This window comes from Oryza sativa, chromosome 11, assembly GCF_034140825.1.
Source record: "Oryza sativa Japonica Group chromosome 11, ASM3414082v1".
Classification (NCBI taxonomy): domain Eukaryota; kingdom Viridiplantae; phylum Streptophyta; class Magnoliopsida; order Poales; family Poaceae; genus Oryza; species Oryza sativa.
Genome location: NC_089045.1, coordinates 2,940,870 through 3,061,866, shown reverse-complemented (window position 1 = coordinate 3,061,866; position 120,997 = coordinate 2,940,870). Strand labels below are relative to the sequence as shown.

Here is a 120,997-nt window from a genome sequence, read left to right as displayed (position 1 = left end):
AGTTGTGGGACAAGTTGGATGAGTTGACAATGAAGCAAACAGATGAGCAATCTCGCAGACCACAAGTTGAAGGTGACGAGCCTCCCATACCTCTTGGTGCATTACATGATGACCCACCAACAATGAGAAAAAGGTCAGGGTCGTCCATCAGAAATTTCACTCAGTGGATTGAGAATGAGCCTAAGGAGAAGTGGTCTCTATTGTTCGACACCGATGGATCTCGGTATGGCATAATGACAACCAATTTGGCAGAGGTGTACAACTGGGTAATGCGAGGAGTTCGGGTACTTCCATTGGTTGCTATTGTTGAATTCATCCTTCACGGCACGCAAGCGTACTTTAGGGATCGATACAAGAAAATTGGTCCGTCCATGGCCGATAACAACATAGTGTTTGGCAACGTAGTGACAAAGTATATGGAAGATAAAATCAAAAAGGCACGGAGACATAGAGTTGTTGCTCAAGGCACACAAGTGCATCGGTATGAAATAATGTGTGTTGATAGGAGCAGGCGTGGTATCTATCGCAAGCAAGCCGTGCAGGAATGTGTCTTGAAGGCGGATGGTGGATGTACCTGCAGTTGTATGAAGCCGAAGCTTCATCACCTTCCTTGCTCACACATTCTTGCTGTTGCCGGTGATTGTGGCATATCTCCCAATGTGTACGTCTCAAATTATTTCAGGAAAGAAGCAATCTTTCATACATGGAGTGAGGAGATATATGGGTTCGGGATCTTAGGATCTTACACAACGCTGAGTGCCCAAGTTTTTTATGTTCCAGATCCATCTAAGTTAAGGGTGAAAAAGGGTCGACGCCAAACTAGACGCATCAGAAATGATATGGATGAGTCAGAAGCAGGTGGGAGGACTTTACGCTGCAGCAAGTGTGATCTGTGCGGCCATACTTACAAGAAATGCCCGAAGAATGCAGAAGTTCCAAGCGGCGCAGATGCTAGTCCATCTGGACATTCAAGTGATGGTAGGCGACCACCTGGTGAAGGAACAACAAGCAGGCGCGCAAGGCCAAGGCGTCGTCGCGCAGCAGGCGATTCCATGGTGTAACAATGCTATCGATTTAGGAAATAAAATGCTGTTGTGATGTGATGAGTGTTTGGACTAAATACTTCTATCGTGTAATTTCAATTGAATGTTGTTGTAATGAGTACCTCCGACTATTGTTGTACTAGTAGTATTGCGAACTATTCGGTGTTGTATCATAATGTTATCGTGATGAGTGTTCGGACTAAGTACTCATATCGTGTAACTGCAGTTATTGTTGTAATCAGAAATATTCCGTATGGTGACACTTTTGTTTGTTTGTACTCTTGTTTAATATGTGTTAGTAATTCGCTTATGAACATTTATTACTTATGTTGAACTAATTATTTATATGTTTCTGATCAATCTATTTGATGCAGGTATGGCGTACGACACACCGGCGCTGTTGAACCGTGGGATTGACAGGAACCACCGCTCGTTCTTGTCAGCAGTCGAGGGTGCACAGCTCGGCACCTTCCGTCCACGCACGTCGCGCGAGTGGTTGCGTGTCGACCCCCGTCACGTTCCTTGGTACGCGTATGTTCACATTTCAACTCAACTTTGCTTTGTGTTGTACTTATGTTTGAAGTTTGCTCTATACAGGTTACGTGCGGCAGGCCTTCTACCACTTTGTAGGCTTGTTGAGGCGGCGGCGGACGACCGTGACCCAGCGAAGCGGTGGGATGCAGACCGGTCACTCCTTGCCGCTCTGGTAGACCGCTGGAGACCTGAGACGCACACGTTCCACCTTCCCTGTGGGGAGATGGCTCCGACACTGCAGGACTTGTCGTACCTGCTCGGGCTACCGCTGGCGGGAGCACCAGTTAGTCCCGTGGACGGTGTTTTTGGGTGGAAGGAGGATATCACTGCGCGCTTCGAGCAGGTGATGCGCCTTCCACACCTAGGACCGGCCAACACCCTTCCTCCGTACTCTACAGTCGGGCCTAGCAAGGCTTGGTTGCTCCAGTTCACTGTAAGTAAATAAGTTGTTATTATCATACATGCTTATTTGCGATCAACAGAGTGTTTTGTACTAACATTTCACTCTTAATTGTAGGCGGACCTTCTGCACCCTGACGCTGATGATTACTCGGTCCGACGCTCCCTTGAGGCATACCTGTTGTGGTTGTTCGGGTGGGTGATGTTCACTAGCACCCACGGGCACGCTGTGGACTTCCGGCTGGTCCACTACGCACGGTCCATCGCGGATGCTCAGCCACAGGACGTGCCGCAGTGGAGCTGGGGTTCTGCCGTGCTAGCAGCCACGTACCGTGCCCTCTGTGAGGCGTGCACGAAGACTGACGCGGGAGCGATCATCGCTGGCTGCCCTATGTTGCTTCAGCTTTGGGCAGCCGAGAGGTTTGCCATAGGTCGACCAGTGGTGGACAGCGCACCCTACGGGGTTGGTCGCAGCGCGCAGTGGCCAGAGGACGGTCCCACGATGGGGACTTACTAGTGTCGACGTGGGGTTAGTGCAACTTCGCTGCGTTATAAGTTTATCAGTCGTCTTCTTTTTTTCTTCACATAACATGTCTAATTCCGATCATGTTTATTGCAGCGTCGTTACGCTCACGTCCAGGTGAGACGAGGTTACCCGGACTTCGTGTTCGAGTTTGACCGTCTCCAGCCGAGCGACGTCATCTGGGAGCCGTACACAGAAGAGGCCGTCGCTGCGAGAGCACCGCTAGGACTTTCGTCCTTGTGCACACGCGACCAGGCTTACTGGCTCACCATCCTGCCGATGGTGTTCGACATTTTCGTTGAGCCTCACTGCACGCAGCGTGTGATGAGACAGTTCGGACTTAGGCAGGTGTTTCCGGGCAACGTGCAGCCGACCGTCCTCCCTGCCGACCACTCGTGAGTTCGGATTGTTCATTTCTAAATTTTTATGATAATTACTTCATCGAGCCATATAATTTACCTCTCTTCACAGGTTGACTCGACAGGGACAGCTAGCAGGCGCACTTTGGGCTCCACGTGTACAGCAGTACGTTGACGACTGGGTGTTAGCTACAGAGGAGGTGATCAACGAGCTCTTCCCACACACGGAGGAGAACTACCGTGACTACCTTCGCTGGTACCTTCCTCGCACTCGTGCGCGTGTGACCTTCACTCCAGACGCCCCAGAGCCGCACGTTGCCGCTGTCACGGACGCGTATCCCACGCACCGTGACCGAGACTACTTCGTGGGGGTACGTCGAATTTGTATTAGTTCTTACAATTATTTCATTTATCTTGCATAATATAGGACAACTACTGAATTTTTTATTTCCATCTTGCATAGGCTGATGCCGCACGGGATATCAGTGCCGATATCACCGCAGTCCAAGTGAGGTTGAACAGAGGTTTGCACTTGACTGACGTTGAGCAGAGGGTGACCTTCGACCGGATGCAGGAGAAGATGCGTGCGGTCATGCGCGTCTTCTCCTGTCGCAGCGCCGTGGACGTCGTACCTCCAGCTGGTCCGGTACAACCACGGCCTCGCGCGCCTACCGTCGGAGCAGGACCTCGACCTACGGCACCTGTTTCGCACGGTACTGCTCAGCCAAGAGGTTTCTTAAGTTTTGTTTCTGTTTTTGTACGAAAACATCACCCCGTCGTAACTTGATGTTCCATCCTCGCAGGACTTCGTTTGCCTTCGAGCGCCCCTAGCTTCGGAGCAGTGCGACCTACAGCACCGGTTTCGCACGGTACAGTTCAGCCCAGAGATTAGTTCATTTTTGTTTCAGCTTTTGCACGAATATGTCACCATGTTTTAACTGCACGTTTCCTCATCGCAGGACCTCGTTTGCCTTCGAGCGCGTTCGCAGCCAAGACCGGCGCTTCCGCGAGCTCCGCAGGGGCGTTCGCCACCTCTTCGGGCGCGTTCGCCAGCTCTTCCTCTCACGGAGCGTCGATCCCTCGCCCACACGGTACTTTACTTTTTATTAATACTATTAAATACCTGTATGAAACTGATGGTCCTTGTCCAGCAGGATTTGCAGCCGGGATCTTGGGTACTGGGGCCTCTTCGTCTCACGCCGGTAGGACTGGTCCTACTAGCCAGTTCTACGACGACGACTTGCACGGTGCACACCACCACGACGTACTAGGCTCCTCTCAGCTTGGAGGAGCTCCAGAGGCGCACACTCAGGAGCAGCCAGAGGTCACACCTGTACAGGCAGGACGGGTTGGCCGTGCCATACCCCCGGACCGACTCACGTACTCCCAGGGGCACATTAGGGCGCATGGTAGGAGGGATAGGGGTAAGAGGCCTCGTCAGTAGTGTTCTACCTCTTCAGTCCTTATGTGACCGTTTCTTTTGGCTTACAAACTTGTAAAGCAGTACTACTTTTGCTATTACTACTGCAGTACTACTTGTGTTTGTCTCGTCTACATAGTTCTTTTCATTCATATGGTGCTAGAACAACTTATGCTCATGACTACACACTTTCAGCGCTTCACGGTAGTGTCAGATCCAGTAGCGCGCACAGTCCACAACAGCACACATGAAAAGCGGCAGCTCGAGTTGTCACTATCAACTTTCGGCGCTGCCTGTTGACATAAAGTGAATCACGCCCACGCGTGATCGTCTTGTCACATCTAATGAATAATGTATCTCATTGAGTTCACATATATTGCAGTGAAATTGACGCTATATAATTGACAATCTGAAGGCAACCTCTTCATATCTTCTTTCCCACTAGCACACAACACACGAAAATGGAAGCGCCATTCCTTGAGCGTCTCAACTGGCGAAGCGATCCTTTTGCTGGTTGGTTTCCACCATGGTGTGTGTCACGCCCAGAAATTCTCGAACCAGAATTTCTAAGCTGAATGTGCATTAAATCCCTGTCCAGGACCAGCCAGGGTACACAAACGACAATTGTTGACATACAGATCCACGTCTTACAAAAATAGAAAAGATTACAAATGCAGCGGAAAAGATAAAAGCGAGCTAAACCGGGAAGCTTGACTTCAGCAGCGGGCGACTCCACTCCACAGGCAATCCTTGACGGCAGCGACGAAACCAACTTTGACAAAACAGCTCCAACTAGGAAGATCTTCAGCTCTGGTGTGGGGGAAAAGAGAGCAAGACTGAGTACTACCCACTGTACTCAGCAAGTCATACCGGAAGAGGAGGTATGATGCAGGATATAACCAAAGGAGGCTAGAGGTTCTTTTGCATAAAGCTAGCATTTAAAAACAGTAGTTGAAGGCAGTAAAACAGTTGTAGTAATTAATCAATGTTAACCAAACACTGTCCAACGCTACCCCACGTTGCAACAGGCCCAACCAACCACCTGAACTACACCAGTTCATTAAGCTAAACTAGGGATGAGACTAATCACGGTGAATCTGGTTGATCGCCCATAACCGCGGGCACGGCTATTCGAATAGTTTTACTCTGGCCAGAGGTGTACAACTGTACCCACAAGACACGATTCCACACATGTCGCCATGCCCCGAAGTATCACCATGATACTGCAAAGGGGGAAATCGTGACAAGACCCTCCACATAACCCTCCCCTAACCATCCACACCACGCTAAGGTTTCACCCCCACCCCTCAAAAGGCAGTGGGCGGTCCCCTCTTGCGCCGCGGTGAATCCGGCAGCTGGACAACCGGACACCCCGGCCGACCCAACTCCATCACGCCCACCCTCGCCACCGGTGCCTAGGAAAGGGTCGAGCTATACTTCAGATCAAGCAGTTACCCACTCCCGCTTGTGGTAAGCACGGTAAGTCTCCCAGGGTTTCCCGTGAACCGGTCCTTAACTGCCATGGGTGCGACCAGCAAAACCATGCACCCACAGCCCACCATTCAGTGTATTTTAATTAACTAACACCATTGCGGTGGCACCAATCTAAAGCTATGCCAATAGACAAAGTCTATGTAATAAGGTGATCCCCATTTGTGTGCTAGTTGAACTAAGCATGGCTAAGCATTTCCTAAACCAACATCTAGTCATTTTGATACCCAAGTTATCAACGGCATATGGTAAACAATATGTGGCTGAGGAATAGGACCCATCCCACATTACATTGTAAAAGAATGCAACATTTAATAGAAATGCGGGATACTTGTAAATTGGGTACAATATGATCAAACGTATTGCATGACTTGCCTTGCTCTCGAACTGATGGGACCTCAGCAACGTCTTCGAGAAACTTCGGATCGACGAAACGGCCGAAACCTACGCGACAAACAAAGCACACAAGCAAAACATGCTATAAGACTACTGAAACAGGAAACAAAACCATTTTTAATGGATTCTTTGCATTTTTCTTGATTTACTGAGACTTGAATGGACTTAAACGGAGCTCGGATGAATTACTTATGAATTTTAGAAGATAAACTGTGTTTTTACTAATAAAGAAAAGTCCTTAATCAATTTATTGCGCAATAAGTCCCAGGGCTGACGTCAGCGAGGGGAGGGGGCGGCACCGACAGGCGGGGCCCACGGGTCAGCGGCTCAAAGCGGCCGGTCTACCGTGGACCAGGACCACGCGGGTGGTCCACCGCCGGTCCACGGGACCGATGGTCCGGATCGGCCGAGGGGCCGATCGGACGGCACGGCGGCGGCTAGGCACGGCTCGGCTCGGCTTCAAAACCGGCCGGCCGGCCATGGCAACCGGCGGCGACGCGCACGGTCGCCGGCGACGGCAATCGGCGGCGTGGGAAGCGACGGAGGACGGGGCGAAAAGCGGCGGCAGCGGCTGAAGGCGACGGCGCACGCGCGAAGGACGGCGGCGCACACGGGAGAGAGGGAAAAAAAAGGGAGCGGAGGGGAGCCTCACCGGCGAGCACGGCGACCAAAGCGGAGGATGAAAGGCGGCGGTGACCCGGCGATGCTGAGGTGCGGACGGGCGGCGGCGGCACGCTAGGAGAAAACAGAGAGGGGGTTAGGGGTAGGGAGAGCGACCACGGCGGCTAGAGCGGCCGACCGGAGTTAGGTGGAAATGGAGAGCTCACCGGCGTGCGAGAGAAACGGCGCTCCGGCGACGATTGGCGGCAACCGAATGGTGGCCGAGGTGCAAGCGGGCTCGGTGAGCGTGACGGTGGCGACTACGCGGCGCGGCGGTGGCTCTAGCGGCGGCGGCGCGCGGCCGGAGATGGGCGGCGGGCGGCGGAGCTCGGGTGCGCGGCGCGAGGGCGGTAGACGGCACGGGAGAGTGCGGTGAAAAGAGGAAAAAACGAGAGAAGGACGCGGGGAACGATTTATAGGCGGAGGGGGAGGCGGACGTGGCCGGGAACCCACCCTATTGCGCCGGCGACGTGGAAAGGTGGGGGGAGAGAGAGAGAGGGGTGGGATTCGAAATCAAATCCCGCCCTCTCGAGCGCGCGCACGGGCCGGGAGATGTGGGGAAGGTGGGCGGCGACGCGGGCGCGGAGTGGGGCGCGAAGAGGGGCGGAGAAGGCGGGCGGCGTGGGGAGGTGGGGCGCCGGCGGTTGGGGCTCGGCTCCAACCGGCTAGAGGAGGAAGACGACCGACAGGTGGGCCCCACCTGTCGGCGCCCGAAGGAGAGAGGGAGGGAGGGAGGACTTCGGGGAGGGGAGAAGGAACGGGCCGGCCCCAGGAAAGGGGCGCCGAGCGCGGGGAGAGAGATGGGCCGACGGCCCATCTAGAGAAAAAGGAAGGAAAAGAAAAGAAAAAGAGGGGAAGGATTTTCCTGGGATTAAAATTGCACTTTGGTGATTTTTAATTGGTTAAAATTATTTCCAAGGCTCTGAAAATTCCACTAAAAATCTTGTTAATGCATTGGAGCATGGGGAACTCAAGAAAAATTCCACCACGCCGAATTCAATTATTAATTGCATTTATTAATTAGGGAATTAGCTCTAGGTTAAATAAGATAATTTCTTCGGACGATTTATTTAGCCAATTTTTAAAGCAAGGAGAGGGGGAAACTTCAGGGTGTGACAAACCTACCCCCCTTAAACGGAATCTCGACCCCGAGATTCGGAAGAGCTGGCGAAGAGGTGCGGGTGGGTGGCCTTCAACTCATCTTCTCTTTCCCAAGTGGCCTCTTCCTCTGAGTGGTGACTCCACTGAACCTTGCAGAATCTTATTACTTTGTTTCTGGTCTTTCTCTCGCTGGTTTCGAGGATACGAGTTGGCTTCTCCACATACGTCAAGTCTTCCTGGATTTCGATTTGATCCGGACTTGCCTGTTCCTCAGGAACTCTCAAACATTTCTTCAACTGGGAGACGTGGAACACATTATGGATGCCAAGCATGTTGGAGGGAAGCTCAAGCTGGTAAGCAACTTCACCCCTGCGTTCCAAAATCCGATATGGTCCCACAAAGCGTGGTGCCAACTTTCCTTTGGTTTGGAAGCGGTGTACTCCCCTGAGCGGAGTGACACGGAGATACACATAATCCCCTACTTGGAAAACGAGCTCCCTTCGGCGGTTGTCTGCATAGCTTTTCTGCCGAGATTGCGCGATTCTCAATCTTTCCCTAACAGCTCTGACTTTCTCTTCTGCCTCATTTAAAACTTCTGTACCAAACAACTGGCGTTCCCCTGTCTGATCCCAGAAGAGCGGAGTACGACACCTCCGTCCATACAGTGCTTCAAACGGTGCCATCTGCAGACTAGCTTGGTAACTGTTGTTGTAAGAGAACTCAGCATACGGCAAGCTTTTGTCCCATGCTCCACCAAAGTCAAGCGCACAGGCTCTCAACATATCCTCTAGTATTTGATTGACTCGCTCGGTCTGGCCATCTGTTTGTGGATGGTAAGCAGTGCTGAAGTTTAGACGGGTTCCCAATTCTTCTTGTAATTTCTGCCAGAACTTTGAAGTGAATTGGCTTCCTCGATCAGACACGATCTTCTTAGGTACACCATGTAAACACATGATTCTTGATAGATAGAGTTCTGCTAATTTCTTCCCTGAGTAGGTAGTGTGCACCGGAATGAAGTGAGCCACTTTGGTGAGTCGGTCAACGACTACCCAAATAGAATCATGCCCCGATGACGTCCTGGGCAAACCGGTGATGAAATCCATTCCGATTTCTTCCCACTTCCATTCTGGAATCTGAAGTGGCTGTAGCAAACCTGCTGGCCTTTGGTGTTCTGCCTTTACTCGTTGACAGACGTCACATAGTGCTACGAATTCAGCTATTTCCCTTCTCATGCTGACCCACCAGAACTTTTCTTTGAGGTCTTGGTACATTTTAGTACTACCGGGATGAATGGAATACTGAGTTTGATGAGCCTCGGTTAGTATCAGGTCTTTTAATTCCTTGTTTTCGGGTACACACAATCTTTCTCCCATCCAGATTGTCCCTTGTTCGTCCTCAACAAAACCTCGGGCTTTTCCAACCCTCATGTTCTTTTTGAGCTCTGCTATTTCAGGATCACTTGCTTGAGCTATGCGAACCTGCTCCACCAGTGTGGGCTGTGCCTCTAGGGCAGCCACGAATCCGTGCTCAACTATACCAAGGTTCAGATGTTCCAAATCGCGTTGAACCTCACAACATAGTTGCTCTACCCATGCAACATTGCAGTAGCTCTTCCTGCTCAAGGCATCTGCAACCACATTAGCCTTGCCGGGATGATAGTGTATTCCCATATCATAATCTTTGATTAGCTCCAACCATCTTCGCTGTCTGAGATTCAAATCAGGTTGAGTAAAGATGTACTTTAGACTTTTGTGATCTGTATATACCTCACAACGGTTACCGATGAGATAGTGCCGCCAAATCTTTAAAGCATGAACAACTGCGGCTAATTCCAGATCATGCGTCGGGTAGTTGCCTTCATGAGGACGCAACTGCCGTGAAGCATAAGAAACCACTTTGCCATCCTGCATCAACACACATCCTAGCCCCTGGCGAGATGCATCACAATAGACCTGGAAATCTTTCGTCTGATCAGGCAGGATTAAGACTGGTGCAGACACCAACCGTCATTTGAGTTCTTCAAAACTCCTATTGCATTCAGCAGACCAGATAAACTTTTCTTCCTTCTTCAATAGCTGTGTCATTGGCTTAGCAATTTTAGAGAAGTTCTCAATGAACCGGCGGTAATAGCCCGCAAGTCCTAAGAAACTCCGAACCTGAGTGACTGTCCTTGGTGGGGTCCATTTGGTAACTGACTCCACATTTGCTGGATCCACAGCTACTCCTTGAGCATTCACGATGTGACCGAGAAACTGAACTTCCTTAAGCCAGAAGTCGCACTTGCTGAACTTGGCATATAGCTGGTGCTCTTTTAACTTTTCAAGTACCAGCCGAAGATGCTGCTCATGTTCTTCCTCGGACTTGGAGTAGATAAGTATGTCATCGATGAAAACCACGACAAACTTGTCTAGAAATTCCATAAACACCTTGTTCATCAAATTCATGAAGAAGGCAGGTGCATTAGTGAGTCCGAAAGACATAACTGTGCATTCGAACAACCCGTACCGAGTGATGAATGCTGTCTTTGGAATATCCTCTTCGCGGATCCTCAACTGGTGATAGCCTGATCGCAGGTCTATCTTAGAGAACACAGTAGCTCCTTTCAACTGATCAAACAGGTCATCAATCCTTGGCAAAGGATACTTGTTCTTGATGGTGACCTCATTGAGTGCGCGGTAGTCAACGCACATCCTCTTGGTTTTGTCTTTCTTCTCCACAAAGATAACCGGAGCACCCCAAGGCGACGTGCTCGGGCGGATGTATCCCTTCTGTAACTGTTCATCGACTTGCTTCTTGACTTCCGCCAACTCGCTGGCTCCCATTCTGTAAGGCCTCTTGTGGATCGGTGCAGTTCCAGGTACCAAGTCAATCCGGAACTCGATATCCCTTTTTGGTGGCATTGTTGTCAGATCGTCCGGAAAAACCTCTGGATACTCTCTGACTATGGGAATATCCTCCAGCTTCTTAGTGGTTTTCTCCACTGCTACCTCTTGTTCTTCACCACCAGCCTGGTTTAAACTGATCCCTGGCTTCCGCGGCACTAGAGACTGGAAGGTTACCACCTCTCCTTTTGCATTGGTTAACTTGATGGTGCGGCTGGCGCAATCAATCACTCCTCTGTGCCTTGTTAACCAATCCATTCCAAGTATGACATCTAGGTCCTTGGATTCGAGAAGAATGAGGTTGGCTGGAAAAATCAACCCTTGAATTTCAACTGTCACAGATGGGCAGTAGTGAGTTGTGGTCATGCCACCTCCAGGAGTATGCACTCGCATTGGTATCTTAAGCTTCACTAAGGATAACCCATGTGCACCAGCAAAACGCTTGGAAATGAAGGAATGGGTTGCACCAGAATCAAACAATATTACTGCCGGTGTCGAGTTGACGGGGAATGTGCCCAATATAACCTCTGGTGCTGACTGCGCCTCCTCTGCAGACGCATGATTGACACGGGCCTGAACAAACTTGGGTCCAGCACGTCTTGGCTTCGGGCACTTTCCAACCGTGTGTCCGGGTTTGTTACAATTGAAGCAGAGTTCGGGCTTTTCTCCCAACCTCTTGGGCTGTTCTGGCAGAGCTGGCTGAGCTAGCTGATCTGACTGATCTGACTGAGCTGGAATCATTAATGGACTTGGAGTCGGGTTGAGGCTGCTGTGACTGCCACTGTTGTTGTTCTTGTTGAAATTACCCGGGTGGTAGGGACGGTGCTGCCGGATAATCATGGTGGAAGGTCCACCCTGATGTCCCATCGTGAAACGAGGCTTCTGACACTTCCCCTGGGGAGTCCTGAACTGGGCTGCCTTCCTCTTACGGTTCATTTTGTTACACTGCTCCTCTTGACGGATAGCCTTGTCCACAAGCTTCTCAAAGTCCTCATAATCTCTAGAGATCAACTGGTTGGTCAATTCATCATCAAGACCCGACAGAAACTTCTCCTGCCTCTCGGCATCGGTACGCACGTCCTCAGGGGCGTAGCGCGCGAGGCGGTTGAACTCATGCAAATACTCTATAACTGTTCTGGTTCCTTGTTGCAGGGAACGGAACTCTCTCTTCTTTTGTGCCACAATTCCCTCGGGAACCTGCGCTTTATTGAAACTATGACGAAACTCTGTCCAAGTAACCTCTGCCCCAGCTGGACGGGTCACCATGTAGTTGTCCCACCAAATAGAAGCGGGACCTTGTAGCTGGTGTGTAGCAAAAGCAACCTTCTCCTGCTCGTTGCATTGCAAAAGATTCAGCTTCTTCTCAATGGCATGAAGCCAGTCGTGGGCCTCGATTGGGTTGGTGGTGCTTGAGAAGGTGGGCGGCTTGACACGAAGAAATTCTAACAGTTTGGACTGAGGAGGTGGAGGACCAAACTGCAGGTTCTGCTGCTGCAGCTGTGCTTGCTGCTGCACCTGTTGCAACACCTGATGGTACTGTTGCTGCATCTGTTGCATCATCATTGTCATCATCTGAGTCTGATTGTCCAACACCTGAGCAATTGTTGGGTTCTCGGGCGGTGGGGACGGACTGTTGTCAGATGCACTGTTGGCACGTGCTCCATTGATCGGCTTTTCGCTGCCACTGGCGTTGTTCGAGTCGCGTGAACCATTCCTTGTCTCCATCTGAAGGGGATAGGTAGAAATATGAGAAAAGGAAGAAAAACAGAGGGCTCAGAAACTAATCTTTCTTATGAATTTAAGTGCAATTATCTTAATCTTGATTAAAACACTGAAAAAGAGGCACGCAACTCCTAATTGAGGCAGTCATACCACTGACACATGATATCGACCGCCGACTAACCCACAAGCAACAAACCTAAACACGAAAACTAGCAAGCAAACAGACTAAGAAGGCGATAAAGCTAAGGGCGGCGACTCTGAAGCTCGGGGCGGCGCTTGCAAACGAGGGATAGGACTGACATCTAAAGTAGACAAGGGATAGGAATCAATTCATGCTCAAATCCAACTTAAACAAAGCAACAAATGACTCAAATAAATAACCGAACATGATGATTTTTATGCATAGAACATTTTTCATGAACCCAAATAAAGACACTAATGCAACTAAACAATAAATTAATGCATAGACTAGTTGCATGGAAAATGATGCGCATAACATTGCCCCCATCGAATATAGACACGACCTAATGCATAACCCCCAATAAATTCCCGACTGACTGTCGAATAAACTCCAACTAAAATTTTTCTAAAGCCCTAGACTGAGCTAATTTTTTTTTTAAAAAAAAATCCGATCCGAATGAACGACCAAGATTTTTCCCGCAAACCAAAGAGGCAAAACTCCAAATTTTCCCAAAACAATTCCAGGTGCAAAAAGGCATATGCAGATGAAAAAGGGGTTCAGAGGGCTCTTAGGGTTTCCAGTTGGCTTGTCCTACGGTCAAGGTCGGCTCTGATACCAACTTGTCACGCCCAGAAATTCTCGAACCAGAATTTCTAAGCTGAATGTGCATTAAATCCCTGTCCAGGACCAGCCAGGGTACACAAACGACAATTGTTGACATACAGATCCACGTCTTACAAAAATAGAAAAGATTACAAATGCAGCGGAAAAGATAAAAGCGAGCTAAACCGGGAAGCTTGACTTCAGCAGCGGGCGACTCCACTCCACAGGCAATCCTTGACGGCAGCGACGAAACCAACTTTGACAAAACAGCTCCAACTAGGAAGATCTTCAGCTCTGGTGTGGGGGAAAAGAGAGCAAGACTGAGTACTACCCACTGTACTCAGCAAGTCATACCGGAAGAGGAGGTATGATGCAGGATATAACCAAAGGAGGCTAGAGGTTCTTTTGCATAAAGCTAGCATTTAAAAACAGTAGTTGAAGGCAGTAAAACAGTTGTAGTAATTAATCAATGTTAACCAAACACTGTCCAACGCTACCCCACGTTGCAACAGGCCCAACCAACCACCTGAACTACACCAGTTCATTAAGCTAAACTAGGGATGAGACTAATCACGGTGAATCTGGTTGATCGCCCATAACCGCGGGCACGGCTATTCGAATAGTTTTACTCTGGCCAGAGGTGTACAACTGTACCCACAAGACACGATTCCACACATGTCGCCATGCCCCGAAGTATCACCATGATACTGCAAAGGGGGAAATCGTGACAAGACCCTCCACATAACCCTCCCCTAACCATCCACACCACGCTAAGGTTTCACCCCCACCCCTCAAAAGGCAGTGGGCGGTCCCCTCTTGCGCCGCGGTGAATCCGGCAGCTGGACAACCGGACACCCCGGCCGACCCAACTCCATCACGCCCACCCTCGCCACCGGTGCCTAGGAAAGGGTCGAGCTATACTTCAGATCAAGCAGTTACCCACTCCCGCTTGTGGTAAGCACGGTAAGTCTCCCAGGGTTTCCCGTGAACCGGTCCTTAACTGCCATGGGTGTGACCAGCAAAACCATGCACCCACAGCCCACCATTCAGTGTATTTTAATTAACTAACACCATTGCGGTGGCACCAATCTAAAGCTATGCCAATAGACAAAGTCTATGTAATAAGGTGATCCCCATTTGTGTGCTAGTTGAACTAAGCATGGCTAAGCATTTCCTAAACCAACATCTAGTCATTTTGATACCCAAGTTATCAACGGCATATGGTAAACAATATGTGGCTGAGGAATAGGACCCATCCCACATTACATTGTAAAAGAATGCAACATTTAATAGAAATGCGGGATACTTGTAAATTGGGTACAATATGATCAAACGTATTGCATGACTTGCCTTGCTCTCGAACTGATGGGACCTCAGCAACGTCTTCGAGAAACTTCGGATCGACGAAACGGCCGAAACCTACGCGACAAACAAGGCACACAAGCAAAACATGCTATAAGACTACTGAAACAGGAAACAAAACCATTTTTAATGGATTCTTTGCATTTTTCTTGATTTACTGAGACTTGAATGGACTTAAACGGAGCTCGGATGAATTACTTATGAATTTTAGAAGATAAACTGTGTTTTTACTAATAAAGAAAAGTCCTTAATCAATTTATTGCGCAATAAGTCCCAGGGCTGACGTCAGCGAGGGGAGGGGGCGGCACCGACAGGCGGGGCCCACGGGTCAGCGGCTCAAAGCGGCCGGTCTACCGTGGACCAGGACCACGCGGGTGGTCCACCGCCGGTCCACGGGACCGATGGTCCGGATCGGCCGAGGGGCCGATCGGACGGCACGGCGGCGGCTAGGCACGGCTCGGCTCGGCTTCAAAACCGGCCGGCCGGCCATGGCAACCGGCGGCGACGCGCACGGTCGCCGGCGACGGCAATCGGCGGCGTGGGAAGCGACGGAGGACGGGGCGAAAAGCGGCGGCAGCGGCTGAAGGCGACGGCGCACGCGCGAAGGACGGCGGCGCACACGGGAGAGAGGGAAAAAAAAGGGAGCGGAGGGGAGCCTCACCGGCGAGCACGGCGACCAAAGCGGAGGATGAAAGGCGGCGGTGACCCGGCGATGCTGAGGTGCGGACGGGCGGCGGCGGCACGCTAGGAGAAAACAGAGAGGGGGTTAGGGGTAGGGAGAGCGACCACGGCGGCTAGAGCGGCCGACCGGAGTTAGGTGGAAATGGAGAGCTCACCGGCGTGCGAGAGAAACGGCGCTCCGGCGACGATTGGCGGCAACCGAATGGTGGCCGAGGTGCAAGCGGGCTCGGTGAGCGTGACGGTGGCGACTACGCGGCGCGGCGGTGGCTCTAGCGGCGGCGGCGCGCGGCCGGAGATGGGCGGCGGGCGGCGGAGCTCGGGTGCGCGGCGCGAGGGCGGTAGACGGCACGGGAGAGTGCGGTGAAAAGAGGAAAAAACGAGAGAAGGACGCGGGGAACGATTTATAGGCGGAGGGGGAGGCGGACGTGGCCGGGAACCCACCCTATTGCGCCGGCGACGTGGAAAGGTGGGGGGAGAGAGAGAGAGGGGTGGGATTCGAAATCGAATCCCGCCCTCTCGAGCGCGCGCACGGGCCGGGAGATGTGGGGAAGGTGGGCGGCGACGCGGGCGCGGAGTGGGGCGCGAAGAGGGGCGGAGAAGGCGGGCGGCGTGGGGAGGTGGGGCGCCGGCGGTTGGGGCTCGGCTCCAACCGGCTAGAGGAGGAAGACGACCGACAGGTGGGCCCCACCTGTCGGCGCCCGAAGGAGAGAGGGAGGGAGGGAGGACTTCGGGGAGGGGAGAAGGAACGGGCCGGCCCCAGGAAAGGGGCGCCGAGCGCGGGGAGAGAGATGGGCCGACGGCCCATCTAGAGAAAAAGGAAGGAAAAGAAAAGAAAAAGAGGGGAAGGATTTTCCTGGGATTAAAATTGCACTTTGGTGATTTTTAATTGGTTAAAATTATTTCCAAGGCTCTGAAAATTCCACTAAAAATCTTGTTAATGCATTGGAGCATGGGGAACTCAAGAAAAATTCCACCACGCCGAATTCAATTATTAATTGCATTTATTAATTAGGGAATTAGCTCTAGGTTAAATAAGATAATTTCTTCGGACGATTTATTTAGCCAATTTTTAAAGCAAGGAGAGGGGGAAACTTCAGGGTGTGACAAACCTACCCCCCTTAAACGGAATCTCGACCCCGAGATTCGGAAGAGCTGGCGAAGAGGTGCGGGTGGGTGGCCTTCAACTCATCTTCTCTTTCCCAAGTGGCCTCTTCCTCTGAGTGGTGGCTCCACTGAACCTTGCAGAATCTTATTACTTTGTTTCTGGTCTTTCTCTCGCTGGTTTCGAGGATACGAGTTGGCTTCTCCACATACGTCAAGTCTTCCTGGATTTCGATTTGATCCGGACTTGCCTGTTCCTCAGGAACTCTCAAACATTTCTTCAACTGGGAGACGTGGAACACATTATGGATGCCAAGCATGTTGGAGGGAAGCTCAAGCTGGTAAGCAACTTCACCCCTGCGTTCCAAAATCCGATATGGTCCCACAAAGCGTGGTGCCAACTTTCCTTTGGTTTGGAAGCGGTGTACTCCCCTGAGCGGAGTGACACGGAGATACACATAATCCCCTACTTGGAAAACGAGCTCCCTTCGGCGGTTGTCTGCATAGCTTTTCTGCCGAGATTGCGCGATTCTCAATCTTTCCCTAACAGCTCTGACTTTCTCTTCTGCCTCATTTAAAACTTCTGTACCAAACAACTGGCGTTCCCCTGTCTGATCCCAGAAGAGCGGAGTACGACACCTCCGTCCATACAGTGCTTCAAACGGTGCCATCTGCAGACTAGCTTGGTAACTGTTGTTGTAAGAGAACTCAGCATACGGCAAGCTTTTGTCCCATGCTCCACCAAAGTCAAGCGCACAGGCTCTCAACATATCCTCTAGTATTTGATTGACTCGCTCGGTCTGGCCATCTGTTTGTGGATGGTAAGCAGTGCTGAAGTTTAGACGGGTTCCCAATTCTTCTTGTAATTTCTGCCAGAACTTTGAAGTGAATTGGCTTCCTCGATCAGACACGATCTTCTTAGGTACACCATGTAAACACATGATTCTTGATAGATAGAGTTCTGCTAATTTCTTCCCTGAGTAGGTAGTGTGCACCGGAATGAAGTGAGCCACTTTGGTGAGTCGGTCAACGACTACCCAAATAGAATCATGCCCCGATGACGTCCTGGGCAAACCGGTGATGAAATCCATTCCGATTTCTTCCCACTTCCATTCTGGAATCTGAAGTGGCTGTAGCAAACCTGCTGGCCTTTGGTGTTCTGCCTTTACTCGTTGACAGACGTCACATAGTGCTACGAATTCAGCTATTTCCCTTCTCATGCTGACCCACCAGAACTTTTCTTTGAGGTCTTGGTACATTTTAGTACTACCGGGATGAATGGAATACTGAGTTTGATGAGCCTCGGTTAGTATCAGGTCTTTTAATTCCTTGTTTTCGGGTACACACAATCTTTCTCCCATCCAGATTGTTCCTTGTTCGTCCTCAACAAAACCTCGGGCTTTTCCAACCCTCATGTTCTTTTTGAGCTCTGCTATTTCAGGATCACTTGCTTGAGCTATGCGAACCTGCTCCACCAGTGTGGGCTGTGCCTCTAGGGCAGCCACGAATCCGTGCTCAACTATACCAAGGTTCAGATGTTCCAAATCGCGTTGAACCTCACAACATAGTTGCTCTACCCATGCAACATTGCAGTAGCTCTTCCTGCTCAAGGCATCTGCAACCACATTAGCCTTGCCGGGATGATAGTGTATTCCCATATCATAATCTTTGATTAGCTCCAACCATCTTCGCTGTCTGAGATTCAAATCAGGTTGAGTAAAGATGTACTTTAGACTTTTGTGATCTGTATATACCTCACAACGGTTACCGATGAGATAGTGCCGCCAAATCTTTAAAGCATGAACAACTGCGGCTAATTCCAGATCATGCGTCGGGTAGTTGCCTTCATGAGGACGCAACTGCCGTGAAGCATAAGAAACCACTTTGCCATCCTGCATCAACACACATCCTAGCCCCTGGCGAGATGCATCACAATAGACCTGGAAATCTTTCGTCTGATCAGGCAGGATTAAGACTGGTGCAGACACCAACCGTCATTTGAGTTCTTCAAAACTCCTATTGCATTCAGCAGACCAGATAAACTTTTCTTCCTTCTTCAATAGCTGTGTCATTGGCTTAGCAATTTTAGAGAAGTTCTCAATGAACCGGCGGTAATAGCCCGCAAGTCCTAAGAAACTCCGAACCTGAGTGACTGTCCTTGGTGGGGTCCATTTGGTAACTGACTCCACATTTGCTGGATCCACAGCTACTCCTTGAGCATTCACGATGTGACCGAGAAACTGAACTTCCTTAAGCCAGAAGTCGCACTTGCTGAACTTGGCATATAGCTGGTGCTCTTTTAACTTTTCAAGTACCAGCCGAAGATGCTGCTCATGTTCTTCCTCGGACTTGGAGTAGATAAGTATGTCATCGATGAAAACCACGACAAACTTGTCTAGAAATTCCATAAACACCTTGTTCATCAAATTCATGAAGAAGGCAGGTGCATTAGTGAGTCCGAAAGACATAACTGTGCATTCGAACAACCCGTACCGAGTGATGAATGCTGTCTTTGGAATATCCTCTTCGCGGATCCTCAACTGGTGATAGCCTGATCGCAGGTCTATCTTAGAGAACACAGTAGCTCCTTTCAATTGATCAAACAGGTCATCAATCCTTGGCAAAGGATACTTGTTCTTGATGGTGACCTCATTGAGTGCGCGGTAGTCAACGCACATCCTCTTGGTTTTGTCTTTCTTCTCCACAAAGATAACCGGAGCACCCCAAGGCGACGTGCTCGGGCGGATGTATCCCTTCTGTAACTGTTCATCGACTTGCTTCTTGACTTCCGCCAACTCGCTGGCTCCCATTCTGTAAGGCCTCTTGTGGATCGGTGCAGTTCCAGGTACCAAGTCAATCCGGAACTCGATATCCCTTTTTGGTGGCATTGTTGTCAGATCGTCCGGAAAAACCTCTGGATACTCTCTGACTATGGGAATATCCTCCAGCTTCTTAGTGGTTTTCTCCACTGCTACCTCTTGTTCTTCACCAGCAACCTGGTTTAAACTGATCCCTGGCTTCCGCGGCACTAGAGACTGGAAGGTTACCACCTCTCCTTTTGCATTGGTTAACTTGATGGTGCGGCTGGCGCAATCAATCACTCCTCTGTGCCTTGTTAACCAATCCATTCCAAGTATGACATCTAGGTCCTTGGATTCGAGAAGAATGAGGTTGGCTGGAAAAATCAACCCTTGAATTTCAACTGTCACAGATGGGCAGTAGTGAGTTGTGGTCATGCCACCTCCAGGAGTATGCACTCGCATTGGTATCTTAAGCTTCACTAAGGATAACCCATGTGCACCAGCAAAACGCTTGGAAATGAAGGAATGGGTTGCACCAGAATCAAACAATATTACTGCCGGTGTCGAGTTGACGGGGAATGTGCCCAATATAACCTCTGGTGCTGACTGCGCCTCCTCTGCAGACGCATGATTGACACGGGCCTGAACAAACTTGGGTCCAGCACGTCTTGGCTTCGGGCACTTTCCAACCGTGTGTCCGGGTTTGTTACAATTGAAGCAGAGTTCGGGCTTTTCTCCCAACCTCTTGGGCTGTTCTGGCAGAGCTGGCTGAGCTAGCTGATCTGACTGATCTGACTGAGCTGGAATCATTAATGGACTTGGAGTCGGGTTGAGGCTGCTGTGACTGCCACTGTTGTTGTTCTTGTTGAAATTACCCGGGTGGTAGGGACGGTGCTGCCGGATAATCATGGTGGAAGGTCCACCCTGATGTCCCATCGTGAAACGAGGCTTCTGACACTTCCCCTGGGGAGTCCTGAACTGGGCTGCCTTCCTCTTACGGTTCATTTTGTTACACTGCTCCTCTTGACGGATAGCCTTGTCCACAAGCTTCTCAAAGTCCTCATAATCTCTAGAGATCAACTGGTTGGTCAATTCATCATCAAGACCCGACAGAAACTTCTCCTGCCTCTCGGCATCGGTACGCACGTCCTCAGGGGCGTAGCGCGCGAGGCGGTTGAACTCATGCAAATACTCTATAACTGTTCTGGTTCCTTGTTGCAGGGAACGGAACTCTCTCTTCTTTTGTGCCACAATTCCCTCGGGAACCTGCGCTTTATTGAAACTATGACGAAACTCTGTCCAAGTAACCTCTGCCCCAGCTGGACGGGTCACCATGTAGTTGTCCCACCAAATAGAAGCGGGACCTTGTAGCTGGTGTGTAGCAAAAGCAACCTTCTCCTGCTCGTTGCATTGCAAAAGATTCAGCTTCTTCTCAATGGCATGAAGCCAGTCGTGGGCCTCGATTGGGTTGGTGGTGCTTGAGAAGGTGGGCGGCTTGACACGAAGAAATTCTAACAGTTTGGACTGAGGAGGTGGAGGACCAAACTGCAGGTTCTGCTGCTGCAGCTGTGCTTGCTGCTGCACCTGTTGCAACACCTGATGGTACTGTTGCTGCATCTGTTGCATCATCATTGTCATCATCTGAGTCTGATTGTCCAACACCTGAGCAATTGTTGGGTTCTCGGGCGGTGGGGACGGACTGTTGTCAGATGCACTGTTGGCACGTGCTCCATTGATCGGCTTTTCGCTGCCACTGGCGTTGTTCGAGTCGCGTGAACCATTCCTTGTCTCCATCTGAAGGGGATAGGTAGAAATATGAGAAAAGGAAGAAAAACAGAGGGCTCAGAAACTAATCTTTCTTATGAATTTAAGTGCAATTATCTTAATCTTGATTAAAACACTGAAAAAGAGGCACGCAACTCCTAATTGAGGCAGTCATACCACTGACACATGATATCGACCGCCGACTAACCCACAAGCAACAAACCTAAACACGAAAACTAGCAAGCAAACAGACTAAGAAGGCGATAAAGCTAAGGGCGGCGACTCTGAAGCTCGGGGCGGCGCTTGCAAACGAGGGATAGGACTGACATCTAAAGTAGACAAGGGATAGGAATCAATTCATGCTCAAATCCAACTTAAACAAAGCAACAAATGACTCAAATAAATAACCGAACATGATGATTTTTATGCATAGAACATTTTTCATGAACCCAAATAAAGACACTAATGCAACTAAACAATAAATTAATGCATAGACTAGTTGCATGGAAAATGATGCGCATAACATTGCCCCCATCGAATATAGACACGACCTAATGCATAACCCCCAATAAATTCCCGACTGACTGTCGAATAAACTCCAACTAAAATTTTTCTAAAGCCCTAGACTGAGCTAATTTTTTTTTTAAAAAAAAATCCGATCCGAATGAACGACCAAGATTTTTCCCGCAAACCAAAGAGGCAAAACTCCAAATTTTCCCAAAACAATTCCAGGTGCAAAAAGGCATATGCAGATGAAAAAGGGGTTCAGAGGGCTCTTAGGGTTTCCAGTTGGCTTGTCCTACGGTCAAGGTCGGCTCTGATACCAACTTGTCACGCCCAGAAATTCTCGAACCAGAATTTCTAAGCTGAATGTGCATTAAATCCCTGTCCAGGACCAGCCAGGGTACACAAACGACAATTGTTGACATACAGATCCACGTCTTACAAAAATAGAAAAGATTACAAATGCAGCGGAAAAGATAAAAGCGAGCTAAACCGGGAAGCTTGACTTCAGCAGCGGGCGACTCCACTCCACAGGCAATCCTTGACGGCAGCGACGAAACCAACTTTGACAAAACAGCTCCAACTAGGAAGATCTTCAGCTCTGGTGTGGGGGAAAAGAGAGCAAGACTGAGTACTACCCACTGTACTCAGCAAGTCATACCGGAAGAGGAGGTATGATGCAGGATATAACCAAAGGAGGCTAGAGGTTCTTTTGCATAAAGCTAGCATTTAAAAACAGTAGTTGAAGGCAGTAAAACAGTTGTAGTAATTAATCAATGTTAACCAAACACTGTCCAACGCTACCCCACGTTGCAACAGGCCCAACCAACCACCTGAACTACACCAGTTCATTAAGCTAAACTAGGGATGAGACTAATCACGGTGAATCTGGTTGATCGCCCATAACCGCGGGCACGGCTATTCGAATAGTTTTACTCTGGCCAGAGGTGTACAACTGTACCCACAAGACACGATTCCACACATGTCGCCATGCCCCGAAGTATCACCATGATACTGCAAAGGGGGAAATCGTGACAAGACCCTCCACATAACCCTCCCCTAACCATCCACACCACGCTAAGGTTTCACCCCCACCCCTCAAAAGGCAGTGGGCGGTCCCCTCTTGCGCCGCGGTGAATCCGGCAGCTGGACAACCGGACACCCCGGCCGACCCAACTCCATCACGCCCACCCTCGCCACCGGTGCCTAGGAAAGGGTCGAGCTATACTTCAGATCAAGCAGTTACCCACTCCCGCTTGTGGTAAGCACGGTAAGTCTCCTAGGGTTTCCCGTGAACCGGTCCTTAACTGCCATGGGTGCGACCAGCAAAACCATGCACCCACAGCCCACCATTCAGTGTATTTTAATTAACTAACACCATTGCGGTGGCACCAATCTAAAGCTATGCCAATAGACAAAGTCTATGTAATAAGGTGATCCCCATTTGTGTGCTAGTTGAACTAAGCATGGCTAAGCATTTCCTAAACCAACATCTAGTCATTTTGATACCCAAGTTATCAACGGCATATGGTAAACAATATGTGGCTGAGGAATAGGACCCATCCCACATTACATTGTAAAAGAATGCAACATTTAATAGAAATGCGGGATACTTGTAAATTGGGTACAATATGATCAAACGTATTGCATGACTTGCCTTGCTCTCGAACTGATGGGACCTCAGCAACGTCTTCGAGAAACTTCGGATCGACGAAACGGCCGAAACCTACGCGACAAACAAGGCACACAAGCAAAACATGCTATAAGACTACTGAAACAGGAAACAAAACCATTTTTAATGGATTCTTTGCATTTTTCTTGATTTACTGAGACTTGAATGGACTTAAACGGAGCTCGGATGAATTACTTATGAATTTTAGAAGATAAACTGTGTTTTTACTAATAAAGAAAAGTCCTTAATCAATTTATTGCGCAATAAGTCCCAGGGCTGACGTCAGCGAGGGGAGGGGGCGGCACCGACAGGCGGGGCCCACGGGTCAGCGGCTCAAAGCGGCCGGTCTACCGTGGACCAGGACCACGCGGGTGGTCCACCGCCGGTCCACGGGACCGATGGTCCGGATCGGCCGAGGGGCCGATCGGACGGCACGGCGGCGGCTAGGCACGGCTCGGCTCGGCTTCAAAACCGGCCGGCCGGCCATGGCAACCGGCGGCGACGCGCACGGTCGCCGGCGACGGCAATCGGCGGCGTGGGAAGCGACGGAGGACGGGGCGAAAAGCGGCGGCAGCGGCTGAAGGCGACGGCGCACGCGCGAAGGACGGCGGCGCACACGGGAGAGAGGGAAAAAAAAGGGAGCGGAGGGGAGCCTCACCGGCGAGCACGGCGACCAAAGCGGAGGATGAAAGGCGGCGGTGACCCGGCGATGCTGAGGTGCGGACGGGCGGCGGCGGCACGCTAGGAGAAAACAGAGAGGGGGTTAGGGGTAGGGAGAGCGACCACGGCGGCTAGAGCGGCCGACCGGAGTTAGGTGGAAATGGAGAGCTCACCGGCGTGCGAGAGAAACGGCGCTCCGGCGACGATTGGCGGCAACCGAATGGTGGCCGAGGTGCAAGCGGGCTCGGTGAGCGTGACGGTGGCGACTACGCGGCGCGGCGGTGGCTCTAGCGGCGGCGGCGCGCGGCCGGAGATGGGCGGCGGGCGGCGGAGCTCGGGTGCGCGGCGCGAGGGCGGTAGACGGCACGGGAGAGTGCGGTGAAAAGAGGAAAAAACGAGAGAAGGACGCGGGGAACGATTTATAGGCGGAGGGGGAGGCGGACGTGGCCGGGAACCCACCCTATTGCGCCGGCGACGTGGAAAGGTGGGGGGAGAGAGAGAGAGGGGTGGGATTCGAAATCGAATCCCGCCCTCTCGAGCGCGCGCACGGGCCGGGAGATGTGGGGAAGGTGGGCGGCGACGCGGGCGCGGAGTGGGGCGCGAAGAGGGGCGGAGAAGGCGGGCGGCGTGGGGAGGTGGGGCGCCGGCGGTTGGGGCTCGGCTCCAACCGGCTAGAGGAGGAAGACGACCGACAGGTGGGCCCCACCTGTCGGCGCCCGAAGGAGAGAGGGAGGGAGGGAGGACTTCGGGGAGGGGAGAAGGAACGGGCCGGCCCCAGGAAAGGGGCGCCGAGCGCGGGGAGAGAGATGGGCCGACGGCCCATCTAGAGAAAAAGGAAGGAAAAGAAAAGAAAAAGAGGGGAAGGATTTTCCTGGGATTAAAATTGCACTTTGGTGATTTTTAATTGGTTAAAATTATTTCCAAGGCTCTGAAAATTCCACTAAAAATCTTGTTAATGCATTGGAGCATGGGGAACTCAAGAAAAATTCCACCACGCCGAATTCAATTATTAATTGCATTTATTAATTAGGGAATTAGCTCTAGGTTAAATAAGATAATTTCTTCGGACGATTTATTTAGCCAATTTTTAAAGCAAGGAGAGGGGGAAACTTCAGGGTGTGACAAACTTCAGGGTGTGACAGTGTGACCGTCCTTTGTGCGATTGTGGGGATGGATGCATACTCAAGTCTTCCCTCATGATACAAACTCGGGGCAGGAGATTCTTCCAATGCGTGAACTTTGATCAGGTATGCTTCATCTATTCGAAGTTCAAATGGATAAAAAAACTAACTTCTTCGTACACAATTGTAACATCTTACGCAGACATATCGTCCAATGTGCAACTTCATCGAGTAGGTAGACATGGAGAACCCACAAAACGACGGAACCCGTGCTTACCCACGTAGTGAAACAAGATCGGACTACCTAAGGCGGAAGGATGAGCATGAACGTCGAATTGCTGCTGAGGCTTTAGAATGGCACGTAAATCCCCTTGGACTCCCCACGTGGCGTGAGCGTCCGAAGTGTCGTTGTGGTGACCGTTGTCAGGTCATAAGGTCCGTAAGGCACCGAACTCGAGGACAAAGGTGTTTCGTGTGTCCAAACATTGTCGACGATGATTTCGTGGTAATTACAACTATTCTTTTCATCACTCCTCAGTACTATCATTAACTTAACTATCCCAAAATGGATGTACATAGGAGGATGTAAGGAAATGTCAATTCGTACAATAGATTGACACAGTCAGAGTTACTTCAAGTGGCGGGCCGATAACGCAACCTGAACCGACCATACAGTTCATTCATGCTTGGATGGAGTACGAACGTCGGGTGGAAATTGCAAGCTTAGACTGGAGGAACAATCCATTAGGGTTACCTAAATGGTCCGAGCGTCCAAAGTGTGGGTGCAGAGATCGCTGGCAGGTGGCTACATCCTTTGCTGAACAAACATTTCGAAGGAGATATTTTGTCTGCCCCAATGTAGACAACGATTTCGTTGTATGTCTAACCATTTACAAAATCCGCTATGATTTGCACAAAATTACTACCCAAACTAAATAACATTACTATTTTTACAGGGCAATCCAATGATGGGTGGATTTACTCGATGGATCGACAATGTCACTCCATCATATCATGGCCAGAAGATAACAGAGTCAGAAACACAAGTAGAGTATCAACGATTGAAGGACCACGAGAATGCAATGCATTCTAACCGACCTAGAAGGGGCCGATAGGTTACTGCATGCTTGATTCGTCGGGATCGACAAATTTGTACCGTGTATCGATGGCACTTCTTATCTATCTTATCATTACAATGTTTAATTATGGTGGTGATTTTTTGTATGCGTAAGACTAAGGGCCTATTTGGATTGCTACCAAAAACATGCCCTACCAATATTTTGGTAATTTGAATAGTACTTGTGTTTGATTTCGATTGAAGCCTATTCATTGGTAATACGTAATCTAGATTTGAGATTATGTAGAACATTCTTCACTACAATTTTACATTTTGGCAGCAAACCAAATATGATCAAATGCAATTTTACCTTACCAAATATTTGGTAGTGCCAAAACTTGCTTATATTTTGGCACTAACAAAATATTTGTACGGTAACATTCCAAATAGGCCCTAAAAAATAATAAAATTGTATTTTACCAGTCTTGGAGATTTTAATCTTGTATAGTTTTCAATATAAAAAGATTTGATAACTATTGATATTTATAAAAAAATATAAAGCACAGTATAAAATCGCCCTCCCCCAGGGCGGCAAGGGGGCCGCCTGCAAAATTCCAGGCCCCCCGCCGCCCATTTGCAGGCGGCCCCCCGCACAGTACAAAATCGCCCTAGCGGAGGGCGGCAAGGGGGCCGCCTGCAAATTTCGTTGACGGCCGTCGCCCAAGAGCGAACGGCCGTCTGCCACGTCACTTTCGCTGCCCTCTGGGATGGCGATTTTTAAAAATCGCCCTCCCAGAGAGCGGTAGGCGACCACTTCTGTCAATTTTCAAAATGAAAAATTATTTTTGTAAAACTTTTAATAAAAAAAATTAAAAATAAAAAAATTTCCTTCCCCTCGGCCTTCCCTCGTCTAGGGCTTCTCGTCCTCCGACGACGACGACGCGAGCACGGCGATCGGTGGTCCGGCGCGGCAAGGTTCGACCACCGCCTCCTGCCCCCTACCTCCCTACCTTCTCCGTTCTGGTTTTGATTTTTCTGCTATCTCTCGTCTGCGCGCCCTGTGTGAATTGGCTAGATCTAGTGAAAATGGCTCGCTCGGTTGAATCGAGTTAGAACGGCCAGATTTGTTGGTGAGTATGCACTGCGGGTTGAAAATACTGGTAATTTTTCGTTAGAAATTTTGCCCAACCATCCCTTCCTTGGATCAACCTGCTACTCGAACCCAAACCCTTGAGGTACAGTTTGTTCTTTCATTTCGGACTTCTCCATCTACATTCACTAATTTGTTATGAGCTTTATGATCATTGCGGTAAATAGCAATAGGAAGATACATAACGTCACATGTTTTACGAGGGCAAGTAGTAGATTTAGCACTAATAATGTGAGCTTATGACTGGACATTCATCCGCATATTTCTGCGTCACAGATAACTGCCTGCACCGAATATTTCCACTTCAGCTCTCTTCCTTTTTTGATATTGATTGAGTTTCTCTGTTCTGGAGTTTATCTTGTTTATCTGTATAGTTGTGTTCATGTGAATCTGATGTTATAGGGTGAGGCAATGGTTTCTGCAATTAGTGGGGGACTTATTTTCTATTTAGCCTGCCATGTTATTCAATCTTTTGTTCAAATGAGAAACTTTCTGTAACACTTGGGAGTATTTATCAGTCTTGATGAATTTGTTCCATTTCATGGTTGTGCAGCAACAATGACGGCTGGATACATTGCCGGTTCCCTGGTTGGATCATTTGCCATTGCTTACCTGTGTGACACATTTGTTTCGGACAAGAAGGCATTTGGAGGTGACTGTCCTCTTACGGAAATGCCTGTGCTTAACCTCTTGTCTGTATCTAAAGCTGCATTATTTTTTTTGTAAACAGGTAGCATTCCAAAGACTGTTTCTGAGAAGGAGTGGTGGCTAGCCACCGACACCAAGTTCCAGGCCTGGCCTCGGACCGCTGGACCACCGGTCATCATGAATCCCATCAGCCGCCAGAACTTCATCGTCAAGTCCGCTGAATAGGCGAAACCGTGAGAGAAGCTGGTTCAGCGTCTTGTTTCCATCACGGAGCTGAAGGTTATTTTCTAGGTCTTAAAACTGTAATAAGACATTTTTGCAGTTTCAGTCATATCGGTGAGCAAATTTTGGGGCTTACAGCTTACTTAACATTTGATGAGTTCTGTTCGTTTGTGAAAATTACCTCCTAGGAGCAAAGAATTGTATTGTTCTCCTATTTTGCTGTGTTCTTTTGCCAATCTGCTGCTTAAGCTCATTTTGTGGCGTTTCCTTGCCTTCTGTTTCCGCACTTTGGACCAGTGTTTGTGCATGATTTATGCTTGAACCAGTATTGGTGAAACCGTGAAAGCGATTTTGTCAGACCCTGTAATAATGTCATATATCCTGTTGTGCAAGGGTCTCACAATGCTTCGATGCTCACTGAAGACTTTGATGAAAACCTCATTTTCACCCGTATGCTTGCATATGCATATGATCTGATCAGTTGGTTGCGAGAACTCTATGCCAAAAAAATGTTACTACAAAAATGTTCTGCGTCTGCTAGCTTCTCTGCCCGTTTCTACAACAAGCTGTGGCTCAGGAGGAAAGCAAACCAAAACAATTCAACAAGCTGTGCTCAGGAAAACACAAGGCTATGTTTTCGGCAGGACCAAACTTCATTTGATGGAGACTTATAATTCTCTATTATCACCAGAGAACTGTTGTACATGTTCAGTCCATATTCTACCAAAGTCTTCTCTCTCCATCATCCTGGCTTAGCATCAGAGATTTCATTTACAATTTGTTCTAAAAGCCAGCTCCCCGTGGAAGTATTTCCTTGTTTATCTCCTTTTCTCCAAAATTAACCAGTTTATTTTGCAGAAAGCAGGTAAACAACTAAACACCATCCTACAAATTTTGCCGCTAAGCGGGTAAAAGGAGACGACGGGTCAATGCTTTTATCATGAACCCTACCATCCATTTATCCACCCAAGAGCAAAGTTAGAATTGTTCTTACCGCCTACCAGATAAAATAGACACATGCGAAAAGAACTTGCAAACAATAATTGGATACATTATGTGAGTAAAATCCACACGACCAAGAATTTGTGTGAACATGTCAGGGTTTGGAATAAAATACAAAAGCATTTTTTTTCGCCGGGCAAAATACAAAAGCATTTGCCTTCAGCCTGTCAACAAGGAGTACGTAGTGTGGCAATATTCCACAAAAGTCAGTCTTCCTTGTGGTAACCTCAGAAGTCTCAACACAACATCTATTTGGAAGACGTCTGAAAAAAATATAAATTATTTGCTTGGATTTCAAATCAAAACAAGATCTTAATAGCCGAAAATTTTGGCTAAGCGAGGATTGTCATACCACGTGACCTCTAAGCTTTGCAACCAACATGAAAGACTAGTATGCATATTCTTCGGCAAAATTTGCCCTTATGCCCAGGAAGTTTGGACATTGTTTTTAAGGTGGTAAATTGCAAAATCATGGAGAGAGCCCAGCCAAAACTCGTTGACAGTTTCGCAAGCTGGTGGCATGAAGCAATGTCCTAGCATACCAAAAAGAGATGGACAAGAAGTTCAACAGCCCTGTTGATGTACACATGTTGGAATATTTGAATGGAGAGGAAATAAACGAGTCCTCCAAAATGAACACCAGAATTTGCGAGATGTCCACTTCAAGATCTAGGACATCAAGCAAAAAGAGAGATCCCCAGTTTCTTAGTTTCTTGGTTGCTGGCCTTAGGAGCTGCTGTGGGTTTGGTTTTGGCCTTTGTCCATTGAGTTTGTGATGGAGCTGCTGCTGGAGGAACATTCCTTAGTTTGTGATGGTGTGGATCTTTAGGACACTCATCAGCTTCTCAAGGTCCTCCTTTATTGTCTGAACTCTGCAAGGAGATGAAATGGCTGACATGATCACTTTTGCAACTACAGAGATGAGCATGTCCTCTTCGAATTTGCGAGACCAAACCAGGAAGAAATTAATCGAAACGAATTCCTGTAAACAAACATATCATTAAAGTAGTTGGAATATAGAAAGGAAGGAGCAGTGACTATGATGGAACCAACCGATGGAAGGCACTGAAACTACATATATTGTTGTACATTAAATTGGCCATACACAGGACATCAAAGTCAGAATTCAGAAACAGAAAGTAGCTTCTTTTGTGAACTATATTGTCAGACACATGACGCTAGTAGGGTAGCAATAGTAACTAACAGAATTTTACATACTCAAACTAGTAAAAACAGATACAATAGCGGTTCCCTAAGAAAGAAGACATCCATGAACCTGCAATAGCATGACATATGCTCCTTTCACCTAAACTGACTGAATAATCAGTAGTAGCTAGAATCTGTGAAAGGCATACCCAGCCTTCTAAACTATATTGTCGAAGCGTAGACAATGTAATTTCTTTCTAGAAATTTTTCCCCCAGATTAAGATTTGTGTCTGTCTATTCTCAGAGGTAGATCGTGTTCCTCTTACGAACCATGCGTCGCGGTTTTCGTTTCTCATACGTAACTATGTAGTTACAGTAGGGTGGAATGCGAGATCTCCAGACCAGCACATCAAACTTATCTTCAACAGGAATATCACCACCCAGTAGCATGTCTCGTGACGTCAGCTTTGGTAGCTCACCTTCTGCAGGGCCAGCCACCCTAAGATCATAAACCAGGCAACATTGAACTTGACCATCCACAACAGCTAGCCTGCTCATATCAACAGGGATATTTCTTTCGAAAAGATCCTCAGGGTGTAGACCAGAGGAAGTCAATTGCTTCCGTGCCAGCTCTCTTAAGAATAATAAGATTCTATTCCAGAATTGAGTGTTAGGATTAGCTCTTAATAGTTCACCATATAAAATTGCACCAAGAAACGATCCATTCATCTCAGTAGATAGCTGCATGGCCAGAGATGCTAGTTTTGGATGCTCATCAGGATCCAAACTTCCAAAAGCAAGTGCCTTGAAGTAGTACCAAAACTCTTCTTCAGATAGCCTCTTCACCCTGATGGGTTGGGTTGTCCCAAACTTAGCAATGTCCTCTGTTGTACCTATCACTACAACCTTAATTCCAATACCGGGAATATTCTGCAAATATGATTGGAATTTTGTCCAAGCTGCCTCATCCACATCCCAAATGAACTCAATAACAAACAAATATTTCCCTTCAGAAGCCTTGGAGTTAAGCGAGAGCTCTCCGGTCTTCAGATCGTCTTCTTTAAAGAAAAATATATGGGAGAAGCAGTCGCGCACCCTCTCATCCAGGCAAGCATGTTGCACAAGAGTTTTCTTTCCCATCCTTGGTGGGCCAAGAATAGGAAGAATGCTAACAGATGGATCATCAGGATCATTGCAAAGCAAGAAATTGATGACTTGCTCCTTCTCAATACGGCGACCGAACATACAGTTATCTATGTATAGATATGTACTGTAAGGCTGGCGTGGTAGACGAGGGTGGCTACCAAGGAGAATGACAAATTCCCTCATATCTGCAATCTTAGTTTCTAAACCATCAACAACATCTTTCAGGTTTGTTCTGCTCCTGCTACCAAAGGCTACTGGTGTGCGTTTGCTTATGGCATCAGCAAAACGAAAGCGCTTGGCAGAGTTACAGGCAGACAAGGCAAATGACTGAATCTCATGACTCACCTCATATTCGGGGGGTTGGAACTTGATTTTGTCGAGCATGTAGTATCCGAGGTAGAATCCCTCAACAAGTCCCTTTAGCTGCAGGATCATTCCTTGATTTGTGATATGGCGTCCCCCTGCTTCCTCAACAACAGAGTGCATCCTCAGCAAGATGCGTTCCAGCCTCCTACGATCATCCTCCTTATGTATATGGTTTCTGTAATTTTGTGTTACCGAAGAGATGAACCGGCTGATAAGATCAGTTGCCACAGCAGAAATCAGAATCTCCATGCTCACCAGAGCTCTGCTTGGAAGCAAATGGTCAAAATGGGAGTTTGCAAAGTGACCCAGGCTTCTAGAATCTAGAAGGTTACAAAGAAGTAGGCCAAGAGACCAAGACAAGTCAACAAGAAATTAAAGTCTATTATTATCACCAGAGAAGGGTTCTACATGTTCAGTCTATCTCCTACCAAAGTAGCTTCTCCCTCCATCATCCTCGTTTAGCATCAAAGCTTTCATTTACAATTTGTTCTAGTAGCCAGGGCCCCATGAAAGTATTTCTTTGTTTGTCCCCTTTTCTGCAAAATAAACCAATTCTGCAAAAGGAGACGACAGGTCAATGCTTTTATCATGAACCCCATCATCCATTTATCCACCCAGAACAAAGTTATTGTTCTTACCGGTTACCAGATAAAATAGAGTAATAGGCCCATGCGGAAAGAACTTGCAAACAATAATTGGATATATTATGTGAGGAAAATCCGCACGACCCAGAATTTGTGTGAACAAGGAGTATGTAGTGTGGCTTTGGAATAAAATACAAAACCATTTGCCTTCAGCCTGTCAACAAGGAGTACGGTGTGGCAATATTGCACAAAAGTCAGTCTTCCTTGTGGAATTCAAAGGTTACCTCAGAAATCTCAACACAACATCTATTTGGAAGACGTCTGAAAACAAATGTAAATTATTTGCTTGGAATTCAAATCAAAACAAAATCTTAAAAGCCGATAATCTTGGCTAAACAAGGATGGTCAAACCATGTGATCTCTAAGCTTTGCAACCAACATGGAAGGCTAACGTGCATTTTCTTATTCTTTGTCCTTATGCCAAGGAAGTTTGGACATTGTTCTAAGGTGGTAAATTGCAAAATCATGGAGAGAGCCCAGCCAAAACTTTTTGACAGTTTTGCGAGCTGGTGGCATGAAAGCAAAAAAGAGATGGGAGAGGAAGTTCAACAGCCCTGGTGGTGTACACATGTTGGAATATTTGAAAGGAGAGGAAATAAATGAGCCCTCCAAAATGAACACCGGATTTTGCGAGATGTCCACTTCAAGATCTAGGAGATCAAGCAAAAAAGAGAGATACCCAGTTTCTTAGTTTCTTAGTTGCTGGCCTTAGGGGCTGCTGTGGGTTTGGTTTTGGCCTTTGTCCATTGAGTTTATCAAACCTCAGCATGTAGTGTGCCTTGTAACCACATTTAGTCTTTGCTATCTTTCTTCTATAATGCATCACGGCAGAGCTCCTGCCCTTTTCTCTAAAGAAGAATTGATCTCACTGAGAACAAAGTCACTTGTGACAATGATTTTCAACTACAGCCTCTTCAACAGGCTGCAACTTTGATGTGTAAGAATAATACCCAGGGTACATACCTACCATAGGCCCCTTGAACTGGAAAAACATTCCTCAGTTTGTGATGGTGGTGGATCTTTAGGACACTCATCATCTTCTCAAGGTCCTCCTTATTGTCTGAATTCTGCAAGGAGATGAAATGGCTGACATGATCAATTTTGCAACTACAGAGATGAGCATGTCCTCTTCGAATTTGCGAGACCAAATCAGGAAGAAATTAATCTAACCGAATTCCTGTAAACAAACATATCATTAAAGTAGTTGGAATATAGAAAGGAAAGAGCAGTGACTATGATGGAACCAACCGATGGAAGGCACTGAAACTACATATATTGTTGTACATTAAATTGGTCATACACAGGACATCAAAGTCAGAATTCAGAAACAGAAAGTAGCTTCTTTTGTGAACTATTCTGTCACACACATGACGCTAGCAGGGTAGCAATAGTAACTAACTGAATTATACATACCCAAACTAGTAAGAACAGATACAATAGCAGTTCTCCAAGAATGAAGACATCCATGAAACTACAATAGTATGACATATGCTCCTTTCACCTAAACTGTCTGAATAATCAGTAGTAGCTAGAATCTGTGAAGGCATACCCAGCCTTCTAAACTATATTGTCAAAGCGTAGACAATGTATTCTTTCTAGAAAATTTTCCCCCAGATTAAGATTTGTGTCTGTGTATTCTCAGAGGTAGATCGTGTTCCTCTTACGAACCATGCGTCGCGGTTTTCGTTTCTCATACGTAACTATGTAGTTACAGTAGGGTGGAATGCGAGATCTCCAGACCAGCACATCAAACTTATCTTCGACAGGAATATCACAACCCAGTAGCATGTCTCGTGATGTCAGTTTTGGTAGCTCACCATCTGCAGGGCCAGCGACCCTAACATCATAAAGCAGGCAACCTTGAACTTGACCATCCACAACGGCTATCCTGCTCATATCGACAGGGATATTTCTTTCGAAAAGATCGTCAGGGTGTAGACCAGAGGAAGTCAAGTGCTTCCGTGCAAGCTCTCTTACGAATAATAAGATTCTCTTCCAGAATTGAGTGTTAGGATTAGCTCTTAATAGTTCACCATATATAGTTGCAGAAAGAAATGATCCATTCACCTCAGTAGCTAGCTGCATGACCAGAGATGCTAGTTTCGGATGTTCATCAGGATCCATACTTCCAAAAGCAAGTGCCTTGAAGTAGTACCAAAACTCTTCTTCGGATGGCCTCTTCACCCTGATGGGTTGGGTTGTCCCAAACTTAGCAATGTCCTCTGTTGTACCTATCACTACAACCTTAATTCCAATACCGGGCATATTCTGCAAATATGATTGGAATTTTGTCCAAGCTGCCTCATCCACATCCCAAATGAACTCAATAACAAACAAATATTTCCCTTGAGAAGCCTTGGAGTTAAGCGAGAGCTCTCCGGTCTTCAGATCGTCTTCTTTAAAGAAAAATATATGGGAGAAGCAGTTGCGCACCCTCTCATCCAGGCAAGCATGTTGCACAAGAGTTTTCTTTCCAATCCTTGGTGGGCCAATAATAGGAAGAATGCTAACATACGGATCATGAGGATCATTGCAAAGCAAGAAATTGATGACTTGCTCCTTCTCAATACGGCTGCCAAACATACAATTCTCTATGTATAGATATGTACTGTAAGGCTGACGTGGTAGACGAGGGTGGCTACCAAGGAGAATGACAAATTCCCTCATATCTGCAATCTTAGTTTCTAAACCATCAACAACATCTTTCAGGTTTGTTCTGCTCCTGCTACCAAAGGCTATTGGTGTGTGTTTTCTTATGGCATCAGCAAAACGAAAGCGCTTGCGAGAGTTACAGGCTGACAAGGCAAATGACTGAATCTCATGACTCACCTCATCTTCGATGCTTTCTTCTTCAGGGGGTTGGAACTTGATCTTGTCGAGCACGTAGTATCCGAGGTAGAATCCCTCAATAAATCCCTTTAGCTGCAGGAGCATTCCTTGATTTGTGATGTGGCGCCCCTCTGCTTCCTCAACAACACAGTGCATCCTCAGCAAGATGCGTTCCAGCCTCCTACGATCATCCTCCTTACGTATATGGTTTCTGTAATTTTGTGCTACCGAAGAGATGAACCGGCTGATAAGATCACCTGCCACAGCAGAAATCATAATCTCCATGCTAACCAGAGCTCTGTTGGAGGTCAAAATGGGAGTTTGCAAAGTGATCAGGCTTCTAGAGGTTACAAAGAAGTAGGCAAAGAGAACAATACAAGTCTACAAGAAATTAGTAACAAGTACTGGAAGCAGTTCACACGAGATGGCTCTTCCTGAGCCAGAATTTTCTCTTCAAAAAGTAAGACAATGCATTTTCAGGTTTACATTAGGCACTAACAGATATCATTGTACGTTGAATTGTTCGTATGAGGACACCACTGTCAGAACTCAGAAGCATAAAGTAGTTTCTTTTCAAATGGTTTTTTTCATGAATATAGTGCTAGTCAGAGCAGCAATAGTAACTGACTGTTTTTAACTATCCAAATTAATAAAAGCAGATACAACGGAACTTTTTTTTCAAAAATCAAACACTTATTAGATACAGACATAGAGGACAGACACATATACCAGTTTGACCTGAACTATCTGAATAGCTTGCAGTAGTGGTGAGAATTGGTGAATAGGTTATCTGAGAGAGAGAGAGAGAGAGAGAGAGAGAGAGAAAGAATTGGTGAAAGGCACATCCAGCCTTTTGCAGTATGAGGTCCGTCAATTGTCAAAGCTGTAATTCCTTCATTTACGAAAAGGTAAATTAGATATGATTTAACAGCTATGTTCCTTACTTTCCTGTGAAATAGACATGAATTTACATGCATTCAGGTGTAAAATAGTTTGTGCTCAACCTTCCAAGAGGAAGATATTTTTCAATGTGCTTACAAACAGTACCATTTGTAGTGAGGTTCAAAGTGCTTACACCTTGAGTAAATTCCTTAACTTTGTAACAGAGTAAATGGTAATAACTCCTTAAGTTGTTCAAGCCACCTTATCAAGAACGAAGGAATAATGGAATAATGCGTTTAAATCCTGATCCAGCCAAAGAAGATGAACAGAGCGAGATCCAAAGCTCCAGAGGTGTCGACTCACCTGGGGGCGCGGCGGCGATTGACCGGAGCGAACACTGAATCCGGCGGCCTCCGATGAGAATCCCAGGGAACGCCGAGAAATGCAGCCACCGTGCTCGCCTCCGTCAAACCACCTTCTTCCTCTCCGGCCATCCATCTCTCTCTACGTTCTCCACTGATTTTTTTTTTACGCCGGTTTCTTCTTGATCCAGCACTCTATTAAAATTCTGGGGCGACCAGTGGAGGAAACCTCGCCGCCGCCGCCGCCCGGCGACCGGCGGCGGCGGGATGAAGGGAAGCGAGGGCTAAACGTACAAAAAGCGCCATCTATAGTAGGATAATTTGTAGAAATGATAGGGACCTTTCCGCAAAGCTCCGGATCGGTGCCATAGCGAATTAACGATCGTAAAAGGGATCATTTTGTGTAATTCCATCAAGAGGGGTATATTTGTAAAACTACTGAGGTACCATTGGTAGACGGTAGTAAGAGCATCCCCGGTAGCTCATATAAATTTCATTCTCTATATTCACATTTAGATGGTCATCTAAAAAGATTCTCACTCCATATTTTTCTTCGCTCCAACAGATCATCCATATTACATCCTTCATATATATTTTAATGTATATTTCAACTACCATACATTTACATTTCCTCTCATCCTCTCTTCTATTCTATTCTACTGCTACTTCGATGGGGGAGGAAGAGGTTGGGCGACGGGAGCTCGTTGGGCGGAGGAACAGCGGGGAGTCGCCGGGCGGAGGAGGACCGGTGGCGCGGTGCTCACCGAGCGGAGGAGGCGCGGCACGGGCGGTCGGGGCGGAGGAGCCGCGGCATCGGCGGCGGGGTCGCGGGGGGAGGAGCCACGGCACCGGTGGCGGGGTCATGGGCGGGGAGCGGCGCGGGCGGTCGGTCGCTGAGCGGAGGAGCCACGGCATCGGCGGTGGGGTCGCGGTGCAGAGGAGCCGCGGCACCGTCGACAGGGTCGCGGGCGGTCGCGGCGTGGAGGAGTTGAGAAGCGGTGGGGACGGCCAGGCGGCGTTGGTCCTTCGAGCGGTGGGGGCGGCCGGGCGGCGTCGGTCCGAGGAGCGGCCGGGCGGAGAGGAGGCGCGGTCGGAGGAGCAGCGGGGCGACGCGGTCAGAGGAGCGGCGGCGCGGGTGGACACTCCGGTGCTCTCCCCCTCCAGATCCACCACCTCTCCGCCTCTACTCCGGTATGCACTTCCTCTTTACCTCTACTCTCCCGCGGTTTCTTGTCCAAATGGTGACGCGAGTTTGATTGGGAGGTGAGCAGTTGAGGATGGCGTGAGGAGAGAGAACCGCCATATTTGGCTTGGGAATGGCTCGGTTTGGAGGACCTCCAAAAATAGCGTGTGCAATGGAGGCTCTGCTGGAGCACTGTTTTTCTCCTCCATGCGCCAAACACTGGATAGATGACTAGATAGAGGAGCTGCTGGGGATGCTCTAATATGACCGGCTCATCGTTTGCCTTACATGAATTCAGCAACCGTCAAACTTTAAATTTTAAAACATATTTTTTTCTAACGCAGTTTTTTTTCACCATTGGTTTTAAGTTACTAAGTACACATATATAAATGTTTTACTCCTAATACCGAGCTAGCTAATCGATGGAATCCTTATAGATATGTCAAAAAAAAATCTATTTACATAGGTCATATCATTGGATTCAAATGGACTGGACTCTTTTAGACAATTAGTTATAGACCTACGCATTGTAACGTCTTTTTATTCAGTTTAGTGGAAAGGTTTGGATCGAGTGGGATGTTTGTTTTTTATAAGATGGTTAGTTTTTCAGGTGAAATTTTTTTATGGGAGGAAGAGATTTTCAAGTGGAAGTGGAGGACAGATGGGACCAAAGGACAACATCTCCCTTTATTAAGAGCGAGATCAATAGTACAGCCTACTGACAGTGATAAATATCATCTACATCAGCTATAGTAGACGTAGCAGCTAGTTTTTACAATAATTGATTCTAACATGTTTCCCAACTCTGAAAGTTCATTAATTTATTTTCATTAATTTATTGCTTTTGGCTAACTGCCTCTTTTCTCTCTTTGCCATGTTTCTCTCCAAGACTCCCATCTACTGCAAACAGACCAATAAAATCTTCTTTGTACCCAATTTTGCCTTGGGGACATCAAGGCTGACCAACAACGCTGTGCTCATAGGCCCCATCGTTCTCCACTTTATTAAGAGCGAGATCAATAGTTAATGCCAAAATTTAAATTTTAAAAGTTAATTTTGAAGTTTTTTCATCAAAGTTTATATTTCAAGATTGGTGTTTAAGTCGCTAAAAACATATATATAAAAGTTTTACCTACAAATTATTATTATTTTGCTAATACGCCATATGGCATATTATCTGTATTTGGCCAAACGATGGGGGCAAGCGAGCAGCTCGACGATTAATCTACCACCGACTTTTCTCTCTCTTCATGTTCTCTCTCTTCCAACCCTGCTTTAATCTGGTATGGATTTTGGTGCAGCCTACTGACTAGACTTATTATAGTAGCTCTAAGTAGTGGAGACATAGGTATCCTCCATATCTCCGCTACACATCACCACCACTGGCCACCATGGCCACCGCTGACTTACCTATATTTGGTGTCAACAATGTAAACATATATTATGTTTTTAGCATGGATGATAATAAACGTGCCATAAGGCTAAAGTGGCAACTTTGATATGAAATTAAGTTAGTTCACAATATTATTTCAATATACACATTGTTTACAGTTTATTTACACGTGTAATTGTGCTTTGTGTTCTCTGTGCGATAAATTAATGATTTGATCACGGTACATATCCTTCCTATGATTATTATCATTTGGATAATACATGTAGTGTGTTCATGATTCATGAACAGATTTGTGCAATAGAATGACAAACTTTGTTCACATCATAAATTTTTAATCACTTATTTGAGAGAATTTCATGTGCCTATGAGAATTCACTCGATTCCTTATGTGCCCCTGAATTTTGCCTCATCCTCTTTGCATGTCCCGAGTTTTCATTTTGATCTCCTCTATACTTGTTTTGTTAGTTGACCATTATATATTTTTCAAATTGATTATACTGCCCCCTCTCATACTTAGTATGTGCTAAAAATATTAGAAAAATATTTATTTATAAAAAGCAATGGGAATATAATTATTTGATCACAATTTTTTAGATAATTAAGATTTCTAAATAGATTTCAAATTAACTTTATGAAATATGTATAGATTTTCACCAAAATTTAAACCCAAAAGATAAATAATTTTGGTTCTTAATTTTTGACTTAAACTCTTATATGGATTTAATAAAAAAATTCAAAAACTTAAATTTTGTTTTTCAAATTTTACATCAAATAATTATGTCCCATTGATTTTGTTGTAACTTACAGTACAATTTTTCACACTGTGATTTATGAAGTAGGTAGCATGTAAGTATGAGAAAGGGGCAATATAGTTATTTTTGAAAAAAAAAAAGTCCAATAGTCAACTAATGGAACGAAGGTAGAGGAGATCAAGATGAAAACTCGAGGACACGTAGGGGATAAGGCAGAACTTACGGATATGTAGGGAATTTTCTCTTTACTGGCCAAAAGGGCCTTCCCGTAATCTCATATATCTCTTTACTTGATTAGGCCAAAAGGGCCTTCCCATAATCTCATATATGAGTGCATGCATTTTGTTCTACATGTTTGGTTCATCTTCTACCAAAGTTTTCTTCCATCAATCCATCATCATCTTCCACCAAAGTCTCCTCCCTCCATCATCTCCCACTAAAGACTTATTGTTAGACATCCTACCAGCATGCATGTGAGAAGTTTTCATTTTTACGACTTTGTCTAGTAGAATGAAAGTGTTTCTTTGTCTAACTATCTCCTTATCTGCAAATAGAACAATAAATGAGTCAGCAACATATTTTGTAAACCAGCCCAGTCATTCCTGGTTATGTACATTGACCACAGCATGATTGTCAAACAAGGCATCTGGCATGATATATGGAGAATCCAGCCAGACATTAAAAAAGTTGAGTCACTGTGAGTTGGGGTGGAAGAGAAATTACAAGCCACACTAACCACCCTACATGCAAATTTTGCCAGAGAACAGGAGATGAAATGGCTGACATGATCACTTTTGCAACTACAGAGATGAGCATGTCCTCTTCGAATTTGCGAGACCAAACCAGGAAGAAATCAATCTAAAGGAATGTCTGTAAACAAACATATAATTAAAGTAGTTGGAATATACAAAGGAAGGAGCAGTGACTATGATGGAACCAACCGATGGAAGGCACTGAAACTACAGATATTGTTGTACATTAAATTGGTCATACACAGGACATCATGGTCAGAATTCAGGAACAGAAAGTTAGCTTCTTTTGTGAACTATATTCTGTCACACACATGACGCTAGTAGGGTAGCAATAGTAACTAACAGAATTTTACATACCCAAACTAGTAAAAACAGATACAATAGCAGTTCTCTAAGAAAGAAGGCATCCGAACCTACAATAGCATCACATATACTCCTTTCACCTAAACTGACTAAATAATCAGTAGTAGCTAGAATCTGTGAAAGGCATACCCAGCCTTCTAAACTATATTGTCGAAGCGTAGACAATGTAATTTCTTTCTAGAAATTTTTCCCCCAGATTAAGATTTGTGTCTGTCTATTCTCAGAGGTAGATCGTGTTCCTCTTACCAACCATGCGTCGCGGTTTTTGTTTCTCATACGTAACTATGTAGTTACAGTAGGGTGGAATGCGAGATCTCCAGACCAGCACATCAAACTTATCTTCAACAGGAATATCACCACCCAGTAGTATGTCTCGTGACGTCAGCTTTGGTAGCTCACCTTCTGCAGGGCCAGCCACCCTAACATCATAAACCATGAAATCTTGAACTTGACCATCCACAACGGCTATCCTGCTCAAATCAACAGGGATATTTCTTTCGAAAAGATCCTCAGGGTGTAGACCAGAGGAAGTCAAGTGCTTTCGTGCCAGCTCTCTTAAGAATAATAAGATTCTCTTCCAGAATTGAGTGTTAGGATTAGCTCTTAATAGTTCACCAAACATAGTTGCACCAAGAAATGATCCATTCATCTCAGTAGATAGCTGCATGGCCAGAGATGCTAGTTTTGGATGCTCATCAGGATCCATACTTCCAAAAGCAAGTGCCTTGAAGTAGTACCAGTACTCTTCTTCAGATAGCCTCTTCACCCTGATGGGTTGGCTAGTACCAAACTTAGCAATGTCCTCTGTTCTACCTATCACTACAACCTTAATTCCAGTAGCGGGCATATTCTGCAAATATGATTGGAATTTTGTCCAAGCTGCCTCATCCACATCCCAAATGAACTCAATAACAAATAAATATTTCCCTTGAGAAGCCTTGGAGTTAAGCGAGAGCTCTCCGGTCTTCAGATCGTCTTCTTTAAAGAAAAATATATGGGAGAAGCAATCGCGCACCCTCTCATCCAGGCAAGCATGTTGCACAAGAGTTTTTTTCCCAATCCTTTGAGGGCCAATAATAGGAAGAATGCTAACATATGGATCATGAGGATCATTGCAAAGCAAGAAATTGATGACTTGCTCCTTCTCAATACGGCGACCGAACATACAGTTATCTATGTATAGATATGTACTGTAAGGCTGGCGTGGTAGACGAGGGTGGCTACCAAGGAGAATGACAAATTCCCTCATATCTGCAATCTTAGTTTCTAAACCATCAACAACATCTTTCAGGTTTGTTCTGCTCCTGCTACCAAAGGCTACTGGTGTGCGTTTGCTTATGGCATCAGCAAAACGAAAGCGCTTGGCAGAGTTACAGGCAGACAAGGCAAATGACTGAATCTCATGACTCACCTCATATTCGGGGGGTTGGAACTTGATTTTGTCGAGCATGTAGTATCCGAGGTAGAATCCCTCAACAAGTCCCTTTAGCTGCAGGATCATTCCTTGATTTGTGATATGGCGTCCCCCTGCTTCCTCAACAACAGAGTGCATCCTCAGCAAGATGCGTTCCAGCCTCCTACGATCATCCTCCTTATGTATATGGTTTCTGTAATTTTGTGTTACCGAAGAGATGAACCGGCTGATAAGATCAGTTGCCACAGCAGAAATCAGAATCTCCATGCTCACCAGAGCTCTGCTTGGAAGCAAATGGTCAAAATGGGAGTTTGCAAAGTGACCCAGGCTTCTAGAATCTAGAAGGTTACAAAGAAGTAGGCAAAGAGACCAAGACAAGTCTACAAGAAAATAGTAACAGGTACTGGAAGCATTTAACACGAGATGGCTCTTCCTGAGCCAGAATTTTCTCTTCCAAAAGTAAGACAAAGAAAGAACTCGGAACTATAAAGTATTTAGTTTCTTTTCAAAAGGTTCCTTTCATGAATATGGTACTAGACAGAGCAGCAATAGTAACTGTCTAACTGACTGCTTTCAAATATTCAAATTAACAAGAGCAGATACAAAAGAATATGTTTTCAAAAGAAACACTTATTCTATATAGAGATGGTGTAGAGACATATACCAGTTTGACATGAATATAACATGAAAAAAAGTCAAAATGACTTATAATATGAAATGGAGGTAGTAGCTTGCAGTAGTTGTGAGAATTGGACAATTGGTGAATAGATCACAGCCTTTTGATGTATGAGGTCAATTGTCAAAGCTGTAATTCCTTCCTTTACGAAGAGGTAATTAGATATGATTTAACAGCTATGTTCCTTTCTTTCCTTTGAAATAGACATGAATTTACATGCATTCAGGTGTAAAATAGTTTGTGCTCAGCCTTCCAAGAGGAAGATATTTTCAATGTGCTTACAAACAGTACCATTTGTAGTGAGGTTGACAGTGTTTACACCCCAGGTAAATTCCTTGTAACATAGTAAGTGGCAACTCACTAAGTTGTTCTCGCCGCCTTATCAAGAGCGAAGGACTAATGGAATGATGGGTTTAAATCATTTAATTAAGCAAAAGTGGCTACTATACCATACTACTATCCAGCCGAAGAAGATGAACATTGCCAATAGAAAAAAAAACTGACAAATCCTGACTCAATTGTATACTTTCTAGAGGGATTAGTTCAAGCAGATTAAACCATAATGACCAGCATGATCGTAGCCAAAGAAGATGAACATTGCCAATCAGATTAGTTGTAGATCTCGCACGAAACTGTACACAAGCTATCTATCGATACTATCACCAGATTAGTTGCAAAATCCCGATGCATGCACACAGCCAGATCCAAAGCTCTAAAGGTGTCGACTCACCGGGGCGCGCGGCGGCGAGTGACCGGAGCAAACCTCGAATCCGGTGGCCTCCGACGAGAATCCCAGGCCACGCACACCTCCGTCAAACCACCTTCCTCTCTATGTTTTCCTCTGATATTTTTTTACGCCGATTTCCTCTTGTTCCAGCGCTCTATTGAAATTCTGGGGCGGCCAATGGCGAAAACCTCACCTCCGCCTCCGCCTCCGCCGCCGCCGCCGCCCGCGCTGCATCCCGGCGACCGACCGGAGGCGGCGGCGGCGGGATGATTTGCAAAAACGGTAGGGACCTTTCCGCAAAACTCCGTTTCGCTGCCATTGTGATTGTAGAAAGGGGTCATTTTGTGTAATTCCATCCATTCCATAGGGGTATATTTATAAAAATACTGATAGCTACCAGTAGCGAACTAGCGATCACACATTGGGTTCAAATGGGCTGAGCTCCTTCAGACGATATGGGCCGTCCGCCGTCGTTTTCTTCTGTTTGCACCATATCGCCGACACCGGTTGCCGTCTACTTCCTCCATCCCATAAAAAACTAACTTAATATAAGGGATTTTGAGTTTTTCTTACAATTTTTGATCACTCGTCTTATTTAAACTTTTTTAAAATTATTATTTATTTTATTTGTGACTTACTTTATTATCTACAGTATTTTAACCACAACTTTTTGTTTTTTATATTTGCAAAAAAAATTTAAATAAGACGAGTGGTCAAACGTTGCAATCAAAAACTCAAAATCCCTTATATTGTGGAACGGAGGGAGTATGACACATCCTATTACTACGAATTTATGACACTAAAGACATTTTTGTTAGATATTCTACAGCATGTGAATTGTTGATCTCCAATTATCCATCATCTTCACTTACCATCAAAGAAATCGTTTTTACGACTTGGTCTAGTAGAATGAAAGTGTTTCTGACTATCTCCTTATCTGCAAATGGAATAATAAATGAGTAATCAACATATTTTATAAAGAATAAATTACACCCACGATACAGGAACTTTGATAGGTGGGTGTGATCTAGTGTAAGAACTTGAAAAATAAGTAGACTGGTACATGAATTTGGCAATCATGGAATTTTAGTTTAAAAACACTGATACATACCTTTGATTAATCCTAATATTTTAAGGTTAACTGCTAAATCGTTGGCTCATGGATTCAATTTTGTGTTTTGCCATTTTCGTCACCCGAGACAATGAATATATTGATTAGTCGAATCGCTCGAAAATTATATTAATTAGTTTGCATGCAGTTACTTTTGATATCATATATTTTTTAGTTTCAAATCAATAGATTATTTTATTATTATAACTAAGCAATTCAAAGCAATACATAATACATGTAGATTCTTGTGGAGATAGCTTGAGTGGCTGGTTTTTTATATAGCATAAAAAGTATGGTATGGAATATTGATATTTTAACCAAAATACACGCACTAGCCAAGTTATTGCACCTATATGCTTATTTTTTAAGTTCTTGCATTAGACTATACTCTGCTACCAAGTTTATGTACTGTAGACACAGTTTACTCTTTTATAAACCAGTCTAGTCATCCATTGGGTTTACTAATCAACTTGTTTATGATGAATTATTCCTGGCTTTGTACATTGAATACAGCGTGATTGTCAAACAAGACATCTGGCATGATATGGTGAATCCTGCGAGACAATAAAAAAAAGTTGATCAGTGTGGAAGAGAACTTAGAAGCCACACCCTAACCATCCTTCCTACAAATTTTGCCGTAGAAACAGGTAAAAGGAAACAGTCAATGATTTCATCTTCACACCACAAATTTGACACCTGAGACCTTTCCAACCTCTGTTCAGCAGAACAAGCTGAGGAAATTTTTATTTTTCATAAGGATTTGAACTCCACACAAATTCTTGTGTGGAAAAAGAGTATTGCCAGCTTTCAGAATCTGGTATAAAATCCCACCTTTTGGCCAACCCGGAAAAAAATAATCTAGTAAAAGCTTGGCTTTGTTTAATTCAGCGCAAAGTTTGGATTTTGGTTGAAATTGGAGATGATGTGACTGAAAAGTTGTGTGTATGACAGGTTGATGTGATGAAAAAGGACTGAAGTTTGGATCCAAATTTTGGATCTAAACACAGCCCTTCTCACCCTAAAGAATTCGACCTCTCCCAGGTTTCAAAGTTTTTTTTTTCTCAAAAGCGAAAGAAGGCTGCGCTTCATTTTATTAAGGAGAATTTACACAGGAGATACCGAAAGGACTGTCCCCCCCAAACATGTCACACAGGAGAGACTGAAATGGTTACAAAGTGACTAAAGTGAGGATTCCTCTTCTTCTGACAATTTGTATGAGAAAAAAGATTTGATCAAATCAATCGACATTTTCCTGGTTTCCCTACAAAAGAGTTCGTCTAAGCTTCATAGGTCCAAAAATTACTATTCATCACCTCTGTCACCTAGGTCTTTTTATTAAAAGTCATGTTATATAACCAATGGAAGTTATCAGGCATCAGCAGTAGTTTGCCTCCCTATCCATTTATCCACCCAGAACGAAGTTCTTTAACCATTGCCAACTGTTCTTACCGGCCACCAGAAAAAAAAATAGAACCATGCAAAAAGAAAAAGGAAACAAATAAACAATCATTTGATACATTCTGTGAGGAAAAATTCAGACAACCCAAGCAAAAAAAAAAAAAATCCTTTCAACATGTCAAGCTTTGGATTGAAATAAAAGGCATTTAAAAAAAATCCTTTCAACATGTCAAGCTTTGGATTGAAATAAAAGGCATTTATCTTCAGCCTGACAATGATGACAATGTAGTGTGTTGTGGTTGTGGATGTCCGAATATTCCACACAGTCAGTCTACCTTGTGGAATTCCAAGGTAGCCTCATAACTCTATTTCGAAGACCCAAACTGTAAACAAATGCAGATTCTTCACTGGGATTGCAAATCAGAACAAGATCTTAACAGCCGATAATAATTTGGCTACGCGAGCAACGGAGCAAGGCCACACCATCCGATCATCTGCAACAAACATGCAAGACTGCCATGCATCTTCTTCACCCTAATGATCAGGAAGTTTGGGACCCTGTTTTGAGGTGAGTAAATTGCAAAAACATGGATAAAATCCGACCAAAACTTGTTGATAGTTTTACAAGCTGGTGGCAGCATGTCCTAGCATACCAAAAAGAGATGAAGAGGAAGTTTAATAGCCTGGTAATTTACAAATATTGGAAGGAGAGGAATAGAAGAATCTTCCAAAAAGAAATCTGGATTTCTCAACATCCAAGAGGAGATCGAGCAGCATGAAAGACTAAACCAAGAAGAAATTAATCTAAACGAATGTCTGTAAAAAAAAACATATTAGTAAGGTAGTTGAAGTATATAAAGTCAGCTGTGACTACGATGGAACTGATGAAAGGGGCTGAAACTAATTGAGAAGAACACTAAATTGGCCATACATAGGGCATCATAGTCAGAACATTGAAGTACAATATTTTGAAAACATTTCTGTCACACACATATATAATACTAGTCAGATAGCAATAGGAATTAACTGCATCTTGCATATCCAAACTGATAAGAGAAGAAACAGAGTTTTCTTTAGAAAAGAAAAACGTTTATGACCAATACATGTGCTACTTAGACCTGAACTGTTTGAACAATTTCAATAGTAGTTCGAATCTGTCAATGGCATAGACAGCCTTTCGAACTATACCATCGACAATATAATTAATTCCTTCGTAGAAAGTTTCCATCAGCTTAAGGGTTATGCTTATATTTCTCTCAATGCTTGATGGTTCCTCCTGCCAACCTTGTACCGTCGTTTTTGTTTCTCATAAGTAACTATGTAGTTAGAGTACGGTGGGATGCGGGATTTCCATACCAGCACATCAAACTTGTCTTCAGCAGGAATATCAGCACCCAGTTTCAAATCTTGTGATGTTAGTTTTGGTAGCTCACTTCCAGGGCCAGCCACCCTAACATCGTAAACCAGGCAGCCTTGAACTTGAGCACCCACAAAGGCTACCCTGGTGAAATCAAGAGGGGCATTTCTTTCAAGAAGATCTTCAGGGTGTACACCAAAGGAAGACAAGTGCTTTTGTGCCACCTCTCTTATGCATAATAACATGCTCTGCCAGAACTGGGTGCTGGGATTAGCTCTTAATAGTCCACCTACTACGGTCGCACCAAGAAATCCTCCCCTCATCTCAGTAGCCAACTGCATACCCAGAGATGCTAGCTTTGGATGCTCATCAGGGTCCATACTTCCAAAGGCAAGCGCCTTGAAGTAGTACCAGTACTCTTCTTCAGACAGCCTCTTCAGCCTGATGGGTTGGGCTGTCCCAAACTTAAGAATGTCCTCTGTTGTACCTATCACTACAACCTTAATTCCAGTACCGGGCATATTCTGCAAATATGATTGAAATTTTGTCCAAGCTGCCTCATCCACATCCCAAATGAACTCAATAACAAACAAATATTTCCCTTGAGAAGCCTTGGAGTTAAGCGAGAGCTCTCCGGTCTTCAGATTGTCTTCTTTAAAGAAAAATATATGGGAGAAGCAGTTGCGCACCCTCTCATCCAGGCAAGCATGTTGCACAAGAGTTTTTTTCCCAATCCTTTGAGGGCCAATAATAGGAAGAATGCTAACATATGGATCATGAGGATCATTGCAAAGCAAGAAATTGATGACTTGCTCCTTCTCAATACGGCGACCAAACATACAGTTATCTATGTATAGATATGTACTGTAAGGCTGACGTGGTAGACGAGTCTGGCTACCAAGGAGAATGACAAATTCCCTCATATCTGCAATCTTAGTTTCTAAACCATCAACAACATCTTTCAGGTTTGTTTTGCTCTTGCTACCAAAGGCTACTGGTGTGCGTTTTCTTATGGCATCAGCAAAACGAAAGCGCTTGCGAGAGTTACAGGCAGACAAGGCAAATGACTGAATCTCATGACTCACCTCATCTTCGATGCTCTCTTCTTCGGAGGGTTGGAACTTGATCTTGTCGAGCATGTAGTATCCGAGGTAGAATCCCTCAATAAGTCCCTTTAGCTGCAGGAGCATTCCTTGATTTGTGATATGGCGCCTTTCTGCTTCCTCAACAACAGAGTGCATCCTCAGCAAGATGCGCTCCAGCCTTCTACGATCATCCTCCTTACAAGTATGGTTGTTGTAATTTTGCGCTAAAGAAGAGATGAACCGGCCGATAAGATCACTTGCCACAGCAGAAACCAGAAACTCCATGCTTACCAAGCTAAAGCTCTTCTTGAGTTCTTGGGAGCAAGTAGTCAAAATGGGACTTTTCAGAGCGAGAGAAGATCATAGAGGTGAAAAAGAAGCTAGCTATAAGAGTCAATGACAACTCAACAAAAAAATAGTAACAAGTGCTGAAGGCAGTTCACGCAAGCTGGCTCTATCTGAACCAGAATTTTCTCTTCAAAAATAAAGACTAAGCATTTCCAGATTTGCATGTTTATACTTTTCATTACTGGCTATAAAGCACATGCCGATTAGTAACAATTAGGAAGTATAGTATCATCACTTATGACAAATCATAATATATATATATATATATATATATATATATATAAACAAAACACATACAAACTATCCATATTTAATTTCAGCATATTTCTTAAATATACCATATTGCAAAAGTATGCTGCATGTAAAATAAAACCAAACAAATTTTGCTCATCAAATCTACTAATTTAAAAGTTACTGGCGATCAAAGTGAAAACAATACCAGTCAATGTTGACTAGTAGTTGGGAGCAGAGTATATGTTCCTTTGTCTATCTGACTATCTCCTTGTCTGCAAATAGAATAATGAGTGAGTCAGCAGCACATCATATAAACCGTTCAGTGCGTTTACAAATCAACTTGGTTCTGAAACCCTGGTCAAAAAAAAAAAAAAAAACTTGGTTCTGAAACAAGCATTATTCCTGGTTGTGTGCATTGACCACAGCATGGTTGTCACTCCAAATCTCCAATATAAAAAAGGTATCTGGCATGATTTGGAGAAGAATTCAGCCAAGCATTAAAAAAGTTGATCACTATGAGTAGGGGTGGAAGAGATATTACAAACCACCCTCCACACAAATTCTGCCAAAGAACAGGTAAAGAAGACAGTCAATGATTTCATCTGTCCCATAAATTTGACATCTTTGTCACCTTTCCAACCAGTACTAAGCAGAACAACGAGAGGAAAATTTTGATCAATCCACAATTTCTGACAAGTTTAGATGAGAACAAAGATCTATCAAATCAATCCACATTTTCTGGGTTTCTCCTACAAGAGTTCTTCTAAGCCTTGTTCTTCCAAAAGTTACAATTCATCACCTCTGCCATTTAGATCTTTTTGTTAGAAGTTATCTTATATAACCTAGGAAAGCTATCAGGCATCAGCAGGAGTTTGCTTCCGTATCCATTTATCCACCCAGAACAAAGTTCTTTACCTGTTGCCTATTGTTCTTACCAGCTATCAGAAAAAAATAGAGCCATGCAAAAAGAACTAGAAAATAATATTTGGATGCATTCTGTGAGGAGAATTCACATAACCCAGCAAGTGTGTGAACAATTGTCAAGATTTGGATTGAAATACAAAGCATTTATCTTCAGCCTGACGATGAGGCCTATGTAGTATGTTGTGGATGTCCAATGGGCAATATTCCACAAAATCAGTCTACCTTGTGGAATTCCAAGGTAGACTCAGAAGTCTTACTTGGATTGCAAATCAAAACATGATCTTGAAAAGCCGATAATTTGGACAACTGCAACTTGGATTGCAACCAACATGCATGGTAGGGCCACTGTTTTAAGGTGAGTCAATTGCAACATCATGGAGATAGCCCAGTCCGATCTTTTTTGACAATATCGTGAGCTTGGTGGCATGAAGCATTTCTTAGAGGAAATTCAAAGGCCTGGTAACTTACACATGTTGGAATATTTGGAAGGAGAGAAGTAGAAGAGTCTTCCAAAATGAATGCTGGATTTTGCAGGATGGCCTCTTCAAGATCAAAAAGGATATCAAGCCACAACAGATATCAGACCAGGAAGAAATTAATCTAAACGATTGTCCATAAAAAACATATCAATAGATAATTCAAATATAGAAAAGAAATCAGCAGCTGTGACTATGATGGAATTGATGAAAGCAACTGAAACTAATTCAGCAGTAACAGACATTGTTGTACAATAAATTGGTTGTACACAGGACATCATACTCTCAAAGTAGTTTCTTTTGAAAATGTTTCCGTCACACACATAATAGTTAGGGTGGCAATAATAATTAACTGTATTTTACATATCCAAACTAATAAGAGCAGATACAACAGCACTTTCTTTTAAAAAAGGAAACATCTATGAACACACAGTAGCGGCACATGCTACTTCGACCTGAACTGTTGGAATAATTTCAGTTGTAGTTAGAATCTGTCAATGCATACCCAGCCTTTTAAACAGTACTGTCCACATCTTAATTCCTTGGCAGATTTTTTCCTGTTAAATTAAGATTTCTGCTTATATTTTCTCAATGTTAGATGGTATTCCTCTTGCCAATCGTGTGTTGTGGTTTCCTTTTCTCAAACGTAACTATGTAATTACAATAGGGTGAAATGTTAGATCTCCATACCAGCGCATAAAACTTATCTTCAACAGGAATATCACCACCCAGTAGCATGTCTCATGACGTCAGCTTTGGTAGCTGACCTTCTGCAGGGGAAGCCACCCTAACATCATAAACTAGGAAACCTTGAACTTGACCATCCACAAAGGCTATCCTGCTGAAATCAACTGGGGTATTTCTTTCGAAAAGATAGTCAGGGTGTACACCAGAGGAAGACAAGTGCTTCTGTGCCACCTGCCCACCTCTCTTACGAATAATAAGATTCTCTGCCAGAATCGAGTGTTAGGATTAGTTCTTAATAGTTCGCCATATAAAGTTGCACCAAGAAATGATACATTCATCTCAGTAGCTAGCTTCTTATGAACCCTCAACATTCTACTCAATCAACAACCAGCACAAGGGGAAAACCAACAACTCCAGCTCAATTTCTCCAATACTTGGGGTCACAAGTAGCAGAATGGGAACAGGGATTGGGGATGAGAATTCTAGGCAAGGAATTAGAGAAAGTAGACTTGGAATTTAGAGAATAAAGAGTTGGAGAATCAGGAAGAGCATGAGGAGGAAGGAGGCTGCAGCCATCAGATTTTCTGTAAATTCATCGACGCTTCCTGCTGTGACGATTGGTCCTTTTTGTAGTGGCAAGCTTGACAATAGATTGGGCCTAATAGGCCTTCGCTTTACCTGCATTCCAACCTGGCCCACGTGCGTGACATAGCTGCATGGCCAGAGATGCTAGTTTTGGATGCTCATCAGGATCCATAATTCCAAAGGCAAGCGCCTTGAAGTAGTACCAGTCGTCTTCCTCAGACAGCCTCTTCACCCTAATGGGTTGGGTTGTCCCAAACTTAGGAACATCCTCTGTTCTACCAATGACTACAACCTAATTCCAGTACTGGCCATATTCTGCAAATATGATTGGAATTTTGTCCAAGCTGCCTCATCCACATCCCAACTTAATAACAAATAAATACTTCCCTTGAGAAGCCTTGGAGTTAAGCAAGAGCTCTCCAATCTTTAGATCATCTTCTTTGATGAAAAATATATGGGAGAAGCAGTTGCGCACCCTCTCATCCTGGCAAGCATGTTGCACAAGAGTTTTCTTTCCCATCCTCTGTGGGCCGATAATCTTAGCAAAGCAAGAAGTTGATGACTTATCTTTGTCAATACTGCGACCAAACATACATTTATCCGTAAATAGATATGTGCTATAAGGCTGACGAGGTAAACGAGGGTAGCTGCCAAGGAGCATGACAAATTCTCTCATATCTGTGATCTTAGTTTCTAAACAATCAACCATCTTTCAGGTTTGTTGTGCTCCTGCTACCAAAGGCTACTGGTATGTGTTTTCTTATGGCATCTGCAAAACGAAAGCGCTTGGCAGAATACAGGTAGACAAGGGAAATGACTGAATATCATGACTCACCTCATCTTTGATGCTCTCTTCTTCAGGGGGTTGGAACTTGATATTGTCAAGCATGTAGTATCCGAGGTAGAATCCCTCAGTAAGTCCCTTTAGCTGTAGGAGCATTCCTTGATTTGTGATGTGGCATCCATCTGCTTCCTCGACAACAGAGTGCATTCTTAGCAAGACGCGTTCCAGCCGTTTATGATCCTCCTCCTTACATGGTTGCTGTAATTTTGTGCTACCGAAGAGATGAACCAGCTGATAAGATCACCTGCCATAGCTGAAATCATAATCTCCATACTAAACCGAGCTCTGCTTGGGAACAAGTGGTCAAAATGGGAGTTTGCAAAGTGAGCCAGGCTTCTAGAGGTTACAAAGAAGTAGGCAAAGAGACCAAGACAAGTATACAAGAAATTAGTAACAAGTCCAAGTCCAGGAAGCAGTTCACACGAGATGGTTCATCTTGAACCAGACTCTTTCTCTTCAAAATGTAACACAAAACATTTCCACATACTTTCCTATGTAGTAGTAGACATGAATTTACATGCATTTAAGTAAAATAGTTTGTGCTCTTCCAAGAGGAAGATATTTTCAATGTGCTTACAAACTGTAAGCATTTGTAGTAAGGTTGTTCTAGCCGCCTTATCAAGAACGAAGGAATAACATAATGATGGAATTTTAATCATTCGATTAGTCAAAAGTGCTACTATACCAATACTACTATCCAGCCAAGAAAGATGAACATTGCCATTAGCCATGATCTTAATCCAGTGTTTGCGCGTAAAGGCATTTTCCTAGCACGGCATTGCACACAAGAGCGAGATATAGAGCTCCAAGGCATCAACTCACCGGGGCGCGCGGCGGGCGAGTGACCGGAGCGAACCTTGAATCCGGCGGCCTCCGACGGGAATCCCAGGGAACGCCGAGAAATCCAACCACCGCGCACGCCTCCTGCCAACCACCTTCCTCTCCGGCTATCCATCTCCTCCTCCGCCGCCGCCACCGCCGCCACCAGCTGCCTGCAACCTCACTGCTCGATCTCTCTCTCTACGTTTTCCTCTGATTTTTTACGACGATTTCCTCTTGACCTAGCACTCTATTGAAATTCTCCGGTGGCCATTGGATGAAAGTGAAACTTCGCCTCCGGCGCCGCCGCCTGCGCTGCATCCCGGCGACCGGCGGCGGCGGGATGACGGTTGACGGGGGAGCGGAGCGGGGCGGGGCCAAATGCAGCTTCGGAAATTTGTACAAAGTGTAGGGGCCTTTTCCGCAAAGCTCCGATAGGGGCCATTTTGTAAAATTCCATCCGCATGGAGGGGTATGTATGTAAATTATCATTTGTAAATGGTAAAGAAATCCATTTTAAAAAATCACAGGGTAACAAGAGTACCTTTAGAGCAGGTACAATAGGTGGCTATAAGCCAGCTATAAACATATTTTAAAGAGATAAATGAAGAGAGAGAAGAGCAGCGGGCTACAGATTTGTAGCCAGCTGCAGCACGGACTCCAAGACGTAATGTGTGTATGACAGGTGGGACCAGGTATTAATAGTATAGTAAGCAACTATTGTATGAATTGGCTATTACATTGGCTATAGACGATTTGGAGCTAGTAGTGGGCTGCACTATTGACCTTGCTCTTGTACAGTATGTTGTCTACATAGGGGGTTTTGAACTTTATGCCACTCTCGCTCTCCTACACCGATAATGTTTTATCAAATACCACCTTCCTAAAAATTTTTGATTATTTACCATCTAAATCCACTAAATTATTTTTATTGTGCCATTGTTGTGAACTAAGTCAACAAACCAAAGGATAAATGACCATTGCCCTTATCTTCCGTGAAAAGAGATTGAGGAGGAGCTTAGCCTCTGGGTGGAAATGGTTGCCCTCCCGTCATAGCCACTTCGAACGAGTTAAAGCCACACTAGCAACCCCCTCCCTTCTTCACCCCTCCGAACGAGCTAGAGATGGTGTATCCTCTGTGACTCTGTCGTCCTTGCCGCACCAGAGGTAATCGAGGATGAGCCACGTCTAGCTTAAAATGTCGATCTGGACGTTGACCGCCACGCTGCCAACTGATATGCTTTTGGTTGCAACACTGTGCCACTTTGAAGGCGCCATGCCCGTTTGCGACATCGCGTTGCCACCCAATATAGAGTCATCGGAGCTCAGTTCATAACCACTGGCCAACATGTGACGACGTCGTTCCTTCGTGGCTTCTCCTCCATGAATTGGGAAGAGGAAGAAGATAAGGGCACCTAGGTCATTTTTATCCATTCTGCTTAGTTTGCTGGCTAAAATGGCAAATTTGAAACAGCTTAGTCATCTTAGGTGGCAAATAATCAAAGTCTTTTGGAGGAGTGACATTTGAGAACATGCCATCCGGGAGAGTGGCATAAATTTTAAAAACCCGTATGTATAACACTAGTACTAGATCAACTTGTATTCACTTAGATGTGATACCTAACCTTATGTTTCATGTTGACGTTAACATTATGTCACTAAAATAGTTCGATTTGAGCTTCGTATATCGGCAAAACCTAACAGATATAACATGTTGTACCCCTCACATTTAAGGAGTGGGCAAGGAAGTCACCAAACCTCCTTGTCATTAGACTCGTCACACACTCATAACTCCTCATCGGCATGAGCATTGGCTCTCTCCTTCAATTGAGCCCCATCCCTCTTACAATTGTTGTTGCCTATATCAGAAGTACTATGTCACCAGATTCGACTTCTATTTCTTTTCTTTTTGTCATTGCCGACTGATGCTTAATCACATTGTTGCGCCCCTTCTTATCCTCTTCTTGATGCTAATTTACCGTCTTTCTTGCAATTTTTTCCATCGCTGTCCTAACTCAATATCGAGTTCCCAACCATATACAATGTCTAGCCAACATACATGGGGGCTACAATGACGGACATTGAGCTTGCTACTTACAAATACTACTTTTTTTCTCTTTCTTTTTTCTTTTCTTCGTTTTCTTTCACTTATTCATGATTATATCAAGGTATATCAAACAAAGAAAATTAGACGGAATTTCAGTTCTTCTCTTACGAACTTAAAGTTTTTTTTTTTTGACAATACAACTCAAAGTTGGTTTATCTAATGACATTCGTAATTATACTCCAATATAATATTATCCATATCATCAGTGTGGCACCTCTACTCGGATTGAGGTGTTTTCAGGCTTTTAGCCGTCCGTTTCACAGTGAACGACCGAGATCGATCGCTACAGTGATTCGTGAATTGTAATTATACACAATTGTAACTACGAGATTCCAGTCAAAAAAATTGTAAGCTATAATGAAAAAAAAATGCAAATCACTGTTTTCTATTGTAACAACAAACTCATTTTACTATGCGTCTCTACCTTTTTCTTCTACCCGACCCTCCACGAAGAGATGGGTTGGGAACCCATGAGAAAGAACACAGCCTTATACCTATCCAATACTTGTCGCCCTCCGCCTAGCTCCAACATATATTCATATGCTCTTTAACTTATTAATAACTCGTATCCAAAAATTAAATTTAAAATTTCTATTTTGAGCGTTGATTTTAAATTCGAATTTGATTTTAATTCTAGGGGTAGTATATTTGCCGGCTTTGAATTCCCGAATCCCGGCCGGACTCCGCCACCACCGCAATGCCGCGCCGCTCCGCCTCCCGGTACGCCGCCTACTGGGCCGCCGACGCGCTCGCCGGCGACGACGCCCTCGACTTCTCCCTCACCAAGGGTAGGGTTCATCACGCCGGGGTCCCCCTCCTCCTCCTCCGCGCTCGCCTCCTCAATTTCTTCCTCCTCTCACCACCTAGGGTTGTTGCGCAGCGCTGGTGGGCGTCTCGCCGGATTCCCTCACGGGCGCCCCCGAGGCCGTGCGGGAGCGCGTCGCGCTGCGGTGCCTCCAGGAGGTCGTCTCCCTCGCCTCCGATGGCGACTACGAGGCCACGCCGACGGCCGGAGGGGTGCTTAGTGTGGACGCCTCCCGCTCCTGCGAGGACTCGCTGCTTCAACTCATCCGAGAGGTATTCAGCGCGCACGATACGCGACCATGCGCACTCTTGTGGCTCTGATTTCTGACCTTCCTTGTTTCATCAAGTATTGGTTGATTTGATTACTGGAGGTTGGTTGCGATTTGTTCATCGGTTCATGTAGTAGACAAGCGATCCCCATTCCCTGTTGGTCGGTACATTGCTGGAGATAGTTATTGGTAGCTTGTTTATGGTGTCGGATGCGATTGTGCTGGTGTGGGGTTAGTCATTTCCAGCTTTGGTTATGTCTTTTTTTTTTTCAGATAAACAAGGTTGACATTAATAAATACCTGGGATTTTGTGTTAATTTCCTTCTTGATTCAAGAATCAAGAGATATACTACAATCGGAACTTGAATAAGTCATACAAACACATGCGTCATGATTGGGTTGGTAGATTGTCTTGCTTCAATTTCGTAATGGCAAGAGTACATATCCTTTCTGATTACACCTATACAATGCTTCTTGTTGTGTAAGCAGTAAATATCAATGGACATAGTTGGAATTATGGAAAAGATATTTTCTGAATTTACTTCTCAATAGTGCATCGATGATTTATATGTCACATTTTCCAGCAAGTACAGTTTATAATGGGCTTTAGTACGTTTTTTTTTTGTACAAAAATACGTGATCCTTCAATTTGACGTATTCCACTTCAATATTTGTTGGGCCCTCTAACCAATCACTTAATCCCTGATCCAATGTTTCAGATCAATACTAGATCTTGTTATTAATTTTTTTGTTTGCGTATTCTGTTGATATGAAACATGATGTTTTTCTTGTAACATTTCCATCTGTTGTGTTCCCTATGGATAAATTCTGCTTAAAAGGCACCTTGTGCCCTCTACCCATTGTGTTGATTACTGATCCAGTGTTCTAATTGTACAATATTGCTAGCCTAGACCCTGCTATACAATGAGCTCATGCATTCCAGTGATATGAAACATTGACATTCCTCTTTTAACTTCCAATCTTCTGTGTTCCCACCTATATTTGCCTATATCTAGAGTCTAATAAAATACCTCTAGGTTAATTCCCATCAGACTGTAAGTCTTTAAGGGTTGAGATACTATAAGACTATATCCCTATGAAGAATTTATGCTTAATCTCCAGGCTCTAACCAATGAGTTGTTTCACTGCTACATGTTCTAATTGCGCAACGTTGCTAGGCAAGATCAGTTATTTTCTGAGCTCATGCATTCTGGTGATATGAACATAATATTTCCTCTACCTTCACTCTAGTTATTGTTGCAAGTTATATATGCTTATTATTATGTCTCAAAAGATAATTGTTGCATCACCTTGCATATGGACTCCATAAATGCTAATATTTGTACAGGGACAAGGGAATGCCATCGTGCCATGTTAAATGTTATTTCTCACATGATTATGTGTGGCACTATGGTGCATCACCTTTTGAGATGATCTCCATGAATGCGTTAATTTGTGTAGTGAAGAGGCGATGCTGTGTTAAATATGTTTATTCATTCAGTTTTGAAGCTAGTGTGCTGCAATGTGCATATTATAAAGTCCTTCCTGATGTCCAGCTAATTTCAATGTTTACATAATGTAAAATTTTCAGATTGGTAGCTCAGGAAGCTTGGAGAAGGTTATGCTTCTGCCCTTTAGTCAAGATGTCCAGAAGTTTATATGTATAAAGAGACCTACATTACCTGAAACTTCTTTTGAACTGGTATGTTAAAATGCGACATTTCAGAACTGAAAAAAAGGACTTCTTTTGACATATTGTTGTGCTGCTTGTTTGTGTTCAGCTCAGAGAAGTTTACCCAGAGATCACACCTGTGGTCCTACCATCGCCAGTGGAGCAGAATGGCAATGATCAACATGACAATGTCAGCCATGATCTTGAAAATACAGAGAAGACTGGGTTCAATACAGATGGCGCTCAGCTTCAGCAAGATGATCTGGCAAATTTAGTCAACGAAAGTAACACAGGAAATCTTCAGAAGGATGCAATGGCAACTCCTGATTTTCACCAACCATGTACATCAGAAAATAGGTGTTTTGATCAGCCACAAGAAGATTCAATTAATGCAGTTGGTGTCAACATCAGGTCTCCAAAAGACAGTCCAACTAATGTAGATAGACACATACAAGTTGCAGCTGAGCCTTCTTTAGCTACTTCTGCAGATTTGCTGGGAAGTAATACAGGAACAATTTCTGAGCAGGACATGATAGATGATACAACCATGGTTCAATCGCAATCTCAAGGGGTCAAAAATCCTAATACACTTCATTATAATAATGGAGATGAACCACTTGTTGCCAGCATTCAGTCACCAAAGGATTCCATCCATGAAGGACTGACCATACAGGCAACTGTTTCTCCAGCTTTTGACAGAAGCAATGATGCTTTACCAGCAAGTACATCTGAAATAAGCCAGTTGCCTGAGTTTATTACTGCAAGGGATACAGTAATGAATTCAGAGCCACGTATCAACAAATCTCATCCAAATTCCCCGAAACATGACACTGTTGATAAAGCAAATCAAGATGTGGATTATGGCAGTGTTGGTATTCAGAAAGCTGCTGCTTTCCTATCTGAAGATCGCAATGGGGCTACTCAAGGAGAGAAATCTGAAATTAAAGATCCACCAGAAAATACTGCAGAACATACAAAAATGTTTGAACAAGAAAATAGTGTCGAGGCTCAGTTGGAAGTCGGTTGTTCCGACAAAGTTAATCAAGATATACAGGATGATGGCAACATCATGACAAAGAATATGGTCTGTGATGGGCTGAATGTGCAGACTGCTCCGGAACCTCATAGCTGCAGAATGGCCTTGCATAACAAAAATTTGGTGGCCAACCATTTGTCCGAGCAGAATATTGGAAGGAACACAACTGCTGTTGAGAAAGATTGCTGCAGTATTCCAACCTCTCCTCAGGTTGTTAATGACACAAGAGTGAAGCAACCTTCAAACAAGAGAACCATGGGGAATACTGTGGTAGAAACATCGCATGTGCATTCTTCAGATGATAGTCTCAGTGGCTTCGCAGCCACCGGTCTTCTGTCAATGGCTGACAAAATACCATTCTGTACTCAGGATCAAGATGCCAACGGTCCTGTTGAGGGCTTGTCAGAACAAGATTTGTGCATAAAGTGTGGTAAAGATGGCCAGTTGTTGAAATGCAGCAGCTGCTTGTTAGCGGCTCATGATACATGTTTTGGTTCATTAGCGACATTGGATGATTCTGGCCAGTTGTATTGTCCTGTATGCTTCTATACTAAAGCAACTGAAGCATATCAAAAGGCAAAGAAAACGTATTCTGAAGCAAGGAAAAACCTATCAGCTTTCCTTGGTAGAAAGCAATTAGCTGAGCAACATCAGCAAGCTGCAGTGGGGCAAAGAGCTGCCAACAACGAGGATCATTTGAATGGGTGTAACGATGCATCTAAAAGGAAAGATAATCATCAATCTGAAGGAAATAACCTTTCTCATAGGGATGAAGACCCTACCCGGAAGAGGAAGAAGCAGAAGACAAATGCTACTAGTGATGCTTGCGCTCAGGAAGTAGTCACTGAAAAGGTACCAGTTGTTCAGAATTCTGATGTTGCACCCATGAATAAGCATTCTGTACTCCAGAATAACAGAAAACAAGCTCAGGTTGCAGAGCACGAGCAGCCAGAGGAAAATGAAGAAGCTAGTGGAGAATCTGGTAATGACAATTCATTGCACAAAACAACACATTCATCTCAGACCAAATGCAGTCCTGCTGTAAATCAGAATGTTGACGCTGACAAAGAAAATGGCCTTGCAAGTTCTCAACAGTCAGAAGATTCTGATGAAATTGAAGCTACATCTTCTAATGACTCTACCAAGAAATCATCGCCTCCTTGGCGCAAGTTGAGACACCGCAAAGCAATATATCAGGATAAGGATACAGCAATGCCAAGTAATTCTAAGAAAGTACTTGGGAACCGTGATCAACATATGGCTTCACCATCAAGGAAAAGGAACTATGCATGTCCACCCAAGCGTTAGTAAGTGTTATTAATAACTAATAAGCTTCATAAGCACTTCTTTCTCCTGTTGTACTCCCATTTACTGCAGTCTGCACATAGCCAAAAGCATAGTAAACATAATTTATATGGGCACAAAAATGTTTGAGTTGTGGTTAATTTTGAACCAAATGACATTGAACACTCTGTCTGATTTATACATATGACAAATAAAACTGCACTATGAGAGAGTTGGTGGGATAGAACATTAAGTTTTAGTGCTCTCGCAAGTTACAACACAGTTTCCATGAATATTCATAGTTCATTGTCTTAGACTGATAGACAACATCATGCATCAGCCCATATGGTTTAAAAGGCCATTAGCTTTATCATGTAATAATACTGTATGATGGAAAGCAAATTTGTAGGAATCATTAATACCTAGAATTCATAGGAGTGTGAGCTCATGAAGTTATATTTACGATAGTGAAATCAGGCTGTACTTACATATGGTCCTGACATAGGTAATGCACGGTATTCTCTGTTGCGTGAAAATGCAAGTATTTACAACAAAAATGGAACCATCAACGGGAATTTCGACTCATTTTCCTTATAGGACTTCGGTGTTTGCTAGAATGGATACCTATTCAGATGCTTCATTTGTTGTGATTTTTTTTTTCACTGGAACTCTAAGAGTGTCGTACATGGTAGTACCAAGAATTTAAGCATGTCTTTTCTTGCAGCTCTAACCCTATTGTACCGGCTGGAAGGCGCACAAAGCTCTGTTGGACAGAAAAGGAGGAGATAACGTTGAGGGTGAGTGCACCTGATCTGAAAAAGTTGTTACCGGCACTGATGAATCTTGCACCATCTTCTGTTGCCTAGCTAGTAATGTGCATGGATGCACCTCTTGTATACTTACACTTCTCTCGTGTTCTATTCAGGAAGCAATGGCAAAATTTACCCCAAGGGACAATGGCCCAATTCCATGGGTCCAGATACTGGAGCACGGTAGGGACGTGTTCCACAGGACACGCCTCCCATCCGACCTGAGGGTCAAATGGAGGAACATGAAGAAGAAATCAGGCTCATGACAGTCTTAACAACCTACTAGTGCAGGCTGTGCAGCTTTTGTTCTGTGTATTCTAACCACTTACTCTTAGAGCCCATTGTGTGTGTCATCACCATCTTGTAAGGTTGTAAATTCTCGTTTTCGAGAAAAAAAAAGTAAGGTTGTAAATTCTCCTTGATGTGTAGAACACTTCAATTTTATCGTTCTTTCTTGGTATGTAGAACAGTTCAGTGAACTTAGTTTGATGTCCCGAGTTCAACACATCTATTTTCTGCAGATGGCTCCCTTCTGTTAAATGTTAATGAAGGCGAATAGGTGCAATGCAGAAGTGAAGATGGAAATTTTTGTGTTCATATGGACAAAATGTTCAGGACAAATGATCAATAGGGAGAACAGCAATGTTCAGACAGTTAAGAGAGAGAGAGGGGTGGGGGGAGGGATGTTTGATGTTTAACTACAATCACAAATTTACAAAGGCTCAATGATGGACAGGGTCCAAAACGAGACGGCGATCTAGGCCTACACAAGGATAAGAGCCAGCACCAAATATATGTTATTTATTTGATCGAAGCAAATATCAGACTATTACATAATATATTAGAGAATTTCACGGACTAATTTGTAAAATTAGTGGTTGTGATACTGTGCTTTTTGTTAAACAACTGTATCATTCATACATCAGCTATATTTTGTATGGTACAGTCTGAGCTGCTCCTAGTAGGGAGCTAGCATTTTTAAACTCGACCATAGTTATAACTTATCATAAGGAGTTTATAAATTTTAATTTCATACAAAATTCACAGAGTGATCAGTTCAATCAAAAGAATTATGTGAAGCTTGTCACTTGTAACCCTGCTTCCACTACAAAACTATTTTGAGTTCCTAGAGTCAATATCATGTGCGGGAAAACTGTTTATAGTTCCTAGAGTCTGCTCACAATAGTGCACCAGAATCTCCACACTATCAGATAACTCCGCATTCTGTTACGGTTAGTACCCAATGGCTTTAGCTTTCTCCAACAAATTCTCCAAAAGTTGATAGAACCAACTCAGTTGCTGAAGGATGAGCTCTATCGTTAGCTCTGAAGAAATCTTTGATCGTAATACAGCAGCAATCCCTAAGAATCCCAGCATCTTCATGTTTCATCAGTTTTCGTACTCTTGCCACATTCTGTCTTCTTTGTGGAAATGTGCACGTTCAACAGCAGGATGGATATAAGTTTCAATCCCTTTTGGCTTGAACTCAAGCAGCTTGTCAGCAGCATAGAAGGCAAGTACAACAATTCCATGACTCCCGCATCCAGCAGCCAAACTTGACCAGATGACCTTATTTGGCTCTTGGGCAACAAAACAAAAACTAGGACAACAAATGAAAGAAAACTAGTAAAAAATCCGTGGCAGTAAGCAAAATAGTTCATACAAGTCAACAAGAAATTAGTACTAACAAACTGGAGTTTTCAAAGTGAGAGGGGATCATTGAGGTAACAAATTTGTAAATATTTCTTAAATACACCATATTAATAAAGTATGTTGCATGTAAAATATAACCATATACAACTTTTGTTCATCAAAATGTACTAATTTAAAAGTGATTGGTGATCAAACCAAAAATAATACCAATCAACATCGACAAGTATTTGGGAGCAGAGTATAAAGTTTGTTGGGCTTTTGGGAGCAGAGTATAAAGTTTGTTGGGCTTGTGTGTGGAGTTAACAGTGTTTGTATGTGTTTCAGCCCAGTTGGCACATATAAAAAGGATGTATGCTCAGAGGAGAATAGACAAAGGATCTAGAGAGTTCCATATAAATTTCCCAAACACCACATGGTATTAGAATAACAGACCTCTCAAATCATTTTTCCCTAAGGAGATATAGTAGACCATTAACAAACTTATCTTCTTGACTACAAAGTCATACAACAACACAAAGAGAAAATGCCCATAAAAGCACCAGAATCTCCTCTGGTTTCACACAGGAATCCAAACAGACACCGAGATCAAGGGCCTAGATTTCCAGCACAAAGCAAGCCTTCCCTTCTCACACACAACCCCAAACACCCTGTTGAACAGCCCAACTAGCATCCTGGCCTGAGCTATGTTGCAAGCACTCAACTCACAAGCCATAAACCCTTCCAAAACCTCAGAAGCATTGGCCTCAACTCTCACTGACCCATACTTCACCACAAAATCCTGTATCCTTGGCCCCAGCAACTCCATCTCCACAAGTCTCAGGCATGGTTCATAACTACTACCAATGAAGCAACTCGCCATTGACTCGAACACCGTGGTGAAGTGATGCAATGCCTCGAAGAAGAACTCGACAAAGGAGGCACTAGATGGAGATACCCCTCTTCCAATTCTAACTAGGTCCTCTTCTATGGTGACCACTAGCTTAGGCTGTAGCTTCTTGACACAGACAAGCAGTAAACTCTGCAATGTGCTTAGTGACTTGTAATACATACTTGTTGTATCACATGAGACAATCACTGAGCCTTTACAGTCCTCGAAGAAGGCATGCAGTTCATCCTCATTGTGAACACAGATGGAATTGTATTGAAATGGAAGTTCCAAAGAGTCGGCAAACTCCGATAACAGCCGTACAACTGTGTCATGAGTGCTAGCGTGACAGTCAGCATATGTTGTGATAGCTGTTAGTCTGAAGGACTTACCGCCACAGCGAGCAAGGTCCGACATGAGTGATGACCACTGGATGCCCTCGCCGATGTTCAAGTCGACGACATGGACATCCATGTCACCAATGATGGCATCTAGGATGGCCTGATTGGTAGTGAAGTGTGCAAACTTAACAAATGGTGATAGCTCTTGTATGATCTGGTGCACCAACATGTTACCAGATGGAAGTGGCTCTGGCTGATAACACCCAGTGGATGCACTGGACATCCGGGAACGCAGACCTTGGTCAAAGTGGTATGCCAATCGATCGAAAGAACTGGCTGCTCCATTTTCAGGTATCCCAGACAGGAAGTCATCAAGCCTCGAGAATGCTACTGATGCAAGGATTGAATCTCCTGCCTCGACCGCCTCTGCACCAGCAAGGAGGAGGTCGCTTAAACTGTCCTCCTCCAAGAGCTCCTCTTGGATTGCTGCCAAGTTGACACTCTCTTGGCCAAAAATTCTATCATCACAATTAATAGACACATCAACATCAGGAGCATCATGTTGATGCAACTCATTAGAATCTAGCACCATGGTGTCAAGTAAATCAAGGTCCTCTTGTTGATCAGAACAAGGATCAACATGGAGAGCTGCTTGAGAAGACCATATGAAATACCCACTCTCTTCGTGTGCAGGGAAGGAGAGAAGAGGGGAACAAGGATATGACATAGTCTCCATTCAGTTGTTGTCTACCATAACAAGTTGCCTTTGTCTGTGTGCTTCAGCATGGACAATTGGACATATATATACACAATGAGGAGGCAAGGGGAATGGATAAACGTAGAGAAGAAAAGACAGAGTGATGGGTGAGCCTTCAAGGCCAATGCAAGCTAAAATGTCTTGGTCTCAGATCCCATAATAACATGGATCAAGCTGAAGGAAGATATAAAACGACAAGTATACGGCATGCATTGTCATTTTTTGTTGGCCTAGCAGATGAAGCAGAACGACCAGAGAATGCACTGAAGGTATATTCCAAGAGTGCTTCTTTCTGCGTGTCAGCATCTATTCAGTTATTGGACTATATGCATATAAAAAGAATACCATGTGGTGTTGCCCACTTGCCCTGAAGTACCTATAGCTTGTAGTCATACATCAATAAGCCAATGACAATGAAAAAAAATGCAAATATAAACTACATGCTTGGAGGAAAAACATATGTTTGATCTTTAATTTGGTGGACAATAACTCAATTCCTACATATCTTGGTTGTGTATGAAGAGTCCGTTTCAGTCTGATCAGAACAATGTTAAGATTTCAACTTTATTATGACCAGCAAAAGCGCAGTTAGTTTTCATTTGCTAATGTGGTTAATTTTATTAATGCTAAAAAAAACATGACATAGACTTGCTTCCAAGCTCAATTCAGTCATAAAGCGCTGTTATAAGGTGGTACTATATTACTGTCAGATTCCTAATGTAGTCAATGGACTAATGGAGTTGTGCTAGTTCTGCCAAAACATTAATAATTTATTAGATGATAGAGTGGAGTTGAAAGAGGACAATACAGATTGTTTCAAGTAGTGAAGTTGTTGCAAAGCAAACACAGAAAACATGTGTGGGTCAAGCATATTTCTTGGTTTTAAGCTACCTATTGCTGCTATCTGAACATTTTTTAGAGTTGGTTCCAGAAGATGGCAATGTCCGGTACTTCATATACAAATGGCTGGAGCAGCAGTAGAGATGGGGCACAATGAGGTACTGCTTGGAACTATGTTCCAGTGAGAAAAAAAATTACTAAGAATTGCTCTAATTGAAGGCATCTGGTAGTTAAGGAGAGAATCTCGCAGTGACAGTACAAGACAAACGCAATAGAACAAATGAACAACTGTTGTTTTCTGTTCTGTAGAAAAAATAGCTTGGTGTGTCTCACTGTCTCGTAATCCCCAACTAGTCTTTTAAGTCACTTAAAAGTATTATATCCTGGTCTATCAATATAGAGTTTCTAAAGTATTAGAAGATACATGGCATGCTACAAAACGTGAATCACAAAATGAACTACGAAGGAGCACATGGAAAGTTTATAATACTAGGTAGAAGATACAGGTGTCAGAAATTAGACAGATCGGCTAGAATAATGCAATTTTCATATGTATTATATTATGCCTTAACTAGAGAAAATAAGTGTAGTTCTACAACAAAAGGTTATCCTCTTTCAGAAAGTGTTCAGTATTTCTAGGCGAGAAGCCGTTTATTTGTAAGTTGTTCTGCTACTTCAATAACTAGATTGTCAAGTTACTAGTTACAATTACATAAGCCTTGGTTTGTCTACACATTATTCTAGGGAGCATGAGATTACAGGATGACCCTGTGAATGACAGTGTAACAGTAGTAAAAGTAAATGAAATATTATTTTTTCGGAATATGCAAAGTACGTATCTTTGTATTAAGATTGAGGGTAAGGCCTTACACAAGAGCATCTCAATTATGTACAAAAAGGATCAAAAGAAAAAAATAAAAAAATAATAAAAAGGGGTGCTAAAGGCAATGTCTATCAAGTGAAGGAAATAATAAGATAATAGTTTGAAGTTCAAGCAAGAGTGAAGATTATAGCACCAGGGCAAAGAAAAGGAGAAAGTTTCAGCATTATGCCCTATCCACTCGACAAGCCAATCTATCTTCTAGGTAAATGGTGATTTGAGGCTTGTCTAGATTAAAGAGAAATTCACTGTCAACTCTGCTGAACACTTGTTAGCAGTTTCACATCCTACTACTTAGAGCATCAAAAACTTCTGATCAATTAAACCGAAACACATCACAATCCAAGGATGGCAAGGCATGGTCAACTGATTTGTCTATTAAGATCTCCAAAAAAAAAAAAATTCTTGTTTCAGAATTCAGTAGACTGGATATAACTGAAAGACGGGACTAGAAAGGCGGCAGAAAATAATAGTCTAACAAATGCAAGAGTACATTGAACTTTCAAAAGGTACCGAAGAACATCTCAATCACTTGCAAAGCCTAGGTACCTAACTACTGAAAACAAAAGGACTGGTGACCTAAGGTCCAAGTCATACTCCAAAGTCCAAATTTCCAGATAAAATATTTGCCCATTTCAGCTAATGCTGTGGGGGAGTTAGGGAAGCTGAATCATGCCATCATGTAGGCCCCATTCTAGAGAAAGCTTACCTGGTAGTGCTGAAGATTTTTTTTGCCATTTGCATCCAGTAAACATAAAAGCAGCTGTGGTGTTGGATACTTGGATCGATACTGCAGTCCACCGAAGACGAATAAACGTTTGGTTTGATAAGTGTAGTGTTGAAATTGAATTGCGGGACCCATATTGAAAAAAAATCCCCCAATCACTACGTTTTGCCTTGCCTGTATGTGCCAACTGCTACAGGCAACAAACAATTCCTTACTCGGTTGGTTCGACCACAGTTTAGACTTCGATTTTTCCTCTGACATGCATGCACCGACTTTCACAGTGTAGTATGGTTCATTTTTATGCACTGAAATCGATTTAAGCCTTACACTGGAGTTGCTCTAACCTCTTTGCTTGAAATTACATGTTTGCTTATGTTCCTATTATACCTCTTCCATTCTTCCCTGGATCAATCAAACAAAATAAAATAAACTATGTATGTGAAACATGATCCACTTAAAAACCCCATGATTTGAGATATGCTCATTGGCATGGTTTTCCTGAATTAATCGCATCGAAACAAGGAAAATTGAGAGGACCCAACAAGAGATAGGTTAGGTTCTTGGATGCAATTTTCCCCCTTAAAAACTTCTGTGGCGAGATTATGCTCAATCCCTTGGGATTGATTGGGAAATAAACTAAACAAAAAATCCCACATCCGAAGAGACTGCTTACCCAACCAATCACACCTAAGTCCTAGCCAACTATCCCGGACAGAAATGCGTGTACACCGATAAAACAAACAATTGTACCAACGTGGGCGAGCAACTGACTTGCTTTCCACCTCTCATGTGCGGGCCGCAGGGAGAAGTTTAGGGTTAATTAGGTTGGTTGGCTTTACCTGAATCGACGGAGGCGCGCGGCGGCGGCGGCATTCCTCGGCCCGTGCGCTGCTCCGGCTGGGTGCGCGCCGGAGGCGGAGATGGTGGCGACCCGACCCGAGCCCCAGCTCCGGCCTGCTTGGGGGAGATGGAGATGGAGGGAGAGAAATGCACGGTGCTTTTTGTCACTGACACGTGGGGCTCAGAGATTATCGGGCCCATATATAAAAACAAAGTCACACGTCTCAAGGATTATCGGGCTCATATGTAAATGATAAAATCACGTGACTTTAACTAAAGAAGACCATGATCAGGAGAGAAATGGTTCTATCATGCAATTTAGACACTATCGCATGTTTTCTCACATATGTATTGCACACATCAACTTAAAATATCATTAAAATTATACATTTTTATTAATCTACATCTATTTATAAAGTCTCGTCTTCAAATTCATTACATTGGGAAAAAAACCAAAACTTTAACATATTTATCCTCTCAAAATTGTTAGAATTTTTATCTTTTTTTACGATGAAAATATAAATGAATTTATGGTTAAAACTTTAAACATAAGTGTACATTTTTTTCTAGATATTTTGATAAAATCTATTAGTCGGTGCGCACGGTGTGTATACGAGAAAGTTTGTATGCATAGGATATGTTGCTAATCATCAAACATCTAACGATCCCTGATATTTTTAAAACGAAATATTTGCTCCACGCTTTGGAAAATAAGATTTTAAAAATAATAATAACTAGCATGGTGACCCGCGCAGATTGCGCTGCTAGTATTATTATATTTTCTCTCATATAATAGCATATATGTTTTCTTATTATAATATTCAAATATATTAAAATGACAACATAATTTTAAATTTTATAATAACTTTACAAAACTACTAATGTGTAATATTCATATTATATTTTATATACATGTTAGTTATTAATTATTTTTAATATCAAATTTTAGTTATTTGTAAATTATATATATTCCTATATGGACTATATGGACTTTAGACTCGTCTTTTAATATTTCTTTTTTTTTAATTCCGAATTTTCTGTAAATTATATTTCTATATATACTCTATACTCTTCTTCCAATATTATTTATTTTTATTTCTGAATTTTCATATTATATTTTATATAAGTGTCAGTTATTAATTATTTTTAATATCAAATTTTAGTTATTTGTAAATTATATATATTCCTATATGGACTCTAGACTCATCTTTTAATATTTATTTTTTTAATTCCGAATTTTATGTAAATTGTATTTCTATATAGACTCTATGCTCTTCTTCCAATATTATTTATTTTTATTTCTGAATTTTTATTATTTCTAATTGTATTTCTATGTGGACTCTAAACTCATCTTTCAATATTCTTTAATTTTTAATTTCGAATTTCAGTTACTTCTAAATTGTATTCCTATATTGACCTTAAACTCTTCTTCTCATGTTTTTCTTAATTTCGAATTTTAGTTATTTATAAATTATATTTTTATACGGACTCTAAACTCTACTTTTAATTTTATTGTGTTTATTCCAAAATTTAGTTAGTTTTAAATTCCTAGATGGACTCTATACTCTATTTCTAATATTCCTTATTTTTTAATTCCGAATTTCTTTTTTTTTCTTAATTGTATTTCTATATGGACTCTATACTCTACTTCTAATATTCCTTATTTTTAATTCCGAACTTCAGTTATTTCCTAATTGTATTTCTATATGGACTCTGTACTCTACTTCTAATATTCCTTATTTTTAATTCCGAATTTCAGTTATTTACTAATTGTATTTCTATATTCTATATGGACTCTATACTCTACTTCTAATATTCCTTATTTTTTAATTCCGAATTTCAGCTATTTCCTAATTGTATTTCTATATGGACTCTAGTCTCCTCTTCTAATATTCCTTATTTTTTAATTTCGAATTTCAGCTATTTCCTAATTGTATTTGTATATGGACTCTAGTCTCCTCTTTTAATATTCCTTATTTTTTAATTCCGAATTTCAGCTATTTCTAAATTGTATTTCTATATGGACTCTGCCTTTTCTTTTTTCTCCGATTAATGTGAGAATTTTTAAGCCATGAGAGCGAACGTGGAGGCTCCTTTTTCTATTCCTTTAATAATATATAATAGATACAACAATCATTAGAAGCCGAGCAATAAATTAAAACATCGGGATCACTATACAATGCAATTGAATATGTTGATAAAAATTGTTCGTTTGTTTTGAGCCGCAACACCATTCCTTCTTTCCTTTCAACCCTAGTCCAGTTCGATACCTCTCTTTGCTCGGGCTGTCTCTCTTTGCCCCCTACCTCCCTTCGTTCGGGCTGTCTCTCTTCGCCCCAGCCTGCAAATAGGCCCAGCTCTCGGGCTGAGCTAAACCTCCGGAAGAAATATTGCATGATGCAGCTCATCCTCCTCATTAGTTGAGGGCTATTGATCTACTCGATTTCCTCTTTTCGTTTTTCTCAAAATAAAAGAGAATTTGCAAAACTCAAGATTAAGGGCAGCTCATCCTCCTCATTAGTTGAGGGCTGTTAGATCTACTCGATTTTCTCTTTCTGTTTTTCTCAAAATAAGAAAGAATTCGCAAAACTCAATATTAAGGTTTGGGATTCTTGTAGGTTAGCCAGAGCTCGTTTTTCTTGATATAAAAGAGAATTTGCAAAACTCAAGATCGAGGTCTGGGATTATTGTAGGTCGGCCAGAGCTGATCGTTCTCATTATATCTCGATCTCTCAAAATTGTTTGAGGATTGTTGATCTACTCGATCTCTTCTTTCTTCTTTATGTTGAAACTCGATATTAAGGCTGGGATGCTTGTCCGCGGCCATAATCAATGGAGATTAAACCCAACGAAATTAAGGGAAGACAATGAGGTGGGAGTAGGAAATTGATTTTGCAATTAATTGAACGAGGGAAGCGTAAAGAGATCCGACCACACTCATCCGTGAGATCCGTCCACACTCATGAAGATAATCCAAAATTGATTGAGGGGTTTTGATTTTTGTCGCCTCCTCTTTCTGTTTTACAAGAATTAGAGCAAAATTGTATTGTATCGACCCAGAATCGAGGAATCGGATGGGAAATTTAGGCTCCACGGATGTAATATGGAATCGAGCCCTATACCGTGGATGGGAATCGGGGATGAAATATTTTTTGACTCGTGCACTCGAGGCAGAATCGGAAAGAAATCGTGAGGGATATGGATTCGTGGGCGCTACGGATTAAATATTTTTGATGCGGAATTGGAAAAAAAAAACTTGTGCACAAAAAAGTTGGCAGCGATCTGATCTGGATTCGTATTATACGGAGTGGAATCAGGAATCGGAAAAAAAATTAGCGCCTGCTTCATGAGACAACGTACGAAATTTTTTTGGCAAAAACATCTTAAATTTTTATAATAGGTAAAGATAAAGATAATAGATAATCTTCTACTAGCTTAAACCGCTTCATCTAAACTGGAATTAGGCATGCTTGGCAGGATAACATCATGTAGATTCCAACTACAAAGCCCCTGTAAACTGAAACCGAATGGCCCTGTAAACCAAAACACTGGAGAAAATACAGAGAAAACATACTGTCGCCAAATGAGTGAGATAGGCCAACAAGAACATTCTATGCCCAACCTTTGCAGATCATATGTCCCCAGGACCAGGCCAAACTCTTCCAATGGCCGTTTGGAGCACGTCCAACTTCTTTTTTTCTATGGTTCCAGCCTTAACAAGAGAACCTCCTGATCTTTTCTTCTCATTTTCGTCGGCAGCATTGGACCACATTTAGAATTTTCCAGATCCAACAAGGTTCTCTGATATGAGAGACCACATGACATGACTGAGACACTGTTTTTTTAAAAATATGTGGACATCAATGGCAGCTGGGGACAAAACAACAAGAGTTTCAATCAGAACCCATTCCATTCACTATAACAACATCTTTACAAAACAACCGTCGCAAACATGTTAAACACAGTTCTTTCAACCTTCAGACTAAGGCATTAACAGATGATTGAACAGGAGGATGAATTGCATTTTCAGTAATGGTACAAAGATCAGCTAGCTACCCTACGAATGATTCATATATGCATATGGTATACATCAGCTATCTTTACAGTACATGAGTTGCAGTTAGCGTGCAACTTGAGGTGTGCTTGAGTCCTGCTCACATGAAATCCATGGAGTCATTTAGGGTCTGGCCGCTCATCGATTGGCCTCCGTTCAAAGAGTTATGGGGATTATTTGGGTGGTGATGACGTCCCTGGTGGCCACTTAAGTAGTGCATCTGCTGCTGCTGCGAGAAATAGGTCGGCATCTGCTGCTGCTGCTGCTGCTGGAGTCCTCCATTGAAGGAGTTTCCGTTCATGTTTGGAACTTGGCCTGCCGCTATCTTAAGCCGCTGAACTTCTTCTCGTAGGGCGTCATTCAGAGCTGCATTAAACAGAGAAGGCTTTCTCAACAGGTTGCTTTGCTTATCTGGATAAATATATTTGGATTCTTTGATTTCAATTGCCTTGTAATGGCCCTAAACAAGATAATATTATATCTGGGCCTTAATGACAAAGAAAGAAGAGCTTGATAACATTATTTGTGGGCCTTAATAACAAAGACGGAAGAGCTTCTGAAAGAATAGGACATACCATCTCGAAGTTTAGCTTGTTCTTCCATGGACTGCAACCGGAGTTTGAGCTCTCTGTTCTCAGCAGTTAGGCCAGACGTGTCCCTCTGACCATAAGTAAATTCCAAGATGAAAAAGGGTATAAAATTAGGAATGTGTGAGCAAAAGATAATTAGAAAATCAAAAAACCATAAGATAGAACATTCAAACGCTGAAAACATTAACATTAGCGGATGAGACTGATGCACAATCAGAAACATGATCTTTATTGTTAGCAGCAGAGTAAAATTTAAAGTGATTTTAGTTAGAAATAACATTAACAAGGAGTAAAAACACTAATTTCCCCCCAAAAAAAAATCACTAGTCCTGACTTCTTGATTCCCTATATAAAAAACTTAGTGAAGCTTTGTGGAGCAAGATAAACATCAGCTGTTATCCCTGACCACCAAACCAAAGTTTCAACCCCCCACCTAATTTCATCATCTTTAATCAAACCAGCTTTCAAATATAGCATCAATAACCCTGTTTCTGACATGACCAACCTATAAAGTATATAGGCATCAGCATTATGACCCTACTTTTGGGTGCAATAAATCCTTCAGTTGTCACATCGGCTACAAGAACACTTGCAGACAAAAGAAAATTAAGAAAAAATGCATAATGTGTTCAGGCTCAACTATGTTTTCCTGAAACAAACTTGTAATATTTGCGGAGTAAAAGACTACAAAACTTATGGTTACTCATTATAATTTGTTAGCTCTCGAATGATAAATTCACAAGACAGCTATTCCATATTTACAAATCATATAAAGCCGGTAGATCAGCTTATTCTCCCTGTAAGCAGGACTACCATAGGCTCTCTCCAAAATCAAAAATCTCTGGTTCAAAAAGTGTGAACTGATAGGATGTGCTTAACTGTTCAAGGGCTAGATGACCTAGATAAGATATTATGGAATTTTTGGGATAAGCCGTTACAAAAGCTAGCATATCAATAAATTCAATTCTCACTGACATTCTCTGAAATACAAATGTATGCAGTGGCAGTTTGCAAGAAAAAAAATCCTTCTGATCCCATTACATATCCAATTTAGTATACAGAATATGCAGGGAGAGAACTATATCTGTTCATGGTATTTTTAGTACACTATGAAAAAGTAATAATTTGGTCTTGTCAAAGCGAACATCTAAGCAGCCTAACATTTTTCATGTAAATAGTCAAGTACCAGTGAAAATTATAAATTCAAAATAGCAAGAAAATTCCTAAACCTGCTTGTCCTGGAAAGTGCAATTTGCAAGTACAGAACTATAGCGGTACTCACAGTTGAGAATAAATACAACCAAACAGAGACTAACACTTTTTATGATCATAGCATCCCAGTACGCCTGAACAATCGTACCAGAACTCCAGAAGAGCTAGCAACTTTGAACTCGAAGGAACTAGAGGTGGTTCTGTGCAGGAGCTCGTTGTTAAAAAGGAAAATTAAAGAAAGAAAAACTCAGAAGCCAATGTACAACAGCTGTAACAATCAAGTAAAAACAATCAATGTTGAAGCAATCAAAGAATACAGTAATTTTTTTGTGATCGTCCATCCCAAAAACTGCTAGTGGACAGTAAATTGGTTGCACTGGACAGTGTCAAGTAGAAATTGATGTTAGTCAAATGATGTGTAAGCTGAAACAATACTGCATCAATGTATCTAAAGGGAAATCCGGTTATTCCAGCTGCTAATATCAGGTCTGATACAAGAGAATAAGAAAAGCATAGCCAAACAAAAAATCAACTGATCAGATAGAGCACTAGCCTCACTTTTATGGTAGTAGTTGCAGAGGCACCACAAGCTTGAGCTATAATGCATACCTGGAGCAGCGTGAGCTGTGTTGAAAGCGTGGTTGCCTCTGTCTGCAGCGTCTGCACCTTCCTCTCCAGCTCACCGGTGTACTTGATCTTCCTCTCCTTCGACCTCGCCGCCGATTGCCTGTTCGCCAGAATCCTACACAAAAGAGAGTACCCACCATCAAATTGAGAACGCAACAAGGAGCCCGATTTCAGGAAAAAAAGAAGAAGAAGAAGCACAATAGGCCAGCAACTTCAACTAAATGATTTCATGTTTAATTATCAAATTGAAATAGTATAGGGAAATAGCTAAAGAAAAGTTGTTGAAAAACTTCTTTTCTAATTTTTTTTTTAAAAAATCCAGCTCCATTTCTACTGAAACCGTAGTGTGAAAAAAAAAATTCTGACCTCTTCGCGCGCTTGGGGTCGAGGAGCGCGAGCTCGGCGAGCCTATCGGCGGGCATGGCCTTCTTGGCGTAGTCGGGCGGCGCGGACTCGCCCTCGAACAGCGAGCTCTCCCCATCCATCGACCCGCTCCTCTTATGCCCAGCCCCACCGCCGCTACTCCCACTCCCAGCACCACCACCCCCTCCTCCTCCCTGGAACGCGAGGCCATCGAAGAACGCGGCGTCGAGGGAGAGGCTCCTCAGGTGTGCACCCCCAGGCGGCCGCGGCGCCGCCTGCGGCAGCGCCGGCGGGGGAGGAGGCGGGGTCGGGTCGGACGCCGCGGGGGAGTCGTCGGAGAGGGAAGGGAAGTCGAGGTCGGAGAATCCGAACTCGCCGTCCGGGTCGAGCAGCAGGTCGGCATCGGGCAGCCGGATGAACGTCTCCGAGTGCGCCCGCCGGTGGTGCCCCCTCGGCGGCGCTCCCCCGGACGGCGCCGGCGGCGGGAATCGCGGGTCCATGATGGCTGCGGCGGCGGCGGTCAACGCCGGCGAGAGGCGGCTGCTGCTGCGGCGGCTGCGGCGGCGAAGTGGCTGGGGTTTGGGAGGTCGCTGCTCGGAGAAGAGGAAGATCGGGTAGGTAATGGGTCTCGACTAGAGGAAGCGGAGGCCCCCACTCCTGCGTGGACCCGGTGCATAGACCCCAAACCGACTTACACGAATCTCGAGGCGGAATGGACCGTATAAGTGAGTTCCGGTCTATGAGGAGGGTCCACGGAAGAACGGAATATCCGCGCCGTGGAAATGGTTGTTGCATCCGTCCCCGCATGGGTAAACTTGGTCCATATACACCTGTAGCTGTAGTTCGGGTGCACGAATCACGAGGCGTTACGGACGATGGGATGTTGCGCCGGTGCATGAGTTGGGGTGTAGGGGGAGGTGGAGGGCGAGGGGTGAAACGGTAAATTCGGAGAAAATGCCGCGTGGTTGCGAGAAAGCGAGCAGGCTGTCGCTGTCGCTGACCTGTGGCCGCGGGACCGGGCGCAACTGTTTGGCGGTGGCCGCCTCGTGTGGATGACAGGTGGGGCCGGGGATCGGCGGGGCCCGGGTAGCTGTGAGACACGTGGTGGTCGTGAGGTCCGAGCCGCGTGTTGCTCATCTTGCTGGCTTGCCAGTTGCTGCGGCCTGCGGGAGCGGGTGGGCCCCACGGGTAAGCCGCTGGGTGGACACCGGAGCTGAGGCTTGCACAAGCCACAAGATACTTGTCTGATGACAAACCTCATCTTAACATTATTTTATTATTTCCTGTATTTTTAAACTTAACATACGTTTTTCTAGTATAATAAATCTGGACTTACTATTCTTATATATATTCATTGTCCTTAAAAACATCTCATCTAGATTGGTTTTTTTGATGGAGGGAGTAGTAAAAAATAGATGTGACTGGATAAAGAAAGATTATGATTTACTTCCTCCGTCTCATTTTAAGCGTACCGATGAGTTTTTTTTTCCAACTTTAATCGTCCGTCTTATTTGAATTTTTATATGACTAGTATTTTTATTGTTATTAGATGATAAAACATGAATTTAGTTTTTTAAAAAAACAAATAAAATGGATAATTAAAATCGGACACGAAAATGCACGGTTACACTTAAAATGGGACGGAGGAAATACTAAGAAGAGAAAATAGGTGGAGGAGAATGGTTGTGATTGGCTGAGAGGATAGGGTAGGTAAATATATAGTTTTATTTTTGGATAAGTAGTGTGTTGAGAATAGCTATGTTTTAAGACGGGGTAGTACTGCTTAGCTTGGTAAGAGTATTTTGATAGTAGTAAACTAGTAATCTGTTATGTTAAGCAGGGGACACGATCTTTTGATTCGAATATTTTCATACTAGCTTGATAGAGTATTAATTTTAATACACAGAGTTCGTTGGGTAGATGCTTTGTGCTGTTGACTTGGTTACAATGTTGCGACGATATTTCCATTATATGATTTTTATATGAGCTTGTGAATGTGACAGATATTGACAACAAAAATATACTAGTAGTATACTAGTATCCCATTGGACACATTCTTATTGTAACCAATTGTTTTCAACTGAAGATTCATCCACTTCACTAATTAAAAGGGCATTCGATGAATGTGATTAGGTCAGCAAAGCATGAGCCGGTGATCCGAAGTAAGGGATTGATGGATATGTTTAGACAAAATTTTCATGATAATGTCGTGATTTTATTGTATCTCGTAATTCTGTAATTACTTGGAATTATTCATTTGTTCAATTTCATATATAATTAGAGGATAATTGGATCATGCAATTACAAATATGCATATTCAAATAAATATCATTACAATTTGTTTATTTATAGTCGTGACACTGAAATTTTACAAAATTAGGATTGTACCACTATCGCCACGTTTTACATCTTCTTCCTCATCTGCACGTGGGACCCACCCATTAGATTCATCTTCTTCCTCCATCCCCCCTCTTCTTTTTTTCCATCTCTCTCCACCACCTCCCGTCGTCCATCCTCCTCTCTGTCGCTCACTCCTCCTCCCCCGGCACAGCGGCCACCCCCACCATCGCCTCTAGTGCCACACCCGCTGCCTGGTCAGGTTGGGTAAGGATGGCTGGCCCATCGACGTCGTGGTTGGCATCCTCCTCATCGTCGCTCCCGGTCATCGTGTCCCATCTGCCCGGCACTGCGGCCACCCCTGCCGCCGCCTCCAAGCCTAGTTGTCGCGTCGCGCCGAGCCACCTAGCCCACGTCGCACCCACTCTGGTGACAGTGTCGGAGTGGACGAATGGGAAGAAGATAGGAAGAGAGAAGGAAGAAGACGGATAAGGAAGAAAATGGATGGACAACGTGACGATAGTAGCACGGTCCTAATTTTGTAACATTTAAGTGGCACGGATACAAATAAATAAATTATAATTGCGTTTATCTAAATAGACACATTTATAATGATATGGATCCAATTAGTTTACAACATCTCTTCCTCGCTAAGAGTAAAAAAAAGATGCAACATGTCTGGTGAAGAATTGATAGTGACGATGTTGATGCCTACCATTTTAGATGCAATCCCCCTACCAAATAAAATTGAGCAAGAGATGCTACCGATTTTGATATTGGTTCTTTATGAGAAAATTCCTTGACGTCATTTTCTGCATCTCACATCAAGAAGCTCTTTAGTCATCCTGTCACTTTTTTTTTCACTTTCAGAGGCAGAAAAACAATGCAAGTAAACTTTCTCATTGGGCTAGTTTCAAGTGATTAATGTGAACTGCATCTCAGAAACTATAAAATATGATGATCATAATATGACGTGTTGCGCACTTGTGCTCTTATGCTCATGCATGCCGTCATTTTGTAGTAACGAGAGGCAAATTAAATGTAGAAGATAGGGTATGATTTTGGTGTCGATTACTGAAAAGATAGCTAATAATTGAAATTTTTAGGTGAGAGCATATGAGAAGATGGTGATTATCTAAAAGCACTGCAGCCTGCAGGGTAAATAAATCTGATGGTAGATGACATATAGAATGATTGGCCAACAGCAAGATTCTTGGCACAACAGTGAATAACCCACTGATAGTCATATTACTTCTGAGCCAGATCACATCTAACTGTGGCCAATCAGCATCAGTAATAACTTGCAGCTATTGTTGACTCTCTGGTTGTCTGAATACTCCTATGGTAATAGTAAGGGCCTGTTTAATACTGCTCCAACTTCTAAATTTAGCTTCAGGAGTTGGGTCTGGAGTAGAGTTGTGGAGCTGGTTCATTTTATGAGAGAGCTCCACCCAGCTCCACTCCTAATTTTGGTGGAGCTGAAACTGTTTGGCTGAGCTCCAGCTCTAGAAGGGGTGGAGCTGGAGCTGTGCCAAACAGGCCCTAAGTAATATAATTGATTTATTGCGGAGTTCCTATGCTAATATGTAACTATGCAAAATTTACATATACTGTCAAGAAAGCATGCAAATTGTTAACTAAAATCAGTACTAAGATGCAAACAGTTAATTAATTAAGAAGTGTCCAAGATGCAAGGAGATGCATGTTGTTCTCCGAACAAACAACAGAACTGTGTATTACTCATTTGTTAAAGACCATTCCATCCTGTGTTGCTTGTTCTCTGAATTAATTAACAAAAGTGCAGTACTCGTGTAAGTACTAAACCTGCACATTAGCAGATATGTTTAGCTAGATTGCTAACACTTGGCAGCAGACATACAGTTGGAGTCTGAAACTCTGAATCTTCAGTACACATACGTATGCAGATCCATGTCGTATTCTCAGAGTTCTCGTTAAGAAGTCAATCCCGTAGAGACCCAAACGATCGGTTGATCACTTGATCTTTTCTTGCCCAAAGAACAACTTGCTGAGACAATGACGTCTGTGTAGACTGTAGTAGTGTGTCGCTCTAATGTACAAACTGGAGTTCGTTGGTCGAGCAACGGCAGATTAAGGTCTGAATAAACTAGACAAAACTATAACATCCCTCATATATATATATATATATATATATTATATGTATAATAAAAAATTTTAGTGAGGACGCTCATGATCTTATTAATATTGCTAGTAGTGAAGAGTCGAGTCTCCGTCGTCCCAATGCTTGATCCGCCCTAAGTCCAAGAGACTGAACTGTTGATTGATCTCTTGTGACAGTAACACTCCCCCGTGCATGGATTAGTGTGTGTAACGGTGTGTATAATCTTTGAAAGGGACATCAGTGCAAATTAATCGGATCCGGGAGTAAGCATCTGAACTTTTCTCACTTTGCAAGAGAAGAGAACACACCTAGCTAGCTAGGCATACGTATTGCATTTGCAGATTCAGAATATCAAATTGCCATTCAGTGCTAGTTGCTCCTAGTAACAACTAACAAACCGCGGCGAGATGACTTTTGCTCTATCGCTTGGCTAACTTTACATGAGCAGCTTGTGTAATTAGTTGGGCTGTTACTTTATAGTGAAGTTCTACGTATGGAATTATGCCATTACCTCTGTTTTTTAAATATACGGCAGTGTTAACTTTTAGACATTATGTATTTATGTTTGCCGATTTGTTTTGTTATTAAAAACTATGTAAGTGTCAATTATTTTACTTGTTTTTATAATTAAAGACATTTTAAGCCGTACATATTATTTTTGCATACCTACGCTAAACTTTTAAATAAAACGAATGGTGCGGAGAGAGTTTTTTTTTTCTCATGTCCCAGCAAGTATATACCATCGGTCGCTGCCGGCAGCGTGCACCGGCCATCGCAGAAAACGTAATCGGGCCGCCAGTGGGTCTAGGGATTCTAGACTATTCATAAATTGTGACTAACACTTGAGTCATATTCTTGACCAAACACACATATTTTAGACCCTTCAATTCTTGGAGATTTTGTTATCCACATACGCATTTTTGAAGTTAATTTTCCAAAGGCTGACATTTGAACAAAGATGTGAAGCGGGCCTTCTTTGGGCTAAATCCTCTGCCCAATGTGCAATGTGTTTGTGTCGGTTTAGAGGCCCAAATTGAATATATTTCGTCAATCAGCTCAGACCATCACAAAACGGCTAGTGCAAATTTTCAGAAAAAAGCTTAACATAATTTTCCCATGCGTTTATTCTTGCAAAGTTCTTACTACTAATTAGTATTTGTAATTTTTCTTTGTGTAGTTTTGTAGATGTTGGGTATCAAAAGTTAAGTTGATCTGATGATATGTGCGAAAGTAAGTACATTGTTTGCTTGCTTGCTTATTTGACATAGCTCCAGCTCCATGAAAACCTTTTAGCGAAGCTAGTTGAAATGGTTTTACAAAATATACTAGAGAGGTACTACCTCCGTTTCACAATGTAAGACTTTCTAGTATTGTCCACATTCATATAGATGCTAATGAATCTAGACATTTAATCCACATTCATATAGAGCTAATGAATTTAGACATTGTTATATATATAGATTCATTAGCATCTATATGAATGTGGGCAATGCTAGAAAGTCTTACATTGTGAAACGGAGGGAGTAGCCATTAAGACAATAAGCAAACTCAACGGTAAGGTTGCTTTATTCATATCACCTTGCCCTCATGGGGAAAAGTTCAAATATCAATCATCTTGGACAAATGCCGTCCAAATTCAAAATTTATTCGTACTAATTTTTTGTGTTATCTAAATGATTAAATCTTACGAGGCTTAATTTGATACTACTTAATTTCCTTCAGTTGATCACCAAGCATTTTTGCATGAATCACTCGTGCACTTCTTCCTTGGTGATCTTCTTCGTCGCCGGTGGCACATCGCTGCCGTGGAACGGCGGCAGTGGCGGCCACTGGTTGCCGGGGTGCGGCCATGCCGGCATCGGCGGAGGGTGGAACGGGAACGGCGGCAGTGGCGGCCACTGGTTTCCCGGGTGCGGCCATGCCGGCGTCGGCGGCGGGTGGGACGGGAACGGCGGCAGCGGCGGCCACTTGTTGCCTGGTTGCGGCCATGCCGGCGTCGGCGGCGGGTGAGACGGGAACGGCGGCAGCGGCGGCCACTTGTTGCCACCAGGATGCGGCCATGCCGGCGTCGGAGGCGGGTGGAACGGCGGTAGCGGCGGCCATTTGTTCCCCGGGTGCGGCCATTCCGGCGTCGGCGGCTGGTTGAACGGCGGCAGAGGTGGCCACTGGTTGTTTCCAGGACGCGGCCACGCCGGGTTCTCGCCGCCGCCGTGGTGGGGGCTCGCCGCCTCCGGCGCCGGCGGCGCATCAGGGGTGTACGACTCGGGCGGCGGCGCCGGCGGCGAAAGCTCCGGCTGATCCGGTGGAGCGTGGCGGCCGTGGTGCTTGGACTTCGGCGGCGCCTTCTCGTGGTGCTTCTTGGGCGGTGGCGCCCTCTCCTCGTCCTTGTGCTTGCTCTTCTTGACATGGCCGCTGCCGCTCTCCTCCTTCAACGGCGGCGGCGCCTCGCCGACGGCGACGGCGTGCACCGGCGCAACCGCAGTAGGCGGCTCGACCACCGCCGGCTCGATCAATGGCGGCAACGCGCCGAACGACCACACCGGCGCCGGCGCCGCGGCTTGGCCGCCGGTGACCAGGAGCGAGCGCGACGTGGCGTCGACGCGGCATGCCGAGAGCGACGCGATGGCGAGGACCACGACGAGGTACGACATCTTGATGGCAACTTCTACACGAGTAGAAGTTGTTGTTCTTGATGCCATATTGGATTAGTTAATTAGCTTCTTGATGTGTTTCTGCTTAAATGGTTTGCTTGAGCTTTATATAGGACTTGAAACTTGAGTGGTTTTTGGTTGGTGAGGGTGAAAAATTTAGTCAAACTTTGTAGAAACTGCGACTGGGTTTAATTAGTTTGGTAACACCACATTCTTGTAGTGGCTTCTTTTTGTCTGTTGAATTCAGAATTACAGGTGCATGAGGGAGTAGTAGTAATGGGTTGTTGGTGTGTCCATGAATGTGACATGCATTAGTGAGGGTTTAGGCAGGAGTCATTTCTTCATTTGCTCATGGTGGATCTCCTGTATCTCTTTTTTACTGGTATGTGTTGCTTATTAATTAGCCACATTTTTTTTCTGGTCATGAATGGTACTTCCTCCGTTTCACAATGTAAGTTATTCTAGTATTTCCCACATTCACATTCATATGTCTAGATTTATTAACATCAATATGAACGTGGGAAATGCTAGAATGACTTACATTGTAAAACGGAGGAAGTATTAGTTCTCACCATCACAGTTAGTGCGTTGGTATGGCTTCCTCACATGTGGTTGTCTTGCTAGGTATTACTACGTACTATTTCCTCCGTTTCACAATGTAAGCTATTTTAATATTTCTCACATTCATATTTATATCATTAACATCAATATGAATGTGGAAAATGCTGTGAAACGGAGGGAGTAGTATGGAAGAGAATTCCCAACTCCCCAAGAGACCAAACTTGGGCTTTAAGACTTGCATGCACCACATTGTTTCATTTGTTTCTTGTATGCATTAAGAACGAAATAGCTAGTGGTCAACCTTACGGCATGCTATCATCATTTGTCACTATGCTTGGGTAGCAACATAGGGCGGACGATGACGAGGACGAGGGGTCAGCAAGTGACACTAAAGGGGCGATTTTGACAATTTGCTACTCTTTTGATTGCCATTGCCATCTTATAGAGCATCACTATACACATTGATTGCCATTGCCATTGCACCGGTCTCAAGGGAAACACATTATGGCTCCAAAGGAACAAGATTATCTTAATTAGTACCTCTTGTAAAAAACCACACATTATAGATGCTCTTATAACTGTGACACGTGATGACACTTCGAATCAGTAACATGTGGATCAGGTTAGGCAAATCATCAAATCACCAATCTAATGGTTAAACCCTTTTAGCTAAGTTTTAAAATGTATTCCTTTTCTAAGCTCCTGGTCTGAGTGTGGAAGATTCGCGAGAGTGGAAACACACAAGACACGGGCGATGTATACAGGTTCGGGCCGCTGAGAAGCGTAATACCCTACTCCTGTGTTTTGGTGGATCTGTGTATGAAGAAGCTACAAAGTGCGAGCCAGCCCCCGATCGTTCCGGGATCGTTCTCTCCTCCTCTTTTTTTCTCTAAGTGGGCAAGGTCCTCCTTTTATATCTCAAGGGGATACCACATGCACCATCTCTCTCTCTCTTTCTTTTGTGTGGGGACTCATCCTCTCTTCCCTCCAACTTGACTTCTCTTCATTAATGGACGGAGATTTGTATGGCTGCCGTCCGAATGACCTTCTGATGGGACGGCCCATACCTACCTCCACTTCCGCCGGAAGCAGGCGCGACGTGGGAACATGGCTGTCTGCTGACGACATGACCATTGTCAGACCGGTCACAAATCGGTCATTCTTGTCCACCACGTGTCAGTTTAACAATCTGCATGTTCGCCCTTCTTCATACAATATCTTGCCTGTAATGGTTAGGATGAAGCCTGGCATATATCTGACCGGAACCAACGTGCCATCTCCAGGAGCAAACACGCCGGCTCCGGCTAGGGACGAGTGCTTGGAGGCTCTCGTCCTGACGGGATGGGGCGAGGCGTGCGTCAGACCGCCTGTCGCCACCTAGCCCACGATCTGACCGGTCTGTGACTGATCACAGACCGGATGAACGAGCGCGCTGCACTGCGTTACATGCGGCGTGACGCGCTCGTCCAAACCGCAATAAATGCGGTTAGGTGAGCGCCGCTGCGCTCACCTAACCCATACACGCGGCGCAAAATCCACAAGGGGTCGGGGCGCCTCGGCCCTCGGGGCCGAGACGGGAGCGGTCCGACCCCTCGGGGAGACAAAGAGAAGGGCGGCCGTATCACCCTCGGGCCCGACCCCCCCTCCCCCCCCCGAGGGGGTTAGGCCACGTGGGTGATCGTGTCTGCCTCAAGTCTCTAAGTCATGATACTCCCGGTCCCATGTCACCGACAGCTCCAAAGGAAAAAGATTATCTTAATTAGTACCTCTTGTAAAAAACCACGCATTGTAGATGCTCTTATAACTGTGACACGTGAGGACACTTCGAATCAGTAACATGTGGATCAGGTTAGGCAAATCATCAAATCACCAATCTAATGGTTAAACCCTTTTAGCTAAGTTTTAAAATGTATTCCTTTTCTATAAGAGCAGGTATAGTAGGGTACAATCAGCAGGCGGTAGAACTGTTCATCTAAGAGTAAAGCCTACATGGAAGAGTGAGAAAACATGAGAGAGAGAGAGAAGCCGGCCCTTAATCTATCGTTGGGCTACAGCCATTAAAAAAACAGCATGACCAATCGGTCATCCATGCATGCTGCAGCTGCAAGCTTTTTCCACCACTTAAACGCTTCCCAATGGCCTCAATGAGAGAGAATAGAGATTGTGAGAGAATAATTTTTGCTGAGTTGGACTTTTTATAGCCCGTTGCTGGCTATACTATTAAACCTGCTCTAACCGTTAGAGAGACTAAGGATCGTGTCATAATGATTCTATATCGATGCCTCTACCTTAAAAAATTATGAATTTCACTAGACTGATATTTATTTAGTGGCTGTTAGAGCCTATGTGTTTGAGAGAAGTAAAAAGGAGAAGATACATGAAACGAGAAGAGCAACTAGTACATCTATTAATTATTTTAAATTTAAAATATAGATTAATATAATTTTCCAAACTAACCTTTCTATAGATTTTTTTTTTTTACAAAAACACATCATCACTTAGTAGTTGGGTAAATGTGCTCGTAGAGAATGAGTGAATTTATCTCCCAATCAGTATATGTGGAACGCATGGAGTACTCCGTAACATTTCCGTTATAATGTTAGTGGATAAAATTATAAAAAAAAGTAATAATTATAACTCTGTTACAACCATGACATTCCCAACACGTTGGGCCCATATAACAACATACATACGCGCGCACTCTTTTTTCTTAAAAAAAACAAGCCAGACATTGGATTTTCTATTCGACTTATACTAACAAAAACTCTTGAAGGAAAAACGTACTTGGTAAATAAAACATAATCTACGAATCCGGATCATAATCTACGTATGAGACTGAGAGGGACACGAGTGATTTGACGGGTAGGTTTCTATATCCTTAATTAGTACGGAGTATGTTCTTATTATTCTAATTAATTTTGATTTTCCTACATAATAATACTGCATAGAGAGAGAGAGAGAGAGATACAGGTGGCCCCGGCACACAGTTCATTTGCAACGCAACGGCTGTTTCATCTTCTGACGAGATCACATCCATGCAAACGCAAGCAATTAATTAATCCCCTAATCCCCCAAATCCTCATCTCCAAATCCCTCCTCGTCTCGTCCTCCACCGTAATAATCTCTGACCAAATCGCCAAATCATCCGCCCAGAAAGCCGCCGATCGATCTCGTCGGAGAGGGCGCGCGACCAATCTCGACCGATCGATCGATGATGCCTCCGAAGCCGGCTGCGGAGGACGTCGCCGACGAGCAGCCGGAGCCGCCGGACGAGGACCCCGACGTCGCCGAGGCCGACCCCACCGGCCGCTACCTTCGGGTCCGTGCGAGCGTTCTTCCATGTTTTGATTTTTTTTTTATTTTTTGGCGAGGTTTATGCTGGATTAGTTTAGTTTGTTCTTCTGATTTGGCTGATTGATTTCGCGCGTAATGACAGTACAGGGAGATCATCGGATCAGGATCCTCCAAGACAGTGTAATGCTTCCAATCTCTCCCTCTCCTCGATTGTTACACTTCTCGGTTAATTATTTCAGAACCATGCGTACGGAAAACATTGGTAACATGTAGAATAAAACACACCCTAAATATCTTAGAAAATGATTTTAGATTGTTTGGGACGAACGGATCATGAAATTTCTGCATTGCAAATAGGGCCTAATAAGATGATTGCCTTTTCACCGGATATGAACAAGAAAGCATTGTAACCGTTTTTTATAATTAGAAGAAAGCAAGGTTTCAATTACACAACGCAACCAGTCGAACTGCCATTGCCAGGGGAGCTAAAGGGAGAAAAAAACCGAAAACTGAAAAAACCGAAGTACATTGCAACAGTGTTCATTGACATGATATACTATGTTGGTAATTATATGTGATATGCAGCTACAAGGCATTTGATGCGGTGGATGGCATCGAGGTGGCATGGGGCAAGGTGGAGATAAACGAGAGAATCATGGGTTCATCCAAGGAATTGCAGCGGCTTCGCACGGAGATCCAGCTGCTGAAATCGCTGCAGCACAAGCACATCCTCAAGCTCTACGCATCCTGGGTCGACACTAACAGAAGGACGGTTAACATTGTCACTGAGCTGTTCACATCTGGTAATTTGAGAGAGTATGTATTTATATGCCACACCTGCCATTCCTCTCTCATTCTTGCTACAACACTATTCTATTTCTTTTTTCTTATTTTTTTAAAGCGGGGGTTTTAATTTATTTTCCGTTTATGAGTAGGTTTTATTGGTTCTACATTCATATCCACCTTCTTTGGAACAATGGTATAAAACTACTCCATCTGTTCTAAAATTTAGGGCATCCTTATTGTTAGTAAAAATCAACCTTTGGTACTTTTGATAAATAATTATGCTAATAATATATATGCTTAATGTCATGTATATCATATCGTTAGATCTATATTTTAAAATACTTTCATATGATGCTGATTTTATAGTTATTATAACATATTATGAAAGAAATTAGTGGTCAAAGTGTAAAAACTTATAGGCCTTAAAATTTAGGATAGAGAGAGTAGAGTACATCAGATAAGCAAAAAAAAGTTCAATTGTGTTTTATGATTAGGGCTTTGTTTTCATGCATCACCGATCGTTTGGGCTTTTATTTAGAAGAAAATGAATACAGCATAATAAAATTAATTGGCTATTTGGCTTAACGTTACATATTTCTTTTGTTTTCACTCCACTAGATGAATGCATAATTTGCCCATTCAATATTTGAAATATCTTTGACACTATGGCTGTGTTTAGATCCAAAGTTTGTATCCAAACTTCAGTCATTTTCTATCACATCAACCTGTCATACACACACAACTTTTCAGTCACATCATCTCCAATTTCAACTAATCATCTCCAATTTCAACTAAAATCCAAACTTTGCGCTGAACTAAACACAGCCTATGATATGACTAGGTACCGTACAAAGCACAAAAAGGTTGACATGAAAGCAATGAGACGATGGGCAAAGCAAATACTGACAGGGTTGGAATATCTACACAGTCAGAAGCCACCAATCATACATAGGGACTTGAAGTGTGACAACATTTTCATTAACGGGAACCATGGGAAAGTGAAGATTGGAGACTTTGGTTTAGCAATGGTGATGCAGCAAAGGAAAACACGGAGTATACAAGGTCGGTGAACTGCTCCACAAAGGCCACAATAATTACAAGTAAATTAATTACAAGGACTGGAGACGGCTGTCTTCTATGCTTTCTTGAATTTTCTTCTTTATCTTCAAGTAAAACATGAATCGACAATTACTCTTGTTAAATACAGGCACCATAGAATTCATGGCACCAGAGCTTTTTGGTGAAAATTACAATGAGCTGGTCGATATATATTCTTTTGGAATGTGCATGCTGGAGATGGTGACTTGTGAATGCCCATACAGTGAATGCAAGGGCTTTATTCAGATATACAAGAAGATTACTGAAGTAAGTGGCCTTCTATATACAGCATTCATACATATACCTACTTCTACGATTCTGGTAGCTAAACATATAACTCTTCTACATCAATATTCATGGCGCTGTAACTCTTCAGGGTGTAAAGCCAGCTGCTCTCTCCAAAGTCAAAGACGCAGAAGTGAGAGGCTTCATTGAGAGCTGTCTAGCTTCAGTATCTGACAGGTTGCCTGCAAGTGAGCTCTTGAAGAGCCCTTTTCTTCAGAGTGATGATGCCAATCACAGAAGCTCCAATTCAGTTCAAGAACCAGTAAAATTCCCTGAAAACAATTTTACTAAAGATGAACCAATTTTTGTCTCTCTGGCGCCGAATAATGGGACAGTCAATGGGAAGGAGCAATCTTTCATCTTGGTGCTTCAGAAGAGTGATTTTTTGTTGGAAGGGAACATGAGCACCACCAACCCTGTCATGCTGTTTCTGCGATTCCCTGGTCCTGATGGTAAAATAATAAGCATCAAAATGACATCTTAGCCTCTTAGGATTTGAATGCAACTTAGTTTCTGTCTTTTCGAACAACAAAACTGACTTAAATTTATAATTTCTTTTTGCAGGTAAGTTCAAGAATGTTCAGTTCCCCTTTGACATGGAGAAAGATACCAGCCTGTCGGTGTCCACTGAAATGGTTGAGCAGCTTGAGCTGCCTGAATGGAACAACCCTGTCTTGGCCGAGTTGATAGACGCCTTCTTACTACACATTTTGCCCAGTTGGAAACCCTGTGTTAAAGTTGGAAAGATGTTGCCAAGTTCTTCCTAGGGAGTGAGTTGTCCAGTTTTCCCCATTTCGGTGGCATGCAGAATATGGTTCATTCTCCTTGGTGCATGCTCAAATCTCAGCGCCGTGGTTTTCACTGACGATTGAGAAAATTTGTACAGAATTACTGCTAGGGAAGAGTTCTTAATAGAGTCGATGAATTCTTGATTTTAGCTGTTGTAGCCTGTATGTGAATTCCTGCATAGGATAACGGTGCTGCCAATGCTGTATCCAGATATGATGTTCCATCACTTGTTCTTTTCCTTTTCTTATCTATCCATCACTTTTGGATGGCTAGAACTGCTTCGAGATCTTGTGCACATCTATAAATAAAAGGCAAAATTTGCTACAGATCTGTCGCCACTGGTTTACCGCATTCCTCTTCTATAACAAAGACGGTGCCACCATTGTCTCTGCCCTACCATGTCCATCACTCATCATTGGGCTTTCGTGTCCTAAGACCTCCTTCTAAGACCTAATGTTGGTAAGTTCTTCTCCCTGCCCCCACTCTCTCGCCATCACCTCTGCCTCCACTCTCTCGCCATCACCTCTTCCTGTCTTCATAATCTAACAGAGGCTAGAGTGTGATTGAGACTTAGAAAAATAGAAAAAAAATCCCAGTCGATTGAATTGATGGGCAGTAAGTCTATTTGCTCATAAAACATAAAAAGGGTAAACATTGCATCATGAAGTAAAAATGTCTTTCACATAATTTCTAAATAAAGATGATTAATTGTGAGTTGTTTCTTCCTATAATAGACAATATACATTTTATTTCTATAGTGTGTTTCATTCATACATTTTAGTTACCAAGATATAAACCCATAATTTTATCTCTATATAGTAAATTTGTTTGGTCCTCCATGGTGCCCGGGCACCAATGATTGAAATCGAGTATATACCCAATTTGAGTATGATACTTTTTTAAATGTTTAGATATTAACATTAACTACTTTACTAACTAGTTCAAAGCAAGTTTGAACTGAATCTGAACTTGTTTTTGTTAGATTTTGATTCTAGGTATATAGCATCCAAACATATAATTAGTTAGGTATGTAATCATGGATTGTGAAATAAAGTTAAATTTGAGTTATTTTGTTGATAGGTATAGGTATGAATCGAATTACACATTAGTATTCTAAGAAAAACATTTTTCCTACCTATCCCTAGCGTTACAGTCACACGGCTCCACAAATGTGCCCTACCAATTTGGTAAAAAAAAAAGTGCCCTAACAAGTAGGGCACATTCCAAAATGGCCCTCTGTTCTTGCCATGCCATGGCGGAATAGTTACAGTTTTGGAAGAGTTTCCAATGAAGTCTGCTAATTTTAGTTTTAGCTGATGTAGCCTATATGTGAATTCCCCATCTGAGAACAACGTTGCCAATGCTTTTTTTTTTGGGTTATCTATTCGCCACTTTTGGATGGTTGGAATTACTTTGAGATTAATGTACACACATAATTAAATAAAGCTAACTCTTCTTGGTCCATCGCCATCCCTCACGTGAACTGCCAGTGTCTCCAATCCCTCCCCCACCCTCAGTCACACTAGCAGCCCTACTTCATTGGCAAGGCTTGTTGGTGCATTGATCCCATACAGTGTTGCCCTCCCCGACTGTCGTTATTTTCTCATCCGTTTCTCATCTTCCTTGTCTCTAACAGAAATCCCTCACTCTGTCACTCCTCCGAGCTCATCTATGGTGCACGACTTGTGTCGTTAGATCTATCACCAATGGGTTACCACCCTTCAATCCCACAACTAAGGCAGCGCCACATTGCCTTGATGCCCTGCCACGCCCATCACTCACCATCGGGCTTCCGTCTCCTATGCTTCTCTCTAAGGCCCTACGCTGGCGAGTTTCTCCACCCTACCCTAATCTAACTAGAGTTTGAAGGATGATTGAGATTTAGAAAAAAAATAAAAATCTCGGGCGATTGAATTGATGAGCAAAAAGTCTATCTATTCATAGAACATAAAAAATGTAAACATTGCATTGTGTAATAAAAATGTCTTTCACATAATTTCTATATAAAGATGATTAATTGTGATAGGTGACAACTTATATCTTCCTCCCCATCCCTCGCATGACTTTCTAGCGTCGCCACTCCCCCTCTTCCCCAAACCCTCACACTGATCACCACCCCTAGCCTCATCAGTGGCGTGTTGTAGCTTCAAGAAGGTGCGATGCGCTAGTTGAGCGACAAGGTCAGGGAAGATTGGGTTGGGGGGAGGGGGGGGGGGGAGAAGATGAGGAAAGGAGTTGAGAGAGGAAGTTTTCAACAGAGAAAGGAGAGAACCAAGAAAATAGGGTGAGAGGGAAATGAAGTACTAATCTGGAAGTTGGCGGCCACCAGCACTTCTACCCTAACCTTTGTGCGTGAGAACGACGAGACGAAGGCGGCGGCTGCTACTCCAACCCTAGTACCTCCCTTGATAGGCCAACTGGGCCTTACTGGGCCCCTTCTCTTTACAGCCATTGATATCCACTTAAGGCATCATAGCCGTTGGATCTTCTCTTCCCTCACAACCCTAGCATGTTCCCTTCTCTTCTCCCTTCACGCCGTCACACGGCACAGAACCACTTCTAGTCCTCTTCCTTCCTCAACCTCTTCTTTCCTCGACGTTGTAGGATCGAGATGTCGACTAGAGGGGGGGTGAATAGGCGATTTAAAACTAAATAACACCTAATCAAATCTAACCTAAGTTGCTAGGCTTGGTGAGGGTGAACTCTAACTAAGCAACTAAGTTATGTTTTTCAAACCTAGGGTGATAGTGGCTCAAATATATCTCTAGGAAAGTAAATCACGCTCCTATGTCGATGTTTTGCAATCCTAGGGTGATATGATCTCAAGTGTGTCTCTAGAAATGTAAATTGCACAAATGTAAATGCGACAATCAAATGAGACAATGAGACAAGAGATTTTTCACCGAGGTTCGGAAACTCGCCGGTTTCCTACTCCCCGTTGAGGCGAGCCCAACTCCACCGCTCAACCACGAAGCCACCGCACGCCCCCTTCGTCAAGGGGTGGGCAAGGCGGGAGCCGGCCCACGGAGAGGACTACCCAAGCCTCGATCACTCGGGGTAGTTCTTCCTTCACTCCGAAGGTGGTGAACTCCAAACCACTCACAAACCGGCGCCGGGCCTCCTCCACAATCTTCTCGGAGAGGTCACCGAGCAACTCCTCCACAAGCCGTCTAGGAGGCGGCAACCTCCAAGAGTAACAAGCAATGACCCGGTGTGGAGATGATCAAGTGCCACACTAGCTCTACAATGGAAGCAAATGCACTTGACTCTTGGTTAAACAACCCTCTAACACACTAGATGGATGAACACAAAGCTCAAGTGAGTGTGAGAGAGGTGCAATGAGTGTATGCAATTGAATTGGGTGCCAAGAGAGCCCCCTTGCTGCTGGTGGGGGAGTATTTATACTCCCACCCACCAAAACTAGCCGTTGGGGGCAAAATCCCCCAACTCTGTGCTCTGCCGGTCTGACCGGAGGTATGCGGCCGGTCAGACCGTGCTACTCTGCAACGGCTAGAAAACTAGCCGTTGTAGCCCTGTCAGAGGGCCCCATCGGCCTGGCCGGTCAGACCGACATAGGGTGGCCGGTCAGACCGGCCTCGGCTCAGTCAGACCGGCCTCGGCTCGGTCAGACCGCCATCGGCTCGGTCTGACCGACTACGGCTCCGTCGGCTCTGTATCGGCCATCCCGAGCAGCATCATCTCGGCCTCCAGGAGGCCGGTCTGACCGGGAAAGTGCCGCCGGTCAGACCGCCACTATGTAGCCGGTCTGACCGGCCAGGGCACGCCGGTCAGACCGCCACTATGTGGCCGGTCTGACCGCCCCTGGTCAGGCCGAACCCAGTGAATTTGTGTAATGAAAAAGAGAGCACAAATGAAAATGCAATGACCTAATGTGGCAATTAAAATCATCTCTTTGCTAGGTCATTACCCCTCTTAATAGTACGGCGAAACTAAAATTAAACTAGCAAATTTGATCGCCCTACACCTCGATCAATTCTAAATTAAAGCGCTAGTTTTACCGTCTTCTTTCCCTTTGCTTTGCGCCATCAATTTTAATCCATCGATAATCATCCATGCGCGCATATGACGTGGACCTAACTTAAAATGTATAGCTCAAAGACAACGGTTAGTCCACAATTAGTACTTGTCATTAATTACCAAAATTAACACCGGGGGCCTAGATGCTTCAGACGTAGAACCACTTCTTCTTCCTTCCTCGACGCTAAACAGTGCCCCTGCGTGCTTCTCCAGCTGTCGACCCGCACTGCTTTCACTCCCTCAATCTATCTCCACCTCCCTAGTCGACCGCCAAAAAGATGTTGGCGCTTCCAAGGTAGGGAACTCGCTTAACATGGCTACTAGGGGCAAATTGTGGTGGCCTTCCTCCACCTAGCTAGATCCGAAAGGCTGTCGACGCACTGCCTAGATTTTATTCTTAGAACACTAATTTCTCCTCTTCATCATCTTCAGTGAACTTCACTCACTCGACCTCTCCTCTTGGCTTATCTCTAGCATCTTGCACCGTTGGATCTACTGCCTACCGGCTAACTGACCTCACCTCCCGCGACTAAGCCGGTGCCACCATCGCCTTGCCACACCTTTGAGCTTCCGCCTCCCAAGGTCCCCATCTATGGCTCAACACTGGTAAGTTATCCTCTTCCATCCTGTTCTTCGGCCCTCACCTCTATCGATTTATGAGATTTTAGAAAAATCATCGATTTCTATGATTTGGAAAAGTCAAAGTTAATTGATAGGTATTAGTTAAGTCTTGAGATATACCTTGTCATTGTTGTGTTCGTACAAGATGCAAATAATAAAGCGACCTTTTCAGATACAAATCCAGTACTAGTTTAGTATACTTTAGGATGGAGGGAGTACATGAGATATTGCTCACAATTATTGCGTTGTGTGGAAGAAATGTCTTCAACATAATTAAGAAGATGATTAATGGTGATATATAACAATTATATTTCTACCGAGAATAAGCAGTATACACTATATTTGTGTCTCAGACATTTACTTTTTGAAGCTATAATAAACCCATATAATATTTAGAAAATCACACGCAGAATCGAGAAAATAGGGCGAGAGGAGAAGGAAGTACTAATCTAGAAGCCTCCGGCCACAGGTACATCTTCCTGACGTTTGTGCATGAGAATGATGAGACGAGGCCGATGACTGGGACTCTAACCCTAGTACCTCCCTTGATAGGCCAACTGGGCCTTACTGGGCCCCTTCTTTTCATAGCCATTAATTTCCACTCAAGGCATCATAGCTGTTGGATCTTCTCTTCCCTCACAACCCTAGCATGTTCCCTTCTCTTCTCCCTTCATATCGTCACGCGACATAGAAAAATCTCGCCGCCTCTTCTAGTCTTCTTCCTTCCTCAACCTCTTCTTTCCTCGACGCAGAACCACTTCTTCTTCCTCCCTCGATGCTAAACAGTGCCCCTGCGTGCTTTCTCCAGCTATCGCCCTGCACCACTTTCACTCCCTCCATCTATCTCTACCTCCCTAGTAGACCGCTGAAAAGATCTTCGCGCTTCCAAGGTAGGGAACTCGCCTAACATAGCTACTAGGGGCAAATCGTGGTGGCCTTCGTCCACCTAGCTAGATCCGATAGGCCGTGGACGCACCGCCTAGATTTTATTCTTAGAACACTATTTTCTCCTCTTCATCATCTTCAGTAAACTTCACTCGCTTGGCCTCTCCTCTTGGCTCATCTCTAGCATATCGCACCGTTGGATCTACTGCCCACCGGCTAACTGACCTCGTCTCCCGCGACTAAGTCGGTGCCACCATCGCCTTGCCACACCTCTGAGCTTCCACCTCCCAAGGTTCCCTTATATGGCTCAACACTGGTAAGTTATCCTCTTCCATCTTGTTCTTCAGCCCTCGCCTCTATCGATTTATGAGATTTTAGAAAAATCACCAATTTCTATGATTTGGAAAAATCAAAGTTAATTGATGGGTATTAGTTAAGTCTTGAGATATCCCTTGTCATTGTTGTGTTCATACTAGATGCAAATACTAATGCATTATTTTCAGCTACAAATCCAGTACTAGTTTAGTATACTTTAGGACAGAGGAAGTATATGAGATATTGCTCATAAATATTGCATTGTGTGGAAGAAATATCTTCAACATAATTAAGAAGATGATTAATGGTGATAGAGAATAATTATATTTCTACCTATAATAAGCAGTATACACTATATTTGTGTCTCATACATTTTATTTTTGAAGCTATAATAAACACATATCAAATTTAGAAAATCACACGCAGAACCGAGAAAATCGGGCGAGAGAAGGAAGTACTAATATGAAGCCTCCGGCCACGAGCACATCTTCTTGATGTTTGTGCATGAGAATGACGAGACAAGGGCGACGGCTAGGACTCTAACCCTAGTACCTCCCTCGATAGGCCAACTGGGCCTTACTGGGCCCCTTCTTTTCATAGCCATTAATTTCCACTCAAGGCATCACAGCCGTTGGATCTTCTCTTCCCTCACAACCCTAGCATGTTCCCTTCTCTTCGCCCTTCACGCCGTCACGCGACACAAAAAAATCCCGCCGCCTCTTCTAGTCTTCTTCCTTCCTCAACCTCTACTTTCCTTGACGCAGAGCCACTTCTTCTTCCTCCCTCGACGCTAAACAGTGCCCTAGCGTGCTTCTCCAGCTACCGCCCCGCACCGCTTTCACTCCCTCCATCTATCTCCACCTCCCTAGTCGACCGTTGAAAAGATATCCGCGCTTCCAAGGTAGGGAACTCGCCAAACATGGCTACTAGGGGCAAATCGTGGTGGCCTCCCTCCACCTAGCTAGATCCGAAAGGTCGTCGACGCACCGGCTAGATTCTATTCTTTGAACACTAATTTCTCCTCTTCACCATCTTCGGTAAACTTTACTCACTCGACCTCTCCTCTTGGCTTATCTCTAGCATCTCGCTCCATTGGATCTACTGCCCACCGGCTAACTGACCTCGTCTCCCATGATTAAGATGGTGCCACTATCGCCCTTGCTACACCGCCGAGCTTCCGGCCTCCTAGGGCCCCCCTCTATGGTCCAACGTTGGTGAGTTATCCTTCCCTATCTTGCTCTTCGACTCTCAGCTTTATCGATTTATGAGATTTTAGAAAAATACCAAATTTCTATGATTTAGAAAAATCAAAGCCGATTGATGGGCAGTAGTTAACTCTTGAGATATCCCTTATCATTGTTGTGCTCATACATAGATGCAAGTTCTTTTTGGCTCATAGTAAAGACGCATATATTTTTTAGAGACGTGTCGGAAGAAATGATAAAAAAGGAGAAAATAATATGTTATATGTGAAATTGCTCACAAACATGGCAATACGTACAAAGAAATATCTTCAATATAATTACTGAGAAAAGATGATTAGCTGTGTGCTAGGCGATAATTTTATTTATACCTACTAAACCACTTTTATACTTCATAGTTATGTGTCACCCACATATTATTTTAAACTATAAACCCATAATAACACACAAATCTACGCATAACACAAAGCCTATCACAACATTTAGGAAAAAAAAAAGAAAAATCAGTCATGTATCACTGCAATTACGTGGCATCGCATCGCTGCACAGTGGCATCGGCAGCATCGGAGCGGCGCGGCATGTCACGTACGTGGCGTCAAAAGGCGTTCGTTGTGTCATCTCGCCGATCTCTCTGCCGGATACGATGCCGGTGCCGGATGCCACACGCCTCGCGCGATTGCAGCAGCGACCATCGTTTGCTTGTCAAGAAGGGAGAGGAGAGAGAAAGAAAACTTGCCCACTCTTTCCCATCATTTCACTCAATTATCGTTTCCTTCTCTCCGCTGCTGCAGCCGCGCTGGTTCCGCGCTCCTGTTCTTCTTGGCTTCTCGCCATGGGGAGGAAAGAGGGTCGGAGGAGAGAGATTGACAGGGATCTGCGGGTTTCTTGCGTCGGTTCCGGGGCTTGATGCGTGAGAGGAGCTTCTGAAGTCGCAGGAAAAAATGGTACGGCTTTCTTCTTCTTCTTCTTCTTCTTCTTTTCTTTGTCAATTTCGTTTGTTTCTCTGCAAATCTCGCTTGTGTTCCCGTTGGGATTTTCCCAATCGTTGGAGAGGGGGATGGATTTGCGTGGATATGGGCTGCTGCCTCCATCGTCAGCGGTGGCCTGTTAGGCTGTTCATGTATGCGTGTGATAAATTGGGGGCAAAATGTGTTCTTGGGGTGGTTCTTGTGCAGAGCAGGTTGAGAAGTTTAGGTCTGTAAGGGTAAATGTGATTTGTGAGCTTTCTCCCGATGAAAACAACCCAAAAGATCACCCGAATTTGTAACCTTTGGATTCGCCTGGAGATTAGTGGTCAAATCCAGAAATCAATACTCTCTAGTTTCGAATTTTGTAGGAAAATCTTAGGAAATAAGGATTCACTGTTGCCCCTGCCAACTGCACTAGCATAGTTCTCTGTAGGAAATTAGTCACGAGGTCGAACCTAGTGGGAACTTTGCTTTGAATCTCTCTCTCTCCTCATTCTGGTGATTCTATCGAAATGTGTTTTTGACACATCCTACTAAAATCCTGTGAGTTTCTGTTCTTTATAGACAACTGAGTAAAACTGGACCCATCGTTTTGGTCTCCACACAGAGTCTTGTGCTTTGTGTACAATAATAGTGGTAGTAGCTGGTTGTTTGGGAGCACACTTCTGTGTGACTACCCGGTTCCTGTGTGTGACATGTTGCGTGTGTCTTGCACACTTTCAAGAATGGATGTGTATCACACACTTTCTCATGATGCGATCATCTTCTGTAACGTTTGGCAATGAACTAGAATCCATTGTATAGGCTCTGTTTAAAAGATATTCCTGGGAATTTCGAGGAAAAACAACAGAATTTTGTAAACTAACATTTTGAGATTAGAGCAATTCTTCGAGGGGAAATTGAGCTCTAGCAAATATTTTTGTTATGGTGTTGCTAATAGGTATGAACTAAGCTGCACGGAAGCAATGGATGCCATAGTGATCACTCACTTACACTTCATGAATTAGTGAAGGGTGGTGCCTATTGTATGAAGTGGATGGCCTCATTAGGAGTGATTTATCTTGTTTAAGCCGAGTAGAGAGGGTGGCAAGGGGTTGGCGTATGTAGAAGCCATGGATGGCAAAGAAAATTATATTGGTTGGCTAGTTATGAACCATATCGGTTGGTTTGGGTAGTTATCATATTGAGAATTTATTGATTTTGATTTTGATTTCAAGAACAAAATGAGAGCAACCACAAACCCGCATGTAGGGTCCCTTCTTTTTATAGCCATTGATATCCACTCAAGGTACCACTACCGTTGGATCTCCTTTTCCCTCACAATGCTAGCCTCTTCCCTTCCCTTGTTCCTTCACACCGTCACGCGACGCAGATAAGTCTTGCTGCCTCTTCTAGTCTTCTTCCTTTCTCGACATAGAACCTCTTCTTCCTCCTTGACGTAGAACCACATCTTCTTCCTTCCTCGACGCAGAACAGTGCCCCTACGTGCTTCTCCAAAGGTTGTGGTGCCTTGAGTTATGATTTTGATTTTGACTTTTCTGCAATTGCTTGTATTGTGTCACCCATATATAGGGCTTGATTCATTGTCATGGTCAAATAAAATATCTATATGGCACACTTAAACAAAAAAGAACACTATTGTTGGGTTAAGTGTGGTCCTAAGTTCGAGGCCTTAATTTAACATTTTCATATTTTCTTATGAAAATGGAAGGTGACTTTTTTAGTTTGGTAAGTTAGAAAATGATGAGACCAATTGAAGGTCCTGACGTGTTACGAAACTCTCATAGCCTGCACACCATAAAGGTCAAGATGGGAGTCCTAGTCCACATAGCCTATATAACCTATGAGGAAAGCTACCTTACAATTCCTTCTTTCACCATTGCATCCTTTGGATCTCATCATCTCAATCTCTTCACATATCCCTTTTGTGCCATGAGATATTGGACCACACTTGGCGACTGCAACATTGAGATGGTACCTATGCTAGCATTGGCAATGGTAATGGCAACAGGTCATTGATGTTGGCTAAGGTTTGCTTCTTGTTTCCTTTCTCAATTTGATCCAATTTGCCAACCTCTTCATTGTTGTGCCCTTCCCTTATGTAGTCACTTTTGGGTTTGTGTTTGTCATGGATGCCTATTAGGCCTGGATTACAAGGCATTTTTTTTTTGTTTTAACCGTAGTGACAACCTTATTAGAAATTGATGTATTTTTTAGGGTACAAGCAACATGAATTTTGTTGGATATCACTATGGATTTGTTTAATGTTAGGGTGTAGTGAAATTTTGCTTGGCACTATATCTTGTACTTTCCACTTACAAGCAAAAATCATGCTAGAAATCGTTGGGAAGTTGGTTATCGCAAGTAACATTATTGAGTGAATGCTACACTACCATAAGTAATACATTTCTGTAATGTGTAGAAAAATGTGTGAAGATTATATTTAGCATTTTTGTACTTTTAGAATTCTTTTTAATTGGGTATGTTAGGAAAGGATGAGAGCAACATAAGGTGGGCAAATCTAGAAAACATAGCTTACATGGCCCATAAAAGCCCATGATGAGATCCCTAGACCAGAAGCGTATATAGCCTATAAGGAAAGCTATCTTAGGTTTCCTTCTACTGCCGCCTCCTTTGGATCTCATCGTCTTGATCTATTCTGCTATCCCCTTTTATGTTATGAGATTTGGGCTGCATGGGGCAGTTACATCATTGAGTCGATGGTAATGGCGATGAGTCGATGATGGTGACCAAGGTTTGCTTCATGCTTCCCCTCTTCATAGGGTTTGTTTTGCTTTCCTCTTCATTGATGTGCTTATCCATATATTAGTCATCTTGGGTCTCTTATTGTCATAGATGTCCATTGGTGATAATTTAGGATAACTGGGTGAGTATGAACGACAGTAAATGGTTAGATGTAGTGTTAACACTGGTTAAGATACTCGATACCTTCTCTATGTGTTGTACTAGCAACATGATAATTTTTTGGATAACATTATGACCAAATACCGAACCAACCCAAGATGTGGTGATGGGATGGCAAACTTAACGATGGCCACCACCGTGCAAGCTTGTTACGATTTTGCCTTATGGAAAGTCTTATGTTTTGCAAATGTACCTAAACGTTTTTTTTTCTAAAAATTGACCTGGTGCACGAAGCTCGGACATTTAGTGAAAGTCTACATGACACGGCGTTGCAGAATTTGTTGGGTATACTGCCAAATATGATGTTGTGTGATATTGCAGCTCCATGGATGGCTTATAGACGGCTTTAGCTTAGTGCTATGTACACAACATCAAATGTTGCCACTCCGTTTAGAAGGGTCCATGTTTAAAAGGTTTTGGTAGGGGTACATTTATACAAATATTCTTAAAAAGGCTAAATTGCAAAAACTACACCACTTGGTTATTTTTAAATGGCACAATTACATTTTGAAAATTTTGCAGAATGTCTTGTGTGAAGTGTGTGGAGATGTTGGTTGGGAAGAACTTATCTTGCACTGCAACAAATGCAAGAATGCAACTAGGCACCAGTATGTTTACAAGCCTTTCATTTATATTTCTTATTTCTATGGATGTTTATCTTTTATCTCAACAACTACCAAACGAAACTTGCTTCTTAGTTTATTTATGCTATTGTGGAGAATTGTGTTATCACACTATACAAATATATACTTCTACACAACTATACTACACCATGTAGTAGTTTGCCACCATGTGGTTGTCACATTTTCGGAGCACTATACTATACTTCCTCCGTCCCATAAAAACTGAATTTCTACCTTTGAACCTTTGTCTCATAAAAATTGTATTTTTACTTAATGTGGAACACAGTAAATTGTTTACATCAAAATATGTTTCCTTGTAATTTCCCTTCTTTCCATCCCATCTCTAACCCATTGTCTCAGCCTTCCTTCTAATCAAGTTTATATATAGAATATGTGCATGTACTGTGTTCATTAAATAAGATTATTGTGTTCATTTGATCATCCTCCTAATTTGTCCATTATTCCATAGAAATTCAATTTTTATGGGACGGAGGTAGTATTTATCTAAGTAGTAGAAAATAACCCATTTCTTTCACTTAACATTTTACTTAGCCCTACATTGCCCTACAAATAGCACTGAGTTATTCTGACACACATTTTTGTTTCATATTTCTATATGCCAGTTTATCTTTCACATCTATTATTATTTGTGGTAATTTGGGAGGGACACGAATGAGTGTTTAGACTTTAAAGGGAACACAAAAGGACATTAGCACCATCCAATAGGGATGCTTAAAGTCGTTTGTGGGGATCTTTCTGTTGCTTTACTTTTGTAAAGCTAAATTGATCAATATGTTGGGGCCTATATTGATCACACAAGTACGATGAAGCTTAGTGTATAAAGCATGAGATCATGGCCAACTAGGAATAAGGATTATTGTTAATATGGGACCCACTATGTATGTGCAATTAAGAGGGTTCATGATATGAAATCTTCTTGGTTGGAATTTAAGTGTGAAATTAGTTTACTACCAAGGCCCGTTGCCATCAATATATGTTGGTAGACTATGAATCATATGCGATGATATAGAAAAATGTGAAAAGTTTGCATAGCATGTAGGTGTTCTTTCTTTTTGACAACTAGGTAAATGTGCCTAGGATTTTTTTTATTTATAATGGAACAAAAATCCAGTCCGCTGTACCCGGAGATGAACAAAGCCATAATAACATATTAAAAGTACTCCAAACCAAGTGGAATAAAAGAGAAGTACAACATTTTAGTTCACACACAATCTATTGCTAAACCTCAAACCATGCTTTTTGAGAAGCTTCGTGACCACCCTCGAAAGTGGTCTTGCCTAATAGTCATCTACAGTTTCTCTCGCTATATTATAAAGTCCAAAAAATTGAACACATGAAGATAACCGGTGTAGGATAAGGAAGCTTCTTTTTGTCAAAGACTTACCATGTTGACATAGCCAAATGGACCAACTTAGCCACACAATACTCTTGTAAACCTAAAAGCCAATCGAAACGTATGGGTGATGCTTTTAGGTGGATTCATGTTGAGAACTACATGAAGTAAACACAAAGTGAGCTAGTAGACACTCAAAGAAACAATGTTGGATGGTCTCGTTGTTACAAAACCATATTTTCATGTCATTCCAATTTCCTTTTGCTAAATTGTTCTCTTATTAGAATCACACTCACCATAGGTACCATAAAAACACATTTACTTTTAATGGTATTCCTAGTTTCCATAGTTTTGGTGTAAACCCCTCTTAAAAGTGTCCTATGCCAAATGTGCCTATAGTGTGTTTCACACTTATTGATCACTAATTCACTATCCATTTTTCTTTTACTAAACATGGTTTATCGTTTTGTAGATACTGTTTTGATCCAGTTATTTATGATGGATCATTAGTAGAGTGGTTATGTGATGATTGCCTACCAAATGGCAATGAAGTGGGCAACTTATTAGATATATCTAATCAAAAGAAATCAAGTCAAACTGAACTTGGTTTCTCTATAACTAAGGAAACAAATGTGAAGAAGATGAAACTAACAAAGGGATTATGGTCATGGGGACATCATCGAAATAGATCATTCAAGGCAAGATGTGATGGTAGTGATTCAAAGACTAAGCATTTCGCAAGTGGAAATGCATTTAGTTCTTCCGAAGTGGTCACCGGGGAAATATCCAAAATAAATGATTGTGAGATGGAAGGGAGAGGTAAAAATGAATATTCAAGCCATTCAGCTTTGGACCATGCTTCAAGAGTTGAACAACACATCAATATACAAAATCCAATGGGCATTATAAAACCTAGTTTGAACTCTATTAAGAGATTAAACCTCTCGAATGAAAAGGATGACCGCTTTTCTTCATCCGACCATGTTGAGGGATCCATTCCCCAAGTTAATCATGTTGAGCGAGCCCATCTAATGATTGAGGATGGTTCTAATCCTACATTTACATGTGTGGAACATATGGATTTGGTGCACAAAAAGCAATTATTGCAACCTTCCTCTCTAGAAAGAAATTCTATAGGCACATCAATACCATGTTCGGAGAATATGGATGTGTTGCACAAGATGCAACTCTTGAAACCTTCCCCTCTAGACAAAAAATATGTGGACAGATCCATACCGAACTCAGAAAATATGGATGTGGTGCTGATGAGAAGGAGCTGTACATTGAATAATTCAATGGGCAGTTGTGAAAAACAAGTCGTAACCAAGGTGGATCCGATCGAGCCATCAAGGCAATTTGATCGGGCTTGCTTGGAGGTCTCTTCAAATGCACATGAGATACATGAGGCTGATGACGGTTCTAAAGGCGCTCAAAGTATCAAGAATGGCAAGCCGAAGAAACAAAGACGACTTATTTTACCATATGAGGAAGATAAAGATGCCGAGCCCATCCAAGTAGATGACATGAATCGCCAATCTTGTGGGATTAATGGACAAGTGAAGAAGCCTGTGGAAATTGTTGCATCTCTTGGGGATATAAATGCTGGATGCGGTCAGAATGTTTGTTCACAGTTAGCATTACCAACTATAGCTGTCAAGGGCCAATGTGGCCTATCCAGTACACCATTCATACCCAAATATTTTTGTGTGCAACCCATTGATGAACCTAATTGGACGTACGTTAGTTTTCCTCCATTCCATTCTGATGATCTTTATAATGTTTTTCTCTGTGCTGCTAATATTTTCGTTTTGTACGTTGACAGTGGAATCATGAAGATAGGTACAAACTACATTCCAGTGGGTGCACACTTCTCAAACAAAGCATGCAAGAAGGTGTGTGAACTATCTATGTCGTTGCCACAAATAATGAAAGTGACAGAGCTCCCTAAGTTGAAAGCCTGGCCTAAGAGTTGGGAGAAGGCATCAGTACCTAGTGCTGAGAGTATTGGCTTATTTTTCTTTTCACAGAATACGAGGTTTGTTGACCCTATGCATATTTGATTTTTTATTACCTTTGCTGTTTGGACATTAAGTTCTAATATTCTTGCTACTTTGCCAGGTCAAATAAAGAATTTGATGACCTAGTGAAGCATGTCATTGATTATGATATTGTTCTAGAAACTGATGTTAGTTTTGCCAAGCTGCTAGTCTTCCCTTCTGTTGTACTTCCAGCTGAATATCGGGGTAAGCATTTATAATGCAGATTCTATTATTTGATTTTATGAGTGCCATCAGCAAAATATGATATCTGATATGATGTCATGCTGCTTTGCATGTTCAACTATGAATTTGGTATAATTTCATTGATATTATAGTTCAATGCAGTTTAGCATGACTATTCATTTTGCATAGATCAACACTATTTAGTTTCGTCTTGACAAGATTTCCTTTTCTTTTCTGGCACACAAGTTTCTCGTTGATGAGTATATGAGTTAGATAAAGCTTCACTCCTTGTCATAGCATTACTGTAATATTTGTTTTTCGGTCACTTATCAGTTTTTATTATATTGTAGTATTCCAAGGAAAACACTATTTGTGGGGAGTGTTCAAACGCAGTAAAGATATGGCTGAAAGAGATGCCTTAGTGGAACAGAATTGTACGACATGTCTGGCAGATGAAGATGTCCCAGAACAGAATGCCTTAGATATTGTGCCATGTAAAGCCCTGGATCAAGAAATGGCGCTTGTTGTGAGCGATATACATCATGATAATCAACCATCGCTAACCACAAGCCAAGTGGTAGAAAGCGAGGCTTCATCTGACAAAGGCCCATCCCATCCTGTGATTAACTCCCCTGAAAGACCCATGTACCTGATTTTGGATACAAGTTGCAAGGTCCTAAAGAAATGGAGCTGCGAAAGGATGGATACGAAGTTATCGATGCTTTAGTTACCCTCCAAAAAGAAAAAAAATCCATCCTACATGCAGTCCTCCCTGTTCCATTTTAGAAGATTCAGCATCCGAGCCGTTTGCCTTCATCATTCCACAGACAGCATCGATCCAAGGAGCTTATTCAAGAGACTGAAAATGAAGATGGACTGTTGTTTTTTGCACACTGGGTTGGCGAAACCTTGGCCTAGGAGGCACTGATAATGGTGTAGGACAAGAACTTGGTCATGATGATCGATCGTGTCGTGGTTACTGTTTCTAGTTATGGTGCAGCACATTGACCCCTCTCCTGGGGTAAAAGCGCAAGCTATGAAGTGGTCCTAAAACTTTTTACCATGGAGCGAGTTCATTGCGCCTTTGGTGGCTATGTGCTGTTTTACATGAATCTCTAGTTAAACCTCCTTTTTTTGATGACCGAGCTGTGGACTGTAGTTGTCCCTGGCTGTTCAGGATGTATCATCCTACTCAATCAGAGTTGAATTGCCCCCAAAGTTTCACTGCACTCTCTGGTGATTGTCATCAGTAAAACTTGCAGCATGAATTTGTACATGATTCTTAAGCAACCTCACCTAGAACTGTCATGCATGAAGTGCCATCACTACTCTGCAAGTCTATTTGAAAAAAAGTTGGTTCTAATCTTTGTGCCATCTGCATGATCATTTTCGGTGTAGATTTTTTTTTTCTGAAAGTCTGCTATGTTGCTACATTACTGCTGTGATGAATCAAGTATTTTATATCTACATCTGTTACACCATCTGAAGATTAGAGCATCATTTAATCATGTGGAATGAAAAAAAAGAAGAAAGAAAAGAAATGGACCACCTTCTTTAGGTGTAACAGATGAGTTCTGTCACTCTGTTATGTTCCTAGTGCTGGAAGCAAAGGATGTCAATTAGGAGAAAATATAACCAACCTATGCCCTGCTCAGCATGTGCTTCAAGGTCAGGCTGATTGACTGGAGCTGGCAAGTTCATGCATCTATGACACAGAGCTCCTATATAAAAACTCCACAAATTTTAAAAATTTTGAAACACGTGTGATGCAAAGGGTTTTCCACAAATCAATGAGCATCTGAATTCTGAACTCCCAATGGAATTATAAGAAAAAAAAAAAGGACTCAGATTTTACAAACTAAGATTTTCTTTATCGTGTTCACCACAAAAGCACAAAGTGCACATAAACATAACAGAGTCATAAAAACATTTCATAGAAATAAGGAGCAGGCATAAAGGATCATGAACAACATGAATATGATCAAAACTGTCTTTCCTTGATCGATATATACATTTGTTCTCATTTAGAAACTATCAATTTATATACAAGATTGACGAATCCTTTAAAAAGGCATATGCCAATCACAAGACAAAGCTTGAGAGAAATCTATGAGCTAAGAATGTTCAGTAAAGAAACCCTGATCTGGATCAATCTCCTGAACAAGAACTCAGCACCATCCTCAAGATCCCCCATGCTATGCTCCAGTTCTTGCAACTGCTGCTCCTCACACACAACAACATTCCTTCTCTGAAACCTCTTGGACACCAGAGACCATTTGCTTGCACTGTTCTTGGCAATCTGCTTTGGCAACAGAAGAGATGTGGATTCAAGCACAGAGACAGCCATCTCTCTGGCTTCTCCCAGTAGCCTGATCATCTTGCAACTCTCTGAGATGGCTCCAATGCTTGTCTTCTTGAATGGCATCTTCTGCGCCTTCTTCGCGAGCCGGACAAAAGACTCGATCTTGTTGTGAACTGCCACAGAATCTCCTCTCTTGAGGAGTAGCTGCAGCTCATGGATGCTCATCTTCATCTCTGATAAGCTCTCTTGCATGGCATTGCAGAGATCAATCAGCAGGAGGGACATGTCAAGTTCTTCCTCCACCATCTTCCTCTGCTGGTGCAAGGAGATGCCAGCTTGGTTGCTGGGCAAGAACATGATCTCCTCTATGCTGTTGTAGACCTCTCCGAGCCTCCTCAGACCATCGCACATCGTGCCGATTGTCGCGGAAGGTGAAGAGATGCATGATCTCAAGCCATGAAGCTCTTCTTCCACATTGGATTCAGTGGAGTGAAGCCTGGATGGCAGACTTGCAGACCTTTGATGGGAAGCCATGCTTGTGATGTTGGATGCCAAGATGTGTTCTTCTGTCAGAAATGGAAGAGAAGAGAAGAGCTTGACACTTTCTTTTGTGATCAACCATTTGCAGCTCACTCTATTTATACTCGAGAACCAGAGGGAATGGCATTGAGAATGTCATCTCAGCTACCATTGCTCTAGCATTCGCTGTCAACTGACAATGAAGCAAGTTTTCTGCTAAACGCGGTGTAATCATCTGTCTCCAGGACATAGTTATGTTCTTTAATTCCAGTGCAGAGACATCAACAAGTGAGCTTGATGTGACCATGTGATGTCTCAGCTGTTGGTGACAAAAGCATCTGCACGAGTGCTTAGCTCAACCGGAAGATCTGGAGAACCAGTCATGCAACTGACCGTGATGTTCGTTGAAGCAGCAGCTGACTCTCATCTTGTAACAATCTGTCAATTTGGTTGCAACTTCTTGTAGTTGTACCTGCATCTAGATCTTTATGCAGCTCACTGTTAGCATGTCTCTCCTACCAGCAACATGATCCAATCATCCAATACCACTCACCGCTCGTGCGTATCATGATCTGATTGTTTTCTGAATCCAGATTTCAGTTGATGGCTAAACCATGGGCGATCTCCTGATTGGCTTTTGTAGTTATCATAAGAATGTTTTCGCAGAATAAACACCCAACATTGTTCGGTTTGCCCGGGGTCTGAAAAATTCTTGCGTCTGCCACTGGGCTAAACTGAAAATATAAAATGAAATTAGATCATGAGATCGGTGTAACTTTGAATCCATGTTCCTCTCTTTACTGGAAGATAGAGCTCATGTCATCTGTTTCAGGAAAAAATTATGAACACATGAACTATTTGTCAGATAACACAGTTACAAAGACAACTACAATGCTGGTTATTTTGTCAGTAAGAACAACTTGCACTGTGAATAACAACCACCTAAATTTTTTTTGTCTATTCTCAGAAGAAGATTCTTGGTTTCTGGAGTTAAACAGTTAAATATGCCACTGAAGATTCATATGCAAATGGTTTTCCTGTCAAGCAAAATTCATGACATAATTAAACAGAACAATAAAATATATGACAATACAGAATGTATCCTGGACCATGATGTTTGAAGGTACCATGTGTAATAATATGCTTCTAAATATATATATATTTTACCATAGGACCTAAAGTCATGTTTCACATGCTGGCAATGCACGGTTGCTCAATAGTTAACATATGGTGGCAATATTTATTATTAGAATTGTCAATCTGTCACCTTTCAATTATTATGGACAGCACTGACTGCACTGGTGTTCAAGTTAGTTTTTTGGCTGAAGGTTGAGGGAGCAAGAATCCCAAGGGAACAATATTAAAGAGCTGACTTAACCTCCAGAAACGTGCTCAATGCTTGTATTTGTACAGATACCATCAAAATAAAGTATGAACTCAACATCTATGTTGCATGTTGCTTCCTTGCTGGCATGTTTTATCCTCCTGCAACAAGATCCATCACAAAAGGATCAGTATTCTTGACCATCTGAAACAGGAACTCATTAACGCAGCTGTAAGATGGCTTCATGTGCATTGCAGAAATTTACCATAAGCTGAACCAAATAAGTTACCATTACTGTCTCTGCTCTATTTACAAGGATCAAAATTGTTGGCAACATGCTCTTAAGACTTGTTGTTCGACATGTATTAATATGTTATTCTTTCCTGTGCAAAATTTGGGTATGATGAGTTTCTACTAAATGGATTTTATAACAAGTTAGTTCATAACCAGTTGTTAGACACACATGATGAGCTAACTGAAATATTAATAATTGTGAGGTATCAAGACCAATTCAGATACAAACCACCAAGTAATAATTGGCCACTTTTAGAATAAGGCTGTAATGATTTGACACACTATTCAGCAAAATGAGCAAGAGGAATAAGAGCATGGGAGCATGCACAAAGGGACTTTGACAACAAGAACATGGTCAAAACTTTTTTTCTTTAATTTGATCAAACTATATACAATTGGTGTGCTATCCTAACATAAAATGTCTTAGAAGATTGACAGATCCTCTAAAATGTAGATGCCAATCACAAGCACCAAAGAGCAACAAGAGAGTCTAGGAGCTAAGGATGTTCAGCAGAGAGACCCTGGTCTGGATCAATCTCCTGAAGAGGAACTCAGCTCCATTCTCAAGATCTCCAATTTCACGCTCTAGTGCTTGCAACTGTTCCTCATCACAAACAACATTTTTTTTCTGGAACCTCTTGGAGACAAGAGACCATTTGCTTGAACTGGGTGCACCAATCTTCTTCACCAAGAGGCCTGATGTGGTATCAAGCAAAGAGACAGCCATCTCTCTGGCTTCAGCCATTATCCTAACCAAATTGCAACATTCAGCAGTTGCCTTGCTGCCTGTCTTCTTGAAAGGCTTTTGCGCCTTCCTCGCTATACGAACAAAAGACTCAAACTTGAGCTGAATAGCTGCATGATCTCCTCTCTTGAGGACCAGCTGCAATTCCAGGATGCTCATCTTCAGCTCTGATAAGTTCTCTTGCATGGAGTTGCACAGATCAATCAGAACAAGGGACCTGTCAAGCTCTTCCTCAACCATTTGCTTCTGCTGGGGCAAGGAGAGGCCAACTTGGTTGCTGGGCAAGCACATGATCCCCTCTATGCTGTTGTACACATCTCCAAGCTTCCTCAAGCCATCACATATTGCGGCGACGGTCACGGAAGGCGAAGAGATGTGTGCTTTTAGACCCTGGAGTTCTTCTTCAACTTTGGCCACAGTTGAGTGAGGCCCTGAAGGAAGACTTGAAGATCTTTGATGGCAAGCCATGTTTCTAGTGAATGGTATGATGATTCTTGTTTGAGATTGAAGAGAGAAGGAAGAACAGATGTAGTACTTTGCTGGTGCCCAACCTTCATGGATGGCACTGTATTTATAGTCAAGAACCAAATGCAAATTATGCAATGGAATTGACAAGTTATCTAAGCTACTAATCCAACCTCCATTGCTTGCAATCATGGAGCAAGTTTGTCTGCCTCCAAGACAAACAGATGCTCTATCACTCCAATGCAGTAGACATCAATAATTGAGCTTCAGAATATACGATGTCTCAACTATTGGTGACAGTGTGCGTGTATCTGCACGGGTGCTTAGTTCAAAATACAGATCAGCAAACTACTAGTGAAATAAAATAAGAAAACGAGCACTGAATTTCTTGATCTGAGGTCTGTTGAATGACCAGCTGGTCTCTCAAGCAGATCATTGCACATGCTCTGCAGTTATCATATAGCATGTTTAACATGCCTAAGCTAGACAGCTACATGCAGAATGATCCTAAGAAATGCTTATCCATTTAAAATGATCATGAAGCATTGGATCACTATTTCAGACATGAATGCATATAACATGATCCCCACATTTGATTATTTTAGAGAGCCAATTGTTGCTAAATTCTAATTAAACATATAGCTTCCTCAAGTTCCACATGTTGTAAATCTGGAGTCTGCACGAGTACTTCATATTCATAGTGTAGTATAGGACAAGCATCTGTCAATTAAGTTTCAATCATTTCAGGAAAAACCAAATGCATGCGTATTAGAATAAAGAGAACAAGATGTACTAAAGAGCAGACCAATCCAACCATAAGAACCATAAAAGGAAGAACTAATTATCTGCTAATATATTGCCAATTAGTATGAGGAATAAACTTTTCTAGTTTGTGTAACATTGAGACAGGAAATTATGTCTATGGTGCTTTTTCAGTTCTCATCAAGAACAATTCACACTGAATTAATGAACGACCTTTTTTAACTATAATAAAAAAATGCAATTATAAGGTTCATAGGCCTTAATGAGCATTACAAGTTATATCATTACTCTCTTTAATTTGAAGAAAACTACACAGAACGCATTTATGCATTGCCTGAAAATAAAATAACCTACCTTTCTTGAGCATGGTGCATACTCAGGGCATCATCATTCTCACAAACTACATACTATCTCAATTAGCAGAGTAGGAAAGAGTACCTGTCAAGCTGATCAATTATGGTGTCTCTATCTTCCAATGAAAAATGCCAAATCCTGTTATCAATGATAAAAGGTTTACTTGATGTCCGAGTCGATTTCATTCCATGAAAATATCACAAATCATATTTACTATAAAATAAAACCCAGGTCAGGCAGAAAGCAGAAGAAGAAAATCATCAGGAAAAGAAAATCAGATCCAAATATCCAAAGGCAGAAACCTCATAATAAAAATTATTGTTATTGCAAATTGGCCTTGTCCTTGTCAAATTTACCCAATCTGACAGATCCTTCATTCCTTCCTTACATTTTGAGTTATTATATATCATCAGGGGAAGGTGGCAGGTTGTCATTGTGAGTGGTGCTTGTCCTTGGAACATGGAGAAGGAAGCAACACAATTTCATATTGATCCACCCAATACAAGTGATTATCCCCTTACTTCATTAACACAAGTACTCAAAGCATACCTTCCAATACGATAACATGGTTCAGTACATTTCAATAACATAAACTTAAGGTAATTAAACACACTAATAACATAAGGTCCAGTTAATTAATTAGCCATAGCAGTATTCTAACACCGGTTCAAAAGCCAGTTGGAAAGTAAAACACTAAACATCAGCATCCTAACACCAGTTCATCACAAGGAGACCATTAGACATCACAACTCCAATCATACTTCAGCTTCGTCACATCAACCATCATTTGCTCCGGATTCTCGACGTTAAACTTGCCTATATAGGAGATGATAAAAACAAGTAATTAATATAATACACGTTAGGGATTGAGATCGAGTTGCAATAACTAATTAATTAATTCCCATTTAATTAGGGGATTTAAAGGACAATGTAAGAGCAAAGAAACATATATATTACTCCCTCCGTTTCTAAATATTTGACACCGTTGACTTTTTAGCACATGTTTGACCGTTCGTCTTATTCAAAAACTTTTGTGAAATATATAAAACTATATGTATACATATAAGTATATTTAACAATGAATTAAATGATAGGAAAAGAATTAATAATTACTTAATTTTTTTGAATAAGACGAACGGTTAAACATATCACGAGCAACCCAACAATAGCACGAGCAACCCAACAATTGTGCTGACAAAGATGATGAGGAACGCAACAGCAAGCATGTGTAGAGCCGAATACGCAAGAGCATTGCAAGTATCCACCTGCGAGAGGAGGGCCTCATGGAGCAGGAAGACGGACACGAAGCCGGTCCAGATGAAGGAGACGAACACAACCACGAGCGACACCTTAAAAAAAAAGACGCCAATATTAGAGTATGACCTAATATGATTAAATAAAGAGTAAATTTCACAAAACTACATGTTTTATGGTTCAAGTTATAGAAAATTACAGATATTTTGACACTTGGCACTTAAGTACATATATTTTGATAGTTTAGTTTCACAAAACCACATTATCGATGAATGGATTCACCCATGAGATAACGTGGTTGTTCCATCAAGGATGAGGACGTGGCATCAAGGATGAGGATGTCATGTCCTCATTCTAGGTGAAACAGTCATGTCATCTCGCAGGTGAATCCATTCATTGATAGTGTGGTTTTCTGAAACTAGACTACTAAAATATATGTACTTAAGTGCCAAATGTCAAAGTGTGTGGTTTTCTGCAATTTGGACTACAAAACGTGTAGTTTTGTGAAATTTACTCTTAAATAATTAAAGGGGGTGAGGCTTTAAACCCAGGTCGTCTAGCCCACCATCTTGTGGAGAGCTAGCCGGAAAACCCCTAAGCGTTTCTCACGAGCAAGACCTCAAACACCATGGTGGCCACGGTGACCGTGTCGACGCCGCCGCGCTGGTCGACGGCGAGCCACGCCATGACAGCCAGGAGGAAGAGCGAGTAGGCGGCGACGAGGACGCCGGCGTGGAAGGCGTAGGGCCCTTCCTCGAGCTCCGTCTGCTCCTCGGTTAGCGTCCATGTGGCCAGGGCGGATGCGGCCTCCTCGCTGCCGATGCGGTGGCGGTGCTCGGCGACGGCGTGGCCGAGGACCCCGGCGGCGCAGAGCATGCCGAGGACCATGACGGCCATGCCGGTGACCGGGCCGAGGAGTTGCGCGGCGGCGAAGGACAGTAGGATGCCGCATGTGATGCCGGTGAAGGTGGCGACCTTGGTGATGGTCTCTGACAGGGAGATGATCCAGAAGTACATGTAGGTGCAGGCGAGGAGCGAGAAGTCGGTGACCCAGGTTAGCGGCTGGTCGCCAGGTACGCGCCATAGGAGGAGGTAGAGGGAGAGCACGGCGTACGCCAGCGACACCAAGCGCATGCCGCCGCCGCCGCCGATCTCGTTGATCCTCATGCCTGCCGCCCCCAGGTGAAGAAGGAAGAAGAAGCTCTGCGTGCACTGATTGGTCTGGGCTTGTGGGCTTTAAAAGCCCTGACTAAACCCTTATACCGTAAAAAAATAAGTAAAACTAAACCCTTACTCTCTCTGTTCCATAATAGTATAAAGGATTGATTGTATAGATTCATTGTACTTCCGTCTCGTAATATAATGGATTGTCTGTATAGATCATTGTATTAGGATGTATCACATTCACCTAAAATACTAGTGTCAGGTTTACGGATAAGACATATCTCCTATCCTACAACTTACCAAATATACCAGATTAGCATACCTCATATCCTACGGCCTATTCCCGTATGCGATAAAGAAACATGCCATATATTATGGAAAATATCCTCACCGGCTGAAGATTATCAGAGTCCTAATCGAAGAGGATAGGGAGTATTCTATATCGTGCAGGGTTCGTTGTCTCCGAGTTCTACTTGGAGACTAAGGTAACTCACGGTGTAAAAGGCATATCCCCGGAGGGGTTCAGGGGCATCGAATCATAACGCCAACATACCCACCACAGCTTACAAAGCCGAAGCACTCAAGCTGAAGCCGCCGGGGATATCGTCGATCAATCTCGATAAGGATCTCGCCGGTATCGTCGCATTCATCTGTTCTCTTCGTACTCTACGGTTTTCCATATCAATCTCATATAAATTGGATTAGCGCTATTACCTCACGAGGGGCCTGAACTAGTATAATTTTTGTCTTCTGTCTACTTTGATGTCGTATCGTGTAGATCCTTGTACCAACATACCCCGATACTCTATTTATCCGGTCTACGGGTATCCCCCGTTGACAGTGGCGCGCCAGGTAGTGGGACTTTGTGCTCAAGGTTCTGCCAACATGACTTCAAACCGCTCCAACAACTTCGTCTACATCGGCCCCAATGCAGGAGATCCAACCTCAATTCCGCTACTATGGACTCAAGACGGATCTATCGTCTTTCCGGCCTACTCTGCGATACCGATCTCGTCTGGCCTAATCTCTGTCAGGAATGAGAACGTCGCAGCTACGACTTCGAGAAAAGACATGTCGTCGGTGCCTCCATCCGTCCATACGGAAAAATAGGAATCTACTACGACAACGTCTAGGGAACAACCTCAAGCGGCCAATCCCCGTCCCCCCATCGGGAACCAGTCGCCGACAAGGATGTTCTCTCAGAAATCAACTGCCTGGTGTGTTATACATAAGACACCCAAGCACTCTCTATCGGACTGCCCGGTGGTACAACATGTGAAGGATGAACTCAGAGCTTGTAAAGACCGAGGAATCCAGTGAACTTCACTGACAAATATCACCTGGTGTCCGATCCACAAATCGAAGATGCATGATCTCTCAAGTTGTAGAGTTTTTCTCAACGCCACTAAGTCCTCACGCCCTCAAGTCCAACAACCACGAGTTCAATCTCGGCGTGTTGCAAAGGAACAGGACGCAGACAAAAACTCAGATCGTTTTGTGGGATTCGTAGGTTTGAATCCTCACGAACCCTCGGTCCTGCACGGTTTGGATGATCGAGAATCATCTTCGTCGAACACTCCACGGGACATGAATGTGATCAACGGGGAGGGCGGCAGCGAACCATCTGCTCGAGCAAATGCGGATGACACCCGCACTCCTGCCCAACATCTGAACACCATCAACTCCATCCTAAGAGAAAGCCCCTTCGATTAGGTCATGCATCCCGACGACGATCTATGGGTTCAACGACTTTGGGAGATAGTGGCCAATCTGAACAATGCTTTTGCGGCGGTTGCCAAACCACCAGCCCCAGACTTGTCGCATCAAGGAGACAATATACATGACGGAGCCAAAACCAAAGTTAGTGAAGACCCTAGCAATCACCCAAGTCGAGATCTGGGTTGAAACCCCCACAATGCTTCACCTTGTATCCCTCGTCAACAAACCCCACCGCCACAAGGTAATCACGATTTACGCAATCACTTAGATGGGCGCTGGCGGGAACAACGAGTTGACAACGATGCTCACCAGTGCCATCCTCCACCGCGACGAAACAACACCGCGAATTGAGGAGGCCACCCTAACGAGAACCGAGACCGACAGGATTGTCGAAGTCATCATGACAATGACCGTCGAGAATGGCGAGATCGGGACGACAATGGTCGAGGTCAACGACGAGATAACGATGATCGACGACGGCGGGAATCACGCTCTCCAGCCTCCCGTCGAGACCGCCAACAAGGACGCCGATCCAGGAGCCGCGCTCTAGATCCGAGCGGCCCTTCGTCATCATCATCCTCATCGTCCTCATCATCAGCTAGACCACCTAGAAGACAGCATGGGCACCGACCACCTATCGTACCAGGAGGAGGATGCAGAGCCTTCACACCCACACTACGAGAAGGGGGACTCATTGGGCTAGCCAGTGGTCCTTGCAACTTGAGAAGGAGGACGAAGAAGCGGGTGCAAAAAATTGGAAGTCAAAATGATGGAGTTCTTACTAAGGCAGGGTGGAATTGGAGAGGAAGGTTGGAAGTTTAGGACTTTGTTTTCTCTCTTTTGTTGCTGCTGGATACAAAGAGACCTAGTGCCTGGCTTTTATGCTTTGTTGTGTTGTTTGGAACCTGTATTGCGAGCTTAAATGTTCAGATTATGTATCTTTAGGGTTGTGTATTTCCTGTGGGATGTAGAGGCCGGGTTTTAATCCATTATCTAAAAACAATGTATGGTATATAGGTAACAAGTCCTAGAATTGACAACACCGATATCACCCGTTGTCATGGGATTGCAAACTCACATGCTCAGTGAATGCAATGCACACATGCGCACATTATTCTGACTTCATGCATCATGCAATAGCAGTGTGCTTCACCGGTGAATCGGCTTCTGAAGAGATGATCCCGTACCGACGAGCCCACTAGCTAGCGAGAGCATGGCACCAAAGCTAGGCTGTTGTGCTCAATTTGAGGAGTGTCTATACTTCTTGCGCGTTAACTTTAGTGACAAAACAGTCGGATTTCAATTCAAAAGATTACCAAGATTGCAACTAACTCAAGCACAATTTAATTCATTAATATATGCTACAGCAAACTTCAAATTTAATTTAAATACACTAAATAAATTAAAATTTATCCAGAAAACTATTTACACTCAAATATGATAAAATTGCACCCTAATTACACATAGTTACATAGTAATTACACATATAACTACAGTTCCCCGGCTTCTCCTTTTCTTGACCTTTCGCCTGCCATCTATGCATGGCACCTTGGTTTTACTCCATAATAATTAGAGATTAGTAGGTCCTAGATAGCGTAGAGATGTATAGTATCAACAGTAGTAGTAACGATGGTACACTGGTAGAGAAACCATCTTTGGTCGGTCGACCCATATCCACAATAGTTCCGGTTCCATTAAAAACCGGGACTAAAAATGATTTTTAGTCCCGGTTAATAAGAGGAAGATCTTTAGTCCCGGTTGTTGTTACCAACCGGGACTAAAAATCATCTTTAGTCCCGGTTGGTAACTCCAACCGGGACAAAAGATGATTTTTAGTCCCGGTTGATTCCATGTCAGGCTGTGTCAGGGCCCTATGATCTTTAGTCCCGGTTAGTAACACCAACCGGGACTAAAAACCTATTTTTAGTCCCGGTTGGTGTTACTAACCGGGAATAAAAATCAAAACACACTATATAATCCATAGTACCGATCCTCTTTTCTCGTCCACACAACAAACTCCTCCCTCTATCTCTTTTTTTCCTCTCTAACTTCTTATCTCTTTCCTTATCTCTAACTCCCCTCCTCTCCTTCCTTTTTTCCTTCACCACAGTGCAGGCGGCCGGCGCGGAGGCGGCGACGCAGGGGACGGCGCGGAGGCGGCCTACCTGGCGGCCGGCGCGGCAGCACGGGGGGCCGCGCGGCGGCGGCGGTGGGCGGCCGGCGCGGCGGCGCGGGAGGCCGCGCGGAGGCGGCGGCTGCGGTGGGCGGCCGCTCGGCGGCAACCGGCGCGGCGCTGGCCGGCCGGCGCGGAGGGGAGGAGGGGAGGCGGCAGTGGCCGCCGGCCGGATTTTTTTTCTTTTTTTTTTTTGAGATGTGAATCTGTGATGTATTTTTGTGTGAGATGTGAATCTGTGATGAATTTTTTAGAACCCTGTGATGTAATTTTTTTAAGAGTTTGTAATGTATTTGGAGATGATTTGTTTGAGGATTTGGAGATGTTCTGTAATATGTGATGATTTGGATATGGGAGGGGATGGTGTGAAATCAATATTCAATATTAAAAGCAGAAAAAAAAAGAAAAAATATCTTTAGTCCCGGTTGGTGTTATCAACCGGGACTAAAGATGCTCCCATCTTTAGTCCCGGTTGGTAAAGATTGATTTTTAGTCCCGGTTATTTGAACCGGGACTAAAGATAGCGATCTTTAGTCCCGGATTCGTAGTCCCGGTTGAAAAACCGGGACTACAGGGGGGTTACGAACCGGGACTAAAAAGCATTTCTCCACCAGTGGTATTACCCGTCTTCGGACATATGACGCCATATTTATAGCAATTCCGCTTGAGTAGTAGCAGGAAGCTTATTGAAGTGAAATATGAAGGTCACAGGGTGCTGGAGGGAGGAGACAATGAGCGAGGAGGAAAGAACGAAAGATGACAGCCGCTCAGCCTTTCATTCGCTTGCGTGGCCAAATCAACCAAAACCACCGCTTCCACGCTGGCGAAACAGCCATGCAAAATCAGTTTGGGGGGCTAAACGACCTTGTATTAGTAGTTTAGAGGGTTAAGTGAGCCTAAAAATTATTTAGGGATAAAGTAGACCAACGCAATAGTACCTTTTCTTGATAAATCAAAGTATACTACAACACCACTCTATCCTCATAAGGATATTCTTGGTTTATAGAGTAAAAAACAGTAAAACATGCCTTTTGTACGCAAGCATGGCCGCATGGACATAATTAAACATGATGTTTGGAAGTACCACACGCCTTTAAAACTTACTCCCTCCGTTTCTAAATATTTGACATCATTGACCTTTTTAAATATGTTCAACCGTTCATCTTATTCAAAATATTTAAGTAATTATTAATTCTTTTCCTATCATTTGATTCATTGTTAAATATATACATATAGTTTTACATATTTCACAAAAGTTTTTGAATAAAACAAACGGTCAAACATGTATTAAAAAGTCAACGGTGTCAAAGCATTTAGAAACGAAACGGAGGGAGTATCTTTCACATGCTGGCAATGCACGGTTGGTCAATAGTGATGATAAGTTCATAAATTAAGCTTAAAACATACGTACATTATTTGTGAAGACAAATTCATAAAGGCCATTTAACTAGAAACATAACTCCAACTATGCCTCCGGGTCATCGCAACACATACAGTGCAATGCCACCTCAAGCACTGGCACATAAGAAACTGACAATATCAATAGGCCAAACAGAGTTTTAATTCGAGCATAGCAACATACTAACACCAGTTCAAAAGCCAGTAATTTAAAAGGAAACCACTAAACATTAGCATTCTAATACTAGTTCACAAGGAAACTATTAGAGATTAGAACTCCCATAACACTCTGGATTCATCACATCAATTATTATCATGCTCCTCTGGATTCTTGACTTGAAGCTTGCCATCATACTTCAGATCCTTCACCTCAAGCTGCCATTCTACTTCAGATTGTTGATGTCAAGCTTGTCTAGGAGACATTAAAAGGAAGACACGGTACAGAATTTGTTAGGTTTTGAAAGTTGCTATGGCATTCCCATTTAAGTAGGAGATTGAAAGGAAGGTAATTATAATAGCATATACATACCTCTCAGTGACTTGTAGTGTGAGTACACCGCGACGAGATAGCCGAGGAACCCAGCCATCGCCATTGGTATGAGTAAAAGCACGGACAAGCCAAGAAGTTTGCTCTCAAACATGGCGATAAGCAGAAAAGCAAGGAAGTAGAGCGCAATTGAATATGAACCAGCCTTGAAGACGATGGTATCATGAGAGACAAAGGTATCGTGGAGCAAACCCACAGAGAGCAATATACTCCACAGGTATGAGATGAAGCACGTCCCAATTGAGACCTCCGCCAAAACGATGATCACCGTGGCCGTGCTTATGCTGCCCATCTCAGTGAAGACCAGCCATGCCGTGCAACCAAACACAAAGAGTGAATACGCGCCGAGGACGATGAAGGGGAGGCGCCGCAATTCCTCGCGCTGCATCTGCTCTGTGGTTAGCTTCTTGGTGAGCAGGGCATCTGCGGCCGTGTCACTGCCCGTGTGCTGGCGATGCTCGGCGATGGCATGAGCAAACATGCCGGTGGTATATAGCACAGCAATAACTATGACGGCCATGCCAACCACACGGCCGAGGAGGTGAGCAACAGCGAAAGCCATTAGAATGCCATAGGTGATACTGGTGAAGGCAACTAGCTTAGTGATAGCCTCGGACAACGAGATAATCCAACAGAACATGTAAGACAAAGCAAGGAGCGAGAAAGTCCAAATCGAGTTGATTAGTGGGTGGTCGCCATCGCCTTCTGTGGGTATAGGCTGCCATGGAAGAAGAAGGCATAGGGAGAGTACGGCGTAAAGGAGAGAGAGCAAGCACATGGCATAGGCAGTTTCATTCCTCATGCCCCAGGTGAAGAAAAAAGGATCGTTTCGATCGAGACGATGGATATTCTCACAGATATAGCGGTAGGTGACGACGGGCTTCGGCTTCTCCTCCTCCCCACTGGTCGTCTTCTTGTCGACCTGGGTGGTGGTGGTGGTGGTGGTGGTGGCGGCGGCGGTTTTCTCCTCGACCTTGACGGCGGTGGCGGCGGGGTTGTTCGTCTCCTCGACGACGGTGGTGACGGTCATCTCGTCCTCGACGGTGGTGATGGCGGCGGCGGCGGCGACGACGGGGGCGGCGGGTATTCGGTAAAGGAAGCGCGCGGCGCGGGTGGCGGCGGCGGCGGCGGCGGCGATCGGGTGGGGGAATTGGGGAATTTGGGGATGGTAGGCCAGGCTGGGACGGACGGAACCCTAGCACTCCTTTAAATTATTACTGAGTACGGAGTATTTATTATTGGTCGCATCGGATCGCTGGGTCGCTAACTCGATCGCTATCGCCCGTCGCTAATCACACAAATGCAAAACACCCTTCTAGCAATATCTATTTATTTCCGGATTTTGGTTGCCTTTCTAGTTTCCAATGTTTTCTTATGTACCAATTGTTTGATTTAGATTATTTTAGAAGATTATTGTAATGGATTACCTACTTGATCATAGATAAATTAAATGTTTTAAATAATCATTTAAAAAAGCATTAAAACAAGTGATACAAACAATATACTAGTAAACTAAATTTTTTTAGAAAATGTTTTTTTTGAAACATAGAGTAAATAGTCCGTTTTAATAATTAATCTGATGATGAATAAT

At 43.5% G+C, this 120,997-nt stretch overlaps 15 protein-coding genes and 1 pseudogene across 24 annotated transcripts; 4 read left to right on the top strand and 12 right to left on the bottom strand.

Annotated features, from left to right (window-relative positions):
- Window positions 1-26,949: 26,949 nt before the first annotated feature.
- LOC112936887 (uncharacterized) lies at window positions 26,950-28,414 on the top strand. The gene is made up of 3 exons (XM_026021267.2): window positions 26,950-27,012; window positions 27,741-27,839; window positions 27,918-28,414. Exons 2-3 carry the CDS (start codon window positions 27,746-27,748, stop codon window positions 28,058-28,060), a joined length of 237 nt encoding a protein of 78 aa, XP_025877052.1. The 5' UTR covers window positions 26,950-27,012; window positions 27,741-27,745; the 3' UTR covers window positions 28,061-28,414.
- Window positions 28,415-30,098: 1,684 nt separating this feature from the next.
- Window positions 30,099-31,966, bottom strand: LOC107277949 (disease resistance protein RGA2). Its single transcript, XM_026021266.2, has one exon. The coding sequence runs from the start codon at window positions 31,964-31,966 to the stop codon at window positions 30,506-30,508; it is 1,461 nt and encodes a 486-aa protein (XP_025877051.1). The 3' UTR covers window positions 30,099-30,505.
- Window positions 30,099-36,728, bottom strand: LOC4349853 (putative disease resistance protein RGA3). 5 transcript variants are annotated; one of them, XM_066305149.1, is made up of 5 exons: window positions 36,436-36,728; window positions 35,191-35,488; window positions 33,325-33,428; window positions 32,356-32,515; window positions 30,099-32,271 (listed from the first exon to the last, which is right to left on the bottom strand). In XM_066305149.1, the coding sequence occupies exons 1-4, from the start codon at window positions 36,564-36,566 to the stop codon at window positions 32,422-32,424; spliced, it is 627 nt and encodes a 208-aa protein (XP_066161246.1). In that variant the 5' UTR covers window positions 36,567-36,728; the 3' UTR covers window positions 30,099-32,271; window positions 32,356-32,421. The 5 variants fall into 5 exon arrangements, with proteins under 5 accessions (XP_066161246.1, XP_015617165.2, XP_015617166.1 ...); XM_015761680.3 differs by having other exon boundaries at window positions 32,079-32,271; window positions 33,329-33,428; XM_015761679.3 differs by lacking the exon at window positions 32,356-32,515.
- A 3,962-nt stretch (window positions 36,729-40,690) lies between these two features.
- LOC4349852 (putative disease resistance protein RGA3) lies at window positions 40,691-44,042 on the bottom strand. 2 transcript variants are annotated; one of them, XM_015761684.3, is made up of 2 exons: window positions 43,698-44,042; window positions 40,691-42,571 (listed from the first exon to the last, which is right to left on the bottom strand). In XM_015761684.3, the coding sequence occupies exon 2, from the start codon at window positions 42,556-42,558 to the stop codon at window positions 41,098-41,100; it is 1,461 nt and encodes a 486-aa protein (XP_015617170.1). In that variant the 5' UTR covers window positions 42,559-42,571; window positions 43,698-44,042; the 3' UTR covers window positions 40,691-41,097. The 2 variants fall into 2 exon arrangements, with proteins under 2 accessions (XP_015617170.1, XP_066161245.1); XM_066305148.1 differs by having other exon boundaries at window positions 40,691-42,517.
- A 3,159-nt stretch (window positions 44,043-47,201) lies between these two features.
- Window positions 47,202-53,977, bottom strand: LOC9267703 (disease resistance protein RGA2). 3 transcript variants are annotated; one of them, XM_015761617.3, is made up of 3 exons: window positions 53,566-53,977; window positions 49,433-49,499; window positions 47,202-48,959 (listed from the first exon to the last, which is right to left on the bottom strand). In XM_015761617.3, exon 3 carries the CDS (start codon window positions 48,928-48,930, stop codon window positions 47,449-47,451), a length of 1,482 nt encoding a protein of 493 aa, XP_015617103.1. In that variant the 5' UTR covers window positions 48,931-48,959; window positions 49,433-49,499; window positions 53,566-53,977; the 3' UTR covers window positions 47,202-47,448. The 3 variants fall into 3 exon arrangements, with proteins under 3 accessions (XP_015617103.1, XP_015617101.1, XP_025877050.1); XM_015761615.3 differs by lacking the exon at window positions 53,566-53,977 and adding an exon at window positions 52,735-52,862; XM_026021265.2 differs by lacking the exon at window positions 53,566-53,977 and adding an exon at window positions 52,735-52,862 and having other exon boundaries at window positions 47,202-49,499.
- LOC107279518 (putative disease resistance protein RGA3) lies at window positions 50,922-53,572 on the bottom strand (annotated as a pseudogene).
- Window positions 53,978-56,343: 2,366 nt separating the features above from the next.
- Window positions 56,344-62,063, top strand: LOC4349851 (uncharacterized). The gene is made up of 6 exons (XM_015761613.3): window positions 56,344-56,457; window positions 56,550-56,746; window positions 58,334-58,444; window positions 58,524-60,757; window positions 61,459-61,531; window positions 61,660-62,063. Exons 1-6 carry the CDS (start codon window positions 56,367-56,369, stop codon window positions 61,807-61,809), a joined length of 2,856 nt encoding a protein of 951 aa, XP_015617099.1. The 5' UTR covers window positions 56,344-56,366; the 3' UTR covers window positions 61,810-62,063.
- Window positions 62,064-62,534: 471 nt separating this feature from the next.
- Window positions 62,535-68,620, bottom strand: LOC9268651 (protein NODULATION SIGNALING PATHWAY 2). 2 transcript variants are annotated; one of them, XR_010737335.1, is made up of 2 exons: window positions 68,446-68,620; window positions 62,535-63,143 (listed from the first exon to the last, which is right to left on the bottom strand). XR_010737335.1 is itself a non-coding variant. In XM_015761618.3 (2 exons), exon 2 carries the CDS (start codon window positions 65,136-65,138, stop codon window positions 63,753-63,755), a length of 1,386 nt encoding a protein of 461 aa, XP_015617104.1. In that variant the 5' UTR covers window positions 65,139-67,669; window positions 68,446-68,620; the 3' UTR covers window positions 63,563-63,752. The 2 variants fall into 2 exon arrangements, 1 of the variants encoding a protein (XP_015617104.1); XM_015761618.3 differs by lacking the exon at window positions 62,535-63,143 and adding an exon at window positions 63,563-67,669.
- A 3,717-nt stretch (window positions 68,621-72,337) lies between these two features.
- LOC4349849 (transcription factor VIP1) lies at window positions 72,338-75,884 on the bottom strand. Its single transcript, XM_015762292.3, has 4 exons — window positions 75,296-75,884; window positions 74,912-75,044; window positions 73,076-73,160; window positions 72,338-72,866 (listed from the first exon to the last, which is right to left on the bottom strand). Exons 1-4 carry the CDS (start codon window positions 75,790-75,792, stop codon window positions 72,601-72,603), a joined length of 981 nt encoding a protein of 326 aa, XP_015617778.1. The 5' UTR covers window positions 75,793-75,884; the 3' UTR covers window positions 72,338-72,600.
- A 5,415-nt stretch (window positions 75,885-81,299) lies between these two features.
- On the bottom strand, window positions 81,300-82,500 carry LOC4349848 (leucine-rich repeat extensin-like protein 3). The gene has a single exon (XM_015762293.3). The coding sequence runs from the start codon at window positions 82,466-82,468 to the stop codon at window positions 81,518-81,520; it is 951 nt and encodes a 316-aa protein (XP_015617779.1). The 5' UTR covers window positions 82,469-82,500; the 3' UTR covers window positions 81,300-81,517.
- Window positions 82,501-85,982: 3,482 nt separating this feature from the next.
- Window positions 85,983-89,559, top strand: LOC4349847 (probable serine/threonine-protein kinase WNK6). Its single transcript, NM_001423160.1, has 7 exons — window positions 85,983-86,300; window positions 86,418-86,455; window positions 86,861-87,091; window positions 87,903-88,123; window positions 88,269-88,426; window positions 88,536-88,896; window positions 89,009-89,559. Exons 1-7 carry the CDS (start codon window positions 86,193-86,195, stop codon window positions 89,209-89,211), a joined length of 1,320 nt encoding a protein of 439 aa, NP_001410089.1. The 5' UTR covers window positions 85,983-86,192; the 3' UTR covers window positions 89,212-89,559.
- A 7,368-nt stretch (window positions 89,560-96,927) lies between these two features.
- On the top strand, window positions 96,928-105,749 carry LOC4349846 (ASI1-immunoprecipitated protein 2). Of its 2 annotated transcripts, XM_015761939.3 has the most exons (6): window positions 96,928-97,238; window positions 100,710-100,795; window positions 102,637-103,899; window positions 103,987-104,199; window positions 104,283-104,407; window positions 104,737-105,749. In XM_015761939.3, the coding sequence occupies exons 1-6, from the start codon at window positions 97,236-97,238 to the stop codon at window positions 105,111-105,113; spliced, it is 2,067 nt and encodes a 688-aa protein (XP_015617425.1). In that variant the 5' UTR covers window positions 96,928-97,235; the 3' UTR covers window positions 105,114-105,749. The 2 variants fall into 2 exon arrangements, with proteins under 2 accessions (XP_015617425.1, XP_015617426.1); XM_015761940.3 differs by lacking the exon at window positions 100,710-100,795.
- A 597-nt stretch (window positions 105,750-106,346) lies between these two features.
- LOC107275300 (uncharacterized) lies at window positions 106,347-107,323 on the bottom strand. The gene has a single exon (XM_066305469.1). It carries the CDS (start codon window positions 107,220-107,222, stop codon window positions 106,494-106,496), a length of 729 nt encoding a protein of 242 aa, XP_066161566.1. The 5' UTR covers window positions 107,223-107,323; the 3' UTR covers window positions 106,347-106,493.
- A 1,854-nt stretch (window positions 107,324-109,177) lies between these two features.
- On the bottom strand, window positions 109,178-110,152 carry LOC9271401 (uncharacterized). Its single transcript, XM_015761222.3, has one exon. It carries the CDS (start codon window positions 110,036-110,038, stop codon window positions 109,316-109,318), a length of 723 nt encoding a protein of 240 aa, XP_015616708.1. The 5' UTR covers window positions 110,039-110,152; the 3' UTR covers window positions 109,178-109,315.
- A 1,468-nt stretch (window positions 110,153-111,620) lies between these two features.
- LOC136353841 (uncharacterized) lies at window positions 111,621-113,616 on the bottom strand. Its single transcript, XM_066305116.1, has 3 exons — window positions 113,024-113,616; window positions 112,417-112,500; window positions 111,621-111,967 (listed from the first exon to the last, which is right to left on the bottom strand). Exons 1-3 carry the CDS (start codon window positions 113,570-113,572, stop codon window positions 111,935-111,937), a joined length of 666 nt encoding a protein of 221 aa, XP_066161213.1. The 5' UTR covers window positions 113,573-113,616; the 3' UTR covers window positions 111,621-111,934.
- A 5,206-nt stretch (window positions 113,617-118,822) lies between these two features.
- LOC4349843 (uncharacterized) lies at window positions 118,823-120,606 on the bottom strand. Its single transcript, XM_015761058.2, has 2 exons — window positions 119,389-120,606; window positions 118,823-119,271 (listed from the first exon to the last, which is right to left on the bottom strand). Exons 1-2 carry the CDS (start codon window positions 120,434-120,436, stop codon window positions 119,243-119,245), a joined length of 1,077 nt encoding a protein of 358 aa, XP_015616544.1. The 5' UTR covers window positions 120,437-120,606; the 3' UTR covers window positions 118,823-119,242.
- Window positions 120,607-120,997: the final 391 nt, after the last annotated feature.

What these genes read in the sequence shown, in the direction of transcription:
- LOC112936887 (XM_026021267.2), top strand. Translation starts at nt 27,746, where the DNA reads ATGACGGCTGGATACATTGCCGGTTCCCTGGTTGGATCATTTGCCATT. An exon ending in GGACAAGAAGGCATTTGGAG is followed by an intron (nt 27,840 to 27,917) that starts GTGACTGTCCTC and finishes TTTTGTAAACAG; the next exon opens with GTAGCATTCCAAAGACTGTT.
- LOC107277949 (XM_026021266.2), bottom strand. Translation starts at nt 31,966, where the DNA reads ATGGAGATTCTGATTTCTGCTGTGGCAACTGATCTTATCAGCCGGTTC.
- LOC4349853 (XM_015761677.3), bottom strand. Translation starts at nt 36,566, where the DNA reads ATGGCCGGAGAGGAAGAAGGTGGTTTGACGGAGGCGAGCACGGTGGCT. An exon ending in AATCGCCGCCGCGCCCCCAG is followed by an intron (nt 35,489 to 36,435) that starts GTGAGTCGACAC and finishes GACCTCCAACAG; the next exon opens with AGCTCTGGTTAGCATGGAGA.
- LOC4349852 (XM_015761684.3), bottom strand. Translation starts at nt 42,558, where the DNA reads ATGGAGATTCTGATTTCTGCTGTGGCAACTGATCTTATCAGCCGGTTC.
- LOC9267703 (XM_015761617.3), bottom strand. Translation starts at nt 48,930, where the DNA reads ATGGAGTTTCTGGTTTCTGCTGTGGCAAGTGATCTTATCGGCCGGTTC.
- LOC4349851 (XM_015761613.3), top strand. Translation starts at nt 56,367, where the DNA reads ATGCCGCGCCGCTCCGCCTCCCGGTACGCCGCCTACTGGGCCGCCGAC. An exon ending in CGACTTCTCCCTCACCAAGG is followed by an intron (nt 56,458 to 56,549) that starts GTAGGGTTCATC and finishes GTTGTTGCGCAG; the next exon opens with CGCTGGTGGGCGTCTCGCCG. An exon ending in AGGAGGAGATAACGTTGAGG is followed by an intron (nt 61,532 to 61,659) that starts GTGAGTGCACCT and finishes TGTTCTATTCAG; the next exon opens with GAAGCAATGGCAAAATTTAC.
- LOC9268651 (XM_015761618.3), bottom strand. Translation starts at nt 65,138, where the DNA reads ATGGAGACTATGTCATATCCTTGTTCCCCTCTTCTCTCCTTCCCTGCA.
- LOC4349849 (XM_015762292.3), bottom strand. Translation starts at nt 75,792, where the DNA reads ATGGACCCGCGATTCCCGCCGCCGGCGCCGTCCGGGGGAGCGCCGCCG. An exon ending in CACAGCTCACGCTGCTCCAG is followed by an intron (nt 73,161 to 74,911) that starts GTATGCATTATA and finishes ACTTATGGTCAG; the next exon opens with AGGGACACGTCTGGCCTAAC. An exon ending in ACAAGCTAAACTTCGAGATG is followed by an intron (nt 72,867 to 73,075) that starts GTATGTCCTATT and finishes TGTTTAATGCAG; the next exon opens with CTCTGAATGACGCCCTACGA.
- LOC4349848 (XM_015762293.3), bottom strand. Translation starts at nt 82,468, where the DNA reads ATGGCATCAAGAACAACAACTTCTACTCGTGTAGAAGTTGCCATCAAG.
- LOC4349847 (NM_001423160.1), top strand. Translation starts at nt 86,193, where the DNA reads ATGATGCCTCCGAAGCCGGCTGCGGAGGACGTCGCCGACGAGCAGCCG. An exon ending in ACATCTGGTAATTTGAGAGA is followed by an intron (nt 87,092 to 87,902) that starts GTATGTATTTAT and finishes TGATATGACTAG; the next exon opens with GTACCGTACAAAGCACAAAA. An exon ending in GCGATTCCCTGGTCCTGATG is followed by an intron (nt 88,897 to 89,008) that starts GTAAAATAATAA and finishes TTCTTTTTGCAG; the next exon opens with GTAAGTTCAAGAATGTTCAG.
- LOC4349846 (XM_015761939.3), top strand. An exon ending in TTCTTTTCACAGAATACGAG is followed by an intron (nt 104,200 to 104,282) that starts GTTTGTTGACCC and finishes CTACTTTGCCAG; the next exon opens with GTCAAATAAAGAATTTGATG. An exon ending in ACTTCCAGCTGAATATCGGG is followed by an intron (nt 104,408 to 104,736) that starts GTAAGCATTTAT and finishes ATTATATTGTAG; the next exon opens with TATTCCAAGGAAAACACTAT.
- LOC107275300 (XM_066305469.1), bottom strand. Translation starts at nt 107,222, where the DNA reads ATGGCTTCCCATCAAAGGTCTGCAAGTCTGCCATCCAGGCTTCACTCC.
- LOC9271401 (XM_015761222.3), bottom strand. Translation starts at nt 110,038, where the DNA reads ATGGCTTGCCATCAAAGATCTTCAAGTCTTCCTTCAGGGCCTCACTCA.
- LOC136353841 (XM_066305116.1), bottom strand. Translation starts at nt 113,572, where the DNA reads ATGAGGATCAACGAGATCGGCGGCGGCGGCGGCATGCGCTTGGTGTCG. An exon ending in TGGCCACCATGGTGTTTGAG is followed by an intron (nt 112,501 to 113,023) that starts GTCTTGCTCGTG and finishes TTTTTTTTTAAG; the next exon opens with GTGTCGCTCGTGGTTGTGTT. An exon ending in ATGAGGCCCTCCTCTCGCAG is followed by an intron (nt 111,968 to 112,416) that starts GTGGATACTTGC and finishes TCTCCTATATAG; the next exon opens with GCAAGTTTAACGTCGAGAAT.
- LOC4349843 (XM_015761058.2), bottom strand. Translation starts at nt 120,436, where the DNA reads ATGACCGTCACCACCGTCGTCGAGGAGACGAACAACCCCGCCGCCACC. An exon ending in ACACTACAAGTCACTGAGAG is followed by an intron (nt 119,272 to 119,388) that starts GTATGTATATGC and finishes AATGTCTCCTAG; the next exon opens with ACAAGCTTGACATCAACAAT.